Source organism: Embiotoca jacksoni, unplaced genomic scaffold, assembly GCF_022577435.1.
Source record: "Embiotoca jacksoni isolate LCO1_2020_lvr unplaced genomic scaffold, fEmbJac1.0.p SCAF_4, whole genome shotgun sequence".
NCBI classification, from domain to species: Eukaryota; Metazoa; Chordata; class Actinopteri; family Embiotocidae; genus Embiotoca; species Embiotoca jacksoni.
In genome coordinates this window covers 20,805,168-20,946,424 of record NW_027185392.1, presented here as the reverse complement: position 1 = coordinate 20,946,424, position 141,257 = coordinate 20,805,168, and the positions used below count along the sequence as shown (strand labels likewise).

At 42.0% G+C, this 141,257-nt stretch overlaps 5 protein-coding genes and 1 long non-coding RNA gene across 9 annotated transcripts in view; 3 read left to right on the top strand and 3 right to left on the bottom strand.

Moving 5' to 3' along the window:
* nacc1b (nucleus accumbens associated 1, BEN and BTB (POZ) domain containing b) overlaps positions 1-14,697 on the bottom strand; it is a 15,416-nt gene extending 719 nt beyond the window's left edge. The window contains 9 exon segments of the mRNA XM_069167934.1: positions 1-66; positions 271-368; positions 2,353-2,585; positions 2,588-2,652; positions 3,798-4,260; positions 5,858-6,079; positions 6,884-7,126; positions 7,907-8,057; positions 14,439-14,697. The exon segment at positions 1-66 is cut by the window's left edge and continues 164 nt beyond it. Of these exon segments, the coding sequence (XP_069024035.1) occupies positions 1-66; positions 271-368; positions 2,353-2,585; positions 2,588-2,652; positions 3,798-4,260; positions 5,858-6,079; positions 6,884-7,126; positions 7,907-8,032 (1,516 nt within the window). The 5' untranslated portion in view covers positions 8,033-8,057; positions 14,439-14,697.
* Positions 14,698-19,756: 5,059 nt separating this feature from the next.
* trmt1 (tRNA methyltransferase 1) lies at positions 19,757-37,289 on the top strand. 3 transcript variants are annotated; one of them, XM_069168090.1, is made up of 17 exons: positions 19,775-19,940; positions 20,102-20,150; positions 21,049-21,374; positions 23,283-23,472; positions 26,951-27,138; positions 27,570-27,685; positions 29,660-29,772; positions 31,338-31,486; positions 31,934-32,017; positions 32,433-32,502; positions 32,742-32,876; positions 33,081-33,166; positions 34,624-34,732; positions 34,917-34,993; positions 35,277-35,396; positions 35,638-35,752; positions 36,992-37,289. In XM_069168090.1, exons 2-17 carry the CDS (start codon positions 20,124-20,126, stop codon positions 37,061-37,063), a joined length of 1,977 nt encoding a protein of 658 aa, XP_069024191.1. In that variant the 5' UTR covers positions 19,775-19,940; positions 20,102-20,123; the 3' UTR covers positions 37,064-37,289. The 3 variants fall into 3 exon arrangements, with proteins under 3 accessions (XP_069024194.1, XP_069024191.1, XP_069024193.1); XM_069168093.1 differs by lacking the exon at positions 20,102-20,150 and having other exon boundaries at positions 19,757-19,940; XM_069168092.1 differs by lacking the exon at positions 19,775-19,940 and having other exon boundaries at positions 19,954-20,150.
* Positions 37,290-37,762: 473 nt separating this feature from the next.
* On the bottom strand, positions 37,763-52,854 carry man2b1 (mannosidase, alpha, class 2B, member 1). The gene is made up of 23 exons (XM_069167607.1): positions 52,769-52,854; positions 52,379-52,481; positions 50,853-51,026; positions 50,579-50,772; positions 49,878-50,010; positions 49,632-49,777; positions 48,449-48,648; positions 48,234-48,354; positions 47,519-47,597; positions 47,168-47,277; positions 46,891-46,998; positions 45,378-45,494; positions 44,669-44,851; positions 44,362-44,459; positions 44,069-44,189; positions 43,382-43,500; positions 43,100-43,201; positions 42,823-42,910; positions 42,473-42,553; positions 42,106-42,330; positions 40,015-40,164; positions 39,757-39,859; positions 37,763-38,479 (listed from the first exon to the last, which is right to left on the bottom strand). The coding sequence occupies exons 2-23, from the start codon at positions 52,455-52,457 to the stop codon at positions 38,376-38,378; spliced, it is 2,835 nt and encodes a 944-aa protein (XP_069023708.1). The 5' UTR covers positions 52,458-52,481; positions 52,769-52,854; the 3' UTR covers positions 37,763-38,375.
* Positions 52,855-55,404: 2,550 nt separating this feature from the next.
* LOC138209421 (E3 ubiquitin/ISG15 ligase TRIM25-like) lies at positions 55,405-68,327 on the bottom strand. Of its 2 annotated transcripts, XM_069167998.1 has the most exons (9): positions 67,611-68,327; positions 66,638-66,733; positions 64,886-64,966; positions 64,440-64,592; positions 62,093-62,252; positions 61,899-61,937; positions 60,666-60,746; positions 59,699-59,773; positions 55,405-58,200 (listed from the first exon to the last, which is right to left on the bottom strand). In XM_069167998.1, the coding sequence occupies exons 1-9, from the start codon at positions 68,208-68,210 to the stop codon at positions 57,647-57,649; spliced, it is 1,839 nt and encodes a 612-aa protein (XP_069024099.1). In that variant the 5' UTR covers positions 68,211-68,327; the 3' UTR covers positions 55,405-57,646. The 2 variants fall into 2 exon arrangements, with proteins under 2 accessions (XP_069024099.1, XP_069024100.1); XM_069167999.1 differs by lacking the exon at positions 60,666-60,746.
* A 6,069-nt stretch (positions 68,328-74,396) lies between these two features.
* mfng (MFNG O-fucosylpeptide 3-beta-N-acetylglucosaminyltransferase) lies at positions 74,397-99,938 on the top strand. Its single transcript, XM_069167994.1, has 8 exons — positions 74,397-75,139; positions 82,279-82,324; positions 83,576-83,678; positions 87,395-87,548; positions 93,417-93,502; positions 95,313-95,478; positions 95,553-95,638; positions 99,281-99,938. The coding sequence occupies exons 1-8, from the start codon at positions 74,762-74,764 to the stop codon at positions 99,330-99,332; spliced, it is 1,071 nt and encodes a 356-aa protein (XP_069024095.1). The 5' UTR covers positions 74,397-74,761; the 3' UTR covers positions 99,333-99,938.
* Positions 99,939-107,263: 7,325 nt separating this feature from the next.
* LOC138209692 (uncharacterized) lies at positions 107,264-107,837 on the top strand. Its single transcript, XR_011179181.1, has 3 exons — positions 107,264-107,367; positions 107,510-107,592; positions 107,708-107,837. It is a non-coding gene; the product is annotated as an uncharacterized lncRNA (long non-coding RNA).
* The last annotated feature ends 33,420 nt before the right edge of the window (positions 107,838-141,257 follow it).

Sequence of the window (141,257 nt, the reverse complement as noted above, 5' to 3'; positions counted from 1 at the left end):
ACATGTCGGCTGCGATGGCGTTCATCTCGCTCTCCTTGAAGCTCGGTGCAAAGTTCTGGCAGTAGACTGGAGGCAGGGAGGACACGGGGGAGGAGAGGGGGAGGGGGAGAAAGGGAAACGCAGAAACACAAAGGGCAAAAGAAGAGAAAGGAGGGATGACGGTGAGTCTTAAAAGTGTCAATTCAAAAGCTGCAACTCGGAAAAACTGGCAGCTCCAAAATCTCGCTGATGTGCATTTAAATGATGAAGAACGCTCGCTGCACGACTCACATTTGACGGCGTGCAGCACTCTGTTGTCCAGCGGTTTACGACTGGGGTCGTTGGTTGAGGAGCGGATGCCGGTTCCACAGCTATTAGCCAGAGTGCTCCTGAGCAAGTGACAAGAACAAACATCCCACGTAAACAAATATTATGATCAAGAACGTCCGTACATCTGAGGACACTGCCAAAAGGAGATAACGGATCTATAAATATAGAAGTAGTATGACTGACAATGAAGGTCCTTGTTCAAAGAGAATGAGAGGCAATAAAATACCATATGTTCATTTGAATAATTAATTAATAACGTATATCACGCCAAACGTCACGTCATCTCACGTCTAGACTACAGTAACTCCCTCCTGGCAGGTCTACCTGTTAGCTCCATCCGACCTCTGCAGCTCATCCAGAATGCAGCAGCTCGACTGGTCTTTAACCTCCTAAATTCACTCCCACTCCGCTGCTCCTCCTGCTCCTCCTCCTCTTCCTCCTCCTCTGCTCCCTTCACTGGTTACCAGTAGCCGCCCGCATCCGTTTCCAAACATTGGTACTTGCGTACCGTGCTGTGAACAGATCGGGTCCAGTCTACATCCAGGACATGGTCCAACCCTACACCCCAGCCCGCTCCCTCCGCTCTGCATCGGCCAATCGGCTTGTTGCTCCTCACTGAGATAAACACTCTACTAAATCACAACTGTTTGCCGTCCTGGCTCCTAAATGGTGGAATGAGCTCCCCAACCACATCAGGACAGTAGGAAGTCTGTACATCTTCCACCGCAAACTAAAAACACACCTCTTCAGACTTTACCTGGAATAGTAGAACTTTAGTAGCGCTTAAAATGGCACTTACTGATAGAACTTTGTAGTTTGGCTTTCTTGAAGAAAATTGTACTTTATTGATTGTTGTTCTAAATTTGTACCCTCATGGTTGAAATGCACTTATTGTAAGTCGCTTTGGATAACAGCGTCAGCTAAATGAAATGTAATGTAATATATACACTCGCCTGCATTCATTTCCAGCTCTAGGTTTTAGACAGAGTGCATCTACAGAACCATCTGCTCTGTAGTTTTGATCATTATGTCAGCCTTCATTCATGTTTCTGTCCGCTGCCGTCAAGACAGAAAAGAACGGGACTCCCCGAGCGCCCGCGAGCCTTTTATTGTGTTGAATTACTTTTTGATTACAAGGCGAGACTACTGATGACTGTTATCCAATGAAACCGATACGACCGGCAATAAGGACACACAGCGAGGTCGCTGCAGGCGGCGCGTCCCGGGCCAGAGGATAACGATGGAGGGGTAGTTGGATTGTACGAGGTACTTAAGCATTCTGCTTATTATCTGCACCAGATGGGTGGGTGGGGGGGGGGGGGGGGGGGGGGGGGCAGGTATCTGCACCCGCACGGGAGCTAAATAACGTCCTGCTGTGGACACGGTGAGCAACAAAAGCCCATTTTATTTGTTCTAGCCATCGAACTCTAGAACTCGCGCCTCACGGTTGTTCGCCTCCACCAACCGCTCAAGTTGCAAGTTTACATCCACGTCTGTCCAGATCGTACACAACACGAGGGAGACTTTGAAAGAATGCAGATGCCTGGCCAGTAAACACTGACACTGATTGAGCACAAAATTGTGGCCATGAAAAATGCTTCACGTGCAGATGTTGCTCCAAAAAAAAAAAAAAAAAAAAAAAAAAAGGCTACGAATTCCAAAACGTGGTTTCTTCACCAACGCGTTCGACCCGACGGCTCAGAGGATCCATCCGATCACCGCATCTTCCAGCGGGACGCTCCGGATCAGCGTCGCAACGCCGCATCCGACCCAACGTCAAACACGGTTACGATCTTCGCCACTGTTGCCGAGATACGGTGTCGAATAACGCCCATGGGAGTGTTATTCAAGAAGATTATGACATTGTATTGAAGGGGACCTTTTGGAGATAAAATGTTATTGATTCATCATTTTAACCACCTGAACGTATTTTAGAAGCTCAAGTGAGCGCTGTAATGAACCGACGGGAGGCCGCAGGGGACCGGAGACAGGAGACAGGGGACAGGAGACAGGAAATGACAGAGCGGCACGGCGGACACTGACCTGTCGAAGAACGCGGCCAGCAGGCGTCTGAGGAGGACTTTGTGGCGGGTGCCGGCGCTGACGTGGCAGTTCATGAGCTGTGCGCGGGAGATGAACACGGAGGTGCCGCTCACCAGCTCCAGCTTCTCGGCCGGGTCGCCTTCCTCGTACAGCTTCGGGTGGCAGCGGTTGCCGATCTGGCTGATGAGCTCGGCGGGCAGCGACGCCAGGTCCTGCCGGGACCGCCCCCCCTCGGCCCCCCCCGCCCGCCTCCGGAGTCCGGGGCCAAGTCGGGCAGAGCCTCCACCCGCTCTCCGACCACTGGGGAGGGACAAGGATCGATTCTTATCCCTTTTTTTTTTTTTTTTGTATTTACCTTTGGAGCTGGGACTCGTTTGAAATGTTACCGTTTGGGTTTAAGAGCTGCAGAGCTCATAAAAACCTCCCGTCGACGGGTGGAACATCTATTCATCATGCATCCATTTCTAATAATCAAAATGTCCTATAAATGCTATTACTTCCTGTTTCTTTCAAACCCGCATGCAGTTTGTTTTGACGATGAGGAGAGGTTGAGGATCCTCGCTAACGGTCAATGAGGAGTTTTTTTTTGTTGAACAAGCAACTTTTAGTCCCTCATTTGCAGAGAAATTGCAAGAACTTTGCAAAATTCCAGCTATTCGTTAAATTTAATCATTGCAATCGCCAGGGACTTAACAACAGAGCTAATTATAGACTGCAGCCCCACAAACCCTCGCTTTACTCTTAATCCCCCCCCCCCCAACCCAAAGCCCTCTTTACTTTTCCATTTTCATTCCTGAGCCCAAAACATTCGATAGGAAAAAAAAAAAAAAAACCTCTTTCGTGCCATATTTCTAATGTTTAATATGTAACATAAGTACTAAATGAGATTATCCACCCTGACGTGTGTTGAAAGGAGGCAGTCAAGACTTCACTTTGCATCTCGGGCTCAAACATTTGTCAGCATGTTTTGAATTCAAGTGTTGACTTCATAAATGCCGACATGTTACGGAGCAAAACAACAAATTGAATGTTTGATGATACTGTTCGATCTATTTCAGGTACGTTACTCCTGTAGTTTGACTCAACTTTAGTTTGTAGAAGCGTCAGTGTTTTGGATTTTTTTTTTCTTCTAAACAACCACCTGAACATTCTGAAACTTTTGATCACCGACACTCTAAACAATTCATAAACGTAAAGTAGGAGCCACGACTTTCAGAGCTCGCAGTGTTTTGAACATTTTTTCAGAGCTCGCAGTGTTTTGAACATTTCATTCTCCTCAACATCCCGAGAAGTTCGGATAAACAAACTCAACGGCACTCGTATTTGTAAACACACTACAGACGGAGTCACGGTGATCTGAAGAGGGAAACTTTTAGAGCATCACGGAGACACAGCGACCCGAACATGAACTCCCCCTGATGTTCCCTCCTGCTGCCGGCGCTCACCTGCAGCTCCGGCGTTCAGCATGCTGTACATGGTGTACATGTTGCAGATCTGTCTGTACTGCTCTTCGGCGCTCTCGTCCGCGATGTCGTCCTCTTCCTCGTCGTCGTGGTAACTGATGGGCGAGTCGCTGGTGTACATGCTCAGTGTGCCCGGGCTGGTGCCCTCCGGGGTCCCGCCGTTGGTGGTGTTGTTGTTGTTGTTGTTGTGGTTACTGTTGAGTCCAGCTCCGCCCATTAAAGTGGCGCCGCCGCTGCCCAGCATGGCGGCGTTGGCTGCAGGCCCGCGCCCGGAGGCGTCCTGGGCGACTGTGTTGGAAGAGGAGGAGGAAGAGGAGGAGGAAGAGTAGCGTGCGGCCTTCCTCATTCCACCTCCGCCGCCCCCTCCCCCACCCCCGTCACGGTTGCACCCCTCCCAGAGCCGCTTGGCCACGGGGGTGCAGACCACAGAGTAGGGAGAGCACTCCTGTCGAGGAGGAAGAGACACTCTGGTTAGTTTTCGCCACCCGACTTGAACCGCTTTTAAATGTCTGACAAACAACAACAACAACGCGTGACAATAAAGCAATTTTATCAATTGCCAACGATCCTCGGTATCATTGAAGTTTTCTGCATGGTATTGGTGGTGTGCAACATCAACTGTGACAAAGAGTGCTTCTACTCTTCATCGTTAGAAATGAATTGACTTTTATGAAATACAATAAGCTTCAAGAAAAACAAGCAGAGACACAAACTCGCACAGCTAACTACACCGTGTATTTGAGTTGATGTTTAATTCATCATTAGGTAACTGGGCTGATACCGATAAGAGCTGCACCAGAGTCTGTCATCTCTTATTAAAAAAACTATATTCAATACCCAGCTCGCCTGCGAGGTGCCCAATGCCGTTTCAAGAAATCTCTGACAATTAATTTATTAAAGTTTTCTCTCTCTCCAATATTTTCTACCTTTTTGGCAGAGTAACATTTATTTGTCTCATTAGTGTATAGATTTTATAATTGCAAGGAAATAAAAAAAATATAGGAAAAAGAAATAGAAAGGTCGTCTTGACACATTTAATGCTGAACAAACAGAAAAAACGTTGATGTCATTTCTGCAAATAGGATTTAACTTCTCCAAAGTAACTAAAGTTAAATCTGCTGCCACCTTCCAGTAACAGAGAATGTTAATACTGCGTTGGCCCTCGAGCCATTTACAGACAAAACTGTACACGTGATGTTTGTTTTTTTTAAATCAGAGGTATGAGATGATGATAACACTGCGTTCACAGTGTGGCCTTCGTCTTCCAAAAGTGATATGCAAATTAGCACCTGACATCACATGGCAACTATTTTTGATGTAGGCAACAGATGCTTTCATCTTAATTAAATTACAGCTTCTCGGTTACCTGCATTCTAACAAGATGCAGTGAAGATATACGATACTCATATATACACTCATAAATACTCGTGTATATATATATACACACACACACACTCATAAATACTCGTGTGTGTATATATATATACACTCATAGGTGAGCAAGTCAGTTTTAAACTTTTAGAATAATGCGTATGACGAACAGCACTGTGAACAGCCCAAATTGAAGTGTTTAAAACTTGCTGTCACTTTCTTAAAATAGAAAAATGAATAAATGAAAACACTGAAAGCCATTTTAATGATTGAATTAAGCAACAGTTATGTGAAAATAAATACAGTGAGACAAACTGTCTCTGCTAAACTACTCTCACTGCTTTCTCAGTAGCGGTACTCGTCTCTCAATATCGAGGCCCTTTAAAGAGGTTGATTACAAACACTTTGAAGTAATTTACGTCTTGAGGCTGTCTATGATCTTTTCCCCCCCCCCAGAAATACCTTTCAGGTTACGGTTTGCCAAAAAATACAGATGAATCACATCAGTGTTTTGTTGGCGCTTCTGTTGAAAGTCAAAGACAGCCTACTCATAATGCCCCGTTTTAAACGATGTTCACGCGTATTCTTTTTTTTTCCCAGACTGCGTTGCTGAATGTAAACAGAAACAAACACAACACGGTGTCACTGCCGGTGTCAGACGACCGGACTACCTGCTGCGGATGTGGAGTCGGCTGAGGCGTGGTGGCCGTCTGCTCGGTCTTCACTTTGGACACCAGCGGCAGGGGCGTCAGGCAAGAGGCGGGCCGTCCCGCGCTCGCGGCAACTATACCGACTCCGCCCCCTCCCACTGTCTGAGTGACAGGGCTCTGAGGCTCTGAGGGAGGGGTCTCCTCGGTGTGCAGACCCTGCGAGTCACAGCTGGGAGAGGAGACCTGGCGGTGTGGTGGTATAGAGAAAGGACTGAATTTGAATGATGCATAATGACATTATTTCATGTTTATGGAATTTTAATATGGTGGAATTTTTCCATCCTAAGTAGAGCTGGGTATTAAACTACAACGTGTTTGGTATCAGTAATCATAGAGATGAAAGTATTGGAAAAGTTTAAGAATACCCGACACACTCTTAAATGTGGTTTTGGCCCGATAATACAGCCGAGACGTATTTCTTTTTTTTGTACGAAGCCTTCATCAGACCACAAACTCTTATTAGTATTCCAATATTTCTTGGCAATTCGCCTTAATGAGCACACCACGTCTGAAAATAACATTTATGAGCAGCAAACAAAAAGAAAATCTCTAATTGTTTTTACACATTTGCAACACATAGCTGGCATCACATCAAGCCTGTGTCTGGGGGAGTTGAGGGGAACTTTCAAGGAAACCAGTTTTCCTCATTAATATGCAGATTTATGCAGCAAGGCACTCCAAATCTAATCAGATCATCTGCTACTATAGAGGGAACCTGTAGTGTCAGTACGATGTTTCAATTATTCTTCAGTCACGAGAACAAGAACGTGTCTTCAAACACAGACACCCCCATCACAACATAACGCCACACGATCGGTGACATGACGGCAGCTCATTGAAATGCTTCAAGTCGGCTTCACTTTGATCGCAAAGCATTTAAAGGATTTTCACATTAACGTATGACCTTTGTCCAAATACGTCTACGTCTGCCTTCAATTTGATGGAATTCCTAAATCGATGTTTATGAGAGCTTCATTGCGAGGTTACCTTGAGGAAAAACTCGGTGCCTTTCTCCATGATCTGTTGGATCTGGAGGAAGCCGGCGGTGTACATGAGCAGAAACTGGTCTCCGACATTCATGCTGAGGCGTCCTGTGTAGCAGAAGGCCAGGATCTGCTGGAAGCTCTGTGGCTGCACGGCCGGGGGCAGCTCCACCACCGAGCTCTTCCCCCCGGCGTTGAACAGGTCCCGGAAGTAGGAGCTGCTGGCTGCCAGCACCGCACGGTGGGCCTGAGGGGTAAAGCAGGGAGGGGCAAGTCAAGAGGGATGAAAAATACATCCATTCTGATGCCGTATGTTAATTCAAGCATCATGTCGTGAAGTGCAGCTAATGTGTGTCAAATTTAAATCTCAAATATGTCACTTGTTGCATTGTTGCTTTTGTGTTCTGTCAAGTTTAAAACAGTAAACGTAAAAAAAAAAAAAACACCTGACAAATGATTAGAGTTCACTTTTCTCTTTGTTTTGCGCTTCAAGATGCAAATGCAGCAAAAGTCTTTTTTAAAAGTAACGTAATTGTATCTAACATTAAAGGATTGCTTTGCGATTGTTTTGCAGTAACTTGTGAAGGTTTGGCCGAACAACATGAAACTGTATTGATGAGTGGCAAAGCCACAGATCTTTTCCCCTGGAGAGAGAGAGAGAGAGAGAGAGAGAGAGGTGGCTCAGAAAATGGATCTGAAACGATGAAGAGCAGCAGTCTGGCGGTACTTCAGTACTTCTCTGTCCTGCCAATAGATTCTGACCAAACTCTTGTCAGTACCTTCACCACCAGTTCAACGGGGCCAAGAAGCAACAAATAAAACAGAATCTACACACTCTGGCAACAAGCAAATTAAATAGGAGAAATATTAAAATAATTTTTACGCATAGCTTTCTCATAAAGTTTTGATTCTACTTCTTTGGTCACTTTGTTCTCTTGTGTGTTTATAAAAAAAAAAAATTAAAAAAAAATCACTAAGTATTAGCTCAAACACAACAATCAGCTGGCAAAATAAAAACAAGTCAAACCTTGAAGGCATGCCCCTTGACGACCACGGAGACGTCGCAGTAGAGGCCCTGCAGCCGCTGTTCGTTCAGACACTCCAGGACGTTGTTGCCAAAGTTAGGGATCGCCATCTGCAGCGTCTGAGCCATAACGCTCTGCCCAGCACCACAGGGTCTGCAGCCGACAGGGAGGTAGATGTCAGAGCACGGAAAACAGGGTCACTGAGAGGTTATCCAGAGACAAGCTGACGAAATGTAGGTCAGAAGAATAGAGAAGCACATATTAAAAAAAAGGGAAGGAGGGAAACGTCGCCGAGAGGATGACGGGGATGTGTAGATAATTGGAGGGGAGTGCGAGGACGGCCGGGAAACTGGCAAACGAAGAAACATCAGAGGAGTTACGAGAAAGAGAGGACAAGATAAAGCAGCGCAACCGGAGAAGAGAAAAGAGTAAATAAATGAGTGATGAGGATAACGGAGCAAAGACAGACTGGAAGATGTGCAAAAGGCAGACGAGACAGAAGTGAGGAGGGAGGGAAGAGACTTAAAATAAAGAAACGGGGTAAGTAAAGTGTCTGATGATTAATGAATTAAGTATTTGGTAAACAACTTTAATTCAAAACTGGAACTTCCAAATGAAAGAGAATTTTGGGCCACTAGCGACAGTTATATAAGCCTTTATGTTTTTTTTAACCTTGTTGCATTACATCTAATTCAGTTAATAAACTGCTTGGTGGTTTTTGGCCTACTTTGTTATTTTCTTGTCGCTCCTTCTCAGTCAAAACAGTCGCTTACATAACTCATTCGTTTCACTCGTCTTCGTCCGACAAAGAAGCCCGTGATCAAAAGCGGAGGAACTGTCAAACTTCCCACAAAACATAAATAAACAAGGGATCTATCTCTGAAATCACTTCTTCTCAAAACTGAGGGCATCGTCTTTGAGTGGACCCTTTATTTTTGTTTATAAATGCACAGTGCATACATAGAACTACTGTAATGTGGAGTGTGGCGGAGCCGAGGTAAACAAGAGGGGAGCGTCACGACTCCACTCAACAAACACATCTTCAAGACGGCGGCCTCCAAGTGATGGACGGTGGCCAAGCTCGCCTGACACAGACAAGCATTTGGAGCGTGGCTTAGCTGAGTGGATGATGATAATGATGATGATGATGATGACGATGACGAAGACGACGATGAGCTCCTTATCCTGGCTACAACCCCAAACGAACCGCTGATAGGAAATAATATGATACCGATCTGCCTTCTTTGGTCCGCTGGCAGGAAGACTCGCAGACAAACCGAGCGACCGGAACTACAGACTTCCACATCAACTCCAGCTCGCCTCAACATTTCTGGGGAGAACGTAGACCGATGCAGCGGCGGAAGCCCAGAGGTCACAGCCAGGGCACGTCAACTCAAATTTCACAGTTTCTATCGTACAACTCCGACCTCGCATCCAACACGGCTTTGGAGACGGTCTCTTGTAGAACTGCAGCGTCTCTGCGTCTTCTCCTTCGCTGAGTGGAAAAAGGCAAAGCGGAAGATAATAAAAACAAATCTTTAAGTAAGGAGAAGATCGAGAGCTGCTGAGTTTATTGCTCTTCAAAGTCCGGTCCGAGACCGAGCCGTGGCTCAGCGGCGCTACTTAACAGACCGCTGATGGCTCGTTTTTCAAAACACCACCACCGACAGTGTCCAGTTATTTCTCAGTAAAATATCTTCCCTGCAAAGTCCCCTCCTGCCCACAAACAGTTCATGTTCAAGAAAACAATAGTTTTTATACGTCAAATTAGATCGACAAAAAAAAAAAAAAAAAAAAAAAAGATCATTTAATTGTCATCAGCTCCTGTATGTGGATTCACCACTGCTCCACTTGGACTGATGACTTTCTTTATGGATCCATTAATTTGTGACTGATTGCTTACATTATGGGACAATGCCCAAGGCAAGTTCCCAGAAGCAAATGGAGTCATTCAAATGTTAAATTATGTAAAATTGTAACATCTATTTTTAGGTTGAAGTGCAGGGTATTATAAATTATGAATGATTAAGAAGAAAAAAAACATAGAATACATACACATTAAAATGGCTTTCAATACATAGAAAATACAGCCCCCAAAGTACAACTGTAATGTAAAGGTTAGTATTCCCGTTATATAGTTTAAATATTTCGTATGCTTGCCTTTATTTTTGAGCATGCATTTAATCATCCGCTGATGAAATCTGTGAAGTGATGTCCTGCCATTCTTCACAGGTGAGTCTTTGTACAAATTTCTTACACGGCAGGGTTTTGATGCCAAATGCTCCAGAGGCGTGAGGACCCAGTCAGAGGACATGCATGTAACGGTTGGGCCGTGTTTTCTATGAATTGTAGGTCAGTTTTACTGGCCTGCACATTTTCACTGACTCAGCAGCCACAAAGTGTAAATAACTCTCTCTCCATAATTCTGGTGATTTGTTATAAATGATATGAACAGCAGTAATGTTACCCTTTGATTTGTTTTGTTTTTTTAATAATATAATATAGGAATATGATTTATGACAATAACACCAAATATGCCTGACCTTAATAATAACCTCTGACGTCAATGCTGAGATCTCAGCTTCTCCCATAGGTGGACATTTCACTCTTGGCCCGACCTGTGACTGATACAGAGACTCGTGCAGTTTAGAGGGGCAGCGTGTAACCCTGGTTAGTTTCTGTAACTACAATTTACAGATGTCTTCATCTCCCCCGCGTATATTTCATTGGCTACAAGCCCAAACAGTGACTTGCCAACCTACTGGCTCAGGTCCAACTTTTACAGGTCCCCGGCCATCGGGCCACCGATTATATCAAACCCTGGTCGGGGTGTGCCGAATCGCATCGTTCACAATAATATCAGTAAAAAAAAAAAAAAAAAAAAAAAAAAATCATGAAAAAAATGTAATACAAAGTATAAATTTAATGTAACAATATTTTACACTGTGTGTAAAATGTACACAGCAACAAGAAACATGTCTGAAAGCAGCTCTACAGTGAAGAAAAATGGGAGCAACTTCATTAATGTGGAGGTGGTTTGTTTACAAAAGAATAACATCACAGCAAACCAGTTTTAGTTTGTACTGATTAATTGAAGGCAACTGTAACACTTATTTTGTTACAAATTGTAAGTTCTTGAAATGAATGATAAAATATTTGTTTCAGCATTTTGTCCCATTGCCAAGATTATTATTCGTGTTCATTATTATTATTGTATACCATAGTACAATAATAAAAACATCCATACTCATTTATATAAATCATAGGCTTTTAAAATAAGCCTGTGCAGTGTATGATATCAGTTTGTCTAAAAATTGTAGTTGCACTTGCAGCATAGAGTGTGTTCCCCTTCGTTTTAAGTCGGGGTCCCTGAAGCACTTGAAAAAAAGAGTCCTTCGGCCTGAAGTGAAAGAAGAAAGGCAGACGGAGGTCTTGTGAATAGAAAACTGTACACCGCGAGCAAAGCGAACACGGTTGGAAATCTTACAGACAAGCACGCCACGGTGAAGATTTCATAAAACCTCAATGACCAACTGTCGTGTCTGTGCTGGACAACTTCTCCCTCTGGGCCACACACGGTTCGAGGCGGCCATCTTCAGTCTGTTCTCACCACGGGACGGCCTGTCAACGACCGCCTCCAAACGTAAACAGCACAACCGGCCACCTTGTATATAGAAATTATTATTCAACAACAAAACCTCCTGGTGTAAAGAAACACCACAGCCACCTGCACCTGGAAGAACCACCAGTTAAAACCATTTAAAAAGGAAAGAATGAATCACCAACAGGTCCAGAGCAGGTGGCCCGGAGGAACATTTCCTCCCAGCCAACACTGAAACTTGGGAGTCAGGAGGCACCACTTCTCAAGCAAAGTGGACATTTAAAAATTAAAGGATAAAACAAAACAAAAAGATTAAAAAGAACCTTTTACAAGCCCGTACATGGTGATATATTCTCATTTTTCTCGTAATTAACAGGGTGAAAGTAGACAACGTTAGCCGGCAATCACCAGCTTGGCCATCATGAGGTTTGAAGACAGTGCTGCGTGACACGTAAACATAAATTGATGTTGTTATTCCATCAAAACATGAAGGGCTGTTTGTAAAGTTTCCATCTCACAATCACAATTTTCCAAACACCGGGGCAGCGATGCCTTAAACCTCGTTGATCTGGTGGCCAACAGCTTTCATGGAAACTAAACAACTCGGCAAGACGCATGACAATGGCTCTACTCGCGAAAGCTTTCATTATAACCACACACTGAGTATACAGCACAAACAACGTGCTTTCATCATTCAGTCCTTCTGGGAAACTCAGACCCGGCAAATTTTGCAAAACTAACGTAAACAAAACAAGTAAATCACGACTTTTCGCAAAATACACTAACTTTTTTGATCGCCTCCGTCGAATTATAAAACGGCGCAAGGTCCGAGTGAAGGTGGATGTTTCCTTCAAACTGCAGCTCCTTCAGCGGCGGCTAACTGCTCCTTGGCCAACAATAAAAGATAGTGGTTGTACTGGGACGCTCGGAGGTGTGAATGTGAAAGCGTGCAGGCTCAGCAAACTTTCCCTGGCTGAAAAATCGAGGCTGGGAAAAAAAAAAGTAGCCTGAAGCGCCCCGAGCTCCGGCTCCGCACCTACATAAGGGCAGCACTGAGAATAAAGGGCCATCAGCAGTTCATCATAATTAATTTTGAGGTTTATGGCAACTAATTAATTTGATAGATGTAGGCATAGTGAGTGAGGCAGTGTGCTGACAGGAACCGTAAACCGTGTTAATTTACAACAGAAGCCCAAATTCTAATATAACGTGCATTAATTGTGTCAACTGCCGTTATAATATCGTAATTATTTGGGCAATCCTATTCTGTACAAGGACAATGAAGATCACAGACTGGTTGTTAGATTGGGAGCACTTTAATCTGAAAATATTAATGATATTTTAAACAGTCTCGTATCAAGACACTTGTTTAAAGTGTAATTTATATTGTAAAAAAAATATAGTTCCGTTTTCTCCTTCTCATTTTAAAGTCAATAACAATATTGGCAATAAAGAAGTCCGTAGTTGCGCCTGCTACTGTACATCGACACATTATTGTCTTGACAGTTGTGTGTCGATGTAAAGAAATCAATGGACATTGCATTAATGCTATTATAATTAAACTGCAGCAGCTCGCAGTGATATTTTCTCCAAGCATTTTGGGTCTGATCCAGGATTTGTTTACATACATTACTGCTTGGTTAATAAGTGCATAATGATGTATTAGCAATATGGATTACTGTCTCATTAAAACTGGTCACAGTACCTCAATGTACTGATAAAGCAGAGAGTTTAACATTAGAAGTTATTGTTTTTATGACCTTTCCACTGGCTGGGAAAATTTAAATATTAAAATGGGCGTGATGAACGCTGTGTGCTCCCTAACATGGGCACTTTTTGGGGGGGGGTGCTTTGAGCGAGTAATTGAACCGACAAGTGTCCCAGTGGAGCCTCTCAGCGACCAATAGTAGATGCCTGTGGTTGTTTCCAGGTGTAAATATATGCAATCATATGAATAATAAGCAGGCGGTTGCTAAGAAAATGCATTTGTGCAAAAAAAAAAAACCCAATGGAATCTTCCCTCAGTAATCGAAGGCAAAAGAAGAATGCGTAGATCACACCAACAATAGTCTCTGGTTTCTGATATTCAGTCCAACACGCCTGCATCTGTGCTAAAAGCTTTTGAACTGCTGAACTGTATTCTGATCACCTAAAAGCTCATTTTTACTTTCACAAAACTAAACTAAGAGCCTGATTTGATTGCAACACTGCGGGGGAATTGACATATCGCCCCGGGGACATCCCAGCAGCCAAGACCTCCTCACGGGTCAAAGAGGTCAAAACAACTTCCAAGAAACATAAAGGGGAGTTAATTCACCCCACTTGACCTTTGCCCAGCAGCCCCCCCTGTGTCCCGTTACACCGGGGGCCTCCGGGGCCTCCGGGGGCCTCCTGGCTCAGCTCTCTGCAGCCTGCTTGTGCATTTCCCCTGAAACTTTTAACATTCATCTCCAGTGCCACAAACTCTGGTTTTTACTTTCTGCAGACTAACCACACGCTCCTGGCTAACACCCTGAAAAGTAACAGGACTGTGGCGGTCAGTTTCACAGGGACACAATAAGTCCAAATGAGTCCAGCGTTGATCTCAACATCAATCACTGCTGGATCACGTTGAGTTTCCTGGTTCAGGGAGGTTAAAGGTGGCCTGTTAGCAAGTAGCGGGCTAAAGCTACGGCTAACATGGGTCGCAGTGAAACCCTTCAGCTCTCCGTGTAACTCACTAAACGGATCCAAACGCGGGTAATGAAGTCCCGCCTTGTGCGGCGTCCGGTTTGAGGACATTCAAGGCGGAAAATGCAGTATTTAGCGACGCTGCTGGGCAGACAGGCACCACAATGTGGCTATAGTGTAGCCTCCCTAGAGCGCGACAAGAGCTGAAACTTCAAAAACGAAATATCATTTATACACATCAATTACACATCAATTAATCTCACATGGAAGTCGAGCAGAGTCGACGTCTCTCCGGCAGACGCGTCGGGAGAGAAACAGCCCGCCAGCAGCGGCGCAGCAGGGCAGTCAGAGCGGACGGAGAGCTCTCGGTGCCCCGCCGTGTGCCAGCCTCGATGCCCGGTAGGATTTGGGAGTCCTCGGCTGGCCCGGGCCGGTGTGTGCGTGCGTTCAGCGGAGGGGAGGGAGGGAGGAGGGAGGGAGGGGGCCAAAAGGGACAAAAAGGAGAGCTCCGCTCCTTTATTTTTGTATGTCAATCCTGGTTTGAACTCTCCTCCACACACACACACACACACACACACGTTTATCGTCCGAGGAACCGGGGGCACGAAATCTGCCACAAAATAGTCGAGGGGGATCAAATATTGAGCGGTTCTCCCCCCTCTCTCCTCCCTCCTCCCCCCCGTCTCCCCCTCTCCCCTCTCTCCGTGCCAGCGCGGTGTGATGTCCGTTCAGACCGAATTCCCTCCTCCTCCTCCGGCCGAATGGCAGAAACCGATACGGGACAGACGCGCGTTGTTCCCCTCCAAAATGTCGCTTATGACATGTAGATAAATTATTTATGACATCTTCCACCAAACTGCGGACTCGGGAAACCACACGAGGCGATGTTCACTTGGCTGGGCTGCGATTTTTAACGTCTTTATAGCGGAGAGGAGCGGGGTGGTGGTGGAGGAGGAGGAGGTGGGGTGGAGGAGAGGAGGAGGGGGGGGTCTACAGCGGAGGGCGATCCGAGCACTCCATCTTTAGCCGACATCAACAGGTCATCCCGGGACACAAATGCGCTGCAACTGTGGGCGAGACAGACGGATGGATCCGGCATGGCGAGATGAGAGAGGAGAGGAGGGGGAAGGAAAGTAGGGGGCTGGCTGTGAAACCTTAACCCGTTTACCGACAGGACACCGCGATACCGGGCAATTCAACCAGTGCCCAACGCTTTTCAAATGCAGCCGGTTAAAAAGGAAAAACCTGCACCACCTCCCCAAAACTACTTGGTTTTTTTTTTGAGAAAGTTCAGGAATGGAGGAGAAAGAGGAGCCGAGGACTCATCAAGTCACTCGCCGAGGGAAAAAAGGAGAAGAAGGAGGAGGAGGAGGAGGAGGAGGAAGGGGGGGGGGGGTAGCCCGCGACGACGAGTGAGTGAAGCCGGTGTGAAGTGGTTAAAGTTTGCTCTGTCCCCATGCGCCCATCCCCCATAGTAGCCAGCGCAACTTTACCACCCCACACCCCTAAAAAAAACAATAGCCTAACCTCCACTTCAACACACCGCCGGAGACCGTAACACCGCCACTCTGTCCAAATTCACTACCCCCCCCCCTCCCCCCCCTCAAAAAAAAAAAAAACAACACATATATACACACACACAGTGCGGGACCCGGACCACTGACCGACCCCGTGTCGCCGGCCGAGCCCGTCCCGTTGTACACGGTGACCCGCCGCACAGAACTCACCCCTTGGCCGTATTCCGCTGGAAAGTGTTTCAATGGAGGGAGGAGGAGCAGCGGAGAAGAAGCGGTCTAGTGTCTCCCTCCGCCTCGCTACAGACAGTCATTCACTGTGACTGTTTGCTGTGAACCAGCAGCCGGAGCACGCACACAATTCACGCACACACATACATACTTACGCGTGCGTGCGCGCGCGGGCGGGCACGCACTTACACACGCGGGCGTGGAGAAGAGCGCAGAGCTGTCGAGGAGGAGGACGCAAAGGAGCAGAGCGGGGATTATTTTTTAACTCTCCCAGGGGTTGCAGACAGATTGCAGAGCTACCGATCGGTCAGACAGATAGACAGGTAGACAGACAGATGAAGGGACTGCACTTCACCCCCTCGTATTAGGCTTCTTTTTTTTTTTTTGTGCCTCTTTTCTTTTTTTAAACGAACTTGTACTTTGAATCTCAGCTACCAGTAGTAAGTAATGGTAAATTAGGTGAGTTGCATGCACTGCTTTCCATGAAAAGCCTTTAATTATTTGCCTCTGTTGATATCAGTGTCTTCATGTCAGAAAAAATAAATAAAGTAAATGTTGGCCGGTCTAATAATTTAAACCAAAATAAAATGTCCTAGGTTTATTAAAATAACACTCACTCAATTCGTTTGTCACCAAAACACAAATTGAGGGTAAATTATAGGTCCAGTTTATTTTCTTTTATAAAAAATGATTAATTTACAAAATTACTGACCAGTAGCAGGAAAGTTGGAGTTGGAAGTATCGTGTTATCCCGTCCAAAACAGTGCTGTTATCTATTATTAATTACTGTTTGTTTATATTTGTAATTTTGAATTTTACATGTATTTTGATTTTTTTTTTTTTTTTTTTTTTTTTATCAGGCAAAATGTATTTTGATTTAGTTTTGAATCAATTTTTAAATGATATTTTGTTTTGTTTTTTGGCGGGAATGATATTGTAACGTGTAATGTAAAACTAATGAGATTACATTTGAAGGAATACGGGATTAGAGGTTCGAGCCCACGCGCCGCTGCAGGCAGGTAGACAGGCAGCGTCCCCAGCCGACCCGACTGTCTGAGCCCCACCCACCAGTCCACCCACTCAGCCCGCTCACTCACCGGGGTGTCTTCACTGATGGAACCAATTCCCTCCTACCCGGCACCGCGCGGACTGTGAAGCCGGGGTGCTGGCGGTTCGACGCCGCTGTCTGACGTGCGTGATAGTGCGTCTAGACTCCGGGCAGGTGAGCCCTCCGGGGCCTCCAAGCGCTGCGTACAGTGAATACTAAACAGGATGAGACTGCATTCAGGCACGGCACTGCGCTCCCCGCTCTCTCTCCCTGTCATGCCAAATACTATTAACTCTATAATTCTCCTGTGTCAGATGTATAGCGCCACGCTCTCTGGGCATTCATTGTCACAGCGCCCCCATCCAGATGTTCAGGCGTGTGTGCGTACAGTAGAAGCAGATTCTTTTATATTTTCCTTCACAGCCATCCATATTCCGTTTTATGGAAACTGGGAGCAATCCACAAAATAAAACAGCGTGATGGCAGAGGTTGCGACAGCAAGTGTGCCGCACTGTAATGTAGGTTTTATTGGCCGGGTAGTTGAGAGGCAGAGCTATTCCGATCACGTGAAACAGTAAAAACACAAAGGCTGTCGTTTGGACTCAGAAATACTGAGCCAATGAATCCCCCAATAAAAATCCTGCAGCATCCTCAAATCGTATTATCATTGAAAATCTCTCCTTTTCAATTCGGCTATCAGTATTTTTTTTTTTTTTTGTATCTATTTATTTATCGAGAGAAATAACTCCTGAATCTGAAAGTTGAGATGCTGTTTCATGAATAAAATGGGAGATACATCCTGCCAGCTTCTCGGTAGCCTACTTTGTTTCCAAATTGGCTCAATTTAATTAAGATCAGTTCCTCAACTAAATGCAAAGTTTTTAATTGTAGTTAATTGAGAATTTGAGCAAAATGTTGAAAAGTATTAATGCAGGCAAGGCTGGCTGTTGGGTTGCTTTATTGTTAGTATTTGGGTTGCCACAATTAAACAATGTTCAGTTACAACTTAAGTCTGGCATTCAAAGTTGTACTTAAATATATTGTTAGTAAAACGTATCCTGCTTAAAATAGGCTATCAAAAGTAAGAGTACTCGCATTGCAAAATGACCCATTTTAGAGGATAATCTAATGTTGCTTCATGCCAGCAGTATCTATTTCAACGTTGTCCCAGGAGAACTCTCATCAACACATAATACTGTTGAATAGTTAGACTACATATAACTAATGCATAAATAAATAAAAATCCTACCATGTATTTTTGGATATCAGTCCGAAAAGAGTGAATTCCTGTGAAATAAATGGAGTTGAAAGTACTGAAATGTAATGAAAGTATAAAGCATTACATGGAAATACTCCAGTGAAGTGGGCTACCTCGGAAACGTATCCTACAGTAGGCTACGTGAGTAAATGTTCATCCCACCGCTGTTAGGAATTTCACATAAAGATTTCTAAAGAAGCTTATGTTTGATGTTGTCAACTACAAAACTTGTTCCTCTTTGTGTAGTGGAATATAAGTTGTGTAAAAGGAATATATTTAAATAAAGCACAGTGATTTACGCTTCGCAAGGGGGCCCTGTCTCTCATTTCTATAAAAAGGGTCAAGTTTCCTAAAGGAGCATGGACAAGAACAATGCGTGCCATTTTTCTCTCTGAAACATTAAAGGCTCCAGATTTGCTGTGTGGTAATTTAATTCAACCATATTTAAAAAAAAAAAAAAAAAAAAAAAAACATGCAGCACAGAATCATGAAACAAATATAGAGTTGTTTCTGAGCCAGTGATCCTCCTCAGGACAGTCTGTTGATATTGTGCAGAAAGGTGAATACTCCAAACACATTTTTATTTTGCAGTAAACACAGTAAACGTGTGGAATTGAGCATTCAGGGCCCCTGCAGTTCTTCGCAGGCACTTTTGGTAATCAGCTTTATCGACCTTTTTCCACAGCGGGCGTTTTGACGTGTCATTGTGGGGAAAGCACAGGTGTGTTAATGACAGCTGCATTCCTGCTTTTGTTGGTTCACTCTCCTGGTTTACAGGGACACTTAATGAAACTCAGCCATCAATAACACACTTGCGATTTCACAACAACTAGTCAAAATGTCTGTCGTGAAAAAGCTTTGTTCTTGGCGTTACACAATTCCGATGTGACTGCTTTAGGTCAACAAAAGAAGAAGAAAGAAAGAAAGAAAGAAGGAAAGAAATAGCAGGAAACACAATAAAACGTTTGTCCGGGCCTATTTCGAACCTCAAACAAGAGGCTGTTTGTCCTTTTCAACACACGTTTTACACATGTATGACAGCAAGGCCGTGAAATAATACAAACATTAAGGTTAGGTTAGGTTAGGTAGTTACTTTATTCATTATTTATTATTATTATTATTTATTAAGTACTTATTTTCTTCATTGTCCTTGAAAGCAGTATCAATCTCATGCCATTTGCTTCACTGTCTTCATACACTGACCCGCCCTGACCTCATGTTTCTCCTCCTGACATCATCGCTCTGGGATGTCGTTGTTAATCCATAGGCTATGTTTAGCCTTTTCACCAGAATGCATCACCAACTTCAGGCACTGCGAGATTAAATTAGATTATTCATGAAAGCGGACTGATGTGTTTTCCAGTCTCCTTACATGTTCACTGCGGGGGAAAGTAGGCCAGTTTGTGCAGCGGTGACTGATCGTCCCCCCCCCCCCCCCCCCCGTCTCTGTCTCTGTCTCTCTTGTCCTTACATTACACCGTTCACGATGACATTTCACGGCTCTGCCGGAGGGGACGGGCTGCCGCGTCTTCTCGCTTTTCTGGCCACGCCGGCTTCCGTCGAGTCTCCCCAAACATGGCCACGTCCATGTGCTAACGTGAGGGGAAACTACAAACCGAGCACAGACCAGCAGCAGCAGGTCGGCACACGGTGCAGCACCGCAAGTTCAGCCTTTACAGTAAAACAACGTAGAAACGGAGCGGACGAGTCGCAGGTAAACACGTGTTTTCCTTCCGGTTGAGATCAGCTGTGAAACGTGCTGCTGAGGGTTTTTTTTCGGACTCTTGTGTGCAGCAGCTGCAGTGTTTGTTGTCCTGGTGAACATGTATTCATTTAGTCATCTGAACCCAAAGTAACCTCTCTGTTTTGTTACAGTTCAATGGTGGCGTGGTAACTGATGGTATTGAAACACACAAAGTTAAAGGTACATTTCAGAGGACGTGTTGAAGATTGACTGAAGTCTGGTACTCGATCACAAATACTGTAATAATGAGTGATTGTGGAAGATATTCATTCACAAACACGCCAGATCTTTTCTATTGTTGATTTGATGTCGGGCTGAATATGTTTTTTGGGGGTTTTGGCTGTTTGTCAGACACCTAAAAGACCTCATCACGATGAACCGCATTCCCATTTTATGAACAGTATTTATGGATAAATATGCCCTACATGGCAGCTGACATGTTAAATGACTGCTCATGCAGACAGACATGAGTGTGCCAGGTTACTCTGATCGTTTACAGGGTGGACGTGCACAAATACAACATTAATAGATGAGTGAATTGACGGAGAGCTTCCATTTTTGATCATTTTTATAATTGTTAAAGACGTTTCTTAAACAAATATGCCCCCAAACAATTGGGCAGGTTCTGGGAAATTATGACGCTCAACTTTCACCATCATTTTATTTTATTTTATAGAGTAAACCATGAAGTGAATAATTGGGGGGGGGGGGGGGGGGAATCAATAATGAAAGTAATTAGAAGATGACCTTTACTACGTTGTTCACAAATGAATCCACACATTTCTACCTAGCGTGGTATTGCTAATAATATTGTCATCACAGATGCCCAGCATCATCACAACATCGGCACATGTAAGAGGTCGTTCAGACACACTCCTAGTTTGTCCACCACAAAGCAACTTTATTCTGCAGCTGCGATTCTTTAAATCACAAATTTAGGTTTTTTTTTGTTTTTTTTTGTCAAACTTGTTTGTGTTTATGTCGAGTAAACTGTCAGGTTGGATATTTATCTCCACATATCTCGATATGTTTTTTCTGCCTGAAACATTTACCACGCACTTAATGTGTCTTTTTCCAGACACTGACCTTTATGCTGGTGCGATCTGCCCGTCTGTTCGCCCTCGTCGCCTCCCATCACCTGCATCCTTCCAGCACCCGTCCTGCCTCACAGACCTTTGGGAGGAGTGTCAGCAGACTGAGCTCCATGGAGCCTGAGGTTCCAGCCGCCGACCCTCCGTCCACACCCGCTGGATCTTCAGCACCAGAGGAGAGCCGGGAGACGCCGCCTCCCGTGGGACTGTTACCTGGGGAGACGGTGGTCAAGGAGGGAAAGGCGTCCATCTTGTTTCCCAGTGCCAATGAGGTGTTTTACAACCCGGTCCAGGAGTTTAACAGAGATTTAACGTGAGTGTGAGCTCGAGCTTTTAGAGAGTACGTACCTCTGCGTAGTAGCATTTGCATTTTCAGCGTGGATACGAGCGGAGAGCGTGCATCAAATTGTGCATCAAACTCAGTAAATTGGCGACAAAGGTCCTTGAAGTGTTTCAGGAAATCTACGGCAGTGAGACAGTGATTTTGAGTGATGTTTGAAGAGGGGCCGAACGTGGCTGAAGAAGGCGTGTCGCTCCAGAGGGCGACTCTACGCCGTCTGAGGGAAAACATTTGATACGGATGACCTGAGCGGTGGCTTGATAGCACTCGTGTTCTCCAACATGACAAACACAAAAGCGTTTTTCTCCCACAACAACACAATTGTCGCTCCCCGCCGCCCCTCCTGATCAGACGTGGCCCCCTGTTCCCCAACACTCGGCCACAACATTGGATGTGTGCTCTCCGCTCAGGTTTCAGGTCCATGTTAACGTTGCAAATATGCACCAGTGGTCGCAAAAACATGTGTAACAGGTGCTGATTTAAAGTAAGTCTTCCTAGTGAGGGTTGTAGCTTCCCCCTGCGTGTTCCCATGCGATGCTGCGTTGATGTGCCGCAGGATACATTATATTTATACCATATACAGAAAGGAAGAACACAGGTGACAAGTGCAGCATAATATCAAGTATGAAACATGGTCTGACAGTTGCAGAACACGTGTCATTTACACAGACTAACTGTGTATACTTGTGGGAGGCTGTGGCTCAGACGGTAGAGTGGGTTGAACACTAATCAGAAGGTTGGTGGTTCAATCCCCAGCTCCTCCTGTCCACATGCCTAAGTGTCCTTGAGCAAGACACTGAAGCCTAAGTTGCTCCTGATGGTGAACCATCAGTGTGTGAATGTGCTCCTGATGGCAGCACTTTGCATGGCGATCTGTCTCATTAGTGTGTGAATGGGAAAACCATGTTGAAGTGCTTTGAGACCAAAAGGTGATAAAGCGCTATACAAGTACAGACCATTTGCTAACATTAGAAAACTATTGGTCACACAAGAGCACCAAAACCTTTGAGTGCATGACATGAAAAATGGTTGGGTTCGTCACTTTAACTTTCTAAAAGGAAGAATGTGTTTTAACTTCACAGGTTAAATAAATCACTTAATAACAGAATGCATGTGGAAAAGTGTTCAACCTGCGCCTGTATTCAGATCTGCTTCAATGTCTGAATCCTGTTTGGTTTTTGTAAAGGAATTAATTTTGCCAAACTTCGAGTGAGTCAGACGGTTAAAACCGTCTTCATTCATCCATTTTGTGTTTCAACGTCTGAAGCTCAACTGCCATCACATTTTGGAGGAAATCACAAAAAAAGACAAAACTATTTTTTGCGTATTGTGCCTCACAATAATATATTAGTCCAGTGGCCACATGGTGGAGCCGTCTGGACCAAAAACATTCTTTGTCCCCCAAAACCTTCCATGAAGCTTAATTAGATTTCCAGTTACAGTTTCTTTGGTGACTTTTAAGATGTTTTGCTTAACGACAAAACGCGACACAGGACTGAGGAGCTGCTCTCCTCACTGGAGGTAAAAGTTTGCAGTCAGCAGAACGAGACCTTTTCACTCAGTCTCATGTCATGTTTTTCATTCTGCAGCTATATTTTACTGCGTGCTCCGACGCTGCCTGATTTGAATTGCATGATCACATCTGTGTTTCACACACAGACACTCCATCACTCTGTTGCAGTTTCCCAGTCGTGCTTTGAGTGTGTTTGCAAGAAATTGCAGTAATAACCTCTTGTTATCTGTGTGGGAAAAAAAAAACAACCCTGGGAGCCGTTTGGAGGAAAGAGTCAATGTTATTCAGCTCTGGTTTGGCCCTGTTATCATCTGTATCCACAGTACACATTTACAAAGAAGCTATCCTCTTCTTGTTCCCATTGCCAGATGTGCTGTGATCACAGAGTTTGCCAGAGATCTGCTGGCTCAGCGTGGGGTGAAGCTGGTGGTGCCTGGAGAAAAAGAGAGGGTGGTGGTCTCTCTGTCAGAGGAGACGAATGAAGCCGAAGCACAGACGGAGGAGAAAAATGGAGCAGAGGAGCCAGCTGTAACTGCTACCGTGGGGGAGAAGTGTGAGGTATGTGAGATTGATTTTTTTAATGGAATCACAAAGAAGCCGATTTTATCGCTGCAGTTGCCAAAAAAATCCCCCCCCGCAAGAATTTATGAGTAAAAGTAAACTATTTAAAGTATATTTATGCAGGTTATCCAGTTGAAATAAAACATTTTTTATTAGTTTAAATTACCAGTGTAAATCCATACCTATTAATTTCCCCCTACATATTGTGGGGATTAAGTTTTATGGATTATGTGTAATTGCACAAAGTCTCTAAAACAGAAAAAAATTCAATTCCGTCCGTAAGAATTTGGTTATGTCAGAAATTAAAGTAACGCAAGCACATATGCAAGACGCCATCTACAGATGAGCAGTGTGAGTGGTGGAAGGGCAGCGTGGAGATGTGACGGTGTGGGGATGTAGTATACTAACAAATAGTGCTCTTGCACATAAGGACTCCTGCTTGTGGAAAAAAGAAACACTTTTGTGTTCAGGAGCAGCAGCAGCTTCCTCAGACACCTTCATTTGAAAATTCTTTACATCGGTAGTCCTGCCCCCTTCCCATATGGAGCCAAGATGGCGGAAAGTGTGCAGCGTTTCACACTTCTTTTTTGGACTGTTTTGAGGGCATCATCCTGGTACTTGTGTTAGTACAGAAGTACGCCCCTTGGAACATAGCGCATGTTTATTGTTAACATCAGGCAAATCACGATGTTCTAATAATATCATTGTTTCTCTAGTGTGCCCTCTAGTGGATTCCTCCAGTAACACACAGAATACATAGGCTGGCATGTGAGCAATAACATTCTCAATGCAAACGGTGGTGCACATGAACGCGTCGTTCAAAAGCAAACATATCTCCAGCCTTGGCCTTATTTTTTCAGCTTCAGCTCCTGGTGGTGTCAAACGGACTGAGTAGCAATTAAGCATAAAAATAAAAACATAATTCAAAGCTGTACCTTTCAAATGATATCTTTTATATATTATAAATATGGCATGTACAAAGCTCTAGTGCTTGAGTCAGTCTCTGATGTAGGATGATATCTGTATACAAAAGCACGATGAAATGGAATCTATTTCTCTTATAAAAATGTATGAGAAAGTCAAAGAGGCATTTTCTAAGAGAGTTGATTGGTCAGAAGGTGGCGCTTTTATACGTTTTGATCTGTTATCTGTTCTGGGGCAGGTCATGTCTTCATTATAAGTTACCATGGTGATATATCCTGGTAAGAATTAACTCTCGTCATAGTCGTATAAAACCCAGAGCTGCAGACCCTGCTTCATCGTACGAACCTCTGAACTACTGAGGATTTCAATAAACAAACAGTGGCTGAAACTGAAAACGAAAGAAGGTGAAACAAAGTTTAAAATGTGGACATTTACATTTTTGGACAGATCCAGTGCGCTGAGCCTGTGAGTGTGCTTCTGTAGCTTGAAGTGCGGTATTATCACTGTCAGAAGGTTTGATTTCCACCTGGGACTTCCCATGCTTAAAATATCCTCACTGGTTCCAGTGTAAAGCAGTTCGGATAAGTGCTTCCATCAAAAGACTTATGTTAATCCTGCACCAGGTAATTTCACGCTCTGGTTGGCCCAAGTGGCCGAGAGAGGCAATTAAATCATTTTGGGAAACTTTGAAGCTTTTTATGAAGTTGAAATAATGTCATTAGTGTCCAATAAACACAGAAGAATGTTGGGTTCCTTCTTTAGTTGGTAAGTTTGGTTTAACTAGTGGTGATCGCAGTCTACTCTAGATAGAGCTCTTACATTTGTACATTACTGTTTGACTTTGAGTTGATTGTTTCTGATTAAAGAGAAAATATTCTGAAGGTGACCAGTTATAAAAATGAATCTCTTGTTGGGAGTATGTGCAGCTTCTGAATTACAAAAGTAAGAATGCTCTCTGTTACAGCTGCTGGGATTTGACCTGACAAATCAATCTGTACACATGGGAATAGTTTGTTACTGCAGCTTTGACATTGTTTTAATCAATATTTTCAATAGAAAAATGCTGTCATTTCAGCCATTATGGTTGAAATGACAGCATTTCCACCCAAGTCTCCAGACCTTTAAGTCCCAGAGATACTTTGTGAGGAACTAAAAGGTTCCTTCAGCTTATTGTTGTCTGTGGTTCCTCGGAGGTCTAAACACACACCTTGCCTAATGTTAATTAGGCAAATCACTTTCAGCAGCGGTTGCTAAACCATCTTATAGGTGGATTACCGCCACCTACTGGCCTGGAGTGTGGCGCAGTAGATTCACTGTATGCTATACAATACAAGCCCCGCCCTGGAAAGTTCCTGAACTTTGGAAAGTATTAGCCCCTAAAGAGGGACTTTTTGGGGGGTAAATTAATCTCCTCTGAACTTAATTTAGACCCTAGGTCCTGCAGTGGAAACTCAGTTAAAGGAACTGAGTTTTCTCAAAAGGTTCCTGCAGTGGAACACAGCTTTTATGTAAGAACTTGTTCTAGTGATAAACCTGTGGACAACTATCACCCAACTTTGTGGTTGTCTTCAGCTCCAAGGAACCTCTTAGCATCTTTCAGCTGATTGTTTTTGGTTTACCTATAAACTGTATGTAAAAAATGGACAGAGCCTTCATGACATCATTCATAGGTTTACCGAAGAACGTTTTTTAAGTTCAGTTCTGGCTGTCGCTGACAGTCACCATCTTGGCAATACCTAACTCAGCTTTACCCCCAGCTAATCCAATGGTTAAGGAGGTGGTGCAGCCAAAGTAGGCCAAATGAGGTTTGGTTGCTGAAACGTGGAGGCAGCTGGCCGGAGTCACCCACCTGTCACTCAAAGCAGCCCTGTCCTAATTGGGCATAACTTTAAGGCTTAATACAATTCAGACTCGTGAGTTACACAAAAATTCTCTCCTATACAGTTCTAATGGACGAGGAATATGGCGTAGACAAGCATTATACCAAGAGAAGTTTTTTAAGAGCTCGTAATCATCTTCATTTCTTCTGTAAAGTCAGGCGTTTTAAAATGGGGGTCTGTGGGGATCGACTCACTTCTAAAGCCTCAAGTGGACATTGGAGGAACTGCAGTTTTTGGCACTTGTCTATTTTGGTCTATTTTGTCAGCCCCCGGGGTTCCGCTTGCTTCCACTTCCTGCAGAAATCCAATTTGGGTTCATTCTTATCAGTCTGTTTCCAGCTGAAGTAAAAAAAAAAAAAAAAAAAAGTCTGAAAAAAACAATTTTAGATTTCCTATTCAGCAACGAACAGCAGACTGACAAAGTCAGTGATCAGCTGGTGAACACAGTGAAGCATGTAGAGGCAAAACAACCACATATTTTCATCGGAAGTTAGTACAGAGCTGAATAAAGCTAAAAGGAAAGTGGATGTAGTTTAAACTCTGTGTTTGCCGGTTGTATAAACAGCTGTTTGTTAATCAGTCTTCCAGATCCACTGGATAGCTGATAAATGTTGTATGGACCGCTTGTTTCTGCAGCTTTAAGTGAGTGTCCTCAAACCTTTTTTCTTCAGCGTGGTCTGCGTGTCCTGGAGGGCCTGGCAGCGTCTGGTCTGCGCTCGGTGCGGTTCGCTCTGGAGGTTCCTGGCCTGCAGAGCGTCACTGCCAATGACTTCTCCACCAAGGCGGCCGCTCTGATTGCCAGGAATGCGCAGTACAATGGAGTCAGCCACCTGCTCCAGGCCAGCTGCAGGGACGCCAGGTATGATTACTCAGCATTCTCAGTGAAATGCTTCTTTTCTTTCATTGTTATTTATCTGGTTCACTGGCCTGCCTTCTATTTGTTCCTCCTTTTCTCGTATTCATCCAGTTTTTCTGTCATTCGTTCCTCTCCGGTCTTCACCTCCGACCTCTTGTTCTCTTCATTCCTCTGCTGCTGCCTCTGCTTTTATGACTCCTTTGCCTCTTTCCTTTCAGTCACGTCTCTCTCCTCTTCTCTCTTTGATTTGCTTGTCTTCTCTTGCATCTTTTCTTCTGTCCTCTTCAGTCGGCTCTCCTGTTGCTCTCTGAGATAACCTCCACCTCTATTTAACCGGCCTCGACTCCGTTTGTTCCTTCTCCATCTTGGTATCCCACGTTTCTTTCAGATATTTCTCTTCATTCTGCTCCTTTTTTTGTTGTTGTTGTTCCCAGCATCCTGATGTATGAGATGCGAGGGAAGAAGGAGCGCTATGATGTCATTGACCTGGATCCCTACGGTAGCCCTGCCACTTTCCTGGATGCTGCTGTGCAGGCTGTCAGTGAAGGAGGTGGGTGGTTCAGTCTGTCAATCATCCCACCACCTCTTCTGCATTGTGTTTGAAAAGCTGAAAGTTGAAGTAGCAGTTTCTTAATGCCACAACATTCAAGTACAGTACAGACTGGATGACATAAGCCCTGTTCAAGCTTCACAAATTGCAGTAACGTGATTCACAGCATGAATATGGCCCTGATGTGTCAGAGATCACTGAGCTGGTCTCCATGAAACAGGGTAGGTGACGCTCACAGTGGGTGAGTGTGTGGGGGAGTTCAGGGTCTTCAGGTACTATCTCTTCAGTTCAGCCTCAAAGCAGGTGGAGCCTTCAAAATAAAACATGTTGGATTTCTATGAGTAGAATTTGCACAAACTTAAAAGTGGTACATCAGAATGTGGTAAAACTGTCTAATTAAGACCAAAAGTTTGCTTTAAATTCATTTATAGACTTTAAGTTATTCAACTTTATCAAGGTAATTAATAGTATATTATTGAAATAAATTCCAAAAGATATTTTGAAATTACTTTAAACTTGTATCACAGCTTCCTCAATACAAATGTATGTTGTATGATCTGCCGATTTAAAGAAAAACTAATACTTAACTACAAAAGCATTAGTGCACAGCACATCACAAAGCCGCATCTTTAAATGGTTTTCTTTGTTTGTCTTGAGGGAAGTTGTTGGAAGTTTTTGGTTGATACTATCTTGAAAATGGCAGAATTATTGTGACTGTCATCTCTGAAAGTCAGTTATTAAAATAACATGTCTCCCATCAGATTTTTAAGCGTGTTCCCAGCTTCAGACAAAGGAGCGCTTTTGTTTCTTTGGTCTTTAAAGAACTATTGATGCAAAACATATGCAAACACCAAAATGTAAATTACTTCCTAAACAGCAGCGAATGCTCCATCCAAGGAAAACTGGACTCGCCATTATGCAGCCAGTGAATCCTACATTAAGCACCTCTGTGCAGTTTACTGAGGTCACATCTGGGTGGTAAAATTCAGCCTATCATTCTGGAGTCATGAGGTTATGCCATTTTATTTGAATATGTTGATCCTGTGTGAACTCTAGAAGCGTTCTATCTACTGTCTCTTCATGGTTTCGGTATTTGTTATTTGTTAAATCATCAAAAGATGCCAGTTGCATTCATTTTTTTTTCTTCTTTATATAAAAGCATGATATGTGACCAGGATTATCTATCGTTTTCAAACTATACAATTTTTCTACTTCAAGTTTGTAGGATTTAGTGGCATCTAGTGGCGAGGTTTCCGATCGCAGCCCTCGTCCCACCCTCCATTTTAGAACCTGTGGGAGAAACTACAAAGCTGGTGTAAAAGTCAAAGTCTCCTCTGTGGAGCCACCGTTCGGTTTGTCCCTTCTGGGCTGCTGTAGAAACATGTCAGTGCAACATGAAGCGCTGCATCCAAGAGAAACCCGCTCGCTATGTAGACATGAAGGGTTCATTTTAAGGTAATGAAAAGTTAGTTTCAGGCTTAATTGTAGCTATCATGTTCCATTTGATCCCACTAAATCCTACACACTGAACCTTTAATGATAATCTCTCCCTGAAAGACATCTTTGTACACAATGGTTTTCTGATGGCTCGACATTCATGAAAGATATCCGTTTGCTTTTGGACAGCTTTAAAGAAATGCTTTCAGTTGCATTTTATTTTCCAAACATCGGCATTAAATCTGCTTGACAGTTGGATCTGAAGTAGGTCAGATATTGTTTGTGAATTAATTCTGGTTTGGTTTTTATCCTATTTGAGTCTCAAAGTGAATTTTCGTTTATGTTATGCTGACACTTAATGAAATAGCGTGATTTGAAAGACTTCCCCCCGTCATGTGCAGCTCGGGGGTTAAAACGCACCGAGTCTCTGTACTGTCAGACTGAGGTGGGACTGGAAGTCCTTTGTACTTCCTGCGGTTGTCCTTTCTCCTTTTCGCTGACTCTCCCTGTCTTTCTGTCTGTCTGTGTCTCTCTCAGGCCTCCTGTGTGTAACATGTACGGACATGGCGGTGATGGCAGGAAACAGCGGAGAGACCTGCTACAGCAAATATGGTTCCATCTCCATCAAAGCCAAATACTGCCATGAGATGGTGAGGGCACCGAGTACACAGCCGCTCCGAGAAATGTGGAAAATCACACGCGGTACATGCACGGACACGTCGGCATCTTCACATTCATCGCGTCTTAAGCCTTTGTGCGTGAACGCATGCGGTCCGTGTGCGAGTCTGACGGCAACACGGGGAAGTTGTCATGGATTCTGGCCTGAGGCTTCGATGTGGTGAAAGGGATTTAGTGAAAAAAGTTCTCCAAACTAATGACATTTTGCTGCTGCCGGCATCTTGAGCAGTTTAATCCTTAAGAGTGCAGTCCTCGTTAATTTGTCGAGGGCAAGTTTGTTTTAATAATACCACAGCAGGGTTTTCCCACCATTACAACACGAAGGCGCAGCACCAAAGGCTTTTTCACAGCACCTGAACAGAATGAATAAATTGGGGGTCTCCAAACGTTTTTCCTCCGAGAGCTACTTTGACAAATTGAAAGTGTCCGAGAGCTACTCATGTTTATTAAGATTTATTAACATCGCTGAGCTCGACCAAAACCAGCTAATTAAGCTTCTTTTTATGTGAACAATAACAAATTGATACTCAACACACTTTTTGTATCACAACAACTTAAATTCAGCAGCGTGTCATTTTCCATTTACGTCTTTGTTTTCAATCGATGAAGCTCACACGACTTGCATCTGTCACAGAAAACAAAACAATGTTTATTACTTGTCTTTATTTTCTGTCTTTCAACATATCACTGTATCACTTCCCTTCGTCTGTAGGTCACGTTCATGAGTTACGCATTCAGTCTTTTCTTTCTTTTAATTTGAAAAGTCCAGGCGAGCGCTCACTGCCTCAGTGACAGATGCTCGCTTCATATTCCGGCCCTGCTGTTGTGGTCCAGCCAATAAATATTCAAATGATGTTATTTACCTGATTTATGAACACCCGCTTCTTTTCAGCTTGCTGTGAGAGTCTCTGCTGTGTTTCTGTCCTCTGATCTCTGTGTGTCACTCAGGGCAGAGCTCCACCTCCGCTGCGCTGACGGTGCGGAGCAGACGGGGGTGAGGGGAGCGAGGGGAGATCGTCCGCTCGTTAATCCATCGCGTTGATAGCGTCGTTTTCTCGGACAGGTTAAAAAATACGTACAAAAGGCTAAAATGAATCGGCAAGTACACTTGGGCGGTCCGAGAATACAGGCGTCTGCAAAAAGAGCAACTGGTTTGTTCACAGTGCAGCCGAACAAACCCGCGTTGTTTTAATAAATAAGTCTTTTAATGAAGACCTTTTTCCACCATCCAATTAATTCTCATGATCTCATTTCATGCTGCAAGTCGATTTCCCCGCAGTAGCAGAGCACGTAGAGAGAGGCAGCGACACACTGTAAATACACTGAATGTCACGGCGATAATCAGCGTCAAAAATCAAGGCTGATTTCATGAAAAGAAGGAATCTGATGAAACCTTGCTTTCACATATTGACTTCTTTATTTTTAATCTCCCGTTCCTGCATACAGATCTGACTTCGCAGATTTTCACATCAAGACAAATAATGTGTGTGTTTCCTCTCCCATCTCTTTTGTTTTTGTTTTTTGTAACCCCCTGCAGGCTCTGCGTATCATCCTCCACAGTTTGGACCAACGGGCCGGCGTGTACCAGAGATACATCCAACCTCTGCTGTCCGTCAGTGTCGACTTTTACATTCGGGTCTTTGTCCGTGTCTTCACAGGACAGGCTACAGTCAAAAACTCAGCCAGGTACACACACACACACACACACACACACACACACACTCACAGTCTTCGGATAAAGGCCGACACACTGTACGGTGAAAGATGAGTGATCCTGAAACTGGGTCACTGCAGCAACACTTCTAAAAGTCATGCCAGCATCAGAACTTATGGAGATAAAGGAACAAAAGAAAATGAAAAATAATAGAAATGTGGGAATTTACATCCATTTAAAGTTATTTCGATACATTTTAAGAAGATTTGACCCCAACAGAATAGTTACAGCATACAAACAGTGTGATTTTAAGGGGCGTCTGTCTTTATGAACATTTGTGTCGATACTTGTTTGAATTGTCACAGTCTGTGGATACATGCATACATATAGAAAATGTTACATTGGACCGATGTCCTCAGCGGTTAAATGCACAAAGGCACACAGTAGTAAAATGTTTTTTGTGTCGTGATGTGTTGCAGTAAACAGGCTCTGCTCTACAACTGCGTCGGCTGCGGCTCTTTCCACCTGCAGCGGATGGGCAGGAGGACGAGCAACGGAAAGCAGTAAGACAGAACGCTCTGTACTGCCGGGTCTCGTGATGTTTTGCATGTGATGGTTGAATCGAGGTGTGCTGATCGGCAGACTCGCACTCTGACACGTGGGCTGAGATGGCAGCGCCAAGACGTTGCTGGAAAATATTGCGATCTGGAGGAAGAAAGAAAGAAAGAAAGAAAGTGTTTCCACTTGAACTGCTGCTTTTTAGGTAGCTTGAATCATAAAGGAGGTCAGCAGTCGTGACCTGCTGGACGTTCATCTGTTCGGCCGGATGAAGTTCAAGTTTGAGCTGTCGCTGCTTTACTGTCAAATATCAGAGGTGTTATATGTCACTTGTGTGTGTGTGTGTGTGTGTGTGTGTGTGTGTGTGTGTATATATATCACACTGTGTGTGTGCTAAAGTAGAATTTACTGTGATTTCAGTATGAAGTATTCTGCTGCCACTGGACCCCCAGTTGGACCAGAGTGTGAGCACTGTGGACAGAGACATCAGGTGAGAGACACACACACACACACACACACACACACACACACACCTCTTCAGTAGATGCACTTGTGTATCATATTTCTATATATACATGTAGCATGAACTCAGTCCAGTTCAGTCTCAGGAGGTTTGTCATTCCCAGAGTGAAAGCCTCTGTGCTCGTTGGTGGTTGATACCGTAGGAACATACATACATACACACTCTGGGAATACACCCGCTGAAGCCTGTGTGTGTCCTTTCTGCAGCTGGGTGGTCCTCTGTGGGCGGAGCCTATCCACGACTTGGCGTTCGTCCAGAAGGTTTTGTCTGCCGTGTCGGGGAACCCCTCCAGATTCGGGACGTCCAAACGTATCGAGGGCATGCTCAGCATGGTGACGGAGGTACTTACTCCTCCACCCTGCGTGTATATAGATGCTCTCATTATAGGGACTGGTATCATCTTATTGTATTGTCATGTGGGGGCGGTTTCCGTCACCAGGTGCCTTTACGTTGTGTGACATGTGCAGTGATTCTGAAACAGCGGTGATGGTAATCTTGTTGTTTCCTGCTCGACTGTGTCTCATGTGATGTGTTGTTTGTTGCAGGAGTTGGAGGATGTGCCTCTTTATTACACTGTGGACAGTCTGAGCAGCACGATACACTGCAATACTCCACCCCTGCTGCAGTTTAGGTATGCATGCACACACACACAGGACATATCACATTGATTTATATTCATGTCCTGCAGACTAACCGTAACTAACCAACCCGAGCTTGAAAGTAATAATCCTGAAGATTTTCATTTCAATAAATCTTTGTTCACAAATCACTGAAGGACGTAACATGATGAGTGAGCTGATGAAAGCACTTTTATTTCCATTTCACAAACTGAACGAGCTGCGTGTCTGTGGGAACATTCCCTGGAAGAAATCATTAGCGGCGCTCACAGTTAGCGACACACTTTCAATCTCACGGCCTCGATTGTTCCTCCAGAGAAGGGAGGCACAGCGAACGTGACCGGCTGCCGCTCATTTGAGTGCCAAATGTCGACCGACTAGTGCGTCACACATGTGACACTCTTTGGATCTGTGGGAGGTTAAGACCGAAAACACAGCTGGAGGTGCCTCTTATCCCATGGCTGCTGCCAAACAGAAGGAAACTGAGCTCTTTGAGATTTTTACTTTAACCTCCACCGAACCAGAAACCAACTGTTCATACTTCAATGTCATCATTTACGCTATGGGGACTTGATTTTTGTCCCTAGAAGGTAAAGCAGCTCCCACGTTGAGACTGTGAAAACAGAATTTGTCCCCATAACATGAATAATCCAATTACACACACAAACACACACATAACTGCACTTCCACCTTCGTGAGGACTCTCATTGACCTAATTCATCCCGAAGCCCCTAATCCTCCAATTAACAATCTCAACAAAGGCCAACATGTCCCTTCACCTGAGCCTGAACCGGATTCTACCCGGCGCCGTGTTCCGAACGGTGTACTTACCTGCACACTAACACGCACTATTTTTAGTGCATCCGTTTGTTCTCACTGACCAGCACAGAAACGTGCAGTGCACCACAAGTACCCAGCTGATGCGCTCAAAGGGGTCCGAAAATGAAGTGTGAAACGCTGGACACTTTTCACACTCAACGGTCGCCATCTTGGCTCCAGAACAGAAAAGACATTTTCAAATAAGGCGTCGAACAAAGTTGCATTTGTTTCTGAACACCAGACACAAGTGTTTGGAGAAGCACCGTACTGCTGTTGGATAGAAGCCATCGGTGTGTTTATTGTGCGTGTTAAACAGAGTGTACAAAAACACATTCAATTCTGGGTAAAATAATTAAAGCTGCAGACATGCTGGCAGGCGACGCATTCAAATGTTGTGGTTATTTCCGGTTGGGGCAGAACCGCAGCGTGCGGTTCGAGCGACCACAAAACTGTTGAAATACAAGTACATAAGTACATAAGTAAGAGCAGCTACATGTAGATGTAGAAAACTACAAACCATCGGAGTTGTGTTTTTATTCGGCCTGCTGTTGTGCCGACACCTTTCAGCCTGATCCTCAAAACTTCTGCCCGTGTTCCTTCCTCCATTTGTCACAAACCGAATCGGCTCATGTCTGAATGAATCTGTCTGCAGGTCGGCTCTCCTTCATGCCGGTCACAGGGTTTCCCTCTCTCACGCCTGTAAGAACGCCATCAAGACAGAAGCTCCTCCTGCCGCCATCTGGGACGTCATGCGCTGCTGGGTAAACGTTGCAAAGACATTTATTTTGAACAGCCCCGAACCTCCTGCTGTCGCTGCCTGAAGGGTTCCTCGACCAGCTGGAGATACAGAAATTTAATTAAAAAAAATAAAAGAACTGCTTTCCACAACAGCTTCATGCATAATTTAAACTCGCTCTTGTATGTTTGTTCGGTCATGTGCTGCAGGAGAAATCCAACCCTGTGAAGAGGGAGAAGTTGTCTCTGACGAGCCCCGCCTTCAAGATCCTGTCCACGGAGCCCAGGTGAGACCCGTTGTACCAGCTGATCAGCGACCAATCAGGAGGCCCGCATTGTTCATTTAATCATACTTAAGGAGACGAATGAATCTGTTGCTTTTGAACAACAATGCAAACCTGTAATCCTGAAACAGGAAGTATCACTTCATGTCAGCCTGTCAGGTTTATTTACAGTTTCACCGAATTTATGCTCGTATAACATATTTGTTCTGGATTGTGTGTGTTGTGTGTTGTGTGTTGTGTGTGTGTGTGTGTGTGTGTGTGTGTGTGTGTGTGTGTGTGTCTGTAGCCTGGAGGCCTGTTTCACTGTGAGGGAGGACGCCAACCCTCAGTCCCGTAAACGCCACTTGACCCGCTTCCAAGAGAATCCTCAGGCCTTCTGGGGGCCCAAAGCTCGTGCCAAAGCTGGGTTAGTAGTAGTAGTTTAGATCAAATCAAATTCAAAGATATTTTCTGGCTTTTCTGGGGACTTCTAAACGCCATGAAGAAGTTGCTCTGTATTGTTATTTTGGACAATAAAACTACGTCGATTCAGTTTGACCTTCTCCTCCCATGTGCTCTTCTCTTGTCTTTATCTCTTTCCTACATTTATTCTTTCCTCCACCTCTTGATTCTCAGTCCGTTGCTAATTTTTTTCTTGTGTCCTGCAGCGGTGGCATCGTTACCGACCTGCAAGACAAGAGGAAGAGGTGCCAGAACAAGAGAAAGAACCAGATCACAGACTCCTCTCAGCTGAAGAACGTGCCCTGCAAGAGGTTCAGACAGGTCAGCTTCCTCCTGCACTCACCGACCAGCCTCATGTTTAGATGTTCAGAAACTATGAATAAATCTCGTTTCCATTTAAACACGTTCATATCATGAAACCAGCAGCAGTTGGTGGCAAAGAGCTCTTTTAAAAACAAGAGTCTCAGTCCACCAGTTCATCTCGAAGCCGTCCTCTCAGATGCCTGTCTTATTCAGGAGTGACTTGAAAATGAGAATTTAAACTTTCCTGGTGAAATAGATAAAAAGAGGTGGGAACAGGAAGTTAAAGCTAACTGCTAATTACTGTGATGGTGATGATCACGTGTTTCTGAAGGTGGAAAATAGAAAAGATAATTCCTGTGTTTTCTTCCTTGTAAAAGTTTTTTTTTTTTTAATGAAAACCAGCCGCCTCGTTTCTTCTCCCAGGAGAGCAGTGGAAGACTCATGAATAATTCCTCATTAGCCTGTAGCTTTACACCTGAAATGATTACTTTTGTGTCGGAAGATAAATCTGCGCTGCTGCCTGAAGAAATCTTAAGTTCATTCATGATTTATCAAATATTCAGATGTCCTCACTGCCATCCTTGGAAAAAAACAACCCACATCTACCCTCCTGGTAGTGTAGAAAACTCTGTTCAAATATTGGTATCAACATAATTAAAAACCAGGACCAAAACATGTCACAAAGTTACAACTGCTGCTTTGTGGTGTGTTTGTTGGTGAAGCATCTGTTTCTAGTTGCAAAATTTTCAATAGTTGTTCAAGCAGAAATTTGGGTTTGTTTTTGAAATGATCTTTAATTCATTACCACGTACTGCTGTTTGTGTTTTTTTTATGATGCAGGAGCTCTAACCAATGAGCAGGATTTGGTGATTAAATATTTAATCTGCTGCTTGTTCAGCGTTTTGAATTCCGTTGAAATGATGTCCAACGTGTGATGGGTAGAAAGCTGGTTCGTGTTCCAGCACATCAGGTTGTCTCTGATTGTGTTGGCATACGAATCTCCCAGAAGTGAAGTCAGACAAATACCTTCACACTAATTACACCGTTAAAGTCTTCATGTCCTGGGTGGGAATGAAACACCAGAAACGCGCCACCGGCTGCTTTGGCAGGTCGCCTCTCACTGCTGCGTTCCAGCCAGAGAAGCTGAATGTTTTCACCAGCCGCAGCCAAAAATGTTACTCAGGCTGTTTGAGACATTGCAATATAACGTCCGAGCCAATCGGACGCTTATTCATTTTCTTATTGTGTTTCTTCCAGGGAACTTGTACACACGGAGACAAATGCTGCTACTCTCACGACCTGGAGTCGACAACCGAAGAGAAAATGTGATGATTTGATTTGAGTTGGTTTTGTTTTAATTTTAAATAGTTTTATTTGTGGACTTTAAAAGGCCCAGAGCAGCCTGGGGGGAAGTTCAAATGATGCGCTGCAATCTGATTGTGTTTTGTAGAGGACAACAAGATAAAAATTGTTCATGTACATAACATTTTCATTAAGTTTTATGTTTTGACTGTTAACACACCAATAAAGTCCTCACTGGGACTTTAAATACTGATTGCCTTGGATTTCTTTTGATAAATCTACAGCAGGTCTTCCTTTTTTAATGTTATTCTAACTGTGTTCATACAGCTGAGTGTCAGGTGGGTCGCTCAGTTTTAAAGGTCAAACATCCACAAAAATGTTCTTTTCAGCAGACTCAGACTCACGTTTCTGATACGGAGTTTATTAGTTTACAAGCTGCAAAAGAAGACATCATTTCTGGCCATTTAACTATTCATGCTGCCAATAGCGGCACCAAAGAGCACGTTTGTCCATGAACAGATCTTTGAACGTTACCTCAGCAGGCTTTAAACTTTTAATTGCAACAGTAAAACTCCTTTTATTATGAGACTTTTAATCAACGTCAACATGTTCCTGATATCGGAGTGTTTCACTGCGTCCGACGAAGGTCGACAACATCTGTTCCCAGGTCAGATTATCAGAAGAGAAAACCTGCTTCACTGTGATTATGATACACGAGTAACAAAGTCAGATTGATAGATTTTATTGTCAGATCTTATTGATAGATTTTATGATCAGTATAAAAATCATTCATATACACACATTGGCAGAAATACAAAAGGTGACACTTATTGCACACATCAAGCGGTCGGCCCCATTTTGTGGTAAAAAAAAACCAATCAGTCAAAGGTTTCAGGATCTGTTTGGTCGGATCGAACGTCACTCATATCTTGTTGAATTTTGACGTCTTTATAAAAGGCAGCGTCAGCACTTTGTGTTTAAAAGGAAAATCATGTTCAGTGGCACGAAGCGGCAAAGTTTCTAAAAAGAAGTCAAGAGTCCAGTTCAGTTGTTTGCTGCAGTAGAACAAACCTGAAATGTTCCTGGACTCTGCTCAGGACTGCAGATGTGATTCGGTTCAGGCTCGACGGCAGTTGTTGTTCATCCCGGCGTTAAGGCTAAAAACATCCTCTCCTTTTTTACAAACGGAACCCTTTTCATTCTTTTTCAAGCGTCTGCACGTCATCTCAGTGGTGTTCAAACAGTCCTCGCTTGCTCCAATCAACAAGAAGAAGGCCACAGGAACGAAACGGACGATTCTATCACTAATTCATCTGTACATTTCACAGCGTGTGATTGGTTATCGGAGGCGGACACTGAGCAGGAACGTTCGGATCTCCATTGGCTTCAAGGTCACCTCCCACACAGAGGGGTCTCCAAACACCTTCCGCAGGGGCTTTTCACCTGAACAACAGACACGCACAAACATTATTTTTTTTTTTACAAATATTTAAAACTGGTTTGAGGTTAAAATGATCTGCTGCAGTCAGTTTTGTTGAGGACAACAAGGTAATAACATGTTCATTAAGTTTTATGGGTTAACATTTGTTACGTGCCAATAAAGTCCTTACTGGGACAAAAAGGTAAAAACGTATCGGCTACAGGAAAGAAAACGACAACAACAACAACAACCAGATGATTTGTAGCTTTTAACAAAACGAGACTTGTACACCCTGTAGTTTATGATCAAGCTTTGAACCATAACGATGTGTTTATGACTCATTATGTTACACTGCCTGCTTAATTAGTGCCTGCAGGGAAACGCTCTTTCCCGTTGGGTCGCCTGTAAAGCAGCAGTGATTTCCACCAAAAGGCGTCGGAGGGTTTCTGTATTCAGCCTCCTCTCTTCGGTCTGGTTGAGCTGAACTCGACCCCGCAGCTCCCAGCAGAGCGGCCCGTCAGCGGCTGGCGGGAAGCCCGAGCCGCTGACTAATTCGCCAACATTTGGCTGCCTGGTGATCGTTCGTGGTGATTGCCTACTGATTTGTAAGCGCACACACGCTTATCGTTTTGTCCTCTAGAGAGGTCAAAGGTCGGGGTTACAACTCGCATTCTAAGCGGCCGGAGCTGATCTTTGAAACGCAGCCAGATAGTCTATCTGGACAATCTGCTGCTATTAATACACTTCATCCCCGGAGGATGAATCCTGGCCGTTGTTCAAGGGCCATCCCAAGCATGAAAAATCCATATTTACACATTAAATATTGACGTCTTGCAGGTGAATTTCCAGAAATCTACAAAGCACATAAATTTTCTCCAGATAATGAAGCTTTATCATCTCAGACGCTCTGTGCACTTTCCTACGGCACCAACTTTAAAACAAAACAGCAACTTTTCCGCCAGGACATATCCATAGAATAATTCAATCAGCAAATAGATATATATCTATATTTGCTGATACATTTATATATATATATATATATATATATGTATTTTCTCAAGAGGAAGAACCTTTTGTTCATTTAATGCGCTTCCCTCATGTCCAACATGTTTTTTTTAGAATATCAAAGTAATGTTCATAACACCATCAACTTACATTTATTGTACTGTAGTGCAGGGCTGGATGTTGTTTGGAATTTCAACACACTAGGTCAGATATAAGCTTTTCATTTCACATTAAGAAATATACTGTGTATAATATCTAAATAAAAAAATGTAGTGAAGCTCATGACAGGGCGTACCTTTCTTAGGTGTCCAGTCAAAACGCTTCATCTCGTCTTTCCACTGGTTGGCCGACAGATTCAGCTCGGACACGCCGAGAACATCCAGAGTGGAGAAGAGCTTCTGCACAGGCAGGAGGCGCAGAGGGAAAATGAGCTGGTTCCAGTTAAATGTATTCTACTCATCTGGTCAAATAGCTGCAACACGGACGTTCAGCGAGCTGAACTTCTCTTTACATTCGAACCGAGGAGGTGCGGCGTGTTTGTGAAATGTCTCACCTGCAGGTTGACTGTGACAGGTTGCGAGTAGCGTTCGCTCTCCCAGCTCTGGAACTGATGCTCCAGTCTCAGCAGCACCGAGTCCTCGTCCCACTGACTGAGTGTCAGGAGGTGGACAGCAGGGGGCAGCGCAGCCTGCAGCCCTGAGAACTACACACACACACACACACACACACACACACACACACACACACACACACACACACACACACAATCAACGCACTGTGACCTCGGTCGTACACGCCAGTTGGTAAAAAAAAAACATGGAAGGAGTGTCCGTTCATTTTCAGCTGATCTGTTTGAGGACTGCTACACGAGTTACTTGGTATATTTGGATCATATTCTCTCTGCACGTGGAAGACGTTAATATTATGGCTGACTAATTACTGGCTCTGAAAATTTGTCAGTGCAACTGGAGCTAAAGGCAACACAACACAGCTCAGCTCAGCTCAGCTCAGCTCAGCTCGACTCGGCTCGGCTCGGCTCGGCTCCCCCGAGATTTAATGAACTAATGTCTGAAAATGCAAATATGTACACAGCGGGACAGAAATGGGTCGTAAGCAGCAGCAGCAGAGGAGGAGTTCATACAGAAGACAGCGAGACACGACGTACCCAACAGACAGGAAGCACTCCAGTTCATAGATCCTTTACCTTTCCTTTACCTTAAACCAGATAGTTTATGTTCATGTTCTGTTTACTGTCAGTGTTTCTGACTCATTATGTTACACTGCCTGCTTAATTAGTGCCTGCAGGGAAACGCTCTTTCCCGTTGGGTCGCCTGTAAAGCAGCAGTGATTTCCACCAAAAGGCGTCGGAGGGTTTCTGTATTCAGCCTCCTCTCTTCGGTCTGGTTGAGCTGAACTCGACCCCGCAGCTCCCAGCAGAGCGGCCCGTCAGCGGCTGGCGGGAAGCCCGAGCTTCCTCACCGACATGTTTGGTGTGGATCTTTGAAGACGAACACGTGATGAATAACTTTCCTTCCTCAAAACGTTTGCAAAACTAATTCCTATTGAAGGTTTGTGCACTTTCTGCAGCGCTGTTTGTGGTACCATCACCTATTGATCAGTGTGACACCGCTGGCAGGAAGGACTGTTGTGTCACCCTCATGCGTTTCCTTTTTAATGTATACACAAAACAAAACGGGGATCCACTCCAAAACAGCTCCGTAGCACTCTGCAGCATACTGGACCTCGAATTCATCTTTCCTAATGAAACTTTGAACTTGCTTTAAGCTGCGGAGAGGAACATTCGTCTCCCGGTGAGAATAATTACAGAAACACGTGTTTAAGTTACAGGAACTAACGTAGTCGCTACTGTTGCGGCTCTAAATGAGGGATGAATGAAATGAAAGGCATCTAAACCTCCACAAAATGATTCATTTCACCGTCAGAATTTGATCCATTTGGACCGATACCATTTAGAAAATCTAAAAGTGTCACATGCCAAAATGATTTGATCTCCATTCAAGTTAGCATCGGGCTAAATCCTAAGTTAGCATGCTTGTCCAGCGGAAGTCCCTGATGCACAAACATGTTTTTCTTACATTACACTAAAGCGTGAACGTCACCCCAGACTACAGATGGAGAACTTTGACACTTTGACGCAGCACTTTAATCAGCATCGTGTGAAGTTTTGCACTATGAAGATGTCAAATCTACTGTTCAGAGCTACAGAATAACCATTTTCCATGTGACCGAAGCCTCCTTTAAATCAATCTGATGGCAGGTTTTTGTTTTCTTTTTGTGATCTGCCACAAACAGATCGACTATTTTCAGTATCTTTACTCATGTAAACTGTTAAGAGCTCTTCTTGACACACATAAACTAAAAACTAAATCTACCCGAGAGCCCTTTAAGTTTTGACCTCTCTTCTTAAATGATGACCTTTGGCCACCGAACATCTTCACCATGGACCTTTTTTTTTTTTCTTTTTTTCTCCTGGTTGTTGTTTATTTAGATGTTTGCGTGCAGCTACTTCTTCACATAGCCCCCAAGATAGCTCCTCCTCCTCCTGCTCCTGCTCCTGCTCCTCCTCCTCCTTCTCCTCCTCCTCCTCCTCCTCCTCCTCCTCCTCCTCCTCCTCACCACTCACCTCCAGTCGAGTGTTTGGGTTCAGATGTCCATCAGTAAATGTGATGAGCGGCTGCAGTACGACCTCCTGGGCCAGAGGTCGGTGTGTGTCGGCAGCGCTGGCCGGGCGATCGAGGGAGAGCAGCAGGCGGCCGCGGACCACCAGACCCTCCGGGAAGATGTCGGAGGTCTCGTTGAGGGGCTCGCCGACACCACGGACATCATCGTACAGCAGCCGGCGGTGGAGCTGAGGGGGACAGGTGAAATTCAGTGTGTGTGTGTGTGTGTGTGTGTGTGTGTGTGTGTGTGTGTGTGTGTGTGTGTGTGTGTGTGTGTGTGTGTGTGTATACTGAGAGAATTAATGGTAGTGAGCAGAGTATATGTCTCACCATGATCTCCAGAGAACCATTCCGGATGCTGCCTCCTCCTTGAGAGCGATCCGTCACCACAGTAAGTTGGTCCTCATCATCCTGACACACACACACACACACACACACACACACACACACACACACACACACACACACACACACACACACACACACAATTTAAAAAGACAAAAAGAAAACACAAACAAATTTGTTCCTTAGAGAACCTCACTTCTTAAACAACAACAAAAACTAAACTTTGAATAGTCCATGTAACTCAGGGAAAAGCTTGTATTTGAGTGATATCTTTGCTGTAGTAGATCCTAGTTCCTCCAAACAGAAGCTCATCTGAGCAGAACACAAACACACACCCTGATAAAAGCACGAGAGTTGATGGGGAAGTAGTTTCCAGCGATGGGCTCCGACTGGTTCAGGTGCCAAGTGGGCCGGAAGTCTTTCCTGAAACACACACACACACACACACACACACACACACACACACACACACACACACACACACACACACCTCTCTGAGTCCATGCAGAAACACTGACTCAACACCAGTCTGATTGTGATTAATAAATAAAACACAAAACTGTCCTTTTTACATCCACCAGATTGAATAGTTCTGTTTTTAAAACGTCTTACTTCCTCTGCAGCACCTCTCTGCCGTTGGAATCCGTGTAGAACATTTTGGAGGTTTGGATGCTGGTGTCGAGACGAGTGATCACCTCCTTCCCCAAACTGTCACTGAACAGTAAAGAGAGCGAGAGCTGGATGAAGGGATGCAGTTCAGCCATTGATTGATTTCCATCCAAGTCCAAAAATTGAATTAAATAATGTTGAACATTTTTTTATATTCATGTCGTGCAAGTTCTGTTCTGTTCAACACAGATCAATAAAGTGTTCATGTGATGAGCTCACACTCACTCTATGGGCAGAGGTCCGACTGTCCACTCCAGCTCCAGAGCTCTGCTGTCGGCGTAGAGACGGACCACCTGGGACACCCAGGGGGAGAACCGCTGCCTCACCTCCTGCACCACTGACGTCTGGGGTGGAGAGGAGTACGAGAGAAATACATTTGAACAGTTTAAAAGAGCAATGTGTGGAGGTGGGCCCCCATGACGTCACCTGCCAGTTTGTGAAATGCCTTGAGAAAGTTTGTGAAAAATGTGAAAAGTGACCATACTGGGACGATTTGGGGAAAGTGAGCGGTGGATCTGAATCAACCCGACTGAGAACCCAAAGACACAACGCCCGCCCACCTCCACCGGAGAGCTGATCTAACCAGACCTGACCTAATCACACGAGACACGCCCCCGAACGCACCACTCTTTGAGGCCTAGTGTCCAATTAACATGCGTTTATTTTCAGATGGACGATCAGAGCACCGATCAGGAGGAGGAACTTTAGTGAAAAAAAAAGATTTCGTTTGTATTTAATGAGAGAAGTTGAGTGAGAGTCTATGGCGAAAGAGGGTTTTTGGATCCAGCCCCTAGTGGCCCTCGCCGGTATATTTCACTTTAAACATTTAACAAAGTCATGGTTGTGGTTTTAAGAGGGGATCAGTGTGACATCATCAGAGTGTAAACACAGCTGGGACGCTCCTCACTCTACCTGGATGCTCTCCGTCTTGGCCGTCTTGCTGATGATAAAAGGTGTGGAGGAGTTGGGTCTGAAGATGTAGGCTCCAGATGGCTGGTTACTCTCCGAGTTGTTCCCGTCACTGGCGTTGTACCTGCAATATGTAACACACAAACACACACAAGCACACACAAACACACACGTTAAGAACAAAAAGGAGAAAATGCCAAAAGTCAGTTGCAGGTGGGGTCTTGGCTAAAGTTTAAAAACAGATTTGGCTGTGTTAATTCAGTGTTCTGGGTTTGTGCTGGGATAGAAACACGAACCAATAGAAATTCTGGGTGAGTTTGATGCTCTGTTTGGTCTCCAGGTTGATGAGGCCGCTTAAGAGGCCGGTGGCAGGGTCAAAGGTCACTTGCAGGAACTGGAACACATGGAGGAGTTGGAGGAGTAAACAAATACACTTTGTGACCGTCTGCCTTTTTACTCTCCAGTTTTGTTTCCGACTTGGTTTAATTTGAAATCTAAAGCACGGCGTGTTCCTATTTGAGTTTTTGCTGCCCGTGAAGTATCATCAGCTCACCTCCCGAGGTGGGACACAAAGCAAGTGTTTGATAAAGCCGTGGTTCAGACCTTGTTCTGGATGACGGTGGGCGTGCGGTGCCGTGTGGAGGCGGGCGGAGGCCCGTCCTGAAGCAGGGACACAGAGTAGGTGCTGAAGCCCAGAGGAGGAGCCTGAACCTGGAAGACCAGCTCGTTGACGGCGGAGCCCCGGTTCTTCCTCACCTCCTGTGTGGCGCTGGACACCGGAACCACCTTCAGCACACAGAGAAATGTTATCTGGGGGATTTTATTTGAGTTTCACATGAAAAGCGTGGGAAATGCTCTCAATCTAATCTCTCGATGCTCTCGGTCTAAATGACTGTATCAAATCCAGTCATAAGTATTTATCATGATAATAACTGATGAAGATATAGCATTTCACAGCTAAAGCCAACATGTGAAATTGAAATGTTTCACTGTTGCCAGTTGGAAGATGGTATGTTGTATTTTTTAATAATAAGTCATTGGAGTGCAAGTTACAATATGGCCAGAGAAAACCTCGTTCATTCAAGTCATTATTAGAGGTTGACAAAAAAATATTAAAATTAAGAGGATATTGTCCCAAAATATGAAAAAAAATAAAATAAAATTTTTTTAAAAACACAAGCAAGTTGCCATTAAAGCTCCATAATCCACCGCAACTCATTAACAAATACAATTATCTTGAGTATTATCTACATCACACGTCACTATCTGACAACAGCTCGTTGTTACCTCGTGCGTCGCCATCCATACTGACCTGGCAGTCCACAGGTTTGCCTTCAGCGTCTGACACGTTGAATGCTTTTCCGCTGACCGGCAGCCTGACGGGCCAAGAGACGGGCCGAGCGAGAGGGTTGTACACGCTGACGGAGAACTGAAGAGAGAGACGGACAGACTGAGGATGCTTGTTAACATGAACAGGTTTATGTGCGGTTTGTAAGGTAGCTTCAGCGTCACGCCGAGAGCTCGCTAACACTGAAGGCACCAAGAAATCCGTTTTATTTTGGGGAAGAGTCTCGTTTCAGGATCACAGTGTTCAGAATGAGGTTCACATTGTAGCAGACATGCATTGATCCATGTCTCTAAAGATACCAGACACCACATCTCCTTACCCGTTATCTCCGTGACCCTGGGGAGGACCCATCGAGCTGCATTTACCCCCCACATCCTTGCAGCACGTGAATTTTTGTTAAACTCTTTTGGGCCCAGGTCAAAGGATTTCATCACCCTTTTACTTCATAAAACCTCAACCCTTCTGCCACAAGTGACGACATCCACGCTCTTTTAGGTGTATAAAACATGTCACTTTGGAGAAAATAAGCCTGCCGGCCAAAAACCACCAACCAAAAACTATCCCTTTTAATCCCTTTTGGGTCACAACCGCTCCAATACACCAACTCCAAAGTTGATCCTCTCCAGACGCCAGTTGACCTCCAGTATCGACCATCCCGGAAGAGTCACGTCTCCCTCATGTGCTCATATGCCACCAAAAACTCACGAACTATAAGAACAAATTATGGACTTGGTGATTCCTAACTACCGACACTGCTATCCTGTATTCCATGATATTTTATACTAACAGTGTGATGTTAATTGAAAGTTTGGGTGTCACTAAACTATATCCTGAGTCTAGAGATGTGAACATAGTCTAACCCAAGATCTCTGCCTCTCTCTCTCACTTTCACTCGCTCACTCTTCTCCTTCACCTTTCTATCTGACTAACTGGAATTAGAAGGACCTTATCGTTTAAGAAGTGACGTGTGTTGTAATGATATATATCTGGACCCGTCTCCGGCCCGTGGTCAAAATTGTCACAAAGTAGGCTGGCTCATTTCTTCAGGGTGGCAAATTCTAAAGTATCATTATAGACTTAAAATTCACTCATTCAATCCTCTCCCTGTTAGCCCGGTCGCAAATTCCCTCTTTCACTTCACCATCAGTAATCAGAGGGAATTTGTATATTCTCATTCATATAAACACATCTATCATTTAGTAATTTACTGTGAGAAGTTACGCAATAAACCCTTTTAATTAGACCCAACTGTGACATGGTGGTAACTTTCTGAGTATATCAAAGGATCTGAGTTCCGATACGAGAATTCCGATTTAGATTATGATTGACTGATTTTATATTGATTTTGAATTGATGATTTGTCCAATATTGGACCGGTGCGCCTTCTAATAACGAGAGCAAGATTTAATCCTTAAGAATTAAATTGACATCACGCTACATCGTTGACGGTTGTTTTGTGCTTGTGTTTCTGTGTCACCTTTTTGCTGGACTCGGTGAGCGGACACACACTGATGTTGAGGTTATCGCAGTAGATTCGCTCAGCGGACGAGCCGCTCAGAGCGGCCAGACTGTTACTGACCAAAACCTGACACAGAAAACGGACGTAAGAAGGACATTCAAAATAATACGACCGGTGGGTTAAACATTACATCTTAGCTGGCTTGATACGCCCCATTACATTACATGAATAGCTGATCCAAAGAAAATGTTCGTTTTATTGAAAAATACTTTCAATCAAACATGAATTGAAATACCTGACAATGTTGCCAGCCGTTAGCGAGCCTCCTGGCGTAGTCATTGGCTACGTGTTGCTTCTCCGTGCCCGACACGGCGTCGTGGTGCTGAGCCACCGCCATGGCTTCCTCTGCCACAAACAGGAAGCTGTCAGTCAGGCGGTACAACTGGAGTGTAGAGACTCATATTTAAGTTAAATATTAAGCCTGGGGTGACGAGTCATTATTGTTTATTGTCATTTAAAAATGGGCAAGAATCTTTTCTCAGAGAGGTCCAAATGTGACCACTAGGTGGAGACACAACGTCTTCACACTCTGCCAGAGATGTTCCATCAGTGAAATTTAACACACAGAAGTTAAATCAAGTCTCACTCATAGTCTTGCTGTCTCCCTCCCCGAAGGCTCCCTTCCTGGAAGCCGGACCTCCGAGTACCTCCAGCTGGTTACACGTCTAGAAGATGAAACCACAGTCACAAGGTAGCTCCAACTGGAGACTTTTCGTCCTGGAGTCACCATGGACACCAGTGCCAACATACTACGATGCCAATAATATCACGTTAAAGGGCTAAAAGGCAAAGCATGCTTTAATATATGTCAGCATTAATGTATTTAACAGGGACAGTGAATAGGATCAGAGTTAGCCAAAACCTATTTTTAATCTGGGAACACTCCACATTTCAGTGTGGTAACATGCATCGTCAGCATATCACATACTGATTCACGTCATATCGAGTTTCCAACATTCAAATTGCAATTACAAGGACACTTTTCTGAAAGCTCTGATATGAAATTGGCATGAGCACTTAATATTACAGAAGTGACTAAAAAAAAAACCTAACATGGACCGTAGCTTTCTGTTGGATATAATTAAACTCAATTCAGTTGTTATGGTCTTATATTGTCAGTGCAAAGTTTAATGGTCAATAATAAAATAATAATAAAACCACCCTAATGTCGTGAACACTCAAAATTTGGAAACATGGGAGTCTGTCCCAATGTTTTCCATTTCTCAGACATGACGTGAACGTGGCAATGTGCCATGGATTGGATCTTTATGGATCCATATTTGCAGTGAACCTCAGACTACCTGCAGGTTGCTGTTGCTGATCCTCTCGTATCGTTTCAGTGCCGGTCGGCTGGTGAAGTAGCCGGTCCAGAAATCATGAGCGCTGTCAGCGTAGGGGAAGAAATCATCCGTCTTCAAAGCCCTGGCAAAGAAAAGAGGACGACAACTCTTTACACAGTCCAAGTCTGACATAACGGCTCCAACAAGCAACTTTCTCCAGTTAAAGTTCCACCGACCAGCTGAGGTTGGCTCGGTGCAGCTCCTGGAGGTAACAGGACGGGGTGGAGTACAGCACGTTCACCGTGCTGCCGTTCGTCTGCTGGGCGTTGACGTAGTTGATCAGCTTGTCCAGGTTCTTGTACCACAGGTTGGCATTCTCATACTGGAAATCTGAGCCCATGGTCATGATGATGTGATTGGTCTTATACACCGCAGCCTGACGGAAGAAGAAGAAGAAGAAACAATGCTGACAAGACATAACCCAACACCGAGAACGGCCCGTTGTCGGTTTACTTTTGGGTAATCTGGACATAAACACAATTCACACGCCTCGCGACTGGAGAGTAGCGACGTTGATTCTTGTTTCTTTGTTTTCCTCCCAGTAACACAGATGTCCCCGTTCACAGAAGGTCTATTTGACCACTAAAGGCTCTTTCACGCAGATGTTGTTCATCTGGAACTTCGGACTTTTCGGTTTGGTCCGAACCGAAACACTTTTTGAGTGGTTCACGCTTTAGGACCAGTTACAGGAAGTTGAGGCAGACTACCGCGACCCATTCAACAATAGAAGATGAAAAAGGAAGCACGAGAGAAGTAACAATGAGCTGCAGTAGCTCACGAGGAAGAAGAGGAAACAAAGAATTGAATTATAATGTGGTCCGATGAAGAAATCAAAAATCAACTAGGAAAAAGGCATAAAAATGTTGGTTGTAAAGTAGAGGGAGCTGCAGCCTGTGACAGCGACAACACGGATATATCATGAAAAGTTGGTGAGCATGCTCTCAAAATTGCAATGTGACTCCAAAACTAACTGGATCAGTTTACAATGTAACAAAAACCTGAACTTTCAGGTGTGAAAACTCCCCAAGTGGTGGCGAGATGAGAACCGTGTGCACACGAGGGCGGAGAAACGAGCCGTCTGCTGGGTTCGCTGTGACAATCTGTTTCGGGCCATAAACTAGACAAAGATACGCCACGATGAGCGAGAGCTAAAGGTGGAAAAACAAAAACAAGCTGGCGCTAAACTTGTTATTTAAATAGCCTGTGATAAAACACATTTTTTCATGATGTCTATTAAATATGCAGTGTACGTTTATATACGTTTATATGTTTATATACATAAACAGCGAGCTAGTAAGGGTTTTGTGTGTGTGTGTGTGTGTGTGTGTGTGTGTGTGTGTGTGTGTGTGTGTGTCAAACCTGATCCTTGGCGATGGCGAGGAAGCGCACGACCACATCATCGACATTATAGTCTTCTAGGTCGGGGTCGTCTCGGATCGGCGGGTCGTCGCAGTTCTGGTCCCAGCAGAAGCCCTCAGGAGGGTTGTACCCGTTGGGAAGGATCCCTGTTGGGGGAAAGACGGCAGAAGTAAAAGTCACTTCACACATTTCCTCACCCGACTGACCGAACGCACCCGGAGGGACGACCGGAGCCGCTTCTGTTACCGGTGAAGAGGTCGGCCGCCGGTGCCGCGAGGCTGTCGGAGGCTCGCCACAGAAGCTCCTGCTCCTTCGCCTTCATCCTGCGCATCCGGTCCTGGTAGTCCAGACGACCAAAGAAGAAGCCGTCGTATCCCATCTGGAAGAACAACCACTCGTTCAGAGTAAAGCTCGGTGATTGAACTGAATGGCCACTTGAAGAGTGACATATCTGTACAGTAAATATGAAGCTGCAGACAGTTCGCTTTGCTTATCACAAAGAAGGAGAAAAGTGGAAAACAGTTTGCCTCTCTGAGCATGAATTCTTTTATTTCACGAGATAAAGTTAAAAAAAAAAATAAAAAAAGTTTTTTTTTTATGGAATGTGTCAAACATTACTTTTAAAATGAATAAATATGTGTAATAAAACCCATAAAAAAATACAACAAATGAATTTAGAAAAACAGACAAATACATTTTAAAATTATACAAGTGACAAAAGGATGACGATAATAATAATAATAATAATAATAATAATAATAATAATAAAAGAAGAAAGCTATAAGAAAAGTGTATTAAACCCATATAAATGAATTTATATGAACACGTGTTGAAGCTGTTTTGAATCTGCAGCTTCTGACTCTTATTACGTTTAATTACCTCCTTAATATTAGTCGGACTTGCAAAGAGACGTTCCGGTTTTATCTACCCGTTTAAAGCGACGCTACCTGTGCGAACATGGAGGCGTGTTCGCGGGCGTGGCCGAAGGGGTCGATGTGCCAGGCGACGCGGGGACGACCACACGGACCAAAGGTCTCGTTCAGGAACCTCAGGCCCATGGTCATCTGGTCGATGACGGCGCTGTAGTGGGTTGTGGCCTCGTCACTCATGCACCAGCCGCCATTCACAAACTCCAACCGACCTGCAGCAGGAAGCGCTCCGTCAGGACGACACCGAAACCGTCCCGGTGGACACGCGGCCGTACAGATGTGCTTCGCGTACCTTCGTTAACCAGCTGTTTGACCGTCCGCTGCATGCTGGAGCTCTGCTGCTTCCACCAGCGGTAGAAGAAGGCCGTCTCCACGTAGATGAACCTCCTGTCCGGGTTCTTCAACAGCTGATCCACCACCGAGTCCAAGATGTACTGAACCCCAGCATGCTGGATGTCATTACGATCTGCGCACATGCACACGCACACGCACACACGCACACACACACACACACACACGGACGCACAAATATGCACAGGGTGAATCTTAACCTCAAGAAGCTGCAGTGAAAAACAAAAACAATGTCTCAGTTTTCCAAACATATTAACACTTACTCAATCTTTGTAAACCTTTTTTTGCATAACATTACTGTGCAAAAAAGGCAAGTGTAAGCAGAAAATGTCAAATCTTCAGTCCCACACAAATACTGACACTCATCAACAAACAGTGTGCAGTGCAGAGGATCTCTGCTGGCATCAAATGTCACCTGCAGAACGAACCACTATAAAAGACACGTGATGCTGAAATGTGAAAGCTGGTCACCGAGTCGCAGTAAAACTGTGAATCGTTTCCTGGTGCAGACCGCTGGCAGAGGACATAATGGACACGGCTGTGTTCTCTATAAAGACACAGGCGAATGAGTTATTTAGGTTTTAATGTCTCACATTAACACTTCAGTTTTTTAATCTGATGACGTTTTTTTTTTTTTTTATATATATATTTTTTTTAAGTCAGAAAGACTTCCTCTTCTTCATTTTTTGTCAACGCAGCACAGTCACTGCTTACTTTATAATGCTGACTTATTCAATAAATATGAGACACCGTGAGCACCGTCTTCTCATACAGAGGCTGTTTTGTGATGAGTGATAACGATAGATGAGGATTTTAATGTCAATGTTGGCCCTCGCTCTGGTTCGATGAATCGAGTAGTTGTCGTCTGAAAACTTCATCACCAACTCATTTGATAGTTTTTAAAGATAAAATATGTTCTGGTTCTTTTACCCCTCCTTGATAATGACATTAATATCTTATGGTTGTGGACTGCTGGTCGGGACAAAACGAGACATTTTAAGCTGCAACTTGGACTTTTAGAAACACTGGTTGACTAAATGACTAACTGATGACTAGAGAATATAATTGTCAGATGAATTGATCATGAACATCGTTGTTAATTGCAGCCCCTGCTCATATTAAAATGAAATCCTGTCAGAATTGCTGCCTAAATTTGCTCCATGTAAATATATTGAAGTAAATGAGAACACGAGCACTTTATAGGACTGTGAAGCAGCAGGGTGACATTTCACGAGACCTCCAGTCACTTGTAGCTTCATCAGGAAGGTATGTGGCAGCAAAACAATCAATCGATCGTGGAGATAACGTGCAGTCAGCAGATGAAACACAACCATCACTTACAAACACGTGTGGTCGATTTTCTTTATGTGTATGACAGAGAAAATGGAAAGCATTTGTGTGTGTGTGTGTGTGTGTGTGTGTGTGTGTGTGTGTGTGTGTGTGTGTGTGTGTGTGTGTTGGACTGACCTCCATAGTAGTACTGGTCCACAGTCTTGAGCCAACCAACGTCGTCATGTGTGTGAGGGACCAGGTGGACATTCAGCATGTTGGGCTTGGTGGCATGGCATGACTGTACATGGTATGACACACACACACACACACACACACACACTGAAAACAAAGTCCACTACACTCCACTGGACCACATCGCTTGCGAAGGAAGGTACGAAGTCAGTAGAGAGATAACACAAAGAGGTGTAAGAGGAAATAAATCCTGTTTCACTTTATATTCTCAGTACAGTAACTCGTACAAACTGACAGCACACACAGCGGTACTGAAAGTAGCTCCCGCAGCTCTGGCCGACGGCTGAAACGTCGAATAAACCTCCAAACAACACGCCTGTTCGGGTAACTAACCTCGTATCCGCAGGTGACGGTGTCTTCCGTTTCCTGACCGAGAGGAAAGCTTAAAACCCCGCTGAGTGTAAACAGGAGAGCCGCAGCCAGCAGCTGCAGCCCGGCCGCCATGTTGGGAAAAACCCTGCAAATCACATGACAGTTGTTTATGCGAGCTGGGGTCATGTGACAAGAATTCCACCGGTAGAAACCACGTTGACGTCGAAACCAGGGCGTGGACGTGGGAGTTTGTGTGCCTCAGTTCAGACTGTCAGGCAGCACAGAAGAAATAACAAGGAGTATGTTAGCGGAGAAATGAGTCACTCCGGAGGAAGGAACCTCAAACTGCTCTCAAAAACTTATTTTACACATTTTAGATTTCTGAGTTGGGGAATTTTATTGTAGGTCAATTATAAATAAATAACAATGCTACTGATGGTAGAAAATGCTTTACATTATGAAAAAAAAAAAAAAAGCATTAACTATAGTTATTTCCTTTACTACTGATCTATTTGTTTTATTAATTATCCAGTTAACTATTTTTGTACAAAGTATGACTGGAGGAAGAAATATTGAGATCCTTTGCTGTAAAGGTACCAATACAGCAACATATAAATACGCCATAAAAGGCAACAGTCCTGCATAAAAAGTTAGTATTAGCAGCAAAGTAAATGTAATGCTTCCCCTCAGACTGATATGTTATTATATGTGGCATCATAATATTATTAATAGGCCTACTTAAGCAGCATTTTACAGTTGTAGCTGCTGCAGGTGGAGCTAGTATGAAGTTTTATATTCAGGGACAGCAGATACATTTCATCATTCTACTAACTAATTACTACTTCATAAATCTGTTTTAAGTTTTCTGGCTCTAAACTTAGATTTTTGGTGAGATGTTGTATAATTTGAACAACCTTGTGAGAGGTCTAGAGGGAAAGTCGCTATTTTAAGAAAAACTCATGAACATCTTAAATTTGATCTCAAGTCGATACTGCTTTTTGGAAGACATCAGAAGACAAAAAGGTTGAGAACCATGTTAATGTAGTACAGTAGATCGTATATATTTCTATTTGAAATGTAGTGGAGTTGAAGTATAAAGTTACATCAAATGGAAATGCTTATGTAAAGTAATAAACCTCAAAATTGTAGGCTACTTAAGTAAATGTACTAATACACCACTGGAAAATGTTGAAACACAAAAAAGTGACAAAATTATCCAAGTGGCATCATCAGATTCTTGTTTTGTTGGACCTAGTTGAAAAAAAAACTAAATATTGCTACGTCACACAAAATAAAATAAAAAATGCTTTAAATAATTATTCTCCACCAATTACATAATAAATGATCAGTTACTAGACCTGTCTTGAGTTAGTTCTAAGTCAAGTGATTGCTTTTTTAAAACCTTAATTCATTCAGGGAAATTTTAGAGGAAATACTCTCTTTTACAGGAAAAGCCAATAAGTCACATATGAGCTGTCCCAGTATAACTAGAGTCGGACATGCTGTCCACTGAGCACCTCTACTGCAGCAGCTGGGGTTCAGGACCTTGCTCAGGTGGTGGATAATGAAAGGGCAAGCACTGCTTTTTCACTTTCCGAACCAGATTCCATGCTGATGGTCAGTGATTGAACCTGCAGCCTTCCAGTCACAAACATGCTTCTCAAACCTTTAGCCCACAAATGAAAAATCATTGAACAACTTAGTGTTGCATTACTGGAATGAAGGATGTTAACTATTAAAGCACTCCCAGATCTAATTCTCTATTTAGATAAAGCGACATGGGGCTGCAAAAGGAGCTGCTCAGATACTCCAGGATATTGGATTTACTGGAGCTGATGCATAAGGTTGTGGCCACCAAAAGCTTTTTATTTTTTATTGACGGGCTCTTTAGATATCAAATGTCACAAATGGTTCTTCCTGTCCCAACGGTGGAAAAAAAAAACAAGGCCACAGTCATGCTGTACTCCATCCTGGCATTTGATGGGTAAAAGAGTACCACAATTGGTTTAACATTTGCCATTTCTCCTCCAGAGCTTTACTCTGCAAAGGATTACTGAACAGAGCAGACTGGTCAATCATCAAGCAAATCATGTAAACCCATTTTTTTAATTAAAGACAGGCCAAAGACCAAAGCAGTTGAGCAGCTGAAATCCAGAAATCCTATATCAGCCAATAATGGGACAACATGTCACTTTCAAAACTCCAGCGACGGGTCTCCTCCGTTCCAAAATGTTTACAGAGTGTTGTTAAAACGTGGTGATGCAAAACAGTGGTAAACATGCCCGTCTCAACTTTTTTGAGATGCGTTGCTGGCATCAAATTCAAAATAAGCATGTAAACAAAAAATTTTCAGTTTCAACATTTGATTTGTTGTCTTTGGTGTTATTAATCAAATATGGGTTTGCATGATTTGCAAATCATCACAATCTGTGTTTATTTATATTTTACACAGCATCCCATTTTTTTGGGGACAAATTAAAATATTTTTGTTTTGAGTGCAGGTCAGACCTTTCATGAAAAAGGAAATTGTAAAATGTTAATTTATTGCGCAAAATCAACAAACAGTAACAGAAAACGTGCAATCAATCACTGAATATGAACCTTTTTAATAAAGAACGAATGTCTCCTGCTCACAATAGAAACAGCCTCACTGAAAATTCAGACTTCCACGGATCCGTTTATTGCGAGTCAAGGTCAAATGAACTCATCTTTGACAAAGCAACACTCAGAAAAGTACAACTTATTTCACAGTCACATAAACAAAACAATAACAGAAGCACGGCGAGTTTGACAGGTAGACATAATAATACAGGATACTAAATGTTACAGAGCAGTTCAGACAGTTCACTTCATGTTACAGTACCACTGTTCGTGGAATAATGCACTTCATGGCAAACAACTACATCTTCTGTTCTTATGGTTTCTATTACTAATGAAGCTCCATTTCTGAAAATGTCTTCAAAACATGTTTCACTAAGTTAATAAGTGGATGTAGCTGTGGGGTTTTGTTGTGTCTTTGGAGTTAAAATTGTTGATACAGTCCAATTTCTTTAATAGTTTGGTGTAAAAGCCTCGCACAGTGCTCGGTCACAATCCTCTGGAAAAGCACCTTTTAAAAAAAAAAACTCCAACAAAACAACGCCCTAATCCAAGAAAGGCAGTGGCTACAGTATGGCATCCAAGATGAAAGGCAAGGTCAATCCTGGACCTGGAAATTAAATTACAGTTAATGGTCCGAGTGGATCCTTGTCCCCGGTCCTGCTACAATCACACTGTTTCCATGGAAACAGAAGTCAAAGGTGAACAGTGGCAGGTACAACTTTAAAGCTCAAATGTCTCCTCCCGTTCAACACCCATCTGCTGTTGTCTCATCCAACAGTTTAAAATTGTAGAAAGAATTTTTTTTTCCTAAAATTGACCTTGACTGAATGAATATGAGGTATTAGAAGAATTGGGATGTGATTAGATACGATAGAAGTGGATTTGGAAACATGCAAACTACATATATTTTACTACTCAAAACGTAATTAACCAGTGTTGTAAATGTTTTAGGCACTTACATGTTTTTCATTTCCATCACAGTACCTTTGGGAAGGCATAGCAAAGTTGCAAACATTCAGCCAGAGTCAGAACTTCTGACTTCTTCTGCAACAGGAAGCACAACGAGCCCTGCAGCTGACGGCATGAAGCCCCACAGCACCCTGATCTCAACATCATGGAGTCAGTCTGGGATGACAAGAACACACAGAGGACACTGAGACTAAATGCACAGATGAATTTGTGCTGGCAAAGTGTGACCACACCAAATATTGAGGGTATCGCTCAGTTTACTGCACTTAGTATGAAACTACTCTTCGATATATAAAACCAATGTCTGCATTATTTTTGAGAGCCTCCTCATGTTAAGCACCTTAACACTTCAAATAATTCACAGCAGGTCACCAGAATATATCCAAGTTGTGATGGTTTGAGTAGGTTGCTGTAACAACATTAGCACACAACCGCAAAATAATGCTGACAAACATGATCTCAAAATGTGTAATCCTATGTAGTTAATGAACATGGCTTGTATATACCGACATAGATGTGGTTGTCCCAAGAAAGAAAACAACCAAATTAACAAATTGGAAATTGGAAATGAAGACCTGCGATGTGTATGTAGCTTCAAAGGAGTGCTCCGACAGTCTTTTGCTTTCTTCTACGGTGAATATGAAGCCACTGCCAGCGGCTTAGCAAAGAGACTGAACTCAGGGATGAGAAGGCCGGATCGGTCCAAATGTTACAAATCCAGCGGCCGGCACCTCTAAAGCTCACGAACTGACAATAACGTCATTGAAAACAAGAACTTGTGTATATTTTTCAAAGATCCAGCTGGTCCTCCCCATTTCCAGTCTTTGTGGTAAGCTAAGTTTTGCATAAATTGAATTGTACCTTTCATTGATGGTATTTTACTCTAAAGATAAACCGACACTGTACACAGACTCATAAAAGAAAATGGCGTCTAACAGCCTAAAAAAAAAAACGCATGGCAGACTTTACTCGAAGAAAACCACCAGCTACAAAGCTACAATATGGCATTTCATTTGTCTACATATGAAGCCGAGGTCACTTCTGCAGGTTTATTATGAAAAACTAGAGTCGAGGTTTCCTCATGATACACGTCAGTGTGGCTGATGAGGAACAAACAAACAAAAACAAAAAAAAAATCCACCCTCATTCCCATAAATGTACCGCTACTATGTTTTTAGCACAAAGAAAACAATGTTAGACATAAATGGGGCTGAATACTGAGTAATACCTTTGTACTGTTGAATCAGACAGATGTGGGACAAAATGTCCCACATATCATTTCTAGTCAAGTCAATCTGATTTATGTAGCCCAGTATCACTGGAGCTTAGTTAGGAATGGTTTCCATTGCTTCCCTCATGAGGGCAGATGAGCAGAGTGGAGTCCAGGTCCAGACGGAAGGCCGGGTACAGCGGCTGGGAGAACGGGCAGCGGAAGGTGTGGAGGAGCACCACGGTGTCCGACAGGCTGTAGAAGGACAGCGCTCCTTTCTGGCGCTCCAGGAACACGGCGATCCTGGGACAGGGTGGCGCCGCCACCGTGGTCTTACGGTTATCGTGCCACGCGGCGTATCCAGCATGTGTACACCTCAGCCGCCAGGAGTTCTCGTTGCGCCCAAGCAGGCACGGCTTACCGCCACCTTTGCGTCCGATGCCTCGGTACGTGACACCAATGTCGACCCATCCTCCGCCCCTCCACTCCACCTCCCAGTAGCTGGCACCACCAAACTGGCCCTCCCTGCACAGGACTTGGGCCACTGAATCAAAGCGCTGGGGGTGAGGGGGGTAGGACTGCGGCTCCTCGCCACAATGGGCGCCCTGGGGCCCCTCCAGCAGAACCAGAGTGGGGTGGGATGTATCGGGGTCCAAGGAGAGACGACATGAAACTGCAGGGAGGGAAACAGAGTGAATTAGGAAAGTGAATTAAGATTTTTACAGTTCCAAATAAAACGCATATGATATTCTGAAGAGAGCGATGATAGGGTTGTTGATTTCTTGTCAGAGAGCTTACAGAAGCTCTAAGAGTAGTTTCTGTTCTTTCTTCTGCAGATGTCCCGGCGATGGTGATGCAACAGTTCATGTCTTGTATCTCTATGCTGTCCTTTTCTCTCTCTGCTCACCTCTCACCCCAACCGGTCGAGGCAGATGGCCGCCCACCTCTGAGCCCGATTTTGTCGGAGGTTTCTTCTTATTAAAAGGGAGTTTTTCTTCCCTCTGTTGGAGGTTTTTCTCCCTTAAAGAGGATTTATTTTCCTCTAAGCTTACGCAGGAATTGTTGAATTGTTGGGTTTCTCTGTCTAATGATGCAAAGTTCTGCTGTAACGACTTTAATGTGTTAGCTGCCTTGAAATAACCTGTGTTGTGATTTGGTGCTATATAAATAAAACTGAATTGAATTGAATTGAATTGAACAGCACATTCCAGAAGGGATCATTTGTTTTTAGCTCCAACCGGCACTTAAAACCTGTTATTTCTAAAATGATTATTGGTTACTGTTATGAATCAAATATCTGGGCTGTTATAAAAGAAGTCACTTAAATACGCAGTCCTGAGCTCTGCGAACTTGTAAACATTCCTTTTTTTCTGCCAATACGTTGACCATATACATAGAAATCTAGTAAATGCTTTGTGTTTAATGCTAATTAGCAATGTTACATGAACATGGTAAACATGACACCTGCAGAATGTTAGCATCGTCCTGCTTTAGGCTCAAAGCACTGCAGTGGCTGGGTACAGGTCCACAGAGCATTTTCATGGTGTCCCAGAATTGGCTGAAACTTAAATACAGCTCCTATCTTTCTGCCGCTCTGTCTGTCAGTTTTTTTGAGTTGTTCCTGTCTTCCAGAGTTGAGCAGAACACACACTGATCAACAGCCGCCCAGTATTGCAGTTGACATCTTGGCACCGAGAGGGCAAACGACACATATGGCCTTAATCCTCCTCTGACCAGATCAATTATTAATGCCTAACAAGGTGCCGGTGCGCTGTCATCCTGTCAGCTGGCTTGTTTATATTGGAACAAGGCACTAGTCTTAACGACGGACCAGGATGTCATAAATACAGTATGATTTCCATCTATCATTGATGAGGATCTTCACTGGGCTCTCGTGTTTCCCAGCAAGATTTTCATTAACTGGTGAACCAGAAGTGTAGAGAGAAAAAAGAGAAAAGGACAGAGGGCAGCAGAGAGAGATGAGGATGACGGAGAGGAAGATGGTGAACAACATGCAGGATGGTTCCACTGTATGGGTGCACCACCGGAGAGTGAAGAAAAGGGATGCAGATAGAAAGGAAAAGTGTAATTAAGAGGTAGAGAGTAGAAAGGAAATGTCAGAGTGAAAATGCACACAGATGAGGCAAAATGCTCAAAGATGAAGTACTTACACCTGAGGAAAGCCGCCCTCATCCTGTGATCAGCCGGCTGCAGAGACAAAGAGGACAGAGGGAACGACACTGGCACTGCGGCAAAGGGACAAATGACAAAAAAAACAGAGAGAGAAACGTTTGTCTTTGTTTTTCAAGAGGTTTTCATTTCTCATTAACTGAAGGGGAGTAAGAGTAGTGGCAGAGAGGAAAGGACAGAAGCATATGGATGAAGAAGGAGCTCAAAGACGGTAAAAAGCGAATTAAAGAATAGTTTATAAAAATACCACAAAACAAGAGTTTTTAGTTCGACGTTCTGAACCAGGCACCAGGAAGAGCCAATAGTTTAAGAAGTTTGTTCATCCAGTGTATTTACATGCACTGTAGTGAACTGAGATCTCACACTAACCAGTTCACCACAGTGCATGTAAATACATTACCACTGTTGCATCGGATGATCAGCCACATGGCTGGTCATCGCTGTCTCATGTAACAGTGGTAGTGAAAGTAACACACACATATATAGGTAACCGGCAGCTAAAGCAAAAATCTTTCCAGCATTTGTCAAAGTGTTAATATTAAAGGCACTATGTGTAGTTTGACCTGCGTTTTGAGTGGAGAGCAAGAGGAGCAGTGTACGGCTATGCTAGTGGTTGTGTGAGGTTGAATTTCACGACAGTCTATCCAATACTTGTCCAGACTTTTCTCTGTAAACCACAAATGTCAGGCTGCTGGTGGCTACAGAAAAGTCCTGGAAGTCATCTGCCTACATCGTCCCTTGTTCGAGTCAGATCCGACTGCAGGAGATATCCGTTCATGTCTGCCAGCGTGACTGAAAACCACTAGATGGCGCCCACTTACAGAGTACACAAATCCTACACATGGTGCCTTTAATGTTTGGTCAGCTATTGAGCTAAAAAAGCCAAAACCAGCAGTGTTAGTTAAAGGTCAGTTCACAAAGTATCACCACTGTATTTTTCCAACTTACCCCTAGTTGTATGTTGACCTGCAGATAGTGTTGGTTGCATTTGCTGAGGTTTGGAGTTCTCCATACTGTGATTTTGGCCACCTCCCCAATACAATACATATAAATGGTGTTTGATTTATATTTGTAAAACAGCAGTGCCAATAATATCAATAACAATACAATGTGCCAGTCAGAAAAATCTGTAAATATGGACAGTTTTCAGTATTTTGGAAACAAATATTGTTTCCAAAATACTGAAAACGGTTTCCCTAAGATCAATTTGTTTACAAAAAAAAACACATTTGTCACAGAAGCTAAAGCTGAAAACAAGACGGTTGGTGAAGCAACAAAAGGTCTACAGTCATACTGGCAGCTCTGTGAGCCTCTGAGCACAGCAGTACTTAAAGCTGGCTATCCACATGCTCACATGCTCACTATGACAAAGCTAAAGTGCAAATGTTTGGCATATGTAATGTTTACCGTGTTCAGCATGTTAGGATGCTAGCATGCTAACATTTGCTAATAGGCACCAAAATCAAATCACAGGTAATGCGGAGATGTGAGTGCCGTTAGCTTTGCAGGTAGCCTATTTGGCCATTTAGCAAAGTATTCAACACATCAAATTTTGACCTAAAAGTGGCGCAAGAGAAAAATAATGTAATTACAATGGATTGTGGGTGGGACATGTTTTCTAACCCACATTTTACAGCAATAGATTCAATATTTTTCTGTCCACTGAAGTCAAAACTAAAAGCATCAACCTTATTGTAAAACTGAATGTAAAGTATTCGGAGTCATCCTTTGAGGACCATGAAAGTCTGTGTTCAAGTTTCATGGTCGTCCACCCAATAGTTGTTGAGACATTTCTGGGTGGACCAAAGATGAGGACTGAAGGATGAATATTACCATCCCGAGACCTAATTATGAAATGTTTGGAACAAACCTACTGCAACACGAGGGACATGGATAACATGCTTCCTGCACTGTCGCTGAAAAGCCTCCATAAAATGAATTCATATAAACTAAATTGATTTGAACTGAAGTGGTCAGATTAGGATGGAGAAGAACTGGAGGTCAGCCATAGCTTAAGACGTCGCCTTGTCCTCTTTAGCATCAATAATTGACACGTCCACTGTCCCTCGCAGTGTTAAATGTCATGTCAAAACCTGCAGCCTGGGAAAAATGGGTCGCCTCCAGCCCGACTCTGTCACAGAGTGCGTGTGTGTGTTTGTGTATCATGTTTCTTATGCTTACCTTTCACACACTCTCCAGCAGACACGTAGTTCTCATTAACTGGAAGAGAAACGTAATCATATTGAGAATCTGAGTGCAGCTTGTGTATGTATGTATTTTGGATACATAAATCCATACTCCAAACTTGAAATTGGCACTAGGAGCGTCTGCTTGTTTCCACCCAATCTTTATTGGCCGGGGGTCGTCCGGTGTACCTGCACGGCTGATCTTATCAACCTCCTCCCTGCAGACTTCCTCCATGTGGCTGCGGAGGTGGCAAAGAGCTCTTCTTGCGCCGCTGAAGGCCTCGGTGGGCAGGCTGAGGGCTCTGGAGTGCCGACCAGTGGCGAGTGGGACGCAGAGCAGTGGAGCCGTCTAAGCAGATAAAGACAGAGAGTGGAAAATATACCCAGGTATAGCCGCCTTGGCCGGCCCTCCCTCCCTCCCTCCTTAATTCCTTGTACAATTGAATTTGAAAATAGCACTTAAGCAGGTGGCGTCTTTTTCCACTGGTCAGATCTGACTCATTCTCTCCTCTCATCCATTCTTCCGCCTCCATTCGTCATCTACACACTAATATCTCTGGGTCTTTCTGAGTACGCCCTCCTGGGGAGCTGCAGGATGCATTAACCGTAATGGGTGGATATCATGAGCAAAAGCTCCTAATGTGTTATTTGTCTTTTGAGGAAGCAAACTTCTCAATAAAGGCTAAAAGCCTCTCATAGATGAGTCTCCTTTTAAGTGGAGCTGCAATGAATAGAAGATTAATAGACTAGTTCATCAAAACACCATTAGTCTATAACCAATTTGATTTTTGATTCATTGTTTTTATTCATTTTTTTCATGAAGGTCCCAGGTTCTTAAATGTGACAATCTGCTGCTTTTCTTGGTTTTACATTGTAGAAACTTGATATCAATCAGTTTCATACTGTTGACCACACAAAACAACACATTTAATGATCTCACCTTGTCCTTTTGGAAGTAGACCAAATTATAAATTGAGAAAATAGCAATACAAATCGTTGCTAGTTGCACTCCTACTTTTAGCTTTATCAGTTAAAGGTCCCATATTTTAGAGGTTTTTTTTAAAAATTTTTTATTGCTTTCTTTCAGCCATGATATCCATCAAATATTTTTGTGTGGCTCCTCTAGATCAACCAGTTGTTTTGTGTCTGTGTCCTTTAAGGAACACTGATATCAGTGACTCTGTCTTTGATTGGATGACTCTTGTCAGAGTTACGTATGCTCTGACCAACCACAGGGCTTTTGAGGTCGTGTAGCTTGCTAGCTCAATGACCGTTTTCTTCCAGATAAAAGGTTGGACAGTTCGCCATGCTGAGGGCGGACATGATAACTAGTTTGTGACATCACAAACTGACTGACATTGCAAATGGCTCATCCAAATGGCACCGTTGCTGAATATAGCCTGCGTGTATCTCTCCATGGACTGAGCGTTTTGAAACTATCACAGTAGTTTTACCTGGTCCTGCTTTATAAATAAAAAAGAAAAGGAAATCTGAATTTATACAATATGGGACCTTTAAGAAACGTATTTGTAAATTTATACATTTCTCCTCTATAGTGAGCTTTATCTTTTAAACCAGTAATTAACGAAATGGGGTCACAACCAAGCGTCAACCCACTGACGTTAACCATTTGATTGTGAACTGACGTTTAAAAGCCTCAAGTTTGGCATTTTGTCCGTCACCATTTTGGTTTTCTGGGACCAGAATTGACCATATTTGGACAAGCTGAGGAGGAGTGAGCGGTTGATCGGACTCATTCGACTGAGAACCCGAGGACACTATAACTGCCCACCTACAGTATATTGGAAAGCTGTCTGCACCCAAGGGACGTCAATCAAACCAGACACACCCCCAAACGTATCGCTCTTTGCGGCCTAATATCTAATGAATTATGGAATTATTGTCAGATGGAGCACCAGAACACTGATCAAAACTAATAACATCAGTGAATGACACCATAATGACCGATGGGATTTTTTTTTTACTTTGTATTTCATGGTAAAGGTTCCGTCTACTGGATCCAGCCCCTGGTGGCCCGCAGTGGGATTGCACTTTGAAGCACTTCCGCATTGGCTTTACTTTTCAGACCTGAAGATTACGTCCATTTTATCAACAGTCTATTGTCACAAACCTGTTCCTGTCTGTGGAGGGTTTCTATCAGGCCCCTTTAAGACTTTATGGGGCAAAAATCTGTGTTTCTTGTGATGCTGGCACGATGAAACACTTACATCACCGAGAAATTCCTTTAGAACATTAATTAAATTAAACCTCCTTCATACCTTTTGTTAAGTGGATGGAACACATTTCTTTTTACCTTTATTTGTCACTGATTTAACCAACCAATGTGGCATTATTAATTAGTCTGTAAAAATGTTGAGGACCCCACGGTTGATTAATTAACTATTAATTTGTTTGTACTGCAGCTGATAAATCCTTTTCACATTTTCTCACAAATAGTGCTGACACTCAATTTGAAATTGGGTCCCCCTTTCCTTCCCTTTGCATCACACACATTCTCCCTCTTTTTCCTCCTCACCTGTAGGACATGGGCGTTGTCCTCAGACTGCAGCAGCTGGCTCATCTCCTCGTCTCTCCTCCTCAGCTCCTCCAGGTCTTTCTCCAGAAGCTCGATGTCACGTTCAGCTCTCCCCACCACCGCTCGCTCCTTCGCCTCTAGCCTCGCTCGAACCTTCAGCACAAAAACAGGAGACCTGACTCATAGTGACCAATAGAAATGATAGATAATGATGGGAAAAGACCAGTGCAGGGCTACACCTGATGGTGTAAGTGATGGTTATGAAAACTGAAGTGAGACGATGACTAAATTGAATTGAAGTGTACTGATGCTTGAACAGCAGAATGATGAAAGAATCACTTCGAACATTTTCATCTAAGATATAAGAATGATTCGTTTGTTAGCACGGACAGCCTGTAAAAACGATCAACCCCCTCTGTCTGAGCTGAGCCACTCCTGCTCCTCACCTCTGCCTTGGTTTTCTCCAGACGGAGAGCCATGTCAGCAAACAGAGCTTCACTGTCCTCCAGAACGGCCGATGCAGACACCTAAAACACACACACACACACACACACACACACACACACACACACACACACACACACAGTAGAGGGGAGAAGTATTTGTAGTAAATCAGTAAATCAGAGTAAATATTTAAAGACACCATAAAGCAGAGAATTAAAATCACTTTTTTATCTAAAGGTGAATCTTTTATGCAACCTAATATAATTATTAACTGCTGCCTCCCTCTTTATATTGTACATGCAAATGAACCCTGACTGTGTCTCCTAATGTCCCACTTTCTTGTCATGAATTACTCTATGTTACATGAAGGGAGTAAAGTTCTCATTTCATGGGGACTTAAACAAGTCTATTTCAGTTTCTGTGGTATTATACATATGATTCCATGAGTAACGACATCAGTAAGTATGCAAAAAGCAAAAACATTAAATACACTTTTCTTACAAGGAGATGCACTGAAGTTTGCTGAGATTTTGATGCTCGATAACATTGTGTTTCAATGTTCTATATTCACTGTCATGAAAATGATTGTGAGGGGCCCAGAATACGCTGCCAACTTTTATTTTTAGTATAATCTAAAAGCTGAGGTCCTTAATGGTCAGGAACGAACTTTAGTATCAAAACAAGAGGGCAAAGTTTCAATTTGATGCTTTAGTGAGTTAAAAAAGTGATTTTCAGAGACGATCGAGCAGCCGCATGGTTAGCGGAAGGAGACAACGCTCAGGGGAGAGAGGAGAAAATTATTTCCTGGAAGATTGAAGGAGTGGCACAGATACTGGAACATAAATTAGCTTTGCACTGGAAACTGATACAGCAGCTCCTGTGAGGCAGGATGTTTGTGGCTGTGTGAAAGAGAGACGAGTGTGTGAGCCCTGTGCGTGTTGACAGCTGTGTAAATGTCAAGTCCAACTGTATCCAGTCGCATACAATACTTAACCAAGCTATAACTCTATAACAACTAATAATAGCACACAAGTTACCTTTGAAAATGTAATTCTAAATCAGAGAGTGTTCCAAGGTTTCGGAGGTGTCACAGGAAAGGCTCGGTGGACCCTTTCTAAGAGCTGCTGGTCCAAGGACCTGAGCAAGTGGTGAGGGGCTAGTAAGGCGCCTTATTTTTAGACAACTAAACCATGTGGATATATTTGGAAAAAGATGATGAATGCATTTTAATTAGGGGATAGTAGCAAAACTAGTTGGTTAGTGTGAAGAAAAGACTTTAGTTTGGGTTAAAATAAGTAATTTTACATAAGTCACATTACATTTTGTCATACAGTATAAGTTACTTAAAGTACATTAAGTAAGTTAAATATTTTCTGTAAGTAACTAACCTAAAAGTAAACATTGAATTTTGCTTTCTCACAGACTCAAACATCAGTCTCTGGTTTTCCAGTGAAAGTCCTGTGTCTCTTCCTTCCAATCATCCCCGAACTTTTCTCTGCAATGACTTTGGCACTCTTTTAAGCTGTCACATGACCTGCGTCACATCCTTCTTCGACCCTGGTCATACACATATGATGGGCACTTTTCACACTTAGGCAAGGAAAACGTGACACTGACACGCTACGCTCACACTTTGGTGTGATACCAGGCTGGTTATAAGAAGCGCTCGGCTCACGGTGACATTTTAGATAAACACTGGATTAGAAATAAAGAAGAGTGGTCACATTCAGAGTGTGTGTGTGAGCTTGTGTTACCTTGATGGACTCTAAGCTTTGTTGAAACTCCTCCAACTCTCTTTCTCCAGTCCGTATCCTCCCCTGGACCATCCGCTGGGACTCCTGGAGCTGGAGCTGATAGATGAACAGACAGACATACAGATGGACAGACAGACAAACAAGTAGATGAAGAGACAGAGAGGGCCAGATAACCAGACAGTAAGACATAAGCATTCAGATATTTAGGAGAAGTCTTTTCACGACCTTCTCTTGAATTAATGTGTGTCCATTATGCACCATCCAGCAGGTGTTTTAGCATTAAAAACACGTTACTATGGTTGAAATTGTATGTTCATAAACATTAAAAAAAACACATAGAGAAATGAAGCCTACTTAATGTTTGTAGATTTACTCTGAAGCATGGTCAAATAGTGTCAAGTTAGCACTTTTGACAGGAGTTCTTCATCTACTACCAGTTATTGTTTGATCTTTTTTTGACACCAAATCAGGCAATGAGACACAAACTGCACGGTTTTATGTCTTCTATGACATCATCTCAGCCAGCTTCTGCTGTAGGTGGTCTGACAGTAAGAATCATTCACCATTAATGGGACAACATGTTCTGTATTCTGGCACAGGCCTGGCAGGGTGCAGTGACATTTCTTTGTAATGTTTTTTTTTTCTCAGTAATTTGGACCCTTCACACATGCACTAACCACATCTCTGTAACATTAGCTTGTCAGTAATAAAATGAAATATTAGTCAGTCCACACTGCATGTTACCATCATATCTGTTTTTATCAACATCGAAGCTCCTCTTCCTTATAGTTTTAGGTAATTTCTGGCTGGTGATTTAAGTGTAGAGTTTAGGAACCCTCTATGTCTCACTGACATTAAAAATGAGGGTGAGATTATTTAGGAGTCTTCCTCCATTATGACATTTGGAGAACCAACAGTAACTTCGTACCAAAGATTCCTAATTTCTTTTATGAAACACTGCAGTGTGTCTAACCTGTCTTCTGGCTCTCTGTGCGTCCACATTGTGCACTTCCTCCTGGTCCGCCTCGCACAACAGGCAGTCCCCGCTCCAGTCGCCCGCGGCCTCAGCCTCGGACCCGCTCCCCGCGGGCTCCAGCCCCAGCCGGTGCTGAGCGCACAGCCGCTCCGCCAGGCACTCCACCGCCGCTACCAACTTGTGCCGTCGCAAAGTGCCGACCTCCCGGTGCGGCAGGACGTGGAGCTCGCAGAAGGACGCCAGGCAGACCAGGCACGACTTGTCCGCCCTCAACTTGCTTTCCACCGGGCAGAAGTCGCACGGTACTTCCCCGACTCCCCCCAGGTAGAGCTCCGGCGCCGTGACCATCTCGCTCAGCTTGAGTTTGTCGACGACCTCGGCGAGCACCGTGTTCCTCCGCAGCACCGGCCGAGGGCTGAACGTCTCCCGGCATTGAGGGCAGCTGAGCTGGCCCGAGTCCGCCTGGTCCCAGTAGTCGCTAATGCACGCCATGCAGTAGGTGTGTCCGCAGGGGATGGACACGGGGTCCTTCAGGATGTCCAGGCAGATGGGACACCTGAACTGGCTCTCCGTCACCGAAATGTTCGCCTGAGCCATCTCGGCGGTGGGATGATCTCCGCCGTCCTCCGGTGGCCTCGGTTCGCCTGTTGACACAGTTCCTGTTGATAGCAGGAGCTTTTCCTGACTCCGAGTTTTCTGTTGTGAAAGGGAGGGGTGAGAAAACAGGAGTAACCCTTCCGCAATGTCATACATCCCATCAATGTTACTCCGGGTTTTCTGCCCTCAACGAGGCCTTGAAGGCTTGTATGAGCTCTAAAGGACCAATTCGCCCCAAAAGCTCATCAACACGTTTTCTCTCCTAATGCTCGTGGTCCTTTAGTGTGATTTCAGAGCACAGAGACAAAAACGGAATATATTAGAAACTTTGACTGCTTTCCCGATGACTTTTATCTGATTGAAGTTAATGGGGTTTAGGTCTGAATATTATTTGCTGAAACATGACGGCAAAACTACCTCAAGTTTCAAACTATTGTCAGACACACAATAACAATGAGAGAGGGAGGGTGCAGGGTAAAATCGTCCAATCTACGGGTGTCACATTGATTTTTAATTCCATATATTTGATATATGGAATATATATATATATTTTAAACATACCCTAAATGGGTGGTTTTTCTTCAGAACCACTTTTACATCCTAGGACGAGTTTTGGAAAGAGGAACTTTAAGCATCCTGTGTGTTTCTTGGTTTGTTTGTATATAATATATATAGATATATAATGTACTGTATATACTGTGCATTTTATATTTTATATTTATATTTCTACTGCTATTTACTGCTATTTTATTGCTTTTCTATTATTCTATTCTATTATTTTATTCTATTACTACTATTATTATCTTATTGCCTGTATGCTGCTGTAGCAAAAAAATGTTTTCCCCTCGGGGATTAATAAAGTAAATACCTACCTACCTAACTACAATGGGATCACCTGAAGCCATCATTAATGCATTGTTCACTGTCTCAGATTCTGCAGTTTGTGAAGGGGGCGACACTGACATCTAGTGGCATCATGCTGCAACTCCCCCCAGGCGTCAAGAAGAAGACAGGAGCCCCTCACTGCAGTGGTTGTGCTGCAAATCAGTCATTCTTTGAATTCACTTTGAATGTGACTTTCTTTCCTGCAGCACAATAAAACACAGATTTGTGTATATATATATAAATATATATATATATTGGGCCTGAGTGGCACAGTGGTGCAGTGGTTAGCATTGTCGCCTCACAGCAAAAAGGTTCTGGGTTCAGGATAAATGGATGGATGGATATTGGGCCTGTGAGTCTGACAAAGGACAGATACAGAAAGTGTGCAGCGCCCTCTCCTGACCATTTGTTACAGCACAGGCACACAATCAACTGTCAGTGTCCACCGGTATAAAGAACACAGTAAATCTCCACAATATTCATGGGCCCGTTTGAAGCCAACCATGAAACCACCAAAGTATTCAAACTTACTCATCTTAATACATTTATGACATTCTTGTTTTGTTGAACTATGATTCCAATGAAAGGGTTTTTACATGAATCAGCAACTGTGGGGATTTTACAAGGGAAATATGTTTCTTTCCAGCTAACATGTATCAAATATTAATAAGATAAAATATTTAACATACTGTAGCAGATTCCTGTTTTAGAGTGGATTTTTCCCTTTAAACTGCAGGTTATTTGATGCCTCGATGATAGAGAAAGTGGGCATTGCCCACTGACTTATATTTCTAAACGTAAAGTCTTTGCAATGCTTTCTTGTAGGAATATTTTATCGTTGCATTTTTCATTTGTTTTACATGTTTAATTATTGTATTGTATGATAACTTCTCTCTAAGATTAGTTTAACTAGCAAACAATGTGGTTTACAAGAATGCACCAAAATATTATCAACAAAAGGCTCTATGTCTTACAATTCTTAATATTTTGCTGTTTGAGTCTTCCTGACTTTGAGAAGTGGAAGTATATTTGGTCTGCTGTCATCTCTGATGTGTTCCGCCGCTCGGCGAATTGAATTTCAGCGACAGTTCAGCAGGAGATTGAAGGTTAAGAGGGAGATTTTCAGGTACTTAAGCTTTGCTCTGACTGAGCCTTAAAACACACATACACACACACACACACACACACACACACACACACACACACACACACACACACACACACACACACACACACACACACACACACACACACACAGGCCATTTTACCTGCCTGTGGAGTTAAGTGGTTTCCTCTGTGGGGTTTAGTTTGTCAGTGGGACCTGAGATTAGTGCTCCATGTCTCCTTAAACACACAGATAGAAAGTGATTTTCTAACAAGTAAAATAAGGACAGAAATACCTCTCCCACTAACCCCTGAGCATTTTAAGATGTGCAGGTCAAATGACATGTAGGTATCTTTGTAGAAATGTCACTAAAATTCATTTAAATGTCAGCATTGTTTGATGTGTTAAACTATTGTTTCATCAGCACTTAAACACTCATTAAAATGTTGTTGACATAAAGATTATATCTAAGTTATACGTCTGAAAACATGTATTCTCACTCAAATGTGTTCCAGTTTCAATGTAGATATTAAATTGATGATGTAAAGATGTATTTTTCCATCACGCTCACATACGGTGTTTCAAAGTTTGCAGCCTTTGACTTTATGACTTCTTCACTTGTGTGTCTGTGATGTTTCCCCAATCCCAGTTCTTGAGTGCAGTCCAAGTCTCTGTCTGACTCAGAGCTGAGAGCAGGCAGGCAGACAAAGCCCTGAAAGGGGGTCTGGTCCCTCGACTCCCCTGGCCCTTTGTTCAAAGTGGGGCTGTTTTAGAAAGAGGACTTTTCAGCTAGGCCGTAAGGCGATCCTGGGCCTTTCCTGCCCAGGGTGTGCCCCGGGCGTCTCTGGTTTACCTGCGGGACCAGGAGGGGCGGGGTGGGGCGGGTTTGGTCCTCGATGGGTGGTGGAGCAGTGGAGAGGGTGGAGAAGAGGAAAGCAGCTGGTCAGTGGAAGAGGGAGAGAGAGAGAGGCTGAGAGGAAGGAGGGGGATGGAGGGGGATGGAGGGATGGATGTAAGGCGAGAACGCTGAGAAAGGACAAATAAACAAAGGTGGTGATGAGGGTCTGAGGTGAATTAATTGTATTAAGCTCTTTCTCACTGTGGCGACTGTCTCCAGAGACAGTAGCAAGGGAACAGTAGACAGTGGATACAGCAGTGGACTGCTATAAGACCCTCAGCGTTTTAAGAACCAACACAATTCACGGTTCTCACTGAAAGTTCAAGTTTAATGTGCAGTTTATGGTTGAGATTTCCTTCAATTATATTATATTATATTATATTATATTATATTATATTATATTATATTATATTATATTATATTATATTATATTATATTATATTATATTATATTATATGAGATGAGATGAAATAAAATGAAATGAAATGAAATGAAATGAGATTAAATTAGATTAGATTAGATCTGTAGCCCTTCCCTATTTGGCATATTTAAAAAAAAAAATTATACTGAAGCCTAGAGGTCCATGGGTCTATGTCTATTCACTTTTCCTCAACTTATGTCCTATCCTGTTCAGCTACACAAATTTAACAAAATCTCATTCTTATTACCATGGTAGCAGCGTGCGCAGATAAATCCACCACTTTGATACAGACCGATATATCTTGATGAATAATACAATTATACATATATAAAAATTCCACGAGATTTTCTACAAGAAATTTAAAGTCTGTGGAAGACAAAGCCTTATTATTTTGGTGATCTCCTCACTTTTCCTTTAGTGCCACCACAATATCCTTTTACTCACTTTATGATGTTGTAAAACCATTTTTGACCATCATTGGTTATTTGTACACTGGACTATTTGAATGTCCCAATGACTCTCTGAAAAGTCTCCAGTTGACCCAGAACGCTACATTCAGCCTCTTATGTCAGCTCTCTCTTAGTTGGCTTCCTGGAAATCAAGAACAAAATTTTAAATCCTTCTCTTTCTACACACAGCTCTTAATGAGCAATTTCCATTGTGTCTTAAAGACCTCATAGTTCCCTATTATCCCAGTAGAACGCTTCAGGCTTGCTTGTGGGTGATAAGAGTTTCCAGAAGTAGAGCTTTTAACTACCAGGCTCCTCTCCTGTGGAGATCCCAGTTTGTGGTCAGGAGGCACACACCCAAGATAAGGCTTAAAACTTTCCTTTTTAATGAAGTAGTTAGGGTGACCCCGAACTATCTTGCCCGAGGTGGGTGCTGCTTGGAGGACCACTGAGCACCTCTGCTCTCATCTCCTTCACTCTGAGGTGGCTGCTCTCTGACTCAGCTTCCATCACAGGTTTATTCCTGTGAAAAGGTACATTTTCTTCCCCACCGCTGCTCACGTGGAATTTCTTGAAACGGTTTAGTTTCTCTAGGCTAGCCTAATACTGTAGGTCTGGACCTTACGATGTAAAGCGCCCTGAGATGACTTATGTTATGATTTGGAGCTAAATAAATAAAATCGAATAGAATTGAACTGAATACAATCAAAAATCCTTCCAATCAAGTTTGACACACATCTCAAGGATAATTACAAGTAAGCGAACAGTGAAAAGAAGTAACTACTTTCTGAATCAACTTTATATCGTGAACTATTTTCTCATGTGCAGAATGGATTGGTACAACATTTTGTACATGCATTCATTTTCCACATAATCTAATTAAACTGGTGATTGATTCCCTGACTTGGATAAACCCTTTTTTTCCCTACATTTTGGACACTCTCTGAGCTTCCCTTCAGCATCTCCCCCTAGCCAAAAATATAATATATTGTATATACAATATAACTGTCATGATGTCATGAAGCGAGAACATCACATTTATGTTTCCTAAGGGAGGACACTTGGTGTTAAGTCGTTTTACGGTGTTTTACCTTTTACTTGTGACATTTCTGTCATGAAGCATGTTGCACAATTTAAAACGTGTTGTCTTTCAATTTACCCAGATTTTCTTTATTACTCATACATGTAAACTCAGATGAAGCCAGCTATTCATCCAAAGGCAGTTTGAGCGTGATGAGAATTGAATCTTTTACAACGTACTCATGACTCTCGACTTTAAAACAGAGTCTCATCTATTCTGAAACTTGGAAAACCCCACAAGCCTGTTGTGGGTTTGAATCCTGACAGACAGTTTCCTTTAAATATGATATGGCCACCAATAAAAACACAACAACGTTTTCAGTTTGCTGACATAATGCTCATTTCTCAGTAAACGTACAAGTATGTATGCTCTTTTGCTTTCAAAACAGCTATATTTTTCAAGAAATTATTGGTCTACAGATTTAAAATGCTTAATTTTAAGTTGTGTCTGAAGAAAAACCTTAAATGAACCCCCAATTAAAAAAGCCTTCAGTTGTCTTTTGGAGGCAAAACTATCATTTGCAAAGTCATAATTTTAAAACTCCATATAGTATATGTAAGATTTGCAGTGGTGTTGGATACAGTCGGTCCTTGCAGGAAGCCGTGTAAGAGTAACTCTGAGGTGCTGAAGAGGAAAGAAGAAGGCAAAGAGCTTTGCAGTGGTCTGCTGTTTCTGGATGAGTGAACAGATGACACCAGGCACAGCGGGCTGTGACAAGATGTCTGCTATATGGTTGGAGATTGATTCTTATTTTGTGAATTTTTATACACATGGGGACTGAGACCCCTGAATAAGTCTAAAACAAAATGAATATAGAAATTAGGAAAATTTAAACAACAAGAAGAAAATGTTGGACAGGTAGAATGTTTGACCTGTCGATGGTGGCAAATGTGAAGACAGATTATCACAGAAGTCATTAGGATTCATCCTCTGGGAAACACGGATGTTCCATAGATATAGAAGCACAGTATTAAAATTTTTGCAAAATACATATACAGACGTATGCGATCTATAATAAACTGCTGAGCTAACAGTCTTAGAAACAACAGTTCACTAATAGCAACGAAGACAACATCCATCCATCTATCATCAATCAAACAAAGATGCATCTCTTTGGACTGTGGAACCAGAACAATATTTTGTTTATTAGATATATAATGTAACACAAAGGGTGCAAAAAGTGAAGGGGTTTTCTGACTATATATCGGCTCTATAGCCTTTTTAGATACGAAGTGACACGTTCAACCGAACATGTTTTACCATTTACAGTTCTATGGTTTATTTTGAAAGCCGCAGCAGGAAATGTCATCATGACTTGGTTCCATCTAACTTGGCGCTATAGTGACAAGCAGGGTGGGCAGAGCTGTGACTGTAAAGTCAAATAGGCTTTATCTTAGTGGTTTAGGCTTTTACGCTTAAAATTAGAAGAAATCCGTCTTGTTATGCTGCTGTGTTCACGACAGGCACAACTTTAAAAATTGTTCAGAATTATGATCACAGTTACTCTGGTGTCCGGTCTACAATCATGACAATTATCACTTAATTATTAAGGAACTATGGCGAAGGAAGAAGAAAGACGAAGAAATGATGGATGTGCCGCAAAGAAATTTGACCAAAACTAATCAGAAACATGAGGATGATTTGAAATGAGGGGACGGAGGACATAATTTTAATGCTCAACGGGATTTAATTAACTTTTTTTTTGTTCTACCATGCATAAGAGATGGATACGCCGGAGGTTGCCTGTCTTGATTTTCACTTTCTTCATTATTCTCTACGTGGACTTTCAGTTACGCACCAGCAGCCTTCCCAAACTCACTGTGGTTCACCGTCCATCAAGTGGTGCGCTCCACCGCTTCATCCAGCAGGCTCCCTCCACGGCCAAGGACGCACAGGACTCGGCTCGCAACAGCAGCAGTGGCGAAATAACCGGCGGGACCGAAGGACATTCGGTGACGGAGGGCGCACATGTCAACCAGCCGCCGCTGCAGCTGGAGGACATTTACATCGCTGTGAAAACCACCGGCAGGTTCCACAAGACGCGCCTGGCGCTTCTTTTGGAGACTTGGATTTCCAGAACCAAGGCGCACGTAAGTCTTTGTTGTGTCAGACCTGCAGCTGCTGCTTATTTGCTCATGTACCATCACAGTAAACAAAACAATGATCAGGATAGAAGCATCCTGAGAAAAGACGAGCTACTAAACATTACTTTATGAACTTACAGCCTCATTTCAAAGTTAATGTTAAAGTTTTTAATTAAACCAAACTTTCTCTGTTCACACAATTAGCCTGCATGTGCCAATATGTTTCTGTACAACAGACTGAGGTTTTTTAACAGCTACAGGTTTGGCTAGACGTCATTCAAATTCAACATTTTAATCATTTATTTTATCAAAAAGATCAAACATGTGACCCATCAGGCCTAATGATGAAATGAAAACACTCACTTCCTTTCTGCATGGAAGCAGCAGGGCTGATGATTGACATGGCTGATTGAGGTTAAGTTTAGTTCCTGAATGATTGTATGGTCGGTCAGTTTACTGGTGGATTGCGATAGATATCCAAAAACAGGCTTTGTTTGGCTTTTACAGTTTATTCAGCCAGTTATCTCAACTACATCTGAAACATTGAGAGCTTGTAGAGACTTTTTCAAAGTAACAAATGCAACTGTCGTGATTATTTTAATGATTTTAATTCTGTTTAATGACCGCAGCGAAGAAGAAGTATTGCAATGAGATTTTGAGGCTCAGTCAGAAAATAACAAACTTATTAGAAAGTCTTGTCTTTGGGGTATCTGTGTTCAGTTTAAAAGGGTTCGATTAGCCCAGATTTTGAACATGCAATAGTTGTGTTACTGAGGGCAGTTTAGGCAGCATTTTCTTCCTAGTTTCATTCTTGTTTCAGTTATTGTTGTTGCTTTATTGACACGAAATAGGAAATCTTATACTGTCAAAGCAAAATTGACAAATAACAGTCCTTCCAGATTTAAATAGGGTTTTATACACACACACACACACACACACACACACACACACACACACACACACACACACACACACAGACAACAGCTTTATCCTCTCATTGTCCTGGCTTGTAAAATCAGACTTTAGTTCATCTCTGTGAACAATACATGTAATTGTGAGTTGGTGGTAATGGCCCAGAAATGATCATTGACACACATTGTTGACATTCAGCCAGGGACAGCGGAAGATTCTGCTTGACATTAAATAATGACTGGTTTCAGATACTTTTACATACACACATAAAGCCTACTGTATAACAAACATCTTACAGATGTACTCTCAAGAGTTGATCTAATTTAATTCCATGTTGTGGTTTTTGAAATGCGCTCGTTTCCCTTTTTGAAACAGGTGAAACAGACGATGAAGCATTCATCTTCTAGCTTCTTGTTTTCTGTCTCACAGAGCAAAACCACTTTTCAAAGAAGTGCTGACTTCAATAAAAGGCATCATTTCAAGAGTGAAAGAGGAAGAGAACTTACGATTGTGTCTTCCTCTTTCTCTATTATTTTTGCCCCGTCCAATTAATGTACTGTATTTCAGAACACACACAAAAACAGACCCCAAACATACACACATTATAGTGGGACACAAAGATGGATGTATAGATGCAAAAATCCAAGAAAACACACAGACACAGACACACAAAGACACACACAGACACACACACACGCAAACACAGGAAACTATGCAGGCAGGTTGTCTCGGCTTAGGGGAAGCAGCCGCCGAGCAGTGACTCTGTTAACAATACTGAAACGGAAGCTGGTCATAGAACAGGAAGTGAAGAGGCAGATTGCAGAACAGAGTGAACCTCATCTTACTTACACTTCCCTCAGACACACACACACACACACACACACACACACACACACACACACACACACACACACACACACACACACACACACACACACACACATTAGGATGAACAGTCATTTCTAACCATCTTGGCACCTGCTGTCACAATTATTGTTGCTAATCTGCTTAGAGGTGGATACAGGAGCGGTTACAAAAACTGTCCCCTGACAACAACTGACCTGAGGGCCTAGAAGAGTAAATATACTGTAAACTAATAATCACCAACATCATCTGGGCACCTGTCCAACTTTTGGTGCCCTGAATCATTTTCTTTCACATCTTGCAGCACCTCAGATCAGATACAGTCTGACTGGTGGAGATCCATGTCAGAAGCCCAAGACTAAACCTTTAATGGCTCAGCATGATCATCAGATAAATGATAACAGAGGAGCAATGCAGCTCTGTGAGGCACAGCGTTGCTTTGAGCTAAAGGCTAACATCACTACGGTAACATGCTTTCAATTTCAATACTAAAATGATATAATGATGATATTTACTCGGCGTATAATGTTTACCATGATCACCATCTTAATGTAGCCTGGTGCACTTTAAATGACACTAAACACAAACTATATTCAGTAAACATGTAATTAATTACATGTTATACGTCCCCTTTCAATGGAAGTATTCAAATGGATGTAGGTTTTAAACAGAGATTATAATCCAAGGCTAACTGAAAGTACCTGAACACATCTAAATCCATAAAACAATCTGATGCACGAACCCAGTACATAAACATGGCATATGCTTATTACATTACATTTCATTTATCTGACGCTTTTATCCAAAGCGACTTACAATAAGTGCATTTCAACCATGAGGGTACAAAACCCAGAACAACAGGAATCAAGGAAATACAATTTCTTCAAGAAAGCCAAACTACAAAGTGCTGTCAGTAAGTGCCATTTTAAGCGCTACTAGAGTGCTACCTATTCAAGGTAAAGTCTGAAGAGGTGTGTTTTTAGTTTGCGGTGGAAGATGTTCAGAGTTTCCTCTGTCCTGATGTCAAGGGGAGCTCATTCCACCATTCAGGAGCCAGGACAGCAAACAGTCGTGATTTTGTAGAGTGTTTAGCTCAGTGAGGAGTTGATTGAAGATAGCTCGTTCGAGAGTTTTGGAAAGAAAGTGAAGAAGATAGACGGGTCTGTAGTTGTTTACTTCAGCCGGGTTGAGGGGGGGGGGGTTTCTTCAGGAGAGGGTTCACTCTCTCCTTCAGAGAGTTCAGGAAACAGACCGTTGACAGAGAAGTATTGATGAGATGGGAGAGAAAAGGAAGAAGGTCAGGAGCAATAGACTGGAGATTATGAGGTGGGATGGCGTCAAGGGGGCAGGTGGTTGGGGGGGGGGGGGGGGGGGGGGGGGGGGGGCAGAGGTTACCAAAGGTAAGAACTTGATTGGGAGACGGGGGGTGTGAAAGAGGAAAGCGAAGGGGATGAAGATGAAGTTGATGGAAATGTAGTTACAGAAGCTGGGTTTGAAAATGAGTGTATGTCATCTATCTTTTTAGTAAAGTAGTTGATAAAGTGGCTTGGTAGAAGGGTGGAGGGAGGAGGGGGGGGATCAAATTAAATAAACAAAACCACTCACAGTCAGTCCTCATAGAACATGTGACATTAATATGAAAATAAATTGTGCAGTCTATCTCCATATATCTCAGGACAATGATTATAACACGTTCGTGCTAGCTTAAGTGCAAATCTGGTAGCACTTCATCCACCCAACACAGCAAAACTAAACATTACATACCATACTCAACAGTACCAGCTGACACATTAAATGTGTGAAAATCTCTGTTTACGAGCCGCTGTCAGTCCACACTCCGCCATCTTTGTTCCCCGGCTCAGGCTGATTGATTTCACTGCAGGCTGTTCAGTTTGAGTTATGACCAGAGGAGCAGAAACTAATTGTGATGGCAGCTTTTTCTCAAGAGGATTTAGTGGCATAGGTGGCGGTGATTGTCGTGGTGATAGTGGAGAGGAAGATTGATCCAGGTATCTCATTACTCCTCTTCCTCCTCCTCCTGCTTCAGTGATGGAAGGATGACGGGGAGGGATGGAAAAAAGGTTAAAAAATGCCTTTGGGAGAACAAGTGCGGGATGTAAGAGCTCCATTACTATGAAAGTTACCGACGTGAAGATTTAGATGCTGTTTGATGTCAATGCAAGAGAGAGAATTAGGGGTTGATGGATGAACTGTGTTGGCCCAGTAAAACAGTGCACTTAACAACAAATGCTGCCTTTTTCTTTGAATGCAGCACAGAGATGATCAGATATGATGACGATTGGTCACTGAAATACACACACATGCACATATACACAGTATACAGCAGGCATGCACGTAGCAACTTATTTAACAGAAAAAAATTCAACTTTTTATACGGATGTCCACTCAGTATTGACGGTAAATGTCATAATTTGAGCGATAAATTCCTCATTGTGTGCTGTTTTGACCAAGACAGCAGAGTTTTTCCATATTTACCTGCTAGCGGAGTTTTGCAAGATGAGCTTACATGTACCAGGATGCATTGCGTGCAAGCTTCTGATGCAAACCCTCTGATTCCTTTTGTCAGGTATCTTCCTTTTTTTGTAGAAAAAACGATAAGCAGCCGAACAATATTTTTTGAACTGTAGCTAGTTGCAGTACAAGTGAAGAAAACAAGGTTTAACCTCAAGGTTAACCAGACTCCACAATTAGCCTGTAGTTCTTCCGGTCACCTTGTACATCGCTGATGATAAAGCTGTTGGCAGAACAAGATTCTGCAGCTGGTTCCCAGAGACCCAGAGAACTTACTGGGGAATGTATTGCTTCAAATGACACTGATTGAACATTTACATAAAAATGATTAAATTTCTGCCAAAAGAGCCCCCTAAATCCAACACACTGAAACCTCAAGCACATGCAAATTTGCAGAACAGTTAGACTTCAGTAAGATTTCTAGTGTGAGTGCTGACAAAAATCAGTATACAGCTCCAAAATGTGGCCTGTCTAGTTTTCTATTTATGTGACATGTGATTGTGGTAAAGTAATGTAACGTGTGATGTAACAAATTACTCTGCTGATTAAAGTAATGCCATTACATTTCAATGCATAATATGTATTGCAATGTAAATGACAAATGAGCAAACCGCATTCTCGAGAGCTGAAATCAGTGGTAGCCCTGAAATCAATAATGGAGCTTGTAGGGACTGCTTGGTTTGGTTTTAAGATAAAAATGAAGTCCTCACAATCAGACGCAGGTTTTTGTTCTCATAATGTTCCCACACGCAGGCGTATGTCTGTACTTACATGCCTGGCAGGACCTACTGACATAATGCATTCTATTGCCAGTTGTATATTATTGTACATTGCTGACCCCAAACCTGACCCAAAGCTACACACTTGCAGAAGTAACAGAACACACACATCTAGATGAGGCCGAAGCTCTGCCGCCGTCTGCTGGCCACCTTCAGAACAAGTTCCTCTCGCAACCTGATTTCTCCTCGGCCGCCAGGACTCTATCTTTAACTGTCAAGTGTTTACGCCATCGGAAATATCGCTATCACCCAGATAAACTAACACACTGTTTTAGGTCTTTTAAAAAGTAACTCGAGATTATATTTCTCTTATCTCATCATGTAATCCAGGGATTAGAGTTATTAGCTGGTTCTGCCTGTCAGGCAGCCTGGAAAGCTTCTCTCTCCCTGCTCTCTCATTCATGCCCAACACACACACAGACACATGTATGCTGACACACATATCCTACACTTAGTGTCTCTCTATGGTGGGAAATTCAGTTTCATACCCCATTCGCTTCACACTAAACCGGCTATCTCCGCTGTTACCATCTCTGTCTCTTTAAAACACACCCACACCCACGCACTCTTCTGCTTGTGTAAAGTCACATCTCTTGGCTTCATATTTCCATATCCATCTCATTTGTTATTCACTGTGTAGCACTACAATATGTTTAGGTTTTATTTATCTCTGCTGTTGTAGTTGTAAAAGCACTAATAATGCTTTCGGCTTAATGCTGTTCCTCGCGCATTGGTGTGAATATTTGTAACACGTCCTTTCTGTCCAAACAAGGTCTGTTTTTTTTCACTCTCAAAAAACACCTTTTTGAAAATGCTTTTGATTGTTAATGCACCCCCAAATATATCATCCTCACATGTAAGTGTGAAAAATGAGTTCCTGAGAAACAAAAGGCCGCTCTGACATTGTCAGGGAAGACAACCTCCCGCCACTACAAACGTTCTTGATCATCACTCATTTAGATTTTACACATCTGGAATACAACCTATGGTATCCTTGTGCTCCAGCAAAAACAATAATTCATTTCCAGGATTTGAATAAAACATGAGTCCTGGTTTGTGTTTATCTCATCTAACGGGTGATTTGTCCCACTCCGAGGTTATTTAGTGCCTTACTGGCAAAGGAAGTCGAACACACTGCATGGTTCAGCCTGAGGGGCTGTGGAGATGGAGTATGACGCAAGGCTTGTTTCAAACCCCTTGTTGCAAACCTCCCCAGTCTCAAAGACTAAATGACTGAATTTTAAAGCAGTCTTCAATAATGACATTTGAAAAATAAAAAAAAGCCATAGAATATTAATTTCTCCAAAGAAACCAGCAAATGTGTTTATTTTTGATCTGCAACTCTTTTCTTGAATTATATTTTTTTTAAATTAATTTTTAGATTGTTTTTGTGTAAGAACTAATTCATGTGTGTTTGCAAACTTATGACATTACTGTGTTTTGACTTGACTTGCGCATAAAAACAATTATTATTACTTTATTCGAAACTTTTTTGAGAACAAAAATCGGACTGACAATTTTGCACCACCAGATGTCAGTATTGTACTACAGCTTCTATCTATCTATCTATCTATCTATCTATCTATCTATCTATCTATCTATCTATCTATCTATCTATCTATCTATCTATCTATCTATCTATCTATCTATCTATCTGCCAAATAAGAGATTAAATTGGCCATCTAGTGCTCCTCTAATCTCAATGGACCACAGATGTGTGTACGTGTGTTTGTGCGTGTGCATGTGTTGATGTGTTTGCCGTGTCCATGTACCCTGACTCATTGTTTTAGCTCACAGTGGGGAACCTTGTTTTTGTCACACTAAATTTCCTTCATCAAAAACAATATTGATCCCGCAAGTAAATGATGTGGTTGTGTGTGTGTGTGTGTGTGTGTGTGTGTGTGTGTGTGTGTGTGTGTGTGTGTGTGTGTGTGTGTGTTTTCACTCCCTAATAAGAGTACTTTCTGTTACAGAAGGGGAGAAGAAGAAGGATGTACCCTAATCAAAGCTGGTGTGTTTAAATCCCTTCATTTCTTTATGTTTTTCTTTTTTATACAGACGTTCATTTTTACTGACACGGAGGATGAGGATTTAAGTTCAGAAGGTAAGCACGTGTTCACGTCTTATAGTCTAGCAAGTCCTTTTAGTTCAGTGCAAGGAAAGTCTTAATGCGGCAGAATAAAACTGAAGGTCCTTTTCTGTTTGAACCGCAGACTGTATATAAAAGTGAACATAGCTTCTGGCTCCAAAATGCCTGCGGCTCCATAGACTAGCATTCAAACTAGTCTCATAAAATTTGAAGTTAATACATTTTTTTCAGTCAATACATTTTTCCATTTGGTTATTTTTATTTTAGCTAAAGTCATTGTGTTCTTATTCGTTTTCTGGCGGTCTTTCTAAAAATAATCTCATCATTAATTAGAAATTAAGTTTCAAGAAGCCGTGTTTTTGGGGGCGTGTCTGTTTGATTGTAAGGCCTGTGGTGCAGTCAGGTTACGGCTATCGGTGGGCGGGATGTATTATTGCAGGGTTTCCAATCAGATCGAGTCAGAGCCATTCACCAGTGCACAAATGCAGCTCCATAAAGAAGTTTGCAAGAAACTCCCTGACATGCACACAGTGATGAGATGAACTGACCCCTAACCGACCTCCAGATACTGTTGCTGCAACTCTGCATTCTTGCACCCTACATGACCTGCTTGCAATGATGCAGCAGCACATTTACCACTTGACATTCATAGTCATTTTCGAAACAGTGGACTCTTGACTTAAGCAGGTCTTTCATCTCCAACCCGCTTCTCAATTCTGGAATCTGAAATTTAACTGATGAATGCTCAATTTAAACACAGACTGTAAGCCAGACCTCATTACCCTACATCAGTGGCTGACTTCACGAAGGCTCTTAGATGCCTGCAGTTACGGTCAAGCCTTGAGGAAGGTGTTAACAGGATAGTGGGGCTGTTGTAGAAGTTAATTATTGCACATAGTTTTGGAAATCAGTAATCACATTTGGTTCGTGTGCAGGTGTCCACATACTGTTGGTCAAATAGTTTTTTTTCCTGTCCATTAGTTCCTCAATCTTTCTCTTACATCATTGTTGGTTATTGCTTTCACTTTCCTTTTCAATTTTGTCTTAATCTTTCTCTTCTTCCTCCCTTTCTTCTTTCTCCTCTCTCCCTCCTAGCTTCATTCAGATACTTTCCTCCACTCTCTCCCTCCCTTTGTACCTTTGTGTTATCATCAATACCTGAAACCATGTGCAACACCTTTGAAATTGAGAACACCCAGCAGTATAAATAAAACAAAAATGTCCTTCCCTCCTCTCTTTCGTGTCTCTCGCTGTCTCTCTGACCAGGTTATAACATGGTGGTAACAGGCTGCCAGTCAGATCACAGTCAGCAGGCTCTGTCCTGCAAGATGTCTGCCGAGTACGACGGTTTCATGGCCTCAAACAAGAGGTGAGACAGATTACAGTCCGTCTGTCATCATGCCCACACTGGATTTAAAGATTGGCTTAAGACACAATGTTGAATGATCACTATATGGGGAAATCAGGCTGTTCCAGCAGCAGCTAATGCAGGAAAAAAAATAAAAATCAAAGAGGTAAATAGTCTTCTTACATACGCATACCCATAGGTGAGAATTACTACAGTCTCATTTATCACAAGGTTCATCTTTGAAGATGTTTTTGTGAGATTTATTGACTCTTTTAAAATCATTAGCTATATTTGCAAATCGGTAGCCGCAAAAGTAACAGAACCTCTGCATTCACCATCACTGAATCCTGTAAGTCAACCATGTACGACGGTGGATAGAAAGGTCCAGAGACTGCTCCTGTTGTGCACAAATGGAGCACAGTACCGTGATGTTCACGCTGCAGGGATATTCTCAGTTCTCCAAGTTACGTTGCTCAATCAACATCAGCACCTGCGTTACACCTTCAGTATGTGTGCATTTGTGATGTCAACAAGGACTTGAGGAGAGGGCACAAACTTGGGAATTTGGCAGCAGAGACCCTTGAAATGCATCAGAAAGCCTACAGCAGAAGACTGAAGAAGGCGTGTCAGGTCAGGAGCCCGACCCAGGTGGGATTTATTTTTCAGGGTTGTGCACCGTGAATTCGTCCCCCAGGGTCAGACTGTGATCACAGAGTTCTGCTGTGACTGTCAAACAGACTGACATGTTAGGCCTTCTTATCTCTCTATAAAAAGAGATTACTGGGACCACACTTGGCACTGACAGACTTCCATAATGTTTCATAAACACCTGAAAAAAAGCATTCTGGTCTTAAACTTACAGTGGCCCTGAGGGTCCAAATGCAACAACATTTCACGAAATGTTCTTGTGCTTTGTGAAATATTTTGGTGTTCTGTAAAATGTTTTTGTGTTTTGACCCTGAGGGCCACTCCATAACCAAAAGTGATGATGACGTAATATGACTCCACACCCTCGCTCTGCATATTTCAAAATACCCTATCCTGTCTTGTTACAGTGTTTTATCTACCAGTGTGCTCATGAGGTCATACGTTAGAGGTGTATACATGGCATGAACTCGACCAATGAAAACAACAGAATGTAATAATTGAAAAAACAGACAGAAACTCTTGTGTCTGCTCATGTTAATATTCATTCGACAACACACTCGCTGCTCGAATCTGCCATACAAGTTATCGGGCAATGTGTTATATATTTTTAATCTGGTGAAAATCCATTGAAAAGGAACAGCTTGAGTTTGGTGTGTGACTAAGGCAGCGACTGCTGTGTTATCAAGATGGCAGAGAAAATGAAAGAGTGTTTTCAGTTTGGTTCCAAGGACCTCTTGGAGACCTCTCCAGTTTCACTGAAGTCCCACCGAAGAGGGAAGTGAGGCTATTTGGTTTGGAAAGAAGCCCTTCGTGTTGGGCAGCCATTAAGATGGCAGAGGAAACAAGGCAGCGCTTCAGTTTGGTACGAGCAGCTTTGCAATTTGGACCCTAATGTTGTAGTAGAAGCCTGTCTGTTTTGGAGTGAGGCTCTGACATCATGTCCAATCATTAAGATAGCAGTACAAATGAGTAATGCAGTTAAAACCATGCTATGAGGACAAGTGGGAATCCAGATGAAATAGCACTTCAAACTGGGAACAGATCTGCAATAAAATATTCAAAATTGAAGGTTGATTTATTCATTTCTTTCAGATCATTTGTATCTATCAATCCACGTTTGACCACAGTTTTGAGAGGCAAGAGTTAGGACCTCCTTTTGGTACCCGACCCAAATTCATTGGGTGAACTTAGGTTAAATCTATCATAGTACTGGAGCATCTTTAACCAATCAGCATTAAAATAGCCTGGTCCGAACCAGACCTAATTTCATTGAGTAAATATGGGTCTGACACTCCATAGGGAATCATTCGCATTTGTTCCATCCTACCAGGCGTAGACATCGGGTTAATTTGAACCAATCAGCACGCTCCTAAACCGGCCAACACTCTGCCACCGCTGTGTTTTTTACAGCATATTTTCTAAATTGTTTAACACAAGCAGCTTGACGAGGCCCTGAGAGTTTATTCTGTGCTGAGCGCTGAACATTCGGCATTTTTGTTACCGTTGCAGACGCTTCGCTCATCACTGTCACCAGCCGCCCCATCACAGTGAAGGAGGGCCCGCCGGGACAAACAAGGTTAACCACAGACACTTGTTGCTGATAGGTCAGCCTTTCAGAGTGGCTGAGCAAACGCTAACACGAGCAGGGTTCCCTGACTGTATTCACAGTGAGAACAACTTAAACTGGGTGTCAGACCTTCTTGCGAACTGGGTTTCCAGACTACAATCCCACTGAAGAGAACTGAAGCTGTGAACAACAGTCAGGTGGAGCCTACAATCTCCACCATTACGACCATCTGTTATCACATTCAGTTAAATTACATTTTATTCGTATAGGGCTAAAACTCAACACAAGTCATCTCAAATGTAGTGAAGTCCTTACAACATTATAGAGAAGAACCCAACAATTCAACAATTCCCACATGAGCAAAAGCTGGAAGGAAACTTATAAACTTGGAGAAAAACCTCCAACAGTGGAAAGAAAGAATTCAGACAGAACTATGCGACAGAATAGTTATAAACACCTACTATAATTTTCAAGGCTTGTGAGTTTGTGTCTCTTTTCTCTTTAATGCATCCATATCTTGAGAATTTAATGTTCTCCTTTACGAGATGGACAGACTGTTAGAGGACTCTGCATGCTGATTTGAGCTCTTGGTTTTCTGGTTAAAAGAGGTGGAGCCTCTTATTGGACTGATGCCCAGGAAACACAAACAGCAGGAGATGAATTGGTGCGCATACTTCTCTATTACTGATGAATGTGTGCAAGTGGATGTCTGTTCTCTATTTAGATTAAGCATCTGGCACTGACAGTCCATAAAGGATAATCTTGATGTTTTGAATGTGTATGATGAAGACAGCCTTGCAGGCGGTGCATGGTTTTTTATTCTTTTGTAAATCTCAACAATGTAGAACACTAAGAACTAAAATATATATTTCAATAATATTTTAGTCTTGTTGTATTTTGTTGAAAGAGATTTCCTTTTTGTGCTAAATGAACCAATTGTTCAGTATTTAAACACAAACCTAGACAACCCTTCATTCAATAGATTTGAGGAACTAAGTCCTGAAGCAGAACCAGCTGTCATTAATACGTTTGATCTGTCAAAGCCCACTGCCGTCTCAGAGAGATGCTCAATGTATCCAAGGTTAAGGCATCAAAACAATAAGGGTTGGGTGAAGGAAAATATCATGATTTGGGTTGAAATAAATATGTTAGTTATGTAAGTGATGTTACGTACATCAAGAAACATAAGGTACTTTATGTATGTTACGTAATTTTAAAATGTAAGTTTACTTATAACCTAAAATAAGTCCACTCTGACTTATGCTTACAAACAGACACAAACGGTGAAAGCCAGTGGTGGGCTTTCACAAAACGACAGTATTTGACATAAATTTTTTAAATTTTGACATGATGCATCACTTGGTTGACCTAATTTACATGTCTTAGATTTCAACAAAGAGGAAAATAGTGTTCAAGACTCTGATCTTCCCGCTTGCAAAAATCAACAGAAGGACTGGAGTGAAGCTGAGACACCCCAGATTGTTCAGACAAACACCAGTGTCTTCCCTCTGTTTCTCCTCAGGTGGTTTTGTCATGTGGACGATGATAACTATGTCAACCCGGAGGCTCTCCTCTCCCTGCTCTCGGCCTTCTCCCAGGACGGTGACATCTACGTGGGCAAACCGAGCCTGGACAAGCCAATCACTGCTCACGAACTGCTGGAGGGGAACGCAACGGTACCACACCACACTGCTTAGTCAATTTAACCCACTCGTGAGCTTTTAGGTTTCTTGGCAGACTCAGCTTCAGCACTGAATCCTGGCTGAATCCTTGGGTAATAATAATTGTATTTTCAAAAATTCATCCCGTAGGATTTGACTTCTGACCAGTGACAAAACGACAGGAGGGTTTTCAGAAGTTAAAATATTCTGTTTATTAAATGTGCAAAAGGTGAAAAATGAGATAAAAGGAGAAAAAAACTTGAATGCTTTGGTGATACTTTGTTCGGCACAACCATCTTCCTCTAGAGACCAATAGGTCATCAGTGGCCATTTAAACCACGGCACAGAAACTCCCCTGAAACCCACACTAAATGTAATTTATATGGGATGATGAGTGACCCCCTCGAGGTACATTAATGTTTTCAATGTGACTCCACAGGTTCGGTTTTTCCTGCTGTTCTACCTCCTGAGATTCTTTATCTTTTTACATCTTGAATTTGTTGCTTCATTCCTTGATTCTTTTCACGTATACCTATTTCTTCTAATCCTTTAATATATTGCCTCTAAGAACAGTTCAGCTTCGTAGGTCAAATATCAAAACAGTAGAATTTCAGATCAGATTCAATTCTGTTCCTAAAAATGGGCCAGTTAACTGCAGTAGACATGTGTCATGCATCATTAACCTTCAATTCAATTTTTGTCTATCTTTTTATTGTCTTGTGTGCCCAGTGAAAAAAAACAAAGGGACCACATCGGTCCCCATTCAAAACATGTTACATTTGTACAATTCTGTCACAACCTGGCTCTTACAGCCATGACAGAATTTCAAAGACTTGATTACATAATCTATTTAACAAAGGTACCTAAATTATGCACATAAACAAACACATTAGCGGTGTTGATTGTGGTGTGATGATCACAGATCCTAGATAAGATGGCTGCTTTTACCAAGGCACCGATCAACGAGACGCTGAGAAGAAAAATAAGAGTGCTGAATAGGTGCACACACGGTCACGATCTCCCAAATCATCAGGGAAAACACAATATTAATTGTTCTTGAAACTTTAATGCCAATAAAGTCCTTTGAATTAAAACAATTGAAAAGAAAAGAAAACAACAAAAACAACCCCAATTTTTCTCTCTTCTCCCAAAGCATCCTGAAAACTGTTATTGTTCATGGAGCAGACGAGCTGTTTCAGTGGATTTTTGGGGTCCTGTTCATGAATGTTGTTGGACTGTCAGAGAGCTTCTAATTTAGCCTAAAAATTATAAGCAAGGAGTCTCAGCTTATGGCGTGTTTGGACAGCTGGGAGGTAGGAAAGTTCAGATTTGGTAACCTCAGAGTTTGAGAGTGTTCAAATGACAACAACAAAGAGGCAACATGGCAGCCTGCAGGAAATCTGCTCTGTCTCCTGTCTGAATACTGAAAAGTGACAAACAGCCTCATCATCAACCCTCTAGACCAGAGGTCTTCAACAGGGGGGGTCCGCAACCCGTAAGGGGTCCGAGGAGGTACTGCAGGGGATCGTGCCACTTTTGGTTGATTAGACAATTTTTCACATTTTTTAAAATATTTTTTCACCCAATTTTTTTCCCCACAAATTTAAATGTTTTTAAATATACATTAACATGAATCCAACATATTGTAGTGAATGGATAAATGGAGGCAGAAGATGTTATCTTTCAGTCAGAAATGCACACATTCAGCGACACACAGGAGCTCTCTCAAGCTGGACACTGGTTCACTCGCAGCGGGAGACGAGCCTGGACATGTCCCTCCAAGCCTCCTGCACTCCTCCACTTTAATATAAAACACAATTTTACACAATATATATAGTATATATATTGTATATGTATCTCCATCTCTCTATCAGTTTGGCGGTCCTTGGCCTGAAAAACGTTGAAGACCCCTGGTCTAGACCATCACAGGGACGAAACCAAACCATTATTGTTTGAACACCACATGTCACATTTCTACAACACTATATTTCTACAGGTCTTTTGCAGATAGCGTTTAAAACAGGCAGCAAACTAACAGCACCATAGTAACGGCCGTGTGGGAGGGCTGTTACCACCTGTCGTTGTCTGTCAGTACAGAAATTAGTATCGTTTAATGGCACAACACCCTGCTCTAAGTAGTATGACCTGAATTAACCATGATGTGACTTATTTTTTGCGCTGAGCAGGTATACCGTACATCTTTCGTTCACCACAAATGCTGCCATGTCGAGTGACATTAGCTCTCAAAAACCTCTGACTTTTCTGGTGAGAAATTCCCAGTTCGACTGGTGTTGAGGTGATTATTCCCACTCGGAGGTCGGAAACTTCCCATTTCCCAGTTGCTCATGAACGCACCACCAGGAGTGAACAGAAACCCTTATCTTAGTGAGGAGGTGTGTTTGAGCCCGTTGCAAGGTGTGGCGCATCTTTTAAAAAGATGTGATTGTTTAGCCCCCCAAAAAAGCACTCTTTATGATAATGGCCATTAAGACATGGACAGCGACATCCAGGGGAAATGAAGTGAACCGTGTCACAACTTGAGGCTGTGAACGTGCTGTTTTTGTTTGCTTGATCACTGCTGATGAAGGCTGGACAGACCTGAGTCATCATTGCTGCACGGTTGCATTTTTACAGTTGCCAAATATCTTCATGCCGTGACCACGTTTATTTCTGACGTCATTTTGTTGAGATGGGAGATGTGAGCGCGACTCTAATTAGAGCGACCACAAACATCATCCCTGCACAATATACAAGTCATTTCTGGCGTTTTATTAATGTGCTGTCATTCAGCGTTTGAAACACCTTTCTCCTGTCTCATTGTACGTCTGCAATTATTTTCTTCTTAAGGAATTCTTGAGCCTCTTAAGAGTCCTCCTAACAGTTTTTCACCTGAAGAGGTGAAGGGCAAAAATGCTCCGTGAATAACTTTCATCTTTACAAGGGTAAATTCTTAGAAAAGTCACAATTCTAAGATTTTTCTTATATTTCTTGTCACGAGGAGTAACTCTTCGCACTGGTAATATTTATGAATGGAGTGGAGACATTTGACTACCTGAAGAATTGCTGGAGTCTGTGCAGATTGGTTTGTGCACTTACTTAAATTTAATTTAAAATTAAATGAGATGACTTCCATAATTACTTCATCCTGTCTCTCCACTGTCGGTGATCAAGACTAAAAGGAAGAGACTTTTTTTCCTTCCTTCATTCTCTCCTTTCTTCCCTCCATCTATCACTCCATTCTTCGTTCCTTCCTTCTTTCCATCCCCTATTTTTGGTCTTTTGGCTCTGCTGCGCTGCTGGGGACATTAATGAACAGTAAAGCAAAGCTCCTATCGATTTTGTGCCAAAAGCCTGTAGTCAGGTTAACAGCTGCCATTCAAAATCCATACTATTCATTCATTTTCATTTTCACTCCAATCACTGCTGGAGAGACACTGAAGGAGGATGCAATTAAGTAGGTTTGGTATGTAACTGCAAATGGATGGATGGATGGAGGTACATTAAATAGCTCTGGATTTTTGGACACCAAATGGATCAATGAGTGATTAGTGCCTTGTTTGGATATTGATCGGTAGTAAAAAAAACAGACATCACACACACACACACACACACACACACACACACACACACACACACACACACACACACACACACACACACACACACAGTCCCTGAGGTCATTAGTGTTTTTGAATTCATATGCAGCTATTCACATGTGTGTGTCATTCAGTTCATAGATTTAAAGCTCCTATTGAGTGAAAGTGCCTTCTGATTCTGAATAGTATGTCATCCTCTGTTTCTCTCTCCACTCTTGCTGCACTTTTCAGTTTCTCTTGCACATTTTCTGAAATGACTGCCTCAGTCTCCCTCGTGTCACATTCTCCGCTCTGATTGTGCCCATTTACAGTGAAAATAGATCATTATTAATCTTTACTTCCTGACTCCTTTTCCCTCTATCTTCCTTTCCCCATTCCCTCTTTTCCTATATTCTGAGTGGGGAATGTAAGGCTCCTGTCTGTCTCCTCTTATCATTTTCTTACATCTCACTGCTTGTCTTTTTCGATTTTCTGTCCCTATTGTCAAGCCATAAGGAGAATGAGAGGAGGAAGGTGGAAAAGAAAGCCAAGGAACGTAAAGAAACAGAAGGAAACTTAAATGGAAAGAGCTAAAGGAAAAATGTCAAGAAAAGGTACGAATGACAGGAAGGAAATAGAAAAAAAAACTATGTAAACTAATTAAAAGTATGAAAAGGAAGAAAAAAAAGAGGTTCAAACAACAAGACAAAGAAATGGGGAAAAAAATAAGGAAACTAAAAGACATGTATGGAAAGGAATGGGGAGAAAAGGATGGCAGAAAGGTAAAAGGCAAAGGGAAGAAAAGGAAACAAAAGGAAGGGAAAGGGAAGGAGAGGAAAAGATAATTAAAAGGAAATACAGGAAAAATCACAGCGAAGAAAATAAAAAGTTAAAGGAAAGGAAATTTGTTGGAGAAGAATCAAACAAGAGAAGAGAACACAGAAAGAAATTAAGAAAGTAAAGAAATGTGAAAAGAATCAGATGAGATGAAAGGCAAAGAAACCGAGACAAGAAATAATCAGCAAAGCAAAAGGAAGGTAAAGAAATACAAATCAGTGATGTTATTACAACTCACTGTATATTATGATAATAATAATCCCATATGATTAAATTCAGTTTTCTATTCCTTTTTCGATTATAAAGGTGCCCTAAATACAGTGAAAGTGTCATATTTTGGACTTTACTGAGTTTGTGATGTCACAAACTCGCTCATGTCATGTGTTTGCCTTCAGCACGGCCAACTGTCCAATCTTTTATGTTGCTGGGTCTGTGTCAACCAATCAACCAATCAGAAGAGAGGGTCACTGACATCAATGTGCCTTAAAGACACAGACACAAAACAAGCTGTTCATGTAGAGCTTCAGAGTGACGCTTAAGAAAAGCGATTAATAACTATATAGAGATGTTTTTTTTTGGTTTATGTACACCAAAAAATATCGAACCAAAACTGCTAAATAAAATACCAGAAACGTGTAAAAAAATCAGATCTTTAACCTCTGAATTGGTCTGCTGTGACTAACACAAAAACAAAACCTAACATCTCCTTGAAAAATGGAAAAATGGCATCGAGTCAGCAGACAAAGCCACGCTGTTCATAACAGGCTGGTTTGGAAAAGACAGAGCAATGAATAGAAGTCTGAAAGGGAAACTAACATTTAGACGGCGTGCCTGTTAAAGTGACAGAGTTATTGCACCAGTTTGCTAAATATTTGTAATATTCCAGTGTTCATTTGTGTTGTTTTATATTTCTGTGCAGCCAGATTATTTTCTATTCTCTGTTTTTATGATTTTTTTCTTTATACCCATATGACAACGGTGACTCATTTTGCTCAGTGTGTGTGTGTGTGTGTGTGTGTGTGTGTGTGTGTGTGTGTGTGTGTGTGTGTGTGTGTGTGTGTATGTGTGTGTGTCGGTACCTTTGTGTCTGCCTCTATGTGTGTAAAAGGAGGAAACATGACTTAAAAAGCAGACAGGAAGACCTAAAACCAAACCCTTTCAAGGTAAAAGGGGTGTGGATAAAAGCTTTTTGCTTTAAGGCCAGCCAGACTGAAAGTCAATATAAAATGTGAACTCTTTTTGGTGAAACTGCAGCTGGTCTGCATATTTTCTCATCTGCTAGCCGCCGTGTTTGACTGACATTTCAGAAGCAAAATTGCACCTTTTGCTGCCTTCCATGGTGCATCACTACATTAAAGATGGTACTAAGCGATAGCCATCAACCACAGCAGGAATCATTTTGTTCAGTGCATCTTGACTTTTTTTTGGTGTTTGCATGTATGTATATTAATATGTGTGTGTTGTCTCTCAGAGGGAGGTGCAGTTCTGGTTTGCTACAGGAGGAGCAGGTTTCTGTCTGAGTCAAGTGCTGGCAGAAAAGATGGCTCCATGGGCCAGGTATTTACAAAATACACAAAAAAGTGTGTGTGTGTGTGTGTGTGTGTGTGTGTGCTCTGTCTTCATAGATAAATGTAAGAATGAGTGTAACAGAAAGAGAAAAAAAAGTGACAGTTAAAACTGTTTAATGCTGCCATCAAAATGTCAGGTTCCGCTGGAGGAAGGACCCAAAAGCACGACTCAATGACACAAAATGGGGGTAAACAAAAGAACTTTACTTATAGAGAAAAGTAAATCCAGGCGATGGGAAAACATGAATTGATCAAGCACGAGGAAAAAGCCATTGGAAGCAGTTTAAATTTAAATTCAGGAACTTACTGGCAGTCTGACAGAACTTACAAATGAAAAAAACAATCCGTCAGCTAGTGGTTTAAAAGAAGCAGTGTGATTATATGTGACTACATAGTGACTGGGTTGACCGGATAGTGAATGTAGCTGGTGCAAATTGGGAAACAAGGAGCAGGTGAGGTGAGTGTGGCATGCCAGACACCAATCATGGAAAGAGAGAGACGCACACACGCACAAAGGACGAGACAGAGTTGAGGACCTCTGGTGGGTGCAAGATTTGACAAGAAGACAGGGAGTCACAGAGAGGCTGTCTCCACCTTGCATTGACATGCCTCCTGGTGTGATTGGATCACAAGTGGCCAACTTTAATCCGTGTGTTTCCACCTGGCACCAAGCGGCAACCAACAGTGACGTCACCCACCCAATGGTTGGTGAACAGACGTTATGAAGCCTCGAGTTCGGATTTTGGCCGTCGCCGTCTTGCCAGTCCCGAGCGTTTTGGAGCTGGAGGTGTCCCTATTTGGATGAGCTGCTCAGCTCAGCAGGCGGTCTTCCAGTATGGCCCGGGACGGATTGAGGACGCACTGCGTCTCCACTTCAAAGAGAATGTGGCCACGACTGTCCCAGACCTCCTCCGAAAGCAGCCTGGGCACATTTCTATCTGTATTTCTGCTGTCCACTTCTGATCTGATCATACCAGGAGTCATTTTGGTGCAAGGTGGAAACGGTGTAAGAGAGACACACAGTGAACCACTGGAAGGTGGAGAGAGAGAGACAAGGAACAGAAAGCAGAACAAAAAGGACAAAACCACAACACTAATAAAATTTGATAGTATTTTTTGATGTTTTAGCCCAAATACCACAAGCTGCATTTTCTTACCAATGTAGAAATTAAGATTTCAAAATTTCTTGTTTAATTATGAGCAAAGTTTTCATATTCAGCTCCTGCCTCCAGCCAAAGCTGAATTTCTTAGCTTTGTTGTCCAAAAAATTAGACCAGAAATTAATAATAAGTAGATGTAATACAAGAAACGATGGACATTTTATAACTCCTTTCATAAAAGATTTGTTGTCTGACTTTCTAGTAAACACTAGAACACACAAATAGGGTACAAACAGTCCCCTTTCTTTCACCTTTGATCAAAAAATAAAGCTGACTAGATGTTTAAAAGTGGAAAATTTCAGGTCTGCTCAAGTTTGTATTTATTCTGCTGTCAAAGAGCTGAGACTAATGGCTGCCCAGGGCTAAATGGAAGGGAATAAATCCAAAAATGTACCGTGTTCTGTGGAAAAGGTCAGCAGTAAAGTAGCCGCAATAAATAGTTAATGGACCAAAACATGCAAAATCACTAGTAATGTCCCTTCAGGATAAAAGCTAAATTTCTCCCACAAAAGGATATAATTTAATGTCACAATCTGTTATCCAGGAATAAATCAAGGAAGCATGTCTTTAAAAGTTGTCAGTATTGTGTGGTTTTCGAAAGCAAACGTGTATGTGTGTTTTCTGTGGTGTGTATTTCAGTGGCTCCCGGTTCGAGCAGACATCAGCAACGATCCGTCTCCCTGACGACTGCACTGTGGGCTTCATCGTGGAGAAGAGACTCGGTATCTCCATGGTCCACTGTCCCTTGTTCCACTCCCACCTGGAAAACCTGCTGCTCATCAGCCACAGAAGCATTCCCCAGCAGGTAGTAACACACACACATACACACAAATCCATGCTGGTGCACTTCCTCTTACGGCTGTGTTCTCTCCTCTGCAGGTGACTCTGAGTTATGGGATGTTTGAGAACAAGATGAACAGCATCGAGGTGAAAGGAAGCTTCTCGAAGGAGGACGACCCCTCCAGGTTTGTCTCTCACTCCATGAGATCGTAAATGAGGAGATGTGAGCGTCGTGTCAGTGTGTTTGGTGTCTTTGATGTTCACTAAAGCTTCAGTCAGCAGCTGTATTACGTTTTGGTTGGTTCACACTGCAGCAGTTGTGTTGGTATGATACATTTTTAGATGTGTGTGAGAGAAGCTCAGGCTTTTTCTGTCGATTGTTAAACTTCCTGTGACTTCTGTTTTGGGATTCATATATTTTCCCTTTATTACAAAAGGTTCTGAACCCCTTTGCTACGAAATTATAAAAATAAATTTATAAATAAAAAATTTCCCCTCGGGGATTAATAAAGTAACTACCTACCTACCTAAATGTTCAACAAATGAACCTCTCAGAAAAACCTGGCCTCACCTTGAAAAACTTGAAAATCATCCACCCCTTCATTTGATGAAAGTTTTAAGCAACGTAATGAAACTTAAAAGTTGAACTCATCATCAATTAAAATGCACCTCTGCTTAATTTCAACACAACTACCACCCAGGAGGTTGTTTTGCTGCAGCGACCTCACTGGATCTGGTATGACCAGTCACTCTTATTGGCTAATGATGTCTGATGTCTGCTGTTAGTAAAGTTTACTCATGAAATTGAAATGAATTAGTTTGCTGGCTTCATGAATCGTACTAGTCTACTTTAATTACAGCCAAAGTGGCTGCTGTTCAGCAAAAGTTACAAAGGAATGTTTTAAATGATCTTCATATCTGCGTTTCTAACAAAACTGTGCAGTATTCACTTTAAAACAATGTATATGTACTCACTTACTTGCTCCTGCTACGTCTTAGGAAGAAAAGAAGTTGGAAGTCATTTTCTAACAACGTAAATACAGTTTCCATTTGTGTAATAATACGTAGCCTATAATATCACAACTGATCCCACAATGATGGAAACTGACTGGAGGGCAGCTTGTCATAGGTCCCAGTATTATCCACAGTATACATGCACAAATGTCCAAAGAATGCCGCTGGCCCGTTGACAGAGGCTGGTGCTTGTCAACAGGCCAGCGGCATTCTCAGAAAAGCACAGTCGCTCTCAGGAAGATGACGGAAACGATATAACGGCTGGTAGTCAACCGAGCTTCCAGAGACAGTCGTCTGCTGCGGCCCCAAGAGGGCAGTAAGTTACAGGATGAATGCAAACTGGCGACATCGCATCCTTTATCGGTCAGAAAGCTGTTCTGAGATCTAGAGAGAGACACTTCTTCCACTTAGCCATCATTCTAATTGATGTCTATTTTTAGCTTTAACTGGTTAAGCACTGCTTGCCTTGCTTGTCCTGACTTCACTCCACCGATGTGTAGACATGACATCCCTATAACTTCACTTCGTCTTGATCCCTCGTCACTCAGAGATAAAAGCAATTTGATGTAACACAATGAAACCGCAGATGTGTTTGTCTCACATCTGCAGCGGAAAGTGCATATCGCCTCAAACACTCTGCAGTGAGGTCTCTATTTGTTCCCATCGTCTGGTGTCGTGCAGACTTATGTTCAACACCGCTGCAGCCTTAAAGGAGCAGATCCAGTGTTCTTCTGCCTTTGCAAACAAAGATGGTCAGCAGTCCAAAAAAAAATTTGTCATATTCTATTTGCTTCGTTAGCCCTGTTTGATATCAGGATGTAAAGAAAGTGGGTTTAGAATGATGTCAGAATCCACTTCAATTGCCTGTTATAAAGCAGTAGTTACATTATAAAAGTGAAATACATTTCACAAAGTAACCGTTATACATTTAGAAGGGGTTCATGCAGGTTTGTGGCTCACTATCCATAGCCAACTCCTATATCGAAGTATTTGCTTCTGTATATGTGTGAATAGTAAATGCCACATATTCAAGCCCAAAGTAAAGAAAATTAATAGAAATAAATAACTTGTCTGTAGATGATTCCACACTACAAATATACCAGATTTCTCATCTCACTTAATCAGGTGCTGTCTGCTGCAAGTAAAAAAGTGTTAATTAATCCCAGTCCAAAATAAGTAGATGATTATTATGATAAAAGCATGCAGAACAACTTTTGTCAGAGCCAAAAATACAGAATTTATATACATAAATGCAAAACAGCTCTCATTTGTTCCTTGGACCATTTCTTACTTTCCACCAGTTTTCATTGAAAAACTTTAAACAAACAGTTTCCCTGCTAACAATTATCAGACAAACCAGTAGGAGCAAAAACGTAATCACCTCGCTGGAGGTAAAAATCATTCAGAAGCATAAACACTGTTATGACATCTTCATTAGATGCTCCTGCTGGACTATTTTTAGCCTCTGCAGCTCTCTCTCTCGTTTTTTGTGGTAGCTACTGACAGAGGACAGTACAAAGTCACAGATAACTTACTGTCCCCATGAACAATACTCCAGTGAACTGTGCATACTGCACAATGAACAGACCTGAAATCACCAACAGTGCTTTTCTTTCCTGTTACTAGCATTGTTGTAATTTAGCTTTGAATCCGGTTGTCAAAGCCACTGAGGATCTGAATCACCTTGTTTTACCTTTACATACCAATGAGCTGTATTTTCCACTGTCAACTGAGTGTCTGCAATGTGGAGTTGTGTTTTTAATGACCGATATCTCAGCCAGGACTCAATTTAAAAAATTCACTTTTGGTCACCAGGCTTTAATAAAATTATGGTTGTTTTTTTTACTTAAAGGTGCAGTGTGTAGGATTTAGTGGCATCTCGTGGTGAGGTTACTGATTGTCACCAACTGTCTAACTCTAACCTCACAGTTGTCGAGAAACACAAAATGCCGTCTCTCGAGCCAGCGTTTGGTTTGTCCCTTCAGGGCTACGGTAGAAACACGACACAGAGACATCACGTGGTGAGGTTACTGGAAGAGGACTCGCTTTCTGTTTAGATATAAGGGGTTCATTCTACGGGAACAAAATCATGATTCATAGTTTCAGGCAATTGCACAGTAATACAAAAATAATTATGAATATTATATTCCATTTCTGCCAAAAGATCTACCGTAAATGCTGCACATCGTACCTTTAATAAAATCGATACTTTAGGCCAACCTCGTGGCATGAATGGGACAATAAATCCAATTATGAAAATCAACATAATTAAAAAAAGCCACCAAATCCAACATTAGATAAGCAAAATTATCATTAACTCAATTTTAAGGCAACATGTTTATTACATCACTTTCACTCCTCACCAATCACCTTTCCAGATTTAAAAAAAAAAAAAAAAATTCAGGCACTGTTTTTTAGCTGGTTGAAGTCAGAGCAGGAAGGAGATCAATGGTGTGGCTGGCAGCGATTTCCACACTGCAGTATTATCATCATCACCATCACCATTATCATCATTACCGGAGATGAGGTGGCGCTTATTATGTCATTCAGTCATGTCCATGTCCATAACTTAGCTTGTTGCACATAAAACACGTTGGGTTCCTCCCGAACTGTGACTGAGGTTTAGCACACAAAACTTCATGTGTGATAAACTGGCAAAGATTCAGAGCTGTGCTGAAAATAATCAAGCTCCCTTAAGTCTGACCCTCTCACTCACTGCCTTTGTAAGAAAGTCTTCCAAAAATCACTGACAGAGGCTACAAAGAGTTTTCAAATGCCTCGGAGTTATTATTCATTACTTCTGCCTTCTACAGGTTTAAGACCGTCCACTGCATGCTATATCCTTTCACCAGCTGGTGTCCTTGAGCACCTCATGGAGGACCACAACATCCAACCACACGGACAAAACTGGTATCCTGCTGGAGGGAGTACTGATCCTGGGTATTGTCTAAATGCACGAGACTGATTTAATGTGATGGAAGAGTTGGAGATGCAGAAAACAAGAACTGGAGAGGCAGGAAAGGGGAGTGAAGCGTTGTCACCAGTAAAAATCGTGTATTTCACTACTGCTCAGTCATGGTTCCCCCTCTGTACCTGACCATCACATGGACACTTATCTACTAAGTAGTATAAAGAAAAGAAGTATGAAGTAAGGAAAGGCTTCTCTTCTTTACCTGTGTTAAAATATGACTGTTACATGGAGAAACTTTTGTCTTTTTGTGTTTTTACTACAAGAGGGTTTAGTTTGTTTAGATTTTTTTTTATCTGTCTGAAGCACATACGATGAGACAGAACTTTTACTACTGAAACTGTTGTTTTCTTGATAAATGAGCAAAATGAAAATTAAGTTGTACTTATTTCTACTTTTATACACATTTCTGTGACCAATCATTTGATCAAATGTATCTGTTATTAATTGTATTGTTTCTTTACAATCATCGTAAACTAATGATGATTAAACTTGCAAACCGACTGTAGCTTCAGGGACTGAATTTCCTCAGGTGGTGCTGATGCTGTGTGTTTGCTGTTGTCAAGGAGATATTGTCCTTGCTCCTGTGAAGTTGGCACACAGTGAACCATCTTGACCCACATCTCCCTCCTTGTCCAAACCTCCTGTCCTCCCTTCCTCCCCTCCTTCTTCCCTCCACCCCCACCATCTGCCTTTTTCCCTGCCTCCTCCTCCTCCCTCTGTCTGTTTACTCAGTCTTGTCCACAACTGCTCGTGCTTCTCGAAGCCTGTGGCTGAGAGGAAAATGAACTTTCACCCATCCCATTTGGCTCAGTTCCATTTATTTATTTAATATTTTGCTTCAAATTTATAAAACAACAGCAAACCACTGAGCGTGTGAAGAATATCACAACTGACATGCCTGAAACCGGCTCATCTAGAGAACAACCGGCTCACATTTGCAGGCAAATCTCATCAAGCCGGACAGATCAGGTTCAGAATACAATGTCTGTTTTATATTATATGCTCACAATCAGATGTTAGTGCAGGAAGGGAATGCAGGAGGCCATGTGCAGAGGACCTGCAGAGAGATGACACTGTGCTGCCGGCTGCCTGTAGGTTGTTTGTTTGCTGCGAATGGAGATGTGATGAATACAGATCTGCCGCTGAAAGCGTCTGAGACTGACCTTCCGTGAAGTGGATGGAAAGTGGTTGGGAAGGCGCAGGAATGACTGTGTGACTTTAACACATCTCCACAAGAATGCTGAGACCAATCTGTTTGGAGTAAATAACACCAGCGTTTCAATGCAGACGGAAGGTTCACTGCAAATGTAAAATCAATTTGCTGCAGTGGTTACAGACAGAGATGAGTATTTCTGGTTTAAGTTTTCAGAAGCTGTGTAACCCATGAGAAGATCACCAAAGATATTACAGTTAATTCTGAGGGAGGCATACAAGGCCGTGCCTTCAACTTTAACTTCAACAAAATTACAATTATAATTATTTTCTAATTAATAACAGGATTATTTTCATATTAATAAGAAGGAGCGACTTTCACTAGCAAAACTGAGATAACTTGTGGAGAAATTTTATTGACTAGTTGAATGGGAGTCGGATGAGCGGAGGCTTTTTGGAGCCAACCTCTAGTGGCACCCGGTGGTATTGTAGCTTAAGGCACATCCGCATTTGCCAGAAGCTGCGTCCACTTTTAATATACAGTCTATGGTCTGAACAGACAAAATAGCATTTCAAAATAATGCTGATTTTGATATTTCTGTCTGTTTACGTACTCACAGATAGCCTATTACACACCATTTACTTATTCAATATGAATCATTTTACATGGTTTTGCAATAGTTTTACCCAATAGCTAAAGTAGCCCACCATAGTGTTAACCAAATAGTGGTAGCTAGCGCCAATGTCAGCCACCGCAAACTAGCTATTGTGCATAACTATGTAAAACTGCTAAACGGTAAAAACGAACCCAGCTACTTTTCATTTTATTTTTTCCTACATGCTGGGGCCACTGAGGATTTGGGAAGACAGTCTGCAGCAGAGCTGATTCACAGCTGACCACACAGGTTAAGTATCTCAAAGACTTACCACAAATCTAAAGATACAGTTTAATAGATGTACAGTATACATAGTTTGTCCAAATAAACACAATATAAATTATAGGCTACAAATAACACACTTCTGGCTGTATATTATAGGACCATACTAGTATCTCTTTTGAAACCCCAGTCAAGACACGCAGTTCAAGCCGGTTGTTACTTAATATATCTAAGATTTGAATATCAACAGTGGCAAGAGAACGTTGCCTGTAGAACTCGAATGTCTGTGACATCATAAAGGTTTTTACAACTCATGTCTCCACAGTTCCGTTTAGAATGCGCTCATTTCAACGTGAGCAATTGGACAGACAACAAGCCTCGAGTTTATGAAATCTATCAACGAAGCAATCCAAAGAAGTATACCGCTCATCGTCTATTGTGATACAGTAAGTCACTCCTTCTTTTTCTTGGATGTAGCACCTGCCTTCACCAAAGGAAAGCTGGGAGAGGCTCCAACCTCCTGTGAACCTTCACAGGATAAAGTGATACATGGATGGAAAATTACTCAAAAATGTCAATTTGGTGTAATCTGTTTGATTATATCACCTTTATGTGTAGGCACTGTTTTAAATAGGATCAAATGTTTGCTTTTTAAAAAAAAAATTAAACAATTTTCATTGGATGTACTTATTTTTTTTACATGATTTTATATGTTCATGTGTAGTGAACCAAAGTGTAGTTTAAAAGTAACAACATTCTGAATAAAAAAGTGGTAAAACCCATGTGAAATACTCCCGGATTTGTTAAGAAGCAAACATGTAGACGATGAAGCGTGCACCAGAGTTACATTAAATAATCATCTTTGTAACGAGACATAGCAGTGGTGTTACTTGTTCAGTGTAAAATGAATGCCAGACAAAATAAATAGAGACAAATTATATAGTCTAGGATCTAAAACACTCTTGTCCTTAAAATGGTCCGAAAGCAACTTTTTGTATTTTCCTTTTTCAGCTTCCTGACAAACAAAAATGGGTAAACGTTATTTAACTCTATCTTCATCACCTGAAGATCAATATGAATGGGAAACCATCACACTCCCCCAAAAAATACAAGTTCCTGGAGCTCCTGGGGGAAGGTGGCTTTGGAAAGGTGTTGAAATGCTGGAAAAAGGACACTAAAGAAAACGTGGCTGTAAAGATCCCCTTACGTACTGACATCGACAACAAGAAGGAGGTGGGACATTTTGTTGATTTTGGAGTTTTCAGGTGTGAAAGAGATTGTATGGTCAGAAGTGCAGTAAATGTCCAGAATTTAGTTATTAAACGTAATAACAAGTGCAAACTCTTTAGTTAGAGCTATTGACTAATACATTAGTTAAAGTTCTTTTATTATGTAAATAAATTAACATCATTTGTACCATAATTCATCTGTTGTGAGTCTGATGCACACAGTATTGATAGTTTGCCTTTCAATACTGTCCAGCCCTGAACATACGAACTGTAAAAAAATAATTATGTCTAATTTATCATGTTTCCAGATTGTCATGCTGAAAAAATTAAGGCACCACGACCTCGACCAGTGCAATATAGTCAATTTTTTTGGTTGGTTCAATATGAATCGTGGGAGAGTGCTGGTGTTTGAGATGTTGGATATTACCATATTCGACTTCATTATGATGCCCCACCTTGATCCTTTTCTACTAAGTGACATCAGGGTCATCATGCAACAGGTATGGATGCAGTACAATCGGACAGAAAGCAAAGCACTGTACACTTTTAAACTGTGGGACTTTCTCTGATTATCATGTTTGACCTCGAACTTGCAGATGGCCTTAGCATTAGAGGCGCTGAGGACCATGGGCCTGGTCCATACTGATATAAAAGTGGACAACATAATGATGGTGGATCACTGCACACGACCCTTCAGAGTCAAGCTGATTGACTTTGGCTTGGCCATTTCCACATCTAAAGCCTCGAGGGGCAAGCTTCTGCAAACAATTTATTTTAGGTAACGTCTACAATGTCCACTGATTGTTAAGATTGTCAAGATTTTGAATTTCCAGCAGTAAGTCCTTTACTACAGTTGGACTCGTAGTCCATTCTCTCTGTATTAGCTTCATTACTGCTGCATCTTGTCTTCCTGAATGTTCAGAAACTATGCTTGGTGGGTTAAAGAACTTTGTATGTTTCTGACATCAGGATTCATCAGCATTAGCAGGCAAACAAAAAAAACTTGTGTTTTATCTCCAGATACGACAGATTACTGAAGTCCTCGGTCAGCCAGCAGACCATCTCCTTAAGGATGGGGATAAAACAAAGTTGTATTTCATTAGGACCAAGTACAACAAGTGGAGGCTGAAGGTGCTACAATAAAACTTGTCTGACTTTTCTAGAGGTTTTTAATATTCACCAGTCTCTTCTCTAATTAAGATAACACTCCCTAACATTTAACAGTTAATAAGTTAGATCTGTTAAAGGGAACAAGTATTTCACCACTGAATTTTCTTTTAGACAGACCAGGAGTATTTGAGAATATATTCTCTCAGGAAACAGAAGAGATGCAAAGACAAATCTCTGGATAAAAAGAGAGAGGTAAGTGCAAAGGACGTGATACATTTAATTATCACTATTGCCGATTGTCTTTTCACGAATCATAAAGGTGACCTGACTGGTGGTGAATGTTTCCTAAACTAGGTGCATCTTAAGTCATTGGACAAGTCTGAGGCTGAAGATGGAGGGCGATGCTTCGATCTCCTGAAGGCCATGCTGAAAATAGATGAAGCTGAGAGGATCCGTCCCAAGCAAGTCCTCACTCATCCATTCATTACAAAAAGCCAACACAGATCTAAGTAAGTATTGTCCGAAGAACTCTTCAGATCTTTTACTTAAATAAAATCACCAGTAGCACTTTACAATAAGTTTACGAGCTAATGGAGGAATACGTACTAACTAACAATCAACAAACAATTACCTAATATGTTTAGTACTCATTTACGAAGGGTGTTCATTTTAATTAAGGTGTTTATTTCATGTTCATAAAATGCTCCTAACATTAGTACAGCATTACCTGATAGTACATTAATAAAATTGTAAACATTATGTAACTATTAACGTATCTCTTGTTAACCTGCTTATTACACATTTCATTGATTTCATCTAATATTTGCTGTAAAATGTCATCTCGGCATCACCGAAAATTAGGGTTACCCGAGATTTAAAATTGATTGAATGAGAGAATGAATGAATGCAGATGTTCCTTAACTTGTAGCCTACTCTCTAAATTATTGTGCATGTTATGTCATGTAAGCGTTGACCATAATTGGACCTTTTCTTTATTGCTTTATCAGATTGCAGGATCCAGATACCGCTGAGTGGGATGACACCAGCAACATTTACCCAGAGCACCGCAGTCCATCTCCCACAGTCTCACCTGGTGTGATGTTGGTTCAGCCAGCCTCTCCTGAGAAGACGCTGCAGCTGGAAGATGAGGAGAGAGCAGCTAGGTGAGATGACTTTCCCGGTCATAACTCTTGTTTCTCAGTTATATTATCCAGTGTCAATTATTCATCTAAAATAATACTAAAGCACTCAAATAAATGTAGTGAAGTGGAATGTATAATATTTCCCTCTGAAATGTAGTGGACTAAAACTATAAAGCTGCACAAGATATATAGATACTCAAGTAAAGTACACGTACCTTAAACTTGTATGTAAGTACTGGAGTAAATGTGCTTAGTTGCTTTCCATGATTGTCAGTAAGTTCTTTTTGGTAGCACTTTGAGCACAAGTCATCGTGATCAGTGTACAGGTTGATCAGTGCTGGATTTTCCCACTTGCTTGTTGTGGTTTTGAGTCGTGTTTCCTGCCCACCAGTCTAACAAAGGCATTTTGTCTTTTGGTAGAAATAAAGCTTCAAGGTCTCCAGACACTCAACCCAAAATAAAGAAGAGCAAGAGGTATGGATTTAATTTCTCTTCATTGACAGAATATTCTTTTTAAATATGTCTTGCATCCCAAGCCGTACACTTTTTCACATAAATAACAAACACATATAACACAACAAACAAAACAAATCCTATAACATATATTACAAACACCATTTAAATATTGCAGTGCATCAATTTTTATCTCAATGTAACGTTCAGTGCTTTGTCCGCACAGGAACACTGAGTCTTATTTCAAGCTCTGGTTGTTTTCTGTATAATTACACAGTAAATGATTTCTGCAGTGCACTCAACTCCTGTGTGGTCAAACTGGTTAAAAAAAAAAAAGGGTCACATAAAGCATTCTAATATAGGATTTAACAGGGAAATCCAGTGTTTCCCCTTCAATTGGGACTCCCTGTCCCTCTGGAAACAAACGCGTCTAAGCCAAAATCTGGTATATGGCTGGACCCTGTGTGAAACTGGAGGGCTTTAATTTGAAAAGTAGCAACGTTCAAACGACCAGCAGTGTAACTTTGACCTCTCACTCTCTCAGTGACAGACACTTGCTTTAAAGCTCTGGCCCTGATGTTGCTGTCCAGCCAGAAATATTGTATTTGTTTTATTTACCGAATTTTAAAATAATCCTGTCATTAATTATAAAATAAGCTTCAAAAAGTCGCTTTTGGGGGCATGTCTGTTTGATTGACAGGCCTGTGGTGCAGTCAGGTTACGGCTATTGGTGGGCGTGGTATCGCCTGGTTTCTAATTAGAGTCAGATTCCCTGCTCGCTCCCCCCCAGCTCGCCAAAATATGGTCACTACCGGCTACAAACCGCTCCGGACTAGCAAGATGGCGCGGACCAATTCCAAAGTCAAGGCTTCATAATGGCCGATGCCGACTTGGAAACGCTGCATATTGTTCGAACCTTCAGTGAGCTACTTCATAATATGAACTACTGGTAGCTTGTGAGTGACGGGTTGCAGACCCCTGCTATGTCTTCTATTTGATGGCAAAAGCTGACACTCTTCAAATAAAACACGAGAAGGGTCAGCCCTAATATAACCGGATAGAAACAACCCCCTGTTAGTGTACGCAGCTTGAAGACTTGACTCATATGATTGACCAACAGTCTTGGAGCAGATACTTACCAGTCTAATCAGTGGAGTTTTAAGCTGAACTGAGAGACAACTGTACCATATACTGATTCCCTACTGCATAACACTGTATTATAGATTGGAAAAAGAATGACAAGATCTGCTTGTTTACTCAAAATGACATTATTCTCCTTGGAAAATAGATGCCTTTTTGTACCTTTATGCAAATATAATCGATAGTGCACTCCAGCATAAAGCAGCATCTACATAGATACTCAAATATTTACAGGAAGGAATTTGTTTGATTTTGTTGTTTGGTGAGATTAGTTCCTCTTGTCTTAAATGTTACCAAGCAGAATTTGTTTCCAGAGTCATGACACAAACAAGTCATACCTGTGTGTGTGTTTAGTGTCCAGCGTCCAGCCACTGCCAGGAAAAAAGATGACACCACCAAGATCCACCACGCAGCCGTCCATCACACACAATCCTACCTGGTCCGATCTTGGTTCGGCCGGCTGCTCCCGAGGACACACTGCAGCTGAAAGATGAGGAGAGAGCAGTCAGGTGAGATGACTTTCTCGGTCATGACTTGTTGCTTGGACAGATAAGGACATGGTTTAGCTAGGCTGCACAGCATGTTTAGGAGTCTGTGTTTCTTTGTGTGAAATTTACATGATTATTTTATGATGTCCTGACAAAAATACACCAAACCTGTGTGTGTGTTTAGGTCGCAGATTCCAGATACCGCCCAGGAGGAAGATGCCGCCAACATCAACCCAGAACACCGTAGTCCATCTGTCACAGTGCCACTGTTTTTCTTGGTTCAGTCAGCCTCTCCTGAGAACAAATCACAGCTGGAAGATGAGAAGACTGCCGTTAGGTGAGATTACTTTCTTGGTCAGACAGATGAGGAAATTGTTTAGTTTGGCTGCAACTGGAGCAGGTTTAGGAGAATGTTTAGCTCAGTCTGTGGCGTTTACAAGATGTCATGACAAAAATACACTAAACCTGTGTGTGTTTAGTTTGCAGACGGAGCTGAGCAGCAATTCAGAAAAAGGGACTAAAAGGGACATGGATGGGATTTCTGAAGACACCGACAAAACCTGTAAGAAACAGTCACCTCCACTTGCACTGTTCATTTAAATTGTTACCCATTTGAAAGACAATCAAGATATTGTAATTTGACTCTTTATTAAATCTTTGTTACATACAATCTTCAGATTCCGTTCGTAGTCAGAAAAAGAAGAAGAAGAAGAAGAAGAAGAATTGCGGCAGACGGTTCTTATCTTGGATAAAGAAAACCTTTTTCTGCTGCTGAGGAGGAGTGTTCCAACTGAGGGTGGAACGGTTCACAAAATGTACGGTTTGGTTCACAATAGGGATGAGACGAGTACTCGGCTAAAACGAGTATCCAATATGGATCGTACTTTTACCGTGGTGGAGAGTCACATTGAAACTAACGGTGCTGGCTTCTAAAAGACAGTTGTTTTCCTCCTTCGGCTCGCTTTTACCTCGTTAAACTATCGTATCTATTTCGCTGACTGTGTCTGCACAAAATACCCAGTTTACCACCATATTTTGTAAATATAAATAAATAAGTAAAATTTTATAAAACCAGGCCAGAGATCTACACTTAGATCCCCCACCCCCCCAAAAAATACACAAAAACAAAAAAATAAAAAAAAGACACACATACACACACACACACACACACACACACACACACACACACACACACACACACACACACACACACACACACACACACACACACACACACACACATAATAATAAATACAGCAACTTAAAAGAGAAACACTTGTTCTGTACATGGGCACACAGTGGTGCAGCGGTTAGCACTGTCACCTCTCAGATGTTCTCCCTGTGCCTGCATGGGTTCTCTCCGGGTGCTCTGGCTTCCTCCCACTATCCAAAAGACATTAGTCAGGTTAATTGGTGATTCTACTATACTATTCTAGGTGTGATTGAGAGTGAGAATGGTCTTTGTTTCCGTCTGTCTCTGTGTGTTGGCCCTGTGATGGACTGGCGACCTGTCCAGGGGGAACTCTGCCTTCGCCCAAAGTGAGCTGTGACCCTTTTCAGGATAAAGCGGTATAGATGATGGATGGATGGATGTTCTGTAAATAGTTCTCTTACTTTTGTGATCACAAACATTGCACTGTGCAACATGCGTGTGTCTGTGTGTGTCGGGGGGCACATCGACGCATGCTTTCAGCCTCACACTATATTCTTGCTGAAAGCGCCCGGCGGGGTGAAGATAGTTTAACGACGTAGAAGCACGCCGATGGAGGAAAACATAACATAAAGGGTAAAATCACGAGCTGTAACTTGTGATTCGTCAGGTAAGAGCGAAATTCTCCAAGTGACTTGGCTGAAGATATTTTATACGAACCTTATTGAAATGAGCCGATGCCATAAATGAACCAGTATAGAAGCAGAGACGAGTTGTTGTTAATCCTTGTGAACATCGTTTGCATGGTTTGTCGGCTGCAGCAGTCTGTGTCTGCTAGAAGCCAGAGCCAGTAGTTTCAATGAGGATCTCCACCACAGATATTCATACATTTACCAAATAACAAACAGCATGTGTTGTCCTGCCCTTTCTGGGTTGAGTTGTTTTATTTTTTTTGTACTGTGAAATATTTTTACATTCTATGAAATATTTCTGTGTTCTGTGAAATGTTTTGATGTTTTCTAAAATGTTTTTTGTTGTCTGTGTAGTGGTTGAACAGACCTAAATGCACACACACAGCAGAGGACTGGGTGTAACAGGTTTATTTTCCACACAAAACAGGAGAATAGTCCATGGGATGTGCGTGAGTACAGAGGCAAGTCCAGAATGGCTGTAAGCCAACAACAGTCACTACCGACCTGGGATGCTTCTGGGGTCGGAGCAGAATTGTCACCGGAGCTGAAGTAGGCGGGTCCAAGCCGGCTAGTGAGCTTGTGTCCCCGCGCTCCACACCGGACTGCGTGGGTTCGGGCGGAGTGTTTTTGTGTTCTCCCCTCACCCTAACCGGTCGAGGCAGATGGCCGCCCACCTCTGAGCCTGGTTCTGTCGGAGGTTTCTTCCTGTTAAGAGGGAGTTTTTCCTCCCCACTGTTGCATAATGCTTGCTCATGTGGGAATTGTTGGGTTACTCTGTCGTGTCTTAAGGTTCTATTGTATGTAGGTATTTTTGTTTCTTTTTGTTCAAATAATTTTACTCTGTTTATATATTTGTATGTACACACTCGATTTTTGATTTCAGTGCAAGAAATTTGCTTTCAAAACTGTTTTTTTTTTTTTTTTTTTGCTTGCATAACGAAGACACAAAAATGCCTTCATACTGTCAGAAGGACCTTAATGTGTTAAGAGCCTTGAGATGACATGTATGATTTGGCTTTATAAAAATAAAATAGAAATTGATAAAAATTGTCTTGGCTCTTGAAAACGGTATGTACTTTAGGTGAATTGGACATTCAAAATGGTCATCAATCTTGTCATTCAAAATTCAATAAAACCCTGAAATTAACTTTTGTTATCATGTTGTAGCAGATTCTATCTGGTAGTTTTGAGTTGCTGTTTTTTGTCTTAACACAATCACAACACTCATTCAGCAGGCTGCTGTTTCCAGGGAAAAGCTCTAAAAACGTCCCTCATACACTGCCTGGTCAGCAGCACACAGCAGACACACAGTTTGAGAGCTGCTGTTGAGCATAATGCCTTTAGCAGCTACCTAAACATCGAACAAAAAGTTAGTAAATTTGTGTTTGGTAGATTATTTCTCTGTTGTGACAATGCTTCTTGGCAATAAATTTGATACCGTTGGAAAGCCTGTTTATTTCCCTTTTAAACGGTGCCCCATTTGTAAGGAACATGCATTTGTGGGATGAGCAGCACAGCTGAGTATGTGGGTTGCGCCCATGAAAAATTTGCCAAATCTTTTATGCCAATGCCAAACAGCTTATTCTGCTGTTGCTATTGACTCTTGTTTTGTGTTGGTTAAAAGGGAATTTAACAGGGTTTCCAACGGTATACAATTTATTGCCAAGAAGCATTGTTACAACAGAGAAATAATCTACCAAACACAAATTTCAAAACTTTTTGTTCGATGTTTATATTATCAGGAGCTGCAGAGAGATTAAAAAAAAAAAAAAGAAAAAAAAAAAGAGTAAAACTGGCTTCATCAACAAAAATAACTCCCAATTCCAGTCAGCAAGACTCTTCAACCGGTCCTCTCATCATCAAAACAAACCACATGTTGGCTGAACAAAGACAACAAATAAACACAATTGACTGGATTCATGGAACATGTGGTCTCATCATAAAATTAATAGCAAAAGACTCATCCCTTGAGGCCCTTCACACCCTGAGAGAGAAGAAATAACATTATTAAACCCTTTTCTGGTTAACTGTTCATCAGCCATCAAATTAAACATCCAAATACGGGCATCCATGTCTTTCTTTGAGGGGCAGCCATCTGAAAAGTCTTTTGAGTTTTCAAATGTTTTTAAGGCAACTAAGAAGTTGATGAGAGCCTCTGACAAGCTAATGTACAGTTGTGGTCAGAAGTTGACATACACCCACCCTGGACATGAGTGTCACGGCAATATTGGGATTTAAATTATTTATTTAAATTGTTCTTTTTCTCAGGTGGAATAAGAACAGGAATTTGGTGAACAAGTTATTTATTTGGGGTTTTCTGAATTCAGCACATAGTCAAACCTATACAGAGTCAAAATGATCCATACATCACACCTAATGTTTGGTTAAATGTCCCTTAGTAAGTTGCACCTTGACCAGACGCTAAACACTAGAATTCTAGATGGATATTTGACCAAGTTCAATCCTATTTGTTGATTTCCTGGCACTGACTGATTCCTCTACTATAGAGCCATGTTGTTGAAATACATGCAACATGTTTTGCCATTGTCTTGCTGTAATAAGCAAGGTCTTCCCTGAAAAAGACATTGTCTGAAAGTATAATCTTTTGACCGATGGGTGTACTGGATGCTTTGGTAGGATTCTGGACTGTTGTTTTTGTCACAACCTGTAGATTTATCAGAGCACGTTTGTGCTTGATGCCTCATCAAACCCAAAAATGTAAATGTAAAAGCTCCATTCTGTGAAATAGTTTTTTTTCTAAATAAAGCATAGCATGATCATGGCTTGATGTAGTTGTGTATTATGTTTTGATGATCTTTTAGCCCTTCAAGAAAATAATCTTGTTGAAGGATTTTACCCCTATTTCCACACAGAAACTTTGAATTAGCTCCTGTTTATAATTGATCTGATTACAATCACTTTAGTTGATACACTTGAATGGCAATTCAATTTCTGCATGCTGTGGAATGTGATTAGTTCGGGTTTTTAACACGGTTACAACAGCCAGTATTGAGCAATGAAACCATGTGTGCACCAATATGTTTTACTTCCACCTTTACTACTCTCACAGAAGAGTGGTCCTTTGTGCTTACTTTGACTTTGGTGGTCAGTGGATTTCCATTTTTTATTTTTACCATGGCATGTCTTTGAGAATGGAGTCTTCAGTTCTGCAAGGGAGACAAACCCAACACAGTAACTCAAGACTACAAAACACTACAGAGTCAAATAGTCTAATATACAAAAAAATACTAAACACACCCAAAAGACCAGACACAATTAATAATTGAGCAAATTCCAATCACGTTTCCAACAGTCTTAGCCTCACCTTGCTTCATCAGTTTAATTTCTATTTTGTAATTGTCAGTGACAATCAAAGATTTCCCAGCTAAAAATCCAACATATCTTTACCAGAACAGACTTTAATCAGTGATAAGTATGTCGGCTTTGGTAACCAAGAGTAAGTGTGTGTCTAAGTGTCAGTCTAATTCTTGACATCACAAGTTAATTAGCTCATTATTTCACAACAACAAATCTTGTGATCACAACTTAAGTAATCATTTTCTTAAGATAACAAATTGTTTTAATTACTTCTATATTTCATTTATTTGAGCTGGGATGTTCAAATTCATATTTTCATGCTACTAAATTTTGCCTGAAAATGGTAGTCAAATTTGTGGGAAATATTTTTGTTGGAAGCAGGTTTGCTGTTTTCACCCCGTGAAGATTGTGCTTTTAATTCCTGATTTTTGTGTGTCTACCAGTCAGCAGCGTATCAATGGAAATACCCCGAAATGGAGAAGATGAAAACATGATGGTAATGGTTTATGGATACTGATCTAGCAAAAGGCGCAATCTTCCACACTGTAACTTAAATGACTTGGGAACCTTTGATATGTGTGCGTATCGTGCATATTTACACAGGCAGGGAGCTTGCCTTGTCCGAGTGTGTGAAAATCAAATCCTGTATCCTCCTCATTGTGTTTGACTGTGTCCTCGTACAGTAGATTTATGGCCTACACTGTCCATAAACGGGACTAACTGTGATAGTACGGGACCAGGTCAATTGGAGGCAGAGTGTTGCAGCTGTCATAGGAACACTGTCTCTCATCTCCTCTGTCTATCACATTAAATGGATGGGGCCTTGTAAAGGACAGCAAGGCAGAAATGATGCCTGGATAAATTAAAATGACAGAGGGAGCGGTGGGATTAGAATAGTGAGTGACAGGCAGGTCGATTTCTGTCCAGAGTAAAAACACAAATGTATAAAATACAGAAAATTACTTAAGCTAAGAAATATCGACTGACTAATTTGATTACCGAGTTGTCTTTTAACAAATATGAAAACTATTTATAGACTGGTGAATTGAATTGAAAGCAGGCAACTTTCCAGCTTAATCTGATAGTGAGGGACGTTCATTATCGAAATGAGTTGACAAAATGTTGATTAATCACCACCAGGTAAATCTCAATGTATTTTACAGTATAAAACCTTTTTGCACGTGTTGTCTGGCGAGACATTCTGGTGCTGGCTGGATGAGTGTATATTCTATAGTTAGATAATAAATACCAAAGACTTGGCTAACGTCCAGTTTTAGCCCTATGCTAACTTGAACAGGCTGGAAACAATTTTGACAGTTTTTACAGCAGTAGTGAGAGAATAAGCTGCGGCAGAGCCTATGCATAAACATGTCAACTGTGGTTTTGTAATTACTCTCACTGGCAGAAAGGGGAGACAAACACTCCGCTCTTCAAGTTTACCTTTTACCTCTCACTATTTCACATATGGGAGACTCATGCTGTGCTCCAAATGGCGTACTTGTGTGCTAACACTCACTATTTTGAGTGTCAAACTACGTTCATACTGTCAAGTACAGAAATATGCAGTGCGCTACAAGTACCAGGATGATGCACTCAAAACGGTCCAAAAAAGAAGTGTGAAACGCTGGATACTTTCCACCCTAAGCAGTCGCCATCTTGGCTCCGTAGAGGAAGGGGCGGGACTTCAGACGTAACGATTTTCAAATGAAGACGTCTGAAGAAGCTGCAGCCGTTCCTAAACACCACACAGATGTTTTTCTTTTTCATTACTGCTGCTGAACAGAAGAATCAGTGTGTTTATTGAGTATGTTAAACAGAGGACACAAAAACACGTTAATTTCTGGGTAAGATAATTCATGCTGCAGATATTTTAGCAGGTGCTGTGTTCACAGGCTGAGGTCATTTCCAGTCAGTGCAGAACAGCAGTGTGCGGATTGAAACAGCACTTCACTGTCAAAATTCCTGCACTCCACAATTAAGAGTCCTAACATAGAAGAGCACTATTTATAAGTGTACTACGGGAAGCATGTCATTTGGATCACAACACAGCACTATTGCTGACAACTAATACAATGAAGACAAGAAGCGTCGTTGTCCACATGCTTGTCAAGAGTTTCTTTTCACGTAAAGTGTTAAGCCCTTTGATAACAGTTGGGTAAACTAACGATTCAGGAATTACAATCAGACTCAAAATCTCGGTCACGTTCAGTTCAGGTTCCAAAATAAACAGGCAGACAGAGAACAAGCAGAGGTACAGAAGGGCTAAATGGTTGAAATTGATCACAATGGTTTAAAAATGAAAACGTTTTAATTTGGCAGTGCATAAGGGGTTAGTCTAGAGAGAATAAGATCCCCCCAAACACCTCAAGGCTAAACATTTTAAGATCTGTTTTAACAACCTTTATTAACTTGAACTTTGAAGCCTGACAGTTATCAATAAGCGTTGTGTCTTTCATTGTGTCTGAAATTTGGGTGAAATATGTTAAGAACATTTTTGAGTCACCAGAATTTCTTTGCCTTCTTCAACATGTGCTGTGGTAGTATCTGTGGTATGGAGCTGTGATATTGGAGAAAATCTACATTCACTGTGATTTTTTTTTTTTGTCTTCCTGTTTTATTCAGTGTGTAAGTTCTGCTTTTGATCCTCCAAAGAAGCTTTGTTGATGCAAATGTCAAATACTGGCAATAGTGCAAATACCGTTTGTATGCTGTATCTGCCTTTCTACTGCCTGAATGTCTCTGTAATTTATTTTTGTAATGTTTTTTCTCAATGTCATTCTTTATATTTTTCCATTTCACCCCTCAAATTTCATTTTATTCACTTCTGTCTTTTGTTTTCAGCCTCAGCTGTTTTGTCATTTACCATCTTGCTGTTTCTGTCCCTCCATATCTCTGCTTGACTATCTCTCCCATCCTGCATGTGCTGAACTTAATGGAAAGACTTCAGGCATAGTGAGTGGGACTGTCATGTCAGTCATCATTTCTTCTGTGCGCTTTGCATGAAAGAGGACAGATGTGCAGAGGTGGGAAAAAAACACTTGTTTACTGCTACTGGCACTTTGGCAACTGTAAACACCTTGCCCTTATACATCACAGTGAAAAACATTCTGGGTAAAGTTATTGCTTATATTACTTGGCAAAGTTGATGGACTTCGGTCAAGTTAGATCCTGAGCAAAAGATTAAAGGAACAAGGTTTCATCTTGGGAAATACATGAATTTACTTTCTGGCCGAGAGTCAGAATATATATAGATATATTTACACTGTGCATTTTTGCCTTACTTTGACAAAAGACAAAAGGTTTATAAAAAACTGTGTGACAGTTTACCAAAAAAGTACATAAGCCTTTTAAATAAAGTCTTTTACTGCTGTAATTGTATATCCATCAGGATTTGGGATGTCAACAGAGCTCATAGTCCAAGCCCTGTTTCAGTCAACTATATGGCTGGTCATGTGACCTCAGAGCAGCGGACAATGGCAATGATTCTGTTAGGGAGGGATAGAGGACAATATGATTTATTTTTAGGCAGGATGATTATGGCAACATTGACAAAGTTGATCTAATCAGTCAACAGATACATCACAGAGATCTACCCTCTTCTCAACAATTTACTTCTTACAGTTGAACATTTTCCCTACACTTGCTGCACACACACACACACACACACACACACACACACACACACACACACACACACACACACACACACACACACACACACACACACACACACACACACACACACACAATACAGTTTGTGATACAATATCACAGACCATATCAGTATAAAAGACTTCTTCTAAGTATTAGAATTCTTCCTCAAACACTTTTAATCATAGATAAGTGTGAGATGGAAATCTTCCAGTGCAACTACATTAGAAAATAGCAAAAGCTGGCAGCAGCAGCATCTTATAGTCCTATAGTCCTCCACTCATTATATTTTCAAGTATGCAGGTGCAACAAGGATCAAATGAAAATCCACCGTTCTCTTTGTTTTATCAACACAGGAAGATGCTGCCTTGACAAGAACAAAAAAGAGATTAGTGGTGTAGGAGGAAAGAGTGAGACCAAGAGAGCTACTTGCTGTGTCCAAATAAAAAATCGAAATCAAAGTATACAAGAAAAGTTACAGAAATAGCTGTGAAAATAATGTAAAAAGAGAGTTCATTACTGCACAATGTGGGTGATCGTGTTCGACTGCTGTTTTTTGAAAGTTGTTGGATGCAGCTCTCATCATTCAAACGTTTCAGATGCTGTTTGGCAGTAGTTTTCTTATATTTTTTAATAGGGTGAGGGTACGTTTTGGGGGCCCAAAGGGAGCATTCATCAATACGATATGATTTATCAATACATAGGACTGCTAGTTTACTGATATTTCAGAGCCATAGTTGAGGTCATGGTTTCTCATTTCAAAAAGTCTGGCAGACTACACCGAACAACCTCTCTGCCCCTGTTATTAGGGGATGGAGAAGGGTGATAGCAGGTAACCAAGGGGTCAATTTGCTAATGAGGGGAATGGCATTGCCCCTTAAATCTGAGCACTTTACCTTTACTTTCTCTTAGGCTTGAATAAAGCATGTAGGGAAGAAGGAGTGGGAACCCCATTTGTGACACATTATTTTTCAGAAAAATCCTTCGTCTCGTCACATTAATGTGATGTGGAGCAAAAGCATGTCGCCTTGGTGCTTTGCTTTGGCTCGCAAATAAAAGAGAAGTGCGTTTTTTGAGGCCTTTTACAATGCAGCAATTCTTGATAAGTAACACCTGTGAGAAGGTTGGAAAAAAAGATGATGAAGGTGAAGGTGGAGGAAGGGAAGGATGGTTCAGTTGGGGAATGGAGGAGAGTCCCTAACACAGATGGTTAGGGGCGCGGGGAGGATTCTTCTCCCATTATGAAAGCTCCACGAAGCACAAAACTCCAGCTGCGCACGGCACCAAGCGTACCGCCAGCAGCCACCAAGAGGCAGCAGCTTGCCAACAAACACCCACTAATGAATAGAGAAAAAGAAAGCTGGATTCAGAGGCATGGGGAATGTAAATGGGAACACACGTGGCCTCGTTTTGGTGCGTGAAAGAGGCTCGTACGTGCTTGTCTGTGCTATCAAATGGCCACAGTGGGTTCATGTCTGATTGGTGGATTGGATAGATTTAGAGACTGATCACCAGTGACGGGTGGGATATGGAGTGGATTTCTGGTGATTTCTCAGCCGGCTCTGGTGGAAATGAGGGAGGAGAGGGGAGACAACAAAGTGGAGAGTGACGGAGCCATGCAGAAAAAAAAAAAAAAAAAAAATCGAAAAATAAGTGGAGGGAAGGAATCATAATGGTGAAAAAGAATGGAGGAAAAAGTGATCAGGGAGGCAGGAAAAGGGAAAAGAAAGGAAAAACAAAACAAAAGGATTGGAGTAAAGATAATTAAGAGAAATACACTGATAAAACAGGAGGAAACACAAAATAAATGACGGTCAAGAAGAACAAAGAAATAACAACAATGGATTATACCGTCCCAGCCCTCACAGATGCAACCATATTGTTTACCCATTTTTTTCCAAATACTTTCAGTTTCACAGTAGGCCTGTCTTTTCCCCCCCTGTAATCAAAGGTCGGGTCAGTCTGGCCTCTCCTTTCTGTAAAAAAAACTACTGGAGAAGACTCAGACAAGGTCAAGCTGTGTTTTAATGCGTGTTCGCACTGAATGTGTCGTCTCCCGCCTCCATTAAGCATTGAGAGGCAGGCGAGTATTCAACGAGCGAGCCAATTTCAGATTTCATTTCAGCTCAAATTAATCCAGGAGCTGGAGAGTCTGATACAAAACACCCAGATTCGGCTGGATTTCCGAGGATTAGCCTCTCCGCTCGTGTTTTGTTCAGACATCTTCTACCTGAGTGGTGCTCGAACCAGGAGAGCTGATGTTACAATGTACTGCTGGCAGCGGCTCTCACCCAAGATTAAATGGAAGAAACTTTTGTGCGTTTGGAAGAGAATACTTCTGTTTAACCATCTTAACTCAATTCGTTCAATATTTTAGAATATACATGTACATACTGTTAGAGGGTTTGTAAACACTTATTCATTCAAAAGTATGTCAAAGTAGTAACAGCGTCTGACCCCACCGGGACAATTTCAGGAGTGAACATTATTTCTGCCTGATTTTATTGACTTTCTGATTTGATCATTTCTTCCTTGATTTTTTTTTTACTTCCAACTAGTTTCTTTATTGTAGTTTTTTGTTGTGATGTAGCTTACAAACAAAGAGTTGCAGTTTGTTGTGTTTTGGTGCTCAAAAAACATACATCCTCATACTTATTCAGAACTACTGGAATAGAGTGCATGTAGCAAAAGAACACGTCTGACTACATTTTGCACAATTGTCCGATTGTTGTCTGTTGTATCACAACTGAAAAGGATCATTCATGCTTTCATATCATCCCAGTTGGACTACTGTAATTCCTTCCTCTTCTGCCTCAGCAAGTCATATCTGGACTGCCCAGAATTGGTCCACGAGGCTTTCGATCAGGTCCTGCAGGATGACTCCCATCACACCTATTTCATCCAATTTTCTTCACCAATCAGGTTTAGGATCCATTTTTCAGTTCTTGCTTTTACCTATAGTGCCCTCCATGGTCAGGGGTGAGAAGCTACTCCATCCCAACACCATCAGGATGTCACTCCGTTCTCCTGACCACAGGTCACTGGTTGTCCCTCGCACTCACCGGAAGACGAAACGTTATCTTGTCTTTGAAGTGATGGCTCTGACTCTGTGGAACACTCTTCTTTTGACATACTTTCTGCAGTCAATGTCGACGCCTTCAAAAAGCAGCTTAAGATACATTTGTTCAAACTGAACTGTCATTGTCTCGGCTCGTGTTCTAGTGCTAGTGTTGGTTTTGTTTGTTGGTTTCTTTTGAACATTTTAAATATTTGTTTTTTATGTTGTTGATGTGAATCACTTAGTGACTTTGGTTTGTGAAAGATGTGATAATAAATAAACTTTTGACTTACAGTAGTGATATGATGTATGATCGGGACTCTGCACATTGAGTTTTATTGTCAAAATTGACCAGACACTCTGTGCCATTTCTCTTTCTGACTTCCAGCCCGGCTAATCTGCTTATCGTGACCTCCGGCCGGCATCTGTCAAAAATAGCTCTGGCGCCTCTGGTGGAATTACAAGTGTTGTCTAGAATGACAGTCATCAGCTCTGGTGGACACATCGGAGCCTGAATGCAACACGGACAGTTCTGGTGGAATCCAGCCTTAGAATTGAACTTTTAATCCTCCTTTCCTGCAGGTGGTTCTCAAGAGAGACAGTTTCTTCCCACGTTTGATGTTATTTGCGACTGCAAAATAAAAGTTCTTGAAATCTCACTTATTGTACTGATGATGGAATGTGATTTATCTTTACTTAGTTAAGCAGTTCTTGCCATATGGATTACTACAGTAGTTTATAGGACATGTTTTGTGAACACCAACCTGACCTACATAGATTATGTCCGAGGATTATGTCCCATTATGAAATGTGGATATTTTTTCAAGTGAAAATGTAGGCATTTACATTTTATATATATATATATATATATATATATATATATATATATATATATATATCCATTTTTTGCTGCTGAGATGTTTATTTATTTTTTATTTTTTAGAAATGTCAGGACCTACCTTCTGGTTGAAACATCTCAGCAACAGCTCCCAAGATGACCAGCCAGTCAGTGTACATTGTCATCCCAGGAGAACAGTCTTATCTCTTCAAACTATTTAGGAATTTACTGCTGGCTATGGTTCACACACTGTTTTAAAATTATATTCTGATTAAAAGTTGAAATTTGGTTAAAATACAATATTTGATGCTGGCAGTTTGAATGTGAAGTAAAGTTTCACACTCTTTTTGGATGGTATTTTGTTTCTGTGGCCTTTGGGGTCATTATATGCAAAGACATCACCACATTTAAAAGAAATAAAAACAAAAATGAACACAGTGGTCTATAGAAAATATTGTTATACATTTTTAATATCCATTACAGACTGAATAACAAGGGTATCTTTGACTAGATGTTGGCTGCATTGACCGTGCAGCCTCATTTTGTTTATTGACTCCTATAGACAGAAGAGCCAAAGGTCATCACAAACCTGGAGTTTAGTTGAGTTCACGGGGTTTCAGATAAAGTTTGCATCCTGCACTACCTGTACTGTGACAATAATTACTGATTGCAGTGACCATTATGTTTTTTTTTATTTTTTTTATCAAAGCCATAATATCACATTATTTTTTGAGGTCTAAAGAAAGGCAGTTTCAATAACATCCATAGTGCTAGCTGTCATTTAGAAACTCTGTCCATGGGCAATTCAGTATCAGTTGTTAGGATCTATACTGAATGGGCATGAAAGCCCCAAGCAACACATTTTCAGTTTGATTCTGAATTGTCTGGACCTTTGCCGCATGCAATTTCGCTGCTCTTTCTCCCAACATTTCCTGTCTATCGCCACTGTCACTGTCAAATAAAAACATAAAATGCTCTTAAAGAACAATCTTTAGAAAAACAAAATGCTGGCAATCTTCTCCTTTTACTATGCAACCATTGAAAAGCCTCATTAGATTTGTTTGGTGTTTTTGACACTTAGTATTTGACACACAGTACTGCGCTGAAACACATGCAAACCCTCAGAGGATTTGAAAACACAACAAGAAAAAGGAGTCGTCAATATACAGACAGATTCAAAATGGTTAATGCTCTGGTCACACACCTTTCACATCATAACTATGGCTCACTAGCTATAGGTACCTTACATACAGGTTATACATGAATATACACTGCTAAAAAAAATATGGGAACACTTAAACAACACATCCTAGATCTCAATGAATGAAATATTCCAGTTGAAAATCTTTATTCATTACATAGTGGAATGTGTTGAGAACAAAATAACATAATGATCAATGGAAATCAAAATCATTATCCCACGGAGGTCTGGATTCAGAATCATACTCAAAATAAAAGTGGAAAAATCAGATCACAGGCTGATCCAACTTCTGTGGAAATTCCTCAAGACAAGTCAAAATGAGGGTCAGTAGTGTGTGTGGCCTCCATGTGCCTGTATCACTCCCTACAACGCCTGGGCATGCTCCTGATGAGACCACGGATGTTCTCCCGAAGGATCTCCTCCCAGACCTGGATCAAAGCATCAGCCCACTCCTGGACAGTCTGTGGTGCGACGTGGCGTCGGTGGACGGAACGAGACACGATGTCCCAGATGTGCTGGATTGGATTCAGGTCTGGGGAACGGGCGGGCCGGTCCGTAGCATCGATGCCTTCATCGTGCAGGAACTGCTGACACACTCCAGCCACATGAGGCCGAGCATTGTCACGCATCAGAAGGAACCCAGGGCCCACTGCACCAGCATGTGGTCTTACAATGGGTCTGAGGATCTCAATGGCAAAGCTGCCAATCTTGGTGTTCTCTGGCAAATGCCAATCGCCCTGCACGGTGTTGGGCTGTAAGCACAGGCCCCACTTGTGGACGTCGGGCCCTCGTACCACCCTCATGGAGTCTGTTTCTGACAGTTTGAGCAGAAACATGCACATTAGTGGCCTGCTGGAGGTCATTTTGTAGGGCTCTGGCAGCGCTCCTCCTGTTCCTCCTTGCACAGAGGAGCAGATAGCGGTCCTGCTGCTGGGTTGTTGTCCTCCTACGGCCCCCTCCACGTCTCCTGGTGTACCGGCCTGTCTCCTGGTATCTCCTCCGTGCTCTTGACACTGTGCTGACAGACACAGCAAACCTTCTTGCCACAGCGTGCGTTGATATGCCATCCTGGATGAGCTGCACTACCTGAGCAACTTCTGTGGGTTGTAGACACCTCCTCATGCTACCTCTAGTGGTGAGGACACTGGCAAAATGCAAAAGTGACCAAAAATCATCCAGAAACGATGAAGACAGAGAAATGGTCTGTGGTCACCACCTGCAGAACCGTTCCTTTATAGGGTTGTCTTGATAATTTCTTCTCATTTCCACCTGTTGTTTGTTCCATTTGCACAACAGCAGGTGAAATTGATTCACAACCAGCGTTGCTTCCTTACTGGACAGGTTGATTTCCCAGAAGTGTGATTGACTTGGAGTTGCATTGTGTTGTTTAAGTGTTCCCTTTATTTTTTGGAGCAATGTGTTTTACTGTCACTTCTCTGTATCACTACTTAAGCAAACTGAACCTGCAGGTGACATGACAAAAGTAGATATTAAACATGGACAAATATAAATAAATGTAATAAAACAATAGGAACAAAGTCAACAGGGCTAAGCTCGAAATCCCAATTAAACAGATGAGCATGGAGATACAAAGTACATATGGCTTCCATACAGGAGCAGAGGTCAGAGATGAGAGACATAATGTAATACATTTATGTTATTCTGTTCACATAATGATTATCAACAATTCAACTTTAGAAAATCTGCAGATAGAAGAAACTGGTTTGGAAATTCAGAATGACTGTTTTCCCAGCTGCAAGATGTTCAGTCAATGAGTCAAGAATCCACGAGGGCTTCTCATCTCGGATGCTGAAATTAGATCTGAGACGGCTCCAGTGATAAAAGGACACCAGGGTGCAGGCAGCCTGCCCTGGTGGATTGATCTTACAGCTGAAACATACAATTTGATGGTGAAGTGGGTTTTCACTTGCAAACTGCTCTTTTCGAGGGTTTGTTTGTGCCACAGTTTGATATACATTAATAGTAACAATATAAATGTACATCTGCTTGAGTAATTATGTCCATGGGTAAATCCACAGCTACAATATTTGGTCAGGTTTGCCAACAAATAAATAAAAGGCAGTTTGTGTTCTTATGAGGGGTTATGAGTGGGACTATACTGTAGCTTCAGAAAGTATTCAGACCCCTTCATTTTTTTTTAATTAAATTTAAAAAGATGTCTAAAACTGTGTTCACTTTGTCATTATGGGTTATTGTGTGTCGACTGATGGGAAAAATAACAATTTTATCTACAACACAAAAAAAGAGTGAAAAATAAAGGGCTCAGAATATTTTCTAAAGCAAATCTATGTTCTTAGCAACTTGCTGGGAAGGTTACTTTTGAAGTGTGTCAGGTTATAGTTACCTTATTAAAAATGTAATAAATAATGTGACTATTTTAATTACTTCATTAAAGTAATGATACTTATTCCATTTCATTACTTTTAAAACAAATATTTTAAACTCAAATATCCTAAAAAAAAATAAATGTAAACTAGACAGTATAAATCTCAAGTCAACACCGATTACTGGCAAACTTTCATTAAGAGTTCTATATATAGAATATAACTTAAGATTGAAATATTTAGATTTTAACACACAACCACCAAAACAAATCACAAGTATGTAGTTGAAGATTACAATTGACTGCGGTAAAGCAAAAATGTCAAACTCTACTTCTGAGTCTACTTTCAGGTTAACTCCACGCTGAGTGATAACAACTATAAACAGGGCAGGACACTGCTCACACATTTTTGACTGGTTCTATAATGACTCTTTTTTTAAATACTTCTTCATCTTATCCGTGACATGGCAGATGAGAAGCATTGCAAATTCAAACACCAATCAAAAAACAATTAAAAAAAGGGTTTAAAATATTAAGACATGCCACCAAATAAATGGAGCCGGTCCATATGAAGACAGAAGACATTTATGCGCCACGAAAACAATGATAAGCATCGGAACGAATGTTAAATTTTACATATAAGTTAAAAAAAAAATATATTACATTACAATGTAACCCCCTTTGTAATCAGCAAAAAATGTTTTTATAAAACTGTAACAGTAAATGTAATGGATTACAATTAGATTCAACTCCCCAACAATGTTAATTAGTAAACCTTAGAAGTCTTGAAGGTGGATTTTGTTGAACTTTGACTGGAGAGAGTCTTATTTTTTCCTTTTCTTTTTGCATCGAAATGTCTCGACATGCATCTGTATTTTTAATTGATATGTATCTGCCCACCAATTGATCTGTTCTGTAGACGGTGGCGGTGGTGGAGGGATTTTATGTAGAGTACACAATAAAATGAACAACAGAGACATGGCTTCATTACAATATAACCAGAAGTTGTATGAACATGCATTAGAACACACAAATACGCTTGCAAACATGTTGGCAGGTGGCGGAGCAGCAAGGCAGTGAGGCATGAAGGCGCACACCTACAAATCCCTGTCCCCTTACACACTAACGCACACAAAGCTGTCCTCTCTGTAGACACGTACAATCCCACCATTTCTCCAGATTGCTTTGCACCCCACCCTCCCCTCCTACACGCACACACACACACACACACACACACACACACACACACACACACACACACACACACACACACACACACACACACACACTCTCTAATCCCTCTTGACATTTTTCTGTTTCCCCACAGGCACATGCTTCTTCGTTCCAGCCCTGCAGATGCCACCACCATCCTCAGGCATCCCACTCTTGCATTATGCAGTTCGCTCACGTTCCTGTTACTGGGGTGACGATGCATCTGGACCACCCGGCTGTGTGCCTGTGGAAAAAGGTTCTGAGGATCAGCCTGGGATGACTAATGGGGTTTAGGGTCATGCAGGTCTGTGGCCACCATGCCTGATGTCCGTCCTGCTGGGAGACACTCTTTTAAGCTTTCGCCCTGTTTCCACAGAAGAGGAAATCTTATTCCAGGGGTTACCCGCCAAAAAAAGAAAATGTTAGAAAAACAATATGCTGGTGGCTGTGTGAGGCAATAAGGTTTATTGCACAATAGCTCAAAATAATATACTTTATCTGAGAGGTTTATATGGTTGTTTATCAATACCAATATCGCAAAGTGATTAAATTTACTTTAGCCTCAACTTTCTTTTGCACCTTAAAGTCTGTACCAGACTTCTCAGACCCTCTTAAAGGACCCCTGCAGTGGTGTTAAATGCTGAGTCCACATATACTGTAGGTCTACTTTACAACAGGACTTACAATTTTGAAACTATGATTTTGTCTTTATCCCACTGTTACAGTTGGAGTAACTGAGGGAAAGCCCAGATCCTTTTGTTGAGTAGACATCAAAGCAAAGTTGGAGTAGCACACTCCGCTGCACTTTTTAATACTGCAGTTGTGTTGATTTGTGTTTTGGCCAATTTTTCATTCTTTGGGATAAAAGCTTGTGCTCATCTGACCAACATAAAAACATACTGAATACAGAGCAAGTGTTTTAAATAGTCAAAATCCATTTCATCCACAAAGATTTTCAACATCCATCACACTAGAGATTTCTATTTGTTTCCAACTGACGGTCATTATCCTTTAACCATGACGACGACTGTTCTTTCACTTAAAGCAAGTCAACATTATAACCATGACAACAATGGGTCAAACCTTAACATGGCATTGTCACCCAAATCACAATGGTTCCCCCAACCGGAGTGTAGGACCTGTTGATAAAAAGTACAAACATTCTTTATGAATGTCTATTCAATTATGTGTAGAAATAATAATCTGACATGAACAAACAAATAAATCTAAATAGCATAAAAGCAAGAATGATTGTTACTAACTGGGAGGAGCTACGCTGAAAACTGATGAAATCCAAGTTATGAATTGGGCTGAAACCCACAAAGAAACAAAACATATGCATAGAAATGGAAAACCTTTACCACATTTGAATCATTGCAGCAGTTTGTATGAAATAGGTAGTCGATGACACAGTTCAATTATGTTTTACTACAAAAAACACGATGTCCTTTTCATTCAGTTCTATAGGTCAATCATTTTATTCTTTTTTAAATTTTTGTCATTTAGGCCTACTTCAGCAAGTTCTTTCTGATAGTCAGCCTTGGTTTCTCTTTAAATAGCATGAGGAGAAAAATAATAGTTCTGGTTTCTGTTTTTGATTTCATCTCCAGATTTGAGATCTGGTTGTACCTCCTTTTCTTCTGTTTTGGTGAATGCTTGTAATAGTAGAAAAAAAATACGTCCAAAACTCTGAAACTTGTCAGAAAGGCTTCAACATTGTTTGGGAAATTTCTTTAAACCTGTAGGATTGGTAGTAAAGGACACTTGGTCCAACGTATTTTTTTGTATTCTCGCTGCTCAGCCCTGAAGGATGTCGGTGTGAGAGAGTGACTGCCATTATAAGACATTTTAGTGAGTTTAAAAAGTCGAAGGCATAAAAGAAAATGAGAAATTGACTAAGCTCTTGGAAATAACTGCTGTACCTTGTATATTGTTTGAGGCATAAACAAGCCATTTGGCCAACAAATGGATGGGGATCAGGGGGTAACTGAAATAAAGTAAACATCAATTTATTTCATTCAACACAAACAGGAAGGTTCCATATTTTCTCTCAGGTGGATCTGTGAATCTGAGCCATGTTGGAAAGACAAGCAAAGAACTGGAAACTAGATTTTCTGAGCAGCAGTAAAGTTGGGAACAGAAATGAGAAGCTTTTAACTGCTAGACTCCCAAAATGCTACAGGGCAATCTGCAGGCTGCATTTTCTGGGTATTGAAACAATTTGCCACTGAGGACAGGATCGGGAATAAAAAAAAAACGCGAGTAGAATCTTAATAGATACACCCTTTTTTGTAAACTATTGCTGGTCATGAATTGTGAATAGCATTTGTTTTGTTGTACGCCACTGAACAGATATGAGTGTCATGTTAAAACATTAGAAGGTAAGCTCACTGAGCAGGGTGTTTATTGTCAAAAACACAAGATACTGGGTTAAGGCTGACAGTGAGGACCATCCTCCATGTTGAGTGACTAAGTGTACTTGTACACAAGTAGATTAATCTGAATTCGTGAGTCATTTGTAGATTAGTCTGCATTCGTGAGTCATTTGTAGATTAGTCTGCTGAGAAAATGGAATGAAATGATCAGGCAGTCAGACGGGTGGCTTCCTGTTCAACGTCCTCTCAAGCTATGAGGAGACGTAGCAGGCAGCGGACACACAGTCCGGTCGCGAGGCCAAACCACAGCGCTGCACTGCTGGCCATAGGTTAGGGCAGATTTTTAAATAAAATAATTTTAGAGCGCGGCTCTTAATCTGTTCATCTCAAAACCAATCAATGTGTAACAAATCCACAAAATAAAATGTGACCATACATTTTGTGTGCGTCACACGCTTCCGGACAAAATAAAATGGCTCCTGACATCCCCCCCCAAAAAACTTATTTAATTTATCATCACAAAACCTTTACATTCTTTCGACTAATTTAATATACACCCTAATGTTTGTATCGGCAGAGTAGGACAAGTGTTTGTGTATGTCCCTTAGTGTAGGTAAACAGGAACTGAATGAGGCACTACTGTGGTGCAAGGCATGGCTTGGTATGTGAGTGTCTGGTGAGGAATCTGGTAAGATGCCTGGTATAGGGCTGGATAGTACCTACGATCAAGGATGCTCACATTGGCTCCATTGTCTAACAGAACGGTGACATGCTACATTTGAGTAGGGATTTGCATCCAATTAGTGGAGCTACTTTGTCTGTGACTGGCTGGATTTCCTTGGACGGATGTGGGGGAATTACTGGACTCACCCCAGTAGACTCGGGCAGCTGAACATCACTATAGTGGGACTTGGTCTTTGATGCGGTCACAGGTCGTCCCTCTGCCATGACTGGTGTTCGTTTCCCGACTGCCTTGACTTCTTCAGGCAACCCACAGCACGGTGGCCTTCTCCTCCACACACAAAACAGTGACTACAGTTAGGAAGTCCTTGCTCTACGCACTGAAGGCATCCGTGGGGTCTTTGCCTCCTCTGTGGTTTGGATTTGTCATTGTAGTGCTTGTACACAGGTGAGTATGTCTGTTCAGCTCCCTGAGTCTGTGTCCTTAGTTGTTTTAATGAGTATCTCGTGTCTAGGTTAAAGCCTCGACCTGGGCTGTTAGTCTCTCAATTGTCTTGTCTTTACTTCCAATTTCAGTATTCTTTTCTCCTTTGTTTATCTTTTCAGGCTCGGCTTGGGTACTGTGAGCATGAATCATTTTACGGGTTGAGCTTTGCGACCCAGTCAGCGCTTCCTTTCACTTTCTTCACTGGTAGTCTTAATTGCTTGCCTTAGTAGTGATTCGTCGGATACAGTGGGGTCGGACAGAAGAGGTTTTCGCTCTCGTCTCACATCCTCATGTTTCTCACCGAGGCCTTGGTAGATGGTATTCAGGAACACACACTGTGGATGCATCATATTTAACCACGGAGTCAGTCTGTCTGGATGTGAACATTATCTTCTGCTTAAGCCCAATCATCCGATATAGGAATTGCTGGGGTGTCTCTTGTTCATGTTGCTTCGTACAAATTAGTTCCTGAAATAGCTCAGTACTACTCTTTTCACCAAGATGGGATCGGAGGAAACTTTTCAGCTCCATAACAGTCATTTCTTCTTCATTATTAAGCATATCTCTGAAGTTTCCGGGTTTGATTATGCGCAAGACTCCTCTGATGATCTCGTTTTGCAGATGCTGTTGTAGCTTATATTCTGTGCAGTGTCTCCTATCTGCCCTCCATGAATTTTAAATTCCCTCCACTGTAGCCGAGGACCCAAATTCACGACTCTGAGGCAGAGTCAAAGCACAGCCAGCTTTATTCACAAAAAGAGCTGGTTCGGGGGAAATGTAAGGCAGACCAATGAAAACATAAGATGCAGGCTGGAGCAGAAGCCCAAAATTCACAATGTCAAAAAAGACAAGCGGAAATAAGCACATAGATAAGGAACTAAACTTTGGTGGACTCCAGCAGTTGTGAACACTATCCAACATGACTATCTGTCAAATGGATGGTGAGCAAGCTGGGCGGCAAATACACACAACTGCCTGAAATGGAAACAGAAAAGAAGGTACAAGATACAGATTACAAAAACTAGTCGGTAACTGGACAATGACAGGAAATAAAATCACAGGCTTAGAGAAGCCGGGTGACCCAAAGTGAAGTCAAGTTGAACTTACTTTCTGAAACAGGTCACTGTTCACCACCACAACACCATGACGGGTGTAATGGAGTGTAACACTACCTAATTACAATCCGAAACATTGGGTGTAAACACAAATCACACTGAAATGATTACAGACAACAACAGACTCATTTGACAAGTCACATTGCTCTAAATACAGAGACAGTGTACTTGGTCCACTTTAAAGACATTTCACAAAAAGATTCACACAACTGCAAGTGAACCACTTCAGACAATCTGACAAAAACAACTGTCCTTTATAATGTTCTGAATCTTTAATGGAATAAAGTGAGCTGATGTAAGTTTTGCTGAGCAGTGGCAACAGAGGCCTTTGAGGATGTTGTTGTGTGATTAAAAAGTAGTTGCTTGGAGCTCCAGCAGTGTTACATTGACTGAGTTACTGCATTATTAACAGGAAAGGAAAAGATCTTTCCTGAGCAGGGATGAAACCTGAAGCCACGAACAATAAACAATTAGTGAGTCACTCAACAAGTTGCACCTAACTTCGATCTGCATTTTCTCACAAAGCAGCGTGGTTGCTCCTTTGTTAATAACCAGCTTTGCTATGGATACAGTCTGAGGGCTGACTTTAAACGGGGTCGTGTTTAGGGTGTTCATGAGAAGAGTCCATATGAACGGCCCCATCTTGTGGTATTCATGACCTCAGAATTTTCCCAAAATCGAATGACACGTCTGAGGAAAACGCTGACATTCCACATTTTTTCCACTCTACTTAGCTAAATTGTTATCCGCTATGGCTTCTACATGCCAACAGTAACGTTAATATTTGCTAATATGCTTGTCAATTTGGGGTCCATGTTGCTGTTGCTTTGCAGTGGCCTTCTCATGGCTGAACCATTTAAACACCGAGCATAGCGTGCACACGACTTCCCGTGTCATAGCCACGAGCTCATGAGTTCAATTTAAAGGCAGCATTTGCTCTGTTGATTGCGAGCCAGGTTACATAGCAAGTTAATTATACAAATGAGTTATGTAATTCACTGAGGGGACTGACAGCAAGTCTTGCTGTTGTTTGACTTCTGTCCATTGCATCATTTCCTGTTTACCTCTCCTGATCGTACTCTTTTCCTCAGTTAGTGCGGGCCTTTCCATTTCCTCTGAAATGTTTGTTATGTTCACTGTCAGATTTAAATCTTTTGGGTAGGCTCAAGGGAATGTGAGAGACTCAGGGATGCAGAACCCTTCAGTCTTTAAGTTCTGGTTTTTGGTTCCATTCATGTGTGGCTGTGTGGCTGTGTGGCTGTGTGTGTGTGTGTGTGTGTCTACGTGTGGTTTAAGCTGTGCAAAGAGAACAAAAGTATTGTTAAATGAACAAACTTGCAAGCATGGATAACAGAACCAAATTATGAACATAACATGTTTAAGAACTGAACTGAACTCAGGTGACGCACGTACCACATGGCTGAAGTCAAAAGGAATGAACAAAGAGAGGAGGACTGTAGCCTCCGGAGGGCATGATTGCAGGCAGCTGAGAGGGGGTGTTCCTTTAAGGTAGCTGTACTTGGTTTCTCCACTGCTTGAGTACTGTTCAGGGGGCTCCTTGGTGGAGACTTTTGACAGTCACCTTTGAATTTATTATTTTTAAGTTTGATGGTGTGACATGACTTACTACCACCACATGCTGCTATGGAGAGTGCAATCAACCTTTGTTCACATCATGTTACCTGGGAACATAAAAGACAATATCAGTGTGACGGTATATCCCCAAAATAACCACAACCATTTTAGAAAAAAAGTGTTGGATTTAGTCAACAAAACAAAAGTAATGTTGGGATTAATACGTTTGAATTGCTTGGGAAAATAATTTTGTCTCTTGAGCTGTGCAGGAAGTTTATTGCTCTTAGAAAACCCATGAGCAACAAATTTGATTTCTTCTGAGTGAAAACAACTCGAACAAATATCAAAAGCAGCATGACTTTGTCTGATATTACAAATTTGTTTTGAATATGCACAAATTCTGCAAAGCGGTTCAAGACCTGCATCTTTCAAAGTTTGCTTTTCAAGAGTGAATACAGAGATGTATTTATTCACTCAAAGTATTTATCTATGTGATGATCAGCTGTGTTTATAGATCTCCAATATTACAATAGACTGAAGTCAGCCTCTCTGTGCGGCCTTTCTGTGCAGAGTTTGCATGTTCTCCCTGTGGCTGCGTGGGTTCTCTCCGGGTACTCTGGCTTGCTCCCACCATCCAAAAACATGCACCTCAGGTTAATTGGGGATTCTACAAATTGCCCTTAGGTGTGAATGAGAGGGAGAATGGTCTTTGTTTCCGTCTGACTCTGTGTTGGCCCTGTGATGGACTGGCGACCTGTCCAGGGTGAACCCTGCCTTCGCCCAAAGTGAGCTGGGATATGCTTCAGCCCCCCCATGACCCTGTTCAGGATAAGGCGGATATAGATAATGGATGGATGTATGAAGTCAGCCTCTGTGAGTTCACAGACTTCGAGTCAATTATGAAGAATTTATAAAGCCCTGGAAAGTCAATACCATCGAAGGCTGAGGCAAACGTTGGCGCAGCAAATGTGGTCTTCTTCAGACCCTGCTCATTCTCACTGATTAGGATCAGGCTACTAATTGTGACACTACACCACTTTGCCGTAGAGCTCTGCTGTTGTTGCACATTTTGCTGCTTGCTATGCAATTTGTTACTGTATTGGGGACATTTTTATGATGCTCACATTAATTTCTCCTAATCTGCTTCACATTTAGCTCCTGCTGGAGTGCATTTCAGGCTGCATGTGAAGCATTTCTGTTGGCAACACTATGGTAAAAGGTTTTTTTCATTGTAGTAGCCACTCAGCCATTCTGATTCATGAACAATAATGCACTGGACTTTACTTTTTACAAAGAGAAACAGGGCTACCAGTGCTGGTTGCATACTAAGGTCAGACTATATTGCCTGCTGGCATGAATAACCTCTGTGCATTAATGAAAGGATGAAAGCAGACATGACCCAATTCTCTTCCTAATGTTGAGGGTATTCAGATTTATTATGAGTATACACTGTTCCAATTTTAATAAACACATATCCATCATGGCCTGATGTGCTATTAAAGCTTTTTTTTTTTCCACACAATTTTATTTGCATTTTCAAAACAACAAAAACAAGTTTTATTTTAAAAGTCCCCCAATATGAAACAAGTCATCCAAAGTAAAAGACAAAACATGTTGTTTGTCAATGTCCTCTAGAAGGACATACACGTTTTATGATCTGATGGCCAGAGGACAAAATCATTTGCCTGCGTTCCAAAAGGATAACAAATCATTGTCTTGTTTCTTTTTTTTCTCTCTGACATGATCTGACAATGCTGGGCAGTGGTTACCTGTGGGGTTTTTTGACCATTAGTGGAAATACTTTGCAGTTTATCCATGAGTCAGTCTCCATTTGAGCATGTGAACTCAGCAGTAATGCTCCAAGCACAAAAAAAGAAGACTGCTTGTGGGTACACATGGACAGAAAATATATGCAGGATTGAAACTTGAAGTAAAAATCCGGTTTGTGAGAGTTTAAAAAGGAAAGAAAGGCATTCATTGTATTTTTTGTTGGTTTACAAGAAAAAACTCATTAAGTTTAGACACAAAAAACATTTGATGAAGTAAGTTTTCATAACCCTATGAACCCCAGGCTATTTTGAGAGTACTTTCACTACCTTCACTTTTAAGCTCATATCTTGGTCATCATAACCATTCATGCTATAGTTATTTTCAGAACAGTCAAGGCTATCCAAATCTTTCATCATTTGATTTGATAATGCTTACGTTGTTTTTATATAAATCAGCCTTCATATCAAGGAAATTATTTGATTTTACATGTATCTCACCATAAAATGTTGTCAGTAGAGATATATTTTTATAATTAAAGTAGATTGTCTAAAATCGGGCAATATCTGAACTATGTTTGTGGGGCACTCTATGACTTAACAATTTGAATAAAACATTTGCTTAGTGCCTGATGCAAATAAATGTCATGGGTGGCCAGGGGTCCAAACCAGGGACTCACACTAAGGGCATACGCCCCTGTGGTAATACAGTGCATCCGGAAAGTATTCACAGCGCTTCACTTATTCCACATTTTGTTATGTTACAGCCTTATTCCAAAATGGATTGAATTCATTTTTTCCCTCAAAATTCTACACACAACACCCCATAATGATAACGTGAAAACGTTTTTTGAAATTTTTGCAAATCTATTAAAAATTAAAAAAAAAAAAAAAAATCACATGTACATAAGTATTCACAGCCTTTTCCATGACACTCAAAATTGAGCTCAGGTGCATCCTGTTTCCACTGGTCATCCTTGAGATGTTTCTACAACTTGATTGGAGTCCACCTGTGGTAAATTCGGTTGATTGGACATGATTTGGAAAGGCACTCACCGTCTATATAAGATCCCACAGTTGACAGTACATGTCAGAGCACAAAGGGCCTTAGTCGGGGAGGTGACCAAGAACCCGATGGTCACTCTGACAGAGCTCCAGCGTTGCTCTGTAAAGAGAGGAGAACCGTCCAGAAGGACAACCATCTCTGCAGCACTCCACCAAGCAGGTCTGTATGGTAGAGTGGCCAGACGGAAGACACTCCTCAGTAAAAGGCTCATGACAGCCCACCTGGAGTTTACTAAAAGGCACCTGAAGGACTCTCAGACCACGAGAAACTAGATTCTCTGGTCTGATGAAACAAAGATTGAACTCTTTGGCCTGAATGCCAGGCGTCATGTCTGGAGGAAACCAGGCACCGCTCATCACCTGGCCAATACCATCTCTACGGTGAAGCAAGGTGGTGGCAGCATCATGCTGTGGGGATGTTTTTCAGTGGCAGGAACTGGGAGACTAGTCAGGATGGAGGGAAAGATGAATGCAGCAATGTACAGAGACATCCTTGATGAAAACCTGCTCCAGAGCGCTCTGGACCTCAGACTGGGGCGAAAGTTCATCTTCCAACAGGACAACGACCCGAAGCACACAGCCAAGATAACAAAGGAGTGGCTTTGGGACAACTCTGTGAATGTCTTTGAGTGGCCCAGCCAGAGCCCAGACTTGAACCCGATTGAACATCTCTGGAGAGATCTGAAAATGTCTGCGCACCGACGCTCCCCATCCAACCTGATGGAGCTTGAGAGGTCCTGCATTGAAGAATGGGAGAAACTGCTCAAAACTAGGTGTGCCAAGCTTGTAGCATCATACTCAAAAAGACTTGAGGCTGTAATTTCTGCCAAAGGTGCTTCAACAAAGTATTGAGCAAAGGCTGTGAATACTTATGAATGTGTAATATTTTCATTATAACAAACAAACATAACAAAATGTGGAAAAAGTGAAGTGCTGTGAATACTTTCCAGATGCACTGTATGTGCTCATAACTTTCTCCTGACTGATCATGAAAATTCATATGGCTGGAACATTATTGTGTCAAAGGCAAATGTTTACTAAAGGTGAGACACTGCTGGCAAAAGCAAAGACTTTTCATGCACTGGTTAATTTTTAGGTTTTGGCCTTTTTTTCTTGCATAACACGACTTTGCTTGGTGTAATAAAAATGTCCAAAACACAGATTACGTTTTTTATTTTACTACACTGTCTCTCTGCATCTGTAGGTTTCTCTTAAATGCCTCAAAAGTTAGCGTGTATAAAGTGTAAAGAAATCAGTCAATGAATGATGTGCAGTGTGAACAAACCCCTCTGTAATCACCTTCAGAATAGAAATGGTGATAAAACTAAAAAAAAGTTTGATGTATTTAAATGTACTGAAGTCAAATTTTCTGGCTCTCAGTATGAGGAAAAACTCATTTTGATGAAACAGCCTTTAATTTGACCATACATCTTTAAAGGCTGCTTTCTTAAAGGTGTGGCTCTCAGGTGAGACTGTCATTGTGTATGTTTAGAAAGAAAAAGAGTGTGTGAAACCTGTGATGTTTGCCAACCTAAAGGAACCATTTGACATGAAGAGAGGCTGAGATCAAGAAGGCGCGAATCTGCCTGTCGAACGCTGGTCTTGCCTCGCTGCTGTTACCATGACAACGGACTGAACCCAGGATTGCAGCCCTTGAGATCCTCCACTCTCTCCTCCTTCTCCTCTTCAGCCTGACTCTCCTCCTGACCCACCCTCCCTCATACATACCTCCTTCCCCCCTGTTAAGCACCCACCAGATTCCCCCTGGTTTCACCATTTTCTCTTGTCAACCCTCCCTTTCTCTCTACTTGGCTATATTCCTCTTTTTCAGCTGGTAATACCTTGCTTGAGCTCTCATTACACTTCCTTCTCCTTAAAATCCAACTTACTCTCTTCTTTCTCCTCCTCTTTCTCCTCTCCTTAATGTTATCACCCACCCAGGCAAATTTGATTTGATTCCTGATTTCCAAATGAAATGTTACAATGTTGCTTTAATGAAATGACAATTGACAACCACAACATCAACAAAGCAGGTTTTGCCCTCACAAATATGGCACTGACTGATATTCCATACATTGTTTTCTCATGGTAGCAGATAAATGTTTGTCATGGTGGTAGAGCAGGTTGTCCACTACTCGCTGGTTCATGCTGAAGAACTAGTGTGTGTGCGTGTGTTTGTGTGAATGTACTGTACTGTGTACTGTGTTCAGACTGTCACCATTATAGTTCAAATTGAATAAACCTGAATAGTTTGTGAGTTACAAAGTAACTTGACAGTGTGACTGAGTTAATCTTTACAGGTATGAACTGACTGACGTTTCATCCTTGGGGGTTCCTGCTGAGAGCTTTCATTACTACAATGCTCGACTTGCCTCAGCTCCTGTTGATATCACCTCTGATACAGATTTGCTGTTCCCGGACAGACTGCTGCATTAATGCTGAGAAATATTAAATAGACCACTTGGAAGCTTTAGGGCTGGCCAGATTACGCTCATCCAGTGTTACAGTAGCCTTAGTGCTGCCTGCAGACTTTGAAGTACTTCTTTTACATTTTAATTCAAATACAATCAATACAATGTAAATATATAATGAGAGTTGAAAAGCTGCTTCTTCTTTATCTCACTTCAAATCTTTTCCTTTCAAACTCGTCAGTAAAAACAACCCATATGATCATTTGAAAAGTTTGTTCCGTCTCTTCCTGCAGAAGGACAATGTTTGTCAGTGCCCTCCAAAATGGTTACAAATGGCTATTAGAGAAGGTAATTGTTTCACTCACCTCTGTGGCTGAGGTTTGGTTAGATTTAAGGAAAAAAAATACTTTGTTTAACAACCCAATATCACAGCAAAGCATGTAATTCACCCACAAGTCCACTAGAGGGGAGTGTGTCAGTGTCACAGCTTTACCTAAGGAGGTGGCAAAAACCATTAGCTTGAGGACAACAAAAACACGTTAGGGGAAAAAAAAACATCTGGTTAGGTTTGGGCAAAAACAACAACAAGCAAACAAACAAAATAAAAAACGCAAATAATACACATTCACAAACTTTGGCCTCCAGCATAGCAGTCTCTATGTAAGTATAAATATATACTGCTAAAAAAAATAAAGGGAACACTTAAACAACACAATGCAACTCCAAGTCAATCACACTTCTGGGAAATCAACCTGTCCAGTTAGGAAGCAACACTGATTGTGAATCAATTTCACCTGCTGTTGTGCAAATGGAACAAACAACAGGTGGAAATGAGAAGAAATTATCAAGACAACCCTATAAAGGAACGGTTCTGCAGGTGGTGACCACAGACTATTTCTCTGTCCTCATCCTTGCTGGATGATTTTTGGTCACTTTTGCATTTTGCCAGTGTCCTCACCACTAGAGGTAGCATGAGGAGGTGTCTACAACCCACAGAAGTTGCTCAGGTAGTGCAGCTCATCCAGGATGGCACATCAATGCACGCTGTGGCAAGAAGGTTTGCTGTGTCTGTCAGCACAGTGTCAAGAGCACGGAGGAGATACCAGGAGACAGGCCGGTCCACCAGGAGACATGGAGGGGGCCGTAGGAGGACAACAACCCAGCAGCAGGACCGCTATCTGCTCCTCTGTGCAAGGAGGAACACTGCCAGAGCCCTACAAAATGACCTCCAGCAGGCCACTAATGTGCATGTTTCTGCTCAAACTGTCAGAAACAGGCTCCATGAGGGTGGTACGAGGGCCCGACGTCCACAAGTGGGGTCTGTGCTTAAAGCCCAACACCGTGCAGGGCGATTGGCATTTGCCAGAGAACACCAAGATTGGCAGCTTCTCCATCGGCGCCCTGTGATCTTCACGGATGAGAGCAGGTTCACACTGAGCACATGTGACAGACGTGACGGAGTCTGGAGACGCCGTGGAGAACGTTCTGCCGCCTGCAACATCCTCCAGCATGACCGGTTTGGCGGTGGGTCAGCGACGGTCTGGGGAGGCATTTCTTTGGAGGGCCGCACAGCCCTCCATGTGCTAGCCAGAGGTACCCTGACTGCCATTAGGTACCGGGATGAGATCCTCAGACCCATTGTAAGACCATATGCTGGTGCAGTGGGCCCTGGGTTCCTTCTGATGCGTGACAATGCTCGGCCTCATGTGGCTGGAGTGTGTCAGCAGTTCCTGCACGATGAAGGCATCGATGCTACGGACCGGCCTGCCCGTTCCCCAGACCTGAATCCAATCCAGCACATCTGGGACATCATGTCTCGTTCCGTCCACCGATGCCACGTCCACCGCAGACTGTCCAGGAGTTGACTGATGCTTTGATCCAGGTCTGGGAGGAGATCCCTCAGGAGAACATCCGTGGTCTCATCAGGAGCATGCCCAGGCGTTGTAGGGAGTGATACAGACACGTGGAGGACACACACACTACTGACCCTCATTTTGACTTGTCTTGAGGAATTTCCACAGAAGTTGGATCAGCCTGTGATCTGATTTTTCCACTTTTATTTTGAATATGATTCTGAATCCAGACCTCCATGGGATAATGATTTTGATTTCCATTGATCATTATGTTATTTTGTTCTCAACACATTCCACTATGTAATGAATAAAGATTTTCAACTGGAGTATTTCATTCATTGAGATCTAGGATGTGTTGTTTAAGTGTTCCCTTTATTTTTTTTGAGCAGAGTATTTTATTCTACCCCTGAAATTGTACCCCTTTCTACTTAGTTAGTGACATTCATTGCATGACCTTTGTCACTTGCAGATTAGTGTTCAGTTATAAATTCATAAGTATTCTTTGTTCGTGCAGTCATTAATAGTGCAATAAATAACATGTTAAATAGGCAAGACTAATAAACATGTAACTAAAATATGCTAAGTTTAATTGGTGGATCTCAGAAATATCGTAATTCTTTATGTAAGGTCGTAATGTCACGTAAAGTAACCACTTGACAAAAGTTAATGGAACCACAAGACCGTGGCATTGAAGGTCATTTGCTGGCACTGAGGCAGACAAGAATAAATGACCCCAAGCTAACCTCATTCTGCACTTGGTAAATTCTCTTTCATTTGTTCATATATTTGTCTATATTGTTGTTGACGTGCATTTACATTGACACGTGTTGCATTTTGCGTGATTGTAGATTGTAGTTTTACAACATTGGTCAAATGCTAACATGTGAGGCTGTTCAGCAACGGACATTTGATTGAGAGACTGGTAAGGTGTCTATAGTGTTCGAGGTGTCTGCGGCGACAAAAGAGAGAGAGAGAGTGCCAATAGAAATCAGCAAAAAACATCAGTTTGAAGCATGGCCATTATTTGTTGGACCAGTGTAGCTACACATTTTTCTTATAACTTTTAGCCTTCCCTTCTTACTTGTTTGCCTCTCCTTCCCCACCCAATCACCCCCTTTCTCCTTTCCATTTCACTGCAATTTCTCTCTCTGTAGAGGAAACAGAGATTTTCTATCGACTGTCCCGCCAGCACTCCACAAATTAAAGCATATTTCATCCACCGAGGAATCTACAGTGACCCAATAAACTACAGGGCTTCCCCAGTTCTTCTACTACTGACACATAGTGTGTTTATATTAGTGTGTGTGTGTGTGTGTGTGTGTGTGTGTGTGTGTGTGTGTGTGTGTGTGTGTGTGTGTGTGTGTGTGTGTGTGCGTGTGTGTGTGATTGTGTGTGTGTGTGTGCGCGTGTGTGTGCGTGAGTGTGTGGGTGGGTGCATGTAAGATTATATTACAACAGCAAGCCTCTAGGTTATACAAGTTATCATTCCAACACAAAATAAGGCAATTTAAAAACACAAAATAGTTTTTTTCTTTGGTCCGTGCGTTCCTTACCTTTCTTTCCCTTGTTTGCTCACTTTCTCTACATTGCCTCTCTGGGTCTCTCAACCCCTTCTTTTCCACCCTCTTTCTCTTTTTGCCTGAGGAGGTTAATATAGCAGCTGCCCTACAGGGTTTGCCCTGACTGCTTCATTCCTCTGACTGCTTTACTGACACGCTCACCTCTTTTCTATTTTAATGCTCTTTTCTTTGTGCTTTCTTCTCTTTTGTTGCAGCTTTGCTCTTTTTCTTTCTCACATATACAGTACCAGCTTAATTACACATTTTACTTATTTTGTCTTCTCTACTCCTTTTCATACTGCTTTATCTTCCCATGTCCCTCTTCCAAGACCATATACTGTACCGCACCGTACACTCCCCAATCTTTGAAGTTTTTGGTAGCAACAAGTCAAATGCAGCAGCACTTGCTCTGTGGGTTTGAAATGTTTCGTCACCAGAGGTTTCATTATTCTACATTGGAAAGTTTCCTGGTGTTAAACCTCTGAGAGGAATTCACAGCACCATAAAATGTTGTCTGTTTTACTTCCTGTCCTGCAAGTTATGGCGTGACATGAGACAGATTATCTGCTTGCATTGGCAATCAAATGTTTTGCATAAGATAAATTCAGAGCTATCCATAATAACAGAAAAAAAAATACTTTATTACTAATATATAGCCATTCTTAAAATCACATTTAGCTTCACTGACACAAACTTGTCACAAGATAATGGTGCTGGACACTAGTAAAATGAAAATCATGAATTTATATTCAATTCAGCTTCTGTTTAGCAGAATTTTAACTGTTAGGTCAACCAATCACGGAATGGCAATGCCTGGAGCTGACTCAGCAAAACAGTTTCCTGGAATTTTTTTAAATAAGAAATAATTTGGTTTTATATAAACATATTTTAGGAAGATTATGGTTTGGTTTAATATAGAAACATTTCACAATGACAAAACGTGTCTATTTTTTTTGTTTTGTTTCTTTTATAATTAACCAAAGCCACAATCCTCCTTAACCTGCTGCCTAAACTTTGCCACAGATGGGAGTCTGGCTGTCAAACAAAGTTTCTTTGTACGCCAGCCATCCCCTCCAAACATCAACTGGCAACTCCCTGCAGTTCCTAATTGTACTGCCTGACTCACTGAAAAATTAAGTTGTTAATGGACATAATTGGGAAAACAGTTTACTACTATATGGCCATCAATTCTAGGAGACAGACTCAGACTCATAAGTGTGTCAACAATTGAACACCAATAGATTTTACAAAAAAATGGAGCAACATTTCCCCCGTTCTCTTGTGGAAACTGCATCTTAGAAATCACTTCTCTTGTCACTGTAGACACCCATCTCTATAAAATAATTCACATTCCCAAGAATATCTAAATTATTTCCTCTCCCAAGCTGCAGTTTCAATAAACAATCTGAAGAAGACTGCTCGGTTTAATTTGTTTTAGAAATCGTGGACTCCAACTTGATATACAGGTGCTCTTATTAATAGCCCTTCTTGTTTTCTGTCCACAAAGACTTTCCCCACCTGATGGGTGCCCCAGTTATCTGCACACAGGTGAGTCCAAGTAGTTTATTCAGGCTGATTCCAGGCTTGCTTTCCAATTTTAAAAATGAGGGCGCAATTTTGGAGCCTGACAGAGGCCCAATACATGCAAATATTCAAGCTCCTCTTAGGGTAGCAGAGGCACGAAGCTCCTGAGGATACCAGGGGCACAATGCAACTCTGGTCTTGGCATGTAGTTAAGGCCTTTTGGTTCACAAGGTTGCATCTTAAGGCCATACCAACCTGAAAAATCCCAATCCCGTAAGATCTTGGAAGCCAAACAGACTTGGGCTCCTCTTAGGGTACCATGGGCACAAAGCTCCTATTAGGGTACCATGGG

Excerpts from the sequence above, each read along its gene's own strand:
- man2b1 (XM_069167607.1), bottom strand. The coding sequence starts at position 52,457 with ATGCTGAATGTCCACCTGGTCCCTCACACACATGACGACGTTGGTTGG. Across the intron at positions 43,501-44,068 it reads CCAAGACGGAGAGCATCCAG|ACGTCAGTGGTGCAGGAGGT; the intron begins GTAGAGTGAGGA and ends TCTCCACCCCAG. Across the intron at positions 42,331-42,472 it reads ATGGTTCTCTGGAGATCATG|CTCCACCGCCGGCTGCTGTA; the intron begins GTGAGACATATA and ends TGTCCCCCTCAG.
- mfng (XM_069167994.1), top strand. The coding sequence starts at position 74,762 with ATGCATAAGAGATGGATACGCCGGAGGTTGCCTGTCTTGATTTTCACT. Across the intron at positions 82,325-83,575 it reads TGAGGATTTAAGTTCAGAAG|GTTATAACATGGTGGTAACA; the intron begins GTAAGCACGTGT and ends CTCTCTGACCAG. Across the intron at positions 87,549-93,416 it reads TGCTGGAGGGGAACGCAACG|AGGGAGGTGCAGTTCTGGTT; the intron begins GTACCACACCAC and ends GTTGTCTCTCAG.
- LOC138209421 (XM_069167998.1), bottom strand. The coding sequence starts at position 68,210 with ATGGCTCAGGCGAACATTTCGGTGACGGAGAGCCAGTTCAGGTGTCCC. Across the intron at positions 64,593-64,885 it reads TGGAGAAAACCAAGGCAGAG|GTTCGAGCGAGGCTAGAGGC; the intron begins GTGAGGAGCAGG and ends TTTGTGCTGAAG. Across the intron at positions 60,747-61,898 it reads TGCTGGAGAGTGTGTGAAAG|GTGGCCAAAATCACAGTATG; the intron begins GTAAGCATAAGA and ends TGTATTGGGGAG.
- trmt1 (XM_069168090.1), top strand. The coding sequence starts at position 20,124 with ATGGTATTGAAACACACAAAGTTAAAG. Across the intron at positions 34,733-34,916 it reads GGGACGTCATGCGCTGCTGG|GAGAAATCCAACCCTGTGAA; the intron begins GTAAACGTTGCA and ends CATGTGCTGCAG. Across the intron at positions 35,397-35,637 it reads AAAGCTCGTGCCAAAGCTGG|CGGTGGCATCGTTACCGACC; the intron begins GTTAGTAGTAGT and ends TGTGTCCTGCAG.